We start from the raw sequence: 138,115 nt of genomic DNA on the forward strand, positions 1-138,115 counted from the left end.
GCTTGGGTTATTTCAACATCAACAACTCAATCATCAATGATAATTATTTACAAAAATTGTAGCAAAATAAAAAATGGAAAAATGTTTGTTTTTATTATCACAAGAAGCACGCTTACCTGGGTACTTCTGGATAAAACGGTGAGAACACTATCACCTATATCAACATCTGTTTGTACCAATAACCAATGGATAGTTTTTAAAACATTCGGCAATTCCGTCAGTTCAGGAGACGTTTTAGAGTATCGTTACTAAATTTGTGCGGATCTCTTACGTAAGTCAAAAATTCTTCATACGAATTTTCTATTTAATTGATACGCAAATAAATTTCAAACAAATTATTTTTCAAGTTGATTTGGTCGGGTATCTCATTTGAAATTTAACGATTATTTTGTCTTTCATGTTTTGCATGTCTACTTTGAGGGAATCTAATTTCTTAGCAACATGTTTTATTTGATCCGTTAGGCGTTGTTCCAGACCCGATTTTATTTTAGCATCACTTTCGCTTTCTTTCGTTGTGGTGGGTAGTAATTTTGTGTAGACATAGTCTATTCACGTATATATTTCTTTACCCACTTTTAGAACGGTACCTGCGTTTCCCAACAAACTCTTTATATCAAACTTTCCATCTTCACATTTACCAATTTGTTGATGTCCGAAAAGGAGCAGAAGTGCAAACATTAATGATATTAAACGAGCCATGATACAAGTTTAATATAAATCAATTAACAACTCTTATGGAATCACTGCAAAGTATCCTCCGTTTTTAAATAATTTTGCACTGAAACAATGACATGAAAATTGTTATATGGTGGACAAAATGAAGTATTGACAAATTAATTTATGTTATTGAGATTATACATATATTTTAAAAACTACAAGCAAACACTAATAATTCACACATACTTAATATTTTATTTTTATGCTTAACTTCTACGATATAAATAGTATATTGTGTACCAAGGGCTAAAAGTGGCTTTTTTAGGCCGATTGTGGAGTTTGCAGTACGAAACAAGGCAAGTTAGCCCGAACCGAAGGCAAGGGCGTTTACGAGCCGCAGACGAGTTCTGCAAACACACGAGGCCAAAAAGCCTACCTAGTCCTTGGTGCACACCATAATTTTTGTAACACAAGTATGGATTTTGTATATACGTAATATTAATAATATTTATAAATATTTATAAATGTTATCCGAAAAATTTTAGCGGGCGTTTTTAATTCTTTTTGCCCGTAATTCCGGCATTTGCGGGCAAAAAAAATATGAAAAACGCCCGGCGTGCAAAAAAAAAAAATAAAAACCTGTGCTACTTCGAGAAGCTGGCGTTTTTCAATTTTTTTTTGTTCGCTGGTCTGAAAAAAGTTACTTTAGTCCCACTAAATAGGTCGCAAAAATGCAAAAATCGTGCTTGTGTTATAAAAAAAAAAAACTTTTTAAAATAAGATGTAATAATTTTTGTAATTATATCAAGCTTGAGTTAGAATATAATTTTATTTTTCGGGTGGCAAGATTGCCTTCTTAATAACGTTATTTCTAGATTAACACAAAGAAAAAAGTAAACGATCTTAAACTCATAAACAAAAAATTTCTCATAAAATATAAATCGATTTGACGTTTTGTACGGATGTATAACAAGAGCTACTTTGGAAATTAATGAACGAAGTTTTTTACTGTACAATATTATTTACTTACGTGTATAATATTATATGTCTGCATGCAGTACCATCACTAATATTTCATGGTTTGAAGTAACTCGATCTATAGACCAATGATCATGGTTATCAGTACAGATGTCGAATAGAACTTGGAATCACAATATCGAGTTCTTATATACAGACTAGAGTCATTATATCTCCGACGTACCGGAACACTTTATGTCATTTAAATTCCATTGAACATCTGTGTTCATTGAGTTTGAATAAATAATTCAACCTTACAAAAGACTCATTATTTTATTTGGTTGGAACGAATTAATCGTATTTTATTGTTCATTCGTCAATATAACCCCTAATTCATTAAACAATAATCTTTGTAGGGTAATAAGTAATTTATATTTTCGTTATGCTTAAATTAAAACTATAGTTTCATTTTATTAATAGTCGTACTTATTTTTATAGATCTGCGTATTTTCCCGATTATATAGTTTTATAACTCCATGTAAGCTGTGTAAACAATACTTTATATACTACCAGGTACATATTTGAACTGATAACATTCATTTAGTTCTGTTCATAATTTAAAAATCGAAACTTTACGCAACCCCCGATTGACACATGTTTTGATAAGAATTCAGTCTTTTAACCAAGCCTAGAATATTGGCTCAAGTGTAAGGAAACCTGTTTGGTCTAATTTGATTTTTAAAGAGTATTTTCAAAAATGAACAATTCAATTGATCGTTGTAATTGACAAAAGGAATTGAAGTAAAATCTAACAAAGATGCAACAAATACAAGATTGTCTTATTTTCAGAAAAATTTTCTAGGCGTTTATCATGCTTAGAATATTGCTTTTGACTTTCTTGTTATTTCTAACGTACGTACCTCAGAGATATCAATGTGCTGAATCATTCAATTTAAATTCAAAACGAGAGCCGTTATTTAAATTTTACGGAAATGCATATTCACTTTTGCCCTTCTCCGAACTTTTTACAAATATACAATTCGGAAACTGAAATTAACTCTTGAAAAACTGAAATTAGATTTAGTATGTCAGTGCTGAGAATTACATGACCGGAGTTTTATCGAACTTAAAAGATATGCCCAATGACCATATTTTTAATAGAAAAATGCAAAAACTTATGTCTTTGATTAAGCAAGTTGAAAGTTTGTATAAAGAATATATCAAATATCGTCATGATGCCAATAGTACACAGAAAGATGATTTTGTAATAACCTAGCCGAATAATGTGTATGAATGTTACATATTTACCGAGTATTCAGAAGCAATATTTACGGAATCGCGGAAAAATTGGATGAAATCGTATAGTTAGTAACGCAGGAATCTATCATCGATACACTTGTTACGAAAACAAAAGTAAGTTTTTCAAAAGCACTTAAAATAGCAAAATCAATTAAATGGAATAATTGAAAACATAGTTAACATTCACACGTGTTTAGGAACCTAAATATTCCTGCAAGCAAAAATTATCTCGTATGCAAATGATTGAATTACACTTGATATTTTTATTTCTTTAGATAATTTTTATTTTGACAAAAAAGTTGTAGGAACAAAATGCAATGCAAGATATAGAGAAATTTTAAGGAAATTAAAAAAATTAATGGATTTAACAGATTCAGCGTCAAATCAGGTATATGTCTGCGATCAAAAAATATCAAAAAAGTAATCGGAATATACATAACATAAGTGATTAATTTGAGCAAATTGAAATGATTTAATTATCATAGATCATCGCTTTCATTCTACTTGTACATGTAAATGTTGGTTTTACGTAAAAAATTATTTTTATAGGTAAAACATATTTCAAATTTAAAAGCATGTTTCAACAATACTTGATACAAGAATTCAAGGGTGGAACTTATTGTAACTGCAAAATATTCAATAACTTACGAACTGGACCATGTGCTCATCATAAAAACGTTCCAAAATCGTTGTGCGAAAATGTATATCTTTGTTCAGCTGCATTACAAGACTATAAACTCTTGAAACATGATTACTATAATGTTCATCCAAAAATTTGCATTTCGGTAAGCAAAAATGTCAACTATGTTAAACGTTATATTCATTGCAATTTCACTCGTAATGTTCATTCGTGGTTACAGAATAATTCCTATATCACTCGTAGATACGATTACGTTTTATATGATAAAAATGACAAAAGACCGCGCAATGAACCACACGAGAAAGTTGTGTCTATTGTGCTTGCACTTGTCCTTACGGGAAACCAGGTGATGATTCACAATATGGTTTTAATCCGGATGCCAGTTTGGCTGAATTCAAAGAAAATTAGTAAGTATCAGGATAAGCAGACCTTTTATATTTATTCAATGTATTATAATGTTCTTTATTTTTAGCGTCGTTACTAATGGGTCGATATTAAAAAGAATAAAAAAGCTTTAAAAAATGGTAACTGTTCATATCCTTATTCTGCAATAACTTAAAAGTACAAACAGAGCTTTGTCGATAAATTATTATCAAAATGTCAACATTGATTATAATCGATATTATTTGACATTGACATTTTTTTTTAGTTAAACTCAACCGGACTAATCGTTCAGTCAACTTGCAAAAGTGCCAGCAAATGACGTTATAGTTGGGCTACATTTATAGATACGCAAGAAATCAAGCCAGCGATTCCAACGCCTCTTTCAGGCATTTGATTAATTCGCAGAGGGACTTCAACATCAGGAGGCTTTTTAGGGTTCAATTTATTCATGTACAACGTAGCACCTCACATAGAATCGATAGAGGATAACACTATCACGAACCCAATAGAACACATTTACAACATGAAGGGTACTTAAAATTAAGAATTCCATTGTAAAAAAACACAGTCTTATTCGGATAAATAAATAAATTAAGCTACTGATAACATCGCTTTCCACGAGTACAAAATAGATAGTCCACGCTCAGCCATATCGATCCGTACAAGATCTACCATCGTCTTGTATACTCTTGTAATCTTCGCATTCGCAGATCTTTTGTACTTCGCCAGTGACGTTCATTGTCCTAGATTCACCAATGATTATCCTCGGAGTGCGAACGCAGAATTGCTCGCAGTTACCGTTCTCTACGGCGCATGGATTGTCGCTCTTCACTTTCTGCACCAACTGACCGAATATCTTCACGCCAGCTATCAATTCGTTCGAATCGTCCTCCAACATAGGCGACAGTCTTCTGAGACCAGATCCTGTCGATTTATCGAACCTCCAAATACTCGTCAGATTTGCGACGTACGCGTATCGCCCGTAAATACTAACGGACTTCGGATGACATACTGCGGAAATATCGATGCTCTTGACGTCCGAACCCTCCAGAGTAGCACTCAGAAGTTCGGTTGCAGTGGGATTGAACCAGTACAGCCTGTCCACTTCGTGATCGATGGCAAGTCCAGTTTCGTTAACGAATACCGTCTCATCACTCAAAAACGGCGTAAGTTTCAATCCACACTTCTTATAAATCCGACCTTCGTTCTTGTAAAGCATCGTGAAATATTGACAGCCGTTGTTGGGGTGAACTACCAGAGAAGTTGGATGACCCGCGCTGTAATGAAACGTTTGCAAGGTCTTCCAAAAGTACGTGTTTTCTTTTGGTCTAAGAATGACCAGAGTAGTGTTCTCCGCAGTATCACAGTTGTCTTTGACGTAATGAACGTCGTTCGTCACCCAGTCGAACGAAACGTCTCTGATGCAATTATCCCTGTTGTAAATTCCTTGAGGTTCTTCATGGGTCAAATCGACGGTGTTGATAGAGTGATCGTCGCTGAATACAATGGTCCTCGTATAGAAGTTGTAGTCGAAGTCTATGGTCCTCTTGTTATTCAAAACCGCCGTGTGGAAGCGGATAGGCAGTATCGCATCGCTGAAAGACTGCTTCTTATCGTCGAGGATTCTCCCTCTGAAGAATTCCTCACGTGCGTACATGATGTATTCTTTGACCGGTTCGCAATTGTACGATTCATCCTTTAACTGGTAACCAACGTAACAGGCGCACGTGTGTCCACCGTTAGCCGTGAGAAGACAAAGTTGTTCACAGCCTCCGTTTGAGTCCTCGCAAGGATTTTTGATACTTGGCACCTCACCAGTGTACACCTTTATCGCTTTTGGATCATCGAAAGATATCTGTTGAAAGTCACTCTCGCTACACACGCCGTTAGTCGTGGTGCACGACCATAAAGTCCTGACGTTGGAATTGATTGGAGGTCTCGTCCAGAATAGTCGATTTCCCGAGACGCCAAGACTCATGGTCGTACTAGAGACTGTAGCTACGGTCAGTCGGTTGTTACCATCGTAGTCGGAGCTTTCGATGGTCATGAGATCAGACCAGTAGAGCTTCGGAGTCTGGGTATCGACGCATAAGGCTGTCACACCTAAGCTCACGACTATCTTCTGGAAGTAAGTTCCGTCCATGTTGCCTTTGAGTATCTAGAAAATAAAATCGATAATTTAAGTCTCTTATGCTTAGTCAGATACTATACAAAGTCACAGCATAGAAGTCGATAGTTCACGTTACCGAATCTGATTTCTGCACGATGAACATGAGACCACGTGCATGATCCAGATCTATGTCAACAGGGTTCTTCAGATCAGAAACAGCGATACCGAATTTCGTACTCTTCGGATCGTAAACGTTCACTTTTCCAGCATAACCATCGAGTACGTAGACTTTGTGGGTGACGAAATCCACGGCTATGGAGTTCGGATCCCATTCCCTCGCCTGAGTGAGATTGTGGAACTTTGTTGAGAGAGAATTCACCCAGGACGAGCCGACTTCTCGCCAGTAAATAGTATCCTTATTGTAGAGATCAAATGCAGCGATGCCTCTCGAGGATTTCACCAATTTGATCTTCTTTTGACTGTCGAGATCCAGCGCCCAAAGGTCTCGCTCGTCACTTACGAGTAGGGCTTTCGAGTAGTCGATCGCTACATCGCCAGAATTACCACCACCTGGATTCGTTAAACTATTAGTCATATTTTACGAACACGTTTCGATGATGAGTAACTATCGCGTAAAATCTTACCTGTCAGTATGACGACTACCGCAACGACAGTGACGAGTAGAAGCAGGCCGATGACTCCTGCTATAACGTAAATGGTGTTGGAAAATAGCAGCTTGAAATGCTGCCACATTGAGTCTGCTGTTATTTCTCTCACTTCGTCACTGGACCTACTCATTTTTTTTTATCGTCGAGTTTTTCGATACTTCGATAAACTAGCACATTATTTTAATACAAAAAAAGTAATTTCAATGAAAAATAACACTTTTTTGGGAGCAACGAAATACACCGGCATGCGATAATGCGATGCTCCGAGATACTGAGGTGTATACGGCGACAAGTACACGATGAGACACAGTTAGACACCGCGCGGCATTTCAAAACTTAGAGGAGCCGCTGATAAGGCGCATGATTCATACGGCAAAGTGGAGTAGGTGTGCACATGACAAGAAACGTAAGCGCTGTGTGATTTCGGATCCGTGAAAACATAAGAGATAAACATAAGATTGTTGTTGCTAAAATTTTAAAGAACTTTCTTGTGATTTATCGCTCTTGATTCTGGTATTTAAATGAGCAAGCTCGTTCGTTTGTGCGTTCCATTTTCGTTTACAAATTACGCAGGTGGGCGCGTTGAAATCTTATCAGACGCGCTTATCAAAAGACGTGAAGCGTAACGTGCGCTGAGGTGTAGAAAAGCCAGTTCCAAGTAAAAGCAGCGTATGAATCTCTTCGCTTCCGTTCGAGTTTAAATACGGCATACACGTTTTTTAAACTATAGAATCGTTCGCACTATATATAAAGAACTTTTGAATCTTTCGAACGTGTTATCAGTAATTCAAAAATCAGAGCGTCCCAAAGCAAGATTACAGCGATCTCTACCCAGCCAACGGTCGATAAGCGAGAGAGTTTTGGATTTACATTATCAATCAAAAATTGTATGTAAGGCGGTTAAAAAAGGATTTATCATAAAAATTATTGGAAAAAAACATAATTTTTATTTATCACTATTGCAATACTTTTACATGACTAGGTTGAAAATGTCCTTAATGCATTAAAAATCACAACTGAGAAAATAACAATTACACTGTTGCTCAGGGACGAACTACCTGACATACCGCACTCAACCTTATCCTGAAGACTCTCCAGGATTTCCTCGTACGTTCGACCGTGTCGGAGATCGGCAACGTGCTTCTGCAAGTGCTGCGTGTTGTCCTGCAGAAAATAAAAATTAAGTTTATGAACATCTTTATTTCTTATATCTTCATACACGTTTTATAATGATGAAAGCTGAAGTTACTCACTGGGAAAATCACATCAGACTGTCCCTCGAAAGGTCCGTACAGTGTGAACATTGCCGTTTCACGATCGTACGTTCTTCCGAAGAACCGATCTAGCGACAGGAGCATCAAATAAATTTCCTCCTTCCTCACTTGGGTAATGTTTTTACTTCCTAAAACCTGAGAGAGGAGACAGTTACTCATGAATTTTAACTTTTATAAGATTTATTTTCTTTAATTCATATATACGAGATGTTTTACCGATCCTAAAGTAGTTTCCGCAATGAAGCAAGGCCGTGCTCCCTCGTACGATTCATCCTGACAGAGCATCCTGTAGTTCATGTGGAATATCGAAAAACCTGCAGGTCACATTAATAAATTTCAATTTCCTCAATAACAATTTCAATTTAACATCTGTCAAGTTTACTTGAGTAATACTGCTTAGCAGCGCTGACGTTAACGAAAGCGACGTCTCCCCCTTTCATCAAGCACTTGAACGCGTTCTCTTCTGGTCCCAATTTGTCCTCGAAATGCGTCTTATTGCACAGTGAGTAGAGATTCTTCGGTACCGTGGTATTCTTCTCATTCAGCCCGTAAACGCAAGTCTGATTGAAGAACTGAGATATCGCCTTCTCGTCCTCGCAGTCCCAGCTCGACGAGCTATTTCTCAAATAGGAGAAGAAAGCGTTCCAGCCTGCGGGATATCGATAAGGATAATCGATCGATCGCGATCTTTTTTTTCAACTCGAAAAACGATTCCTTACCAACGCTCTTGTAGCCAGAGAAGCAAGCCTTCGCGCCCCTCAGGTCATTGAAATTCTTGTACTTGGCATCTTTCCTGACGATAGCCGCGAACCTGCTCGCCTCGAGATCCTTGTTGGAGATCATGTGGGCGATCGGCGTCAAGTTCATGCTGGAAGAGGAAAATTCGAGATGACAAACCGCGATTTTCGAGAACTATTTTCACGTTATACCTCCTCGCGTTTAGCTCCTCCTCGGGCTTCGCGACGTAAATATCGCAGCGGTCGTCCCTGACTGCTTCGAGCGCCGATTTTCTGTCCTTCTGCTGGATGCACGAGATTCTCGGCTCGATGTCCATCGCGACAGCCGCTGCCTGCATCCAGCCGCACTTGTTCGCCTCGATGTTCGAGGAGACGCACCAACGGATCGTCCTCTCGGGGTGACAAGTCGTGAGTACCCTCGAACTCGAGTAACCGGGGACTAAAACAATATTTTCTTTAAGCATGTGATATCTTTTCAAGATATTGCAAGGACGTGAACAAATTTGAATTACATCGTCTCGTGTAATCCTCTGGCGTCAACGCCGGCGTCATGTTAGCCAGGTGAGAGAATTTGTACGAGGCGTGGATTACCGGGTAAAACAGTTTTCCAGAATTGCCCATGTCTGTCACTGTCTTGGTTACGCGATCGGCAACGTCGCTAAAAAAAAGTCGAGACATGGCGTAGGAGTTATTTTTATCGAAAAAACTGTTATTCCCAGGCATATTCACCTTCTCGCGACAATCGTGGGACGCGGCTCAGCGATCCACGTGCAAGTTTTGTTTGCAGAGAGGGGAATAAACATACCGTCGGGGCAAAGCATGCTAAATCCGTACGACGCTAGTTCCTATGTGATGAAGACAAGTTACTTTTTAATTGCGGGAGATTACAGTATTCCAAATATTGTTTGAAATGAAATAAGTCTCACCGCGAAATGTGGCTTAACGTCGTCTCGGTTGAGCCAAGCGATGTCCCCGACGTTCTCCAGGAGACAATTGATCGCACCTTGCATACCGTAGAACCGGTCACCTTCGTAGCATCCGACAGGACTTCCGCACAGGGCGCATAGGTTCTTGTACTTGGATTCTAAAAATCAATTCGTTTACTCGAAGTTTGTTCAGGTAGTTCGAATCGTAAATTTTAACTTTCTTACTCAACACTCCGTCGTAAGCTGAATCGAGGGACCAAGGCCCAGCAATGCATGCCGATTCGAAGTGCTGGGACAGATCGGCTATCCGATTTTCCAACAGTGTCTTCTTAGAGTCACATTGTTTCATTATTATCCACCTCTCGAAGTACTGAAACAGTAAGTTTTATTATGACGATGTATGATAAAATTTGCGTAATAAACGTATCTTTTCCTGTCACACGCTTACCGATGTGTAGTGGTAATGGTAAGTCGGCGTGTATCCGAGCTCGAAACCGATGTAACAAAGCCTCTTATCTTTCGTGGTCCACATGTTGTCGAACTTATTTTTCACGAGTGCGATCATTTCGACGTCGTGCTGAGGCTGGTCTAAAACGAAAATAAAAACATATTTACATAATGATTTACTTCCAATGCCTATAAAATTCGAAAAAGAAGCTAACTTTCAGAGAACGTTTTCAGTTCGTGGGTTATCAAAACGTCGCTTTTCTCGATGACATCCGTGTGGAGGATAGTCAAATCTTCAGGCTCCAGTACGGTAAAGTCCACTAATCCAGAAACCAACATCCTCAGACACGTGAGCCTGTAAACGAAATTGCCGGCTTTGTGATACTACTTTCGTGGAATATGGCTTCAGAACATTGCCTAATATATACCTATCGTCGACTATCACACAGTTAATTTCGCTGGCCTTATGCTGTATGTCCTTACAAGTTCGCATCAAGGCATCGTTGGTCCTCGACAGTTTCTTGGTTGTGGCGCAGAATTTCACTGTTGAAAGAATAATAATTCAATAATTCATCAATCTTGTTCAATCACCAGAACCAACATGATTTTTCACGGGAATCTCACATAGTAGCAATAATACACAAACGATATAACTTCGCAGTGCAGCCTGCGCCCATAAATAGGCGCAGTTCATAAAAAGTACCACATCCAGTTTCGAGCCTCTGCAAAAAGACAGTCGAAAAAGCCGACGAACTATCCTGATGAGATATATGTTTACATTGCGGAGCGAGCGGCGCACGTACGGCGATTGTCAAGGCTGAGGAAGAGGAAAAGTGAGAGAGAGAGAGAGAGAGAGAGGACGCATCACTGAGTCATTTGCGTATGTACATGTCTGCGTGCCGGCACATCCACTATCTCTCGTGCAGAATATATATATCGCATCGCGCAGGAAAACCCGTCTACTCGATAAACGCTCGTTGGTTTTGAGGAAAAATCTCCTCTAGCCCTTGGATGATTTTCGGCCGATCGTGTACCGATCGGATAAAAACCGCTCTCGATATTTACATAATTATCGGATTATCGAAGCGACCTCTTTTGCTCTATTGATACAGGTGGACAGAACTTCTGGAACAGTTACGTAGCAGACTTCACCGAAATAAACATGTCGGAGCGAGATTAGAATTCAAAAAAGTGAAAGCTTAATTTCTGTTCCGGAAATCGTATTGGCGAACTTTCTATGCGTTTAGTTTCCTGGATCAGAATATCTGAAGCGGAATTGACGACTTCTATCTTATCGAGCCACTCCGACCAAATATATAATTGAAAAAAAATAAACTTCCGGCGTATACTCACATGCACCGGCGTCCACGGTGTTCTGCCATAGCTGGAGACACGAGAACACAAAGATCGTCCACAAGATCTTCGAAGCCATGATTTTCGAAATATCCAACCGACGCACGAGGAAAGTACAGTAGCAACGTTGTTTATACCTATTCAAAACACTCTTAATCCATAAAACTCTTCTACACTTTCACTTTCATCCTTGCACCGGTAAAAACGAGTCAGAAGCGCATCGGCGACGTTACCGATCTCATCGCTCGCTCTCGTCAAAATCGTACAGGTGTATCAATTCAAACTGTGCGGAGACACGATTCGAATATCGTAGAGAGAATGTACAGCGCACGCGCGCGCGGCTTCGAAACGACTGCGAGCTATAGCCCGAAAGTCGCGGCGGCAGATACTCCGCTTTGGAATCGAAAAAAAAAACGACTCTCGTTGTGTGCACGAGCCGCTGCGGAAGAATATTATATCGGTATCGATTTACTTTCTATGGTGGGGGGAAAAGCGCGTAGTTGCGGCAACTGTTCAAAACACGAAATTATCCAGAGACAGCTGTTGTTGACACTTTGTTTTTTTTATCGCTTCGCCGCAGAAATCTAAAATTTTTTAATGGAATGTTTTTCGCATATTCGAATGCTAATTATAGTTGTACGAATTGGGAATTTTTCATATGCGTCGGTTTTATTTCGCTAAAAGAATCTGACGTACAGGCGCGTTGCGCGCACAATACATTGAACATTGCGAAAATCGAGTGAGACAGCTGTTTCGAGCGGCTCTTGCGGCTGCGGTTTTAAAAATTTTTTGCGAATGTCGGACTTTTGGCAAAACGTGATCCGATGACTCGTCGCGGCTAACGTAATTCACGTCGAGCGAGACTCTTTGTAGCTTCATCGTCGCATCCTTGAAACAGAAATAATAAATTGTTTTATTGCGCTCGGAGTAATAAACCGAATCGTTTGAAAATTTAATTACTCACAGGGAACAGTACGTTCGACTTGTCTTCGTACGGCCCGTACATTTCGAACATCGGGGTTTCCCTGTCGAAGGTTCTGCCGAAATACCGGTTTAACCCCAGGAACGTCAAGGAGATATCGTCCTCTCGGACTTTTGTTATATTCTCATGCACGAGAATCTGCAAGGAAAGTCGGAACGATATTTACTCAGACAAATTATTTTCGCACTGCTATACAGCTGTATGAGTCATATTACCGAGCCCAAAGTGACTTTTGCTAGAAAACACGAACTGTCCTCGTTTTGGGGACAAAGCAATCTCTACTTGAAATTGAATACGACGTTGCCTGAAAAGATGTTCGAGATATAAGGCGCAGATTATGTATTCGACAACGAGTGTGTGATTACTGGCTGAAAATCTTGACTTACGCGAAGCGTATGCTCTTACGGCGCTCACGTTTACGAAGGCTACGTCCGCACCATCCTCGAGGCACTTGAAGGTCTTTTCCTCAAGTGTCAAGTTTGACTCTGTATTAACAATCGTATATTCAATGAGTGTTTGAGTAGCAATATAATAATCAATCATTACCATCCTTTTTGCACAGCGAGTACAAGTTGCTCGGAAAGCTCCGATTCTTCGGGTCGATATTCAAAACGCAGCTTTCCTTGAAAAAAGTCGAGATAGACTCTACATCATCGAGACGCTGTCGATCGGAGTTATTTTTTTTTTTTTTCAAAGCCAAATAGACAGCATTCCATCCTAAACTCGTCGAACAATTCGTGAAATTTCATCATCGAATCTGAAACTATGGCACAAACGTACCGACGCCCCGATAGCCGGAAAAGCACGCCTTGGCATCTTTCAAATCGTTAACGGTTCTGAATCGCGATTCCTTCCTCACGACAGCCGCGACGTTATTGTGCTCGTCCTTTCTACTAACCAACATCTCTACGATCGCCTTCAAGCCCAGCCTGTACACGAATTCCAAGAAACATAGAAATACCCATCAATCTCTACAAAACCACATAATTTCTAAGATTCGCAGCATATACTTTTCAGATCGAGACCTCTCGTCGGGCTTAGCCGCAAAGACGTCGGATTTGAAAGTGCTCACAGCTCGGATACATTCGTCTCTGCTCGGCATTTCGAGGCAAGTGAAACCAGGACTGAGCTCCAGTGCGTTAGATGATCTCCTCAGTGATTGACACTTTTTTGCTTCGAGGCTGGAAGATACGCACCAGCGAATGATGCGCTTCGATCGACACGTCGATTTGGCTTTCACGGATGCGCTGGAGGATCCTGGAACTTTTATTTTTTGATACGTAAATCAAATTGGCTTGATGCATTTTGTTTTCATGGCTTACGTTTTAGCTAATTTTTTCAGATACGAGAACACGTAAGACGAATGCACGACTTGGTAGAACTTGCTCTTCTCCTCGCCCATGTCGGTGACTTTGTCGAGAACAATGTGTGCGACGTTTCTGGAAAGATGAATCGTTCGATTGATTCTTTTAACCCATTAATGACCATGGCTAACCCGTGAGCCCAAGCAGCCTGGAGAACCAATGCGAAACAGGACAAAGATATTGCAAAATTCCGAATTTTGCAATTTTTCGCAACAATTATTATTCAAACAAATTGTGCAAATTTTACTTTTTCAAAAATCTGACAGCAGACATCAATTCCACGTCGAAAATTACTAATAGAATGACTTTTAGTTTCATAATAATCCTGATTATAAATGAATGATGAAATTGACAATAATTGTTTAAACAAATTGCAAAACTCGGAATTTACCATATCCTTGCATAATTAGGGCTAATCTCCTGTTAAGCATTGGTTCCGAAGTACCAGAATCCATATGCTTGCATTTTATTATTTATTTATAACGCTATTATTACTTATCAAATTGGGTTATCATGAAACTAATAGTCACTCCTTAAGTAATTTTCGACGTAAAATCAATTTCCGCTGTGAGATTTTTGAAAAAGTGAATTTTGCATAGTTTGTTGAAACTGATTGCTTTGTATAATTAGAGATAATGTCCTGTTTCGGATTGGTTCCGGGGTACTCGGGCTCACGGGTTGGCCATGGGCATTAATGGGTTGATTTGTTGCATTTTGTTAACGTACTTATTGGCTACGATCACTGGTCGCGGATCGACGATCCACAGGACTCTCGCCGTTCCATCCGGGCAGAGCAGTGAAAATCCGTACAACCCCAACTGCTGTGAAATTTCGCAAAGTTCAACAGGTGTTACGCGAGATACCTACAGGCAAACGCGCTTGCACGGCTGTGCGCGCGGTTGCCTACTGCAGGCGTTACGCGTTGAAACTTACCGAGAAGTACTTTGAAGCGTCGGATCTACTGAGCCAGGCCAAATTTCCAATGCCTTGTCGCAAGCACGTCAAAGCTCCCGTCATGCCGTAGTATCTGTCGTCGTCGTCGCACGAGCGCGGATTGCCGCATAGCGCGCAGAGATTTCTGTACTTGGCTTCTGTATAACCATTAATTGAAAAAATCGATTATCGAACAATATGACAACGCGATCCTGGTACTTCTGTCTTACTCAAATCGGCGTCCATTTTTCGGTCCAACGATCAAGGGCCGACAATACACGCCGATTCGAAGTGCGCCGATAAACTTGCCACGCGATTCTCAACCTCGTTCTTATTGGGGTCGCAACTCCTTGGAAACAACCAGCTTTCGAAGTACTGCGATCGAGGAATTTTCATCGATGAGATTTTTTCCTTTCTTATTAAAAAGCAACTATACGCCAACTCACAGTGGTATAGCAGTAGTCAAACTGCGCCGCGTGGCTTTGTTTCGAGGCCCAAGTAGCACAATTTTTTTCCCTTCGTCGTTAAAACGGTATCCGATTCGCTTTTGACCACCACTATCATCTCCACCTCTCTTACGAAAAGAAAAATATTCAAAAGCTCCACGAACATTCAGCAAACTTTTTGAGCTGATGAGTCACGACGATACCGGATTCGTTATAGGCGCTCATTACTCGTAAATCTTCTGGCTCCGCGACCATAAAATCGGCTTTCCCAACCGACAGTAATTTCAAGCATGACGACCTTACGGAAAATATATAGATGTGTGATTTATCCAGTGAACTCAACCGTAGACCATAGACTTTACATACGTTATAATTTTTGTTTTCTTTACCTGTCAGCTGTTTAATACGGTAAAAAAAAATGTCCGATATATTTTAAACAAATAATTCGTTACTATACTTGATCCAGCTGTCACCACATAAATGCAGACTGCCAAGTGTGCGAACAACAAAAGACTCTTCATTTCGCTTTAATAACTGTTGCGCGGATTTTTTTAAAAGACACTTGACGCTGCAGTTGAAAAAATAAAATCACATTTGCCGAGTTGTGCTAACGAGAACGTTACGATCATTGCAAACATTTAACTGCGTACAAATATATACGGCTCATAACGAGTGTTTAAACGTTCGCAGCGCCTGCACACAGGCTGTCTAAATATTAACGACTCGATAAATATAAACATTCGGATAGTTACGCCTTTTTCCCTCGTAAAAGTGCATCGATTATCCGGCGTTTGCATATGTCGTACTAAGCAATCTCTCGTTGCTTCGTTCGCATAGCTTTACAAGATGGCATTAGAAACAAAATAATGAACGCAAAATTATCAGTTACATGTGTGTAGAATAAACTGATTAGATTATCCTAGAAATCCAAACAAAAAAAATTTCAGGCACTATTACTGTAATGTTTGTTTTATTGAACGTACATACGCCGTAACCATAACCAAAAAAGACAACTAAGCCTTGGTGATTGGGCAAATTCATCACTTGCTTATTTATAGTGACGTCTTTTGGGATATCTAATTTTGGCATCTCACATGTAACAGTCACTTCAATATCGCTATCCAAAAGTTTGCAGGTGGTATTAAAAAAAAAAATATAGTAGTTGATGTGTCCGTGAGTCGTGGACACGGTGGTGTGGAAGAGGCTTTCCAGGACCCTTACCTCTTTTACAACTTCAAATCGCGAATTTAAACGCTGCAAAACGTTACCCTTTGCCTTGGTGTGGTAGCGACAGTAATAGCCCTCTGAGGCATCGAACGGTTTGATGGTGTGGATGGAATAGTCGAGGAACCACCAGTAATCCTCATCACTCGTATTCGCTACTGTCATTGCCGAGACGCCCTTGATGAAGTAATCCAATTCAATTCTTTTTCCCATGTCGTCAAAACGCTGAGGACTCTTTATGTTAAGGATGCTATTTTCCTGATTTTCTCCAATTTGTTCTGGAAATTCATATCTATTAAAGACATCATAACTCTCTTGATAGGGAATCAGGTCAATAACTTCTGAATTTGAAGTTGGAAGTTGGCACGGCACTTGCACTATACTTTGGTTTGAACAGTCAAAAGGATCGATGATTATATGAAGAGAGTAAGCTTCCTTGCCTTCCAACTTGCCCGGCGTAACGAGAACCAATTTACCATTGCCCAGTATCACGACACTATTATGTGGATTATCGTGAACGAGGACGTCGGACGTCAAAAGTTTGCAACTTATCACCTGTTGCAGTTGATTGTTGCCAAAGACGATCGACGTTAAATTTATTACATTCTGATCTAGTATAACGGTATAAATACTTTCATTCAATGTAACGACTTTTGGTTCATTGCCCTTCTTGTACTGGGCTGTGTATGACTTGACCCAGTCGGTTTTGTCAATGAAATTTTGTGGGACCTGGCACTGACTAAGGCAGTATAGTGCTGAGAGAACAACGGCAGCTGCTTCCTGTAGAGTAAAACCAAATGATATTTTCATGAATCGTCGATGGCATTGTTAATAATCAAAGCTTATTTTTTTAATGTATCTTTTATGAAAATATTTATAATTATTTACGTACGTTAAAACAAATCTCATTCGCACGAAAGGTTAGAAAGCAACGTTACTCGCTCCGATCACTTTATACACACAAAATTAAATCGCTTCTGGAGATGCTGTCTTTTATATAACCGGTGAAGAAGTGGACTAACTTTGTTAATCATTTTTTTTTTTTTAAAGATGGAGATTATATATTCGGGTTTTACCATTAGCTAATTCAATGGAGATAATACAATCAACACTACTTATCCAATTTTATTTCAGCGTCTATACTTTAAGGATTGGTCAGAGGTAAAAACGCTGTTTGTCAATGATTATAAAACTTTTTAAATTGACCTTTTAATGAAAAACTGGTTCCGTATATCTAGTGTTAAGTTTTTAATCATTCTATTAAAAAAATGTAAATCCGACTTTTAGTTTTATCTTAACTTAAGAATGCACTTTAACTTTTAACTCTGCACATACATATTTATTAAAATCAGTTTCAATAAAAACAAAAACTTTTTGTTTGCACCACAGTTACATTTTAAAATACTTCAATAATGTGAATTGCTTAATACGTACATGGGTATAAAAATTATCAAATATATATTGATACTGATTAGATGGTTCTAAAAATTATAATAGTAGTAAATTTCTTCTGGTAATAATAAATAATAAAAATAAAATAATAAAAGTATCAACTGGGAATATTCTGAAAATATAAGCTTTATAAAACTGTTCTAATAATACATAATTATTTTTTAACAATTATACAAATACAAGAATCTTAACAAATCATTTTTTATAACACGTGCATAAAGAAGACCATTTTCGGCGCCTATAAACTGGAGCGAAAATGTGGTTTTCCGAGCGTCACACAAAAAGTAGAGCGAGAGTCCCTGATCACAATACATGTATCAATTAATCCATTTTCGCCCCCTATATAGGTAGAACGAGCCTACAATAATCGGAGAATCGGAAATCGAGCGGGCCGAAAATGGTCGTTTTCGCCTCTAGATTCATTTTTTTTGTTCATCTCCTTACTAAAGCTTTAAATCGTTAAAAACTGTTGAAACAATTTCCAAAATAAAATTTTCTAAAATTTTCAAAATGTGCAGTTTATTAAAATTTTGATTTACTAAATTTGAAAAGCTTTACGAAAAATATATTTAAATAAATAAAATAATTAAATAAAATATATATATACACACATATATATGAATCTATACACGCCCACCGATGACGATTTTTCAACGAGAAACGAAGCATTTTCCGAGAAAACGTATTAGAACATTTTCTTCTTAAATTTGTACAAAGAATTGAAAGAAATTTTTTTGAAGCGCAAAAATGAAAATTTTTCCAAAATTTTCCGGAAAATTCCTGTAGGTCGCATTTTCCGGAAAATCGGCCTCGCGATTCGTAATCAGTGGGTCAAAAAACATAAGAAAAGATATAGTGCCTGTCTGGAACTTGCTGTTTTACCTCTCTGGGAAGCCAAGATATGGGGGCAGAGAGTGGTGGGAGGCTTTTTTGCACTAAATTTGCAACAAACTTGGAATTCAAATACCATCAATCGTTTCCATTTTATAGCGATTTAAACAATTAAATTGTTTATAACTTTTAAAGGAACCATTTTCAAGCTTATCACCTTCGAAAATCGTAATCAGCGGGTCAAAATACATAAGAAAAAGTTCGGTGAATTAGAGGACCTCAATCGGCCACGGGGACCTCCCTATGGCACCTAGACTAAACTCCATTCTCGATCCACTTCATAGGCGACCCAAATGGTCTTCCTTATATACTTGTTATAAAAAGCACGGTGAACAACGAGGGGCGAATGTTCTTTTCCAGACTCGGATGATGTTTGAACACTCGTGTCCGTCTCGCTCGGAAAAGCCCATTTTCGCCCCTTGTTGTACAATGTACTATTACAGTGCATTTAATGAGCATATCCAAGCAACTGGCATCAACCTTAACAATCGGATCTCTTACAGAATTTTCAGAGAGTATTGCATAGCAAAAGTCTCTTTCAGAATTTACAAACCCGTTCACCTAGGTGGTACCAGCTGGTAATAACGGGTGTTAAATGTGCTCCCTATTTTCCAATAATACACGAAAGAGCCTGTTCACCAGCGTCAATTACTTGCAGACAAAAGTCTACTAAAGCTGATGTATTATTACGGTAATAATAAGCATAAAAAAGGCGAGGCCACGGTGATTTGATAAATTTATCACTTCAATCTGTAAACCGACTCCGAATGAGTTAACAAATTTTGGCAGTTCGCTTGTAGCAATTACTTCGAGATCGGCGTTTAGAAGTTTACATTTGTTGTTTTCTCAATAGCTTCCGAATGTGCAGTAGTTAATGTGTCCCTGACTCGTAGAAACGGAAATTATATGATTACCATGGAGACTGATCTCTTTTACAGTTTCAAATCGTGAATTTAAACGTTGCAGAACATAGCCTTGGGTAATGCTATTGTAGCTGCAGTAATATTCCACATTGTAAGGTGTAATATATCACTGATTCCTGAAAGTAAATCAGTGATATTAATAATAATTTGTTGCTTCGGATGAACACCATGTGCCTCGATTTTATGAACTGAACGTGTCTAGTGTTTGTAACTTTGTTCCGGTTTCCAAGAGAAACTTTTACTCCGCAGACTATGATCTTATTGTTAACCATCTCCGGGAGGTGGACTGGGGCTCGGTCTTGTCAGACAATTGCTTGGACAGCAACGTGCACAATTTTTCCGAGGTTTTAAATGATTGCATCGACAATTACGTGCCTCTGACAAGGTCTGGACCCACTTCATATCCCGAGTGGTATGATCGGGAGTTAATTTTAGCTATTAGGGATAAAAAGCGTGCTCATGTGACATGGAAGGAGACGCGTGAGTCACGAGATGAGATCGAATTTAAAAGGCTGAGGGCCACTTGTATTCGGATTACGTTTGCTCTGTCGAGTCGGGGCTCAAGCGTAACATGGGCCGTTTTTGGTCTTTTGTGCACAGCCTCAACAAGGAATCAGGTATTCCGGCTGATACTTTCTTGGGTAATTGTAGAGCGACGGATGAGTCGGAGATTGCTAATTTGTTCTCTTGTTATTTTGGTTCGGTCTTTGATGGCCAGGCGGCCGACCCGCTCGATCGTCTCTTGAGCCCTGAGGAGCTTATCTCCAGCGCGACTGTCACGGCGGGTGACCTGCGGTCCATTGTCAGTAGTATTAAGGATTCCGCAAACCCTGGGGCTGACGGGGTTCCCGCTCTATTCGTTAAGAGTTCCTGGGCAGCCCTGGAGGAGCCAGTATTGTACTTGTTTAACAAAATGTTAAGTTCGGGTTATTTTCCGAGAGCATGGAAACTCTCGAATGTTTTTCCGGTTTTTAAAGGGGGTAACAGGCACGATGTTAGTAATTATCGTCCTATTTCCCTCATCAGCAGCATTCCGAAGATCTTTGACGCGTTTTAACTAATTACTTATCAGATAAATTACTTTTTATGATCTCGGACCGTCAACACGGCTTCTTGCCTGGTCGATCGACTCTCTATCTAATTTAATCATCTTCAAAGACTTTGTCTCTGAATCTCTGGAGAGTTCTATTCAGGTTGACTCTATTTATATCGATTTTTCTAAGGCCTTCGACCGGGTTGACCACGGCAGGTTGCTGTCTAAGCTTTGGAATGCTGGTGTTGGGGGCAGTGTGTTCGGGTTGCTGTCGTCGTGCTTGACCGAGCGATTTCAGAGGGTTCGGATAAATAATTCTATCTCTCCGGCGGTTTTGGTGTCGTCGAGTGTGCCGCAGGGATCGCACCTTGGGCCTTTATTATTTTGCATCTATATTAATGACTTAGATTGTCGAATCCGATTTGCGAACATCCTGCTGTACGCCGACGACGTCAAGTTGTACGCGAATATTCGGTCCGAAAGTGACTCGGTGCTGCTCAATGCCGATATCGATGCTCTGAGCGATTAGGCGAGGGAGAATGGCCTTGGGGTTAACAATTCCAAGTGCCATGTCATTTCATTTTTCAAGGGTAGATCGGCTGTACAGACTTCTTACTCGCTTGGTGGCTCTGACATCGACCGCGTTGATGTTGTCAGGGACTTGGGAGTCTTTTTCGACTCTCACATGACCTTCTCATATCACATTGAAACAGTGATCTCCAGGTGCAGTGGACTGATCGGCTTTGTAAAGCGTACCACGACTGACTTCTCTGACCTGTCAGCGATTATCTATTTGTATAAAACCTTGGTAATGCCACATTTCATGTACTGTTCACAAATATGGTCACCTTTCACTCAGGTGGCTTCATATTCTCTGGAAAAGGTCCAACACAAATTTCTTCGATATCTAGCTTTTAAATCCGGTCAGCCCATGGCACCTGTTGATCACGACTACACGCCGATTGCATCGTCTTACGACATTCCGACCATTGCCTCCGTTCATCGGTACCACGACGGTTTACTGGCTTTTAAACTGTTGCATAAACTTATTTGTAATTACGTCGTTGGACTCTTCTCACTCAGACAGCTTAATTATAATTTACGTAATCATAGAGTTCTTCAGGAGAACCTTTGTCACTCGAACTTCGGTTTCTTCTCCACACTGCCCCGTCTGCGTCGCGCGTGGAACCTCCTGCCGATACGGAGTACCACTATTGTCTCTCTTATGTCGTTCAAAGCTAGTCTTCGATCGCTGGTCACCACTTACTAGTTTAGTCATTATCCTGCTTAGTCTTTTATTATTGCTCGTACTTTCTTTATTCTGCGTTTACATTGGTTTTTATAATTTTTGTATTTGACCTTCGGGTCGTGTAAAAAGGACAAGTTTGTCCGTTGAATGAATAAATAAATAAATAAATAATAAAAACTTATTTTTTAAATGTATCTTCAATGAAAATTTTTATTAATATTTACGTACGTGAAAAAAATCTTATTGGCAAAGGAGGTTAGCCTTAATAAATTGTAATAAAACGTAAAAAAATGTAAGAAAATGTAAGAAACTGTACCTTTTTGTTGGATTTCGGACCTTTTTTCTCATACGTTTTTGTACACTTTCTTACATATTTAGATTCGTTAACTTTATTACATTTTATTACATATTTTATTTTACCGCCTAATATAGTCAATATATTTTTTTTAATTGTTAATTTTGTAATAAAATGCATAAGAAATTGTAAGAAAAAGTAAAAGGATGTAAGCAGAAGTAAGAAAATAAAAAAGTCGCCATTTTCTTATATAATATTACGCTTACAGACAATTTTTTACATTTTGTTATACTTTTTTACGTATTGTTACATTTGTCATTTCAAAGAAGAGACCCCCATGAAATCCTGGGTCAATGGATTTGTAATAAATTGTAATAAAACGTAACAAAATGTAATAAAATGTAGCAAACTGTAATAAAACGTAAAAAAGGTCCGAAATCCAACAAAAACATACAAAACGGTACGATTTGTTACATTTTCTTATATTTTATTACACTTTATGACATTTTTTATTTCCACTAGGGAAGCAGCGTTACTCGCGCCGCACACTTCTTACACACAGAATGCGAGATCGCTTTTGGCGATGCTGCATTCAATACCACCGGTGGACAAGCGAAGTAACTTTCCTAATCTGTTTTTTCATTAATCAACTATACATATATAGTGATGCGATAAAACGAGCGCATCGTCTGGTAGCTGATTCGCGAAATGCGAGGCGAATCATGTTGATACATAAATCTTTTTATAGACTGAATCGAGAAATGTCGAATATATTTGATTAATATTACGAAGAGAGTCTATACCTTTAGAACTCGAAAGATGCTTCAGAAATAAAGGTGGATATATAATTTCTTCTGAGAATTTTGGATCAGCATACGCAGTTTTTTTTTTTTTTTTGTTATGCACTGAAAAATTACAAGAGAGACGGAGATTATATTTTAGGATTTTCTAATTTTGCCAGCTCAATAAAGATAATACGTGTGCACAATCCTTATGTGCATGATAAACAACATGTCGATAATACGATCATCAGTATGCTCAGTAAGCTTTACGAATTACTGCCAGCTTCCGTTGCTTATCAATAAATGCAATTATATATTTTTAAATTTTTCTTGACATCTTTTTATCGGGGTAAAAAACAACACTAAAAACGAAAAGCTGTGCTTTCGCATAAGGCACGTGTATTTTTGTAGTATTTCTATCTTATTGGCCAGATCAGCAGTTATAGAAAATCGCTCGAAGACATAAACACAATTGTACAATATGGTACTTGTATACACGTTTGGTTATGTAAAATATTATTCAAACAATTTAAGTGCTATCGCAACTGGAAATATTCGAAAAAATATATATCGCACTGTTCAAATGGTGAATATTTTATTAAAAATTCAAAGAAAAAATCTAAACAAAATCATTTTTTATGCCTTTATTAAGCCGGGAAATCCAAGCAGCGGATCTTTTTTATCAACGATCGAGTCGTTTATAAATTTTTTGTACACGTCACATGGCAAAAGTCCTTTTCAGAATCAACAATTCCAAAATGATAGTAGAGATGGTTGTGAGAATCGTCTCCTATTTTCCAAAAATACGGAAGAGCGGATCCACCAGCGTCAATAACTCGTTGAAGATAAGTTTCTACTGAATTGTATATCATTTCGGGCTCCTGCCTATGATTGTAACTATAACCAAAAATTACAACAAGACCTCGATGATTGGGCAAATTTATGACTAGAGTTCAACTTGATTCCAATTGGACTATTCAGTTTTGGCAGTTCGCTTGTAGCAGTTACTTCAAGATCGGCGTTCAACAGCTTGCAAATGATAACGTCATGGTTGAACTCGTTGCAATAGTTAAGGTGTTCCTGAGCAAAAGACACGATAATAGCCAAACCAGGGAAAGTAAATTTATAATAGATAACTGAAATGATTGTCATATAAAATTTTTAATTTTTGAGTATAAAATAACAAAAAAGGGTAAAATTTTGAGTTGATGATCTCTTTCCTTTTCCTACTGATACGATTCATTATACAGCCAAAGTTATAGAGTTTAAAATTTGTATTATTCACTCAAAAACCTCTTTAAAAAAAATTTGGCAATGACTTCACGCAGACCAAATACCACGACGATGTTTCGACTGTATAGTTTTAGAATACCTTTTCTTTTTATTTATCCAACGGTTGTGTTCGTAACCTTTACTTTTAATATATACACTGAAATATTAGAAATAAGCTAAGCTTTTTGGATTGCTTTTGCTTTTTATTCATACAGATTTTTACGAAACTCTCCATGAATTCTTTGATAGTTAATACAGTATCAATACTGTACTGCTCATGATATTTGTCGCTGTGCCAGTACTTCATTTAAATTTGCATTTCACTGAGATGATTAAATCACAGTTAACTGGTTTCAAACTTAAGCCTAATTAAACCTTTAAAAACGCGTTTTTTTTCAAATACAGTAATATAGCCACTTAAGAGTGCTCCACACTTATGCTAGAAGTTCGAATTTTTAGCAGCGCCCCCACGTTACGTCTGAATAACCATTAATAATTTAAACAAACTTAAAGGTTGAAAAGTGGGTGTTAGTGAGTTTCAGCAAGTGTAGTCTGTATCAAGGAATATTACAAAATTAAGTTTATTAGGTAAAAGTTTAAATTCACATTTTATTCCGTCGGACAAATTTTAAGAAGCAGTGGCCATTTTGCTAACTACAATTTTACTTTTTCCGATGAAATAAGCCGTTATTATTTAATTTGTTTTTCAAACATTCCTTAATACTTATTGCGCGTGCTGAAACTCGATTTACGATGATAAAGTTAGTCAATTAATGATAATAAACAAAAAAACGTTTTCTTCGCTAGGTGGCGGGTCACTCAATGTGTGGAGCACTCTTAAAGGTATTCAATAAAGCGCAGGAATGCTGTATAATTTTCCAATTCAAATTGAGTTAATTCATTCATCTCTTTGATCGTACATCACAGCATTAAATCCTGAAACTTCTCGTCGTAAGCAACAGCTACTTCAAAACTTTTCGTCTTCACCTCCATACATGATTTTAACTTCATTCACATCCCATTACATCGTTCAGCGGCAGTGCTTATTGATCATATAGCGATCTTTACAAAAACTCCTTCTTTCAATCGCGCACAAAGCGTCGGCGCATTGTTATTCATCCGTGTCCATGTATAGAATAAACGAGCTTCTAAAAATACTAAGCGCTCGCGGCTGTACCACCGGCACTTTAAAACGTTTCCCATCCCGCTCGGTGACAGCACACGCACACGCGCGCGCGCGCGTACGCTGCACATCGGCAATCCTCGGCAATTTCCGTCCCTCGTCGCCCGCCAAACCACTCGCTCCCCGAGCTTCATCTTTCTCTCTCTTTTTCTACTCTGAATTAATTTTCTCAGCGCACGCCTATGTGTGCGTGCAGCGCCAGACGTATGCGTCTTCTTTTCTCGGTGCTAGGCTGCATTAGGGCGACGCGCGTTTACCTGGCAAGTCGTGCCGTTGGTATACATCGCGGGTAGTGTGTGTGTGTGTTGTACAGTATAAGTGCGGTGCGAAAAAGTTTTTTGGCGAATTTTGCTGGTCGAATTTTCGCTGTTCAGTGCTGCGTGCGCTTCGAAGAGTGTACATAGCTTCGGTGAGTTGCGAGAGGCTTTTTGTCGTGCTATTTTGAGAAAAGATATACTGTTGGATATATAACCTACTACTGTGCTCGTCGTATTAAATACATTCAATGATAATGAATTTTCGAACCGACGACGCACGCGTTCATTTATATTGTATTCATGATGTCAATTGAATTTAAATCTTCTCTCAAAACTCTTCGGTTGTATTATTCACGTATAGTTTGAAAATTAAGTTACACTGCTGCTTTTAAAATTTGTAACGTTTACATAAAGTGATATCTATAATCCATCTTCTTTGAATAATTAAAATTAAATGTAAATTCAACCGAGAGCACATATTAAAATCCCGACCTTCTCTTCGACTAAACCCACACACTAAAAACTTCTTCCAGTCGCTGTTCACAGGCGCAGCGTGTGGCGCATACCACTCTAGCGTGGCACATACTTTCAGCATTAAAAAATTGGCGATGTCGATCTCGGTCGAATCGCGTCGTCAATACTGCGCAGATAAGAGCCATCAGTAGCCGGCGGCGCATCTTTATCATCGGCAATAAAACAGTGTTCGGCCGGTTGTACCGCTGATGGCCATGCTGTCGGCTGAGAACACAGCTGCTTCGAGGTGAGATTTTATTTTCTTCTTTTGCGATTCGGATCGAGAGCACAAAAGATTCGCTCTCTCTCTCTGCGATTTATTGCCAAATGGTATACCTATATTATCGGACTATTATAAACTGACCGTCAGTTATTAAGTAAACTTTACAAACTGCGAGACAATGACAACTTGTTCGGGATAGTAGTTTACTGCGAAACTTGTTTATCTTAAGAAAGCGATCTAAGTGTAATCGACACAGCGCGACGCTGGCTTTCGAATGAGTTGATTGTTTTGCTAACTATAACGTTTTGAAAGTTATCCGCAATACGAATCTAAAGTTTCGTCACTCTGCAAAAGCATAGGATAACTTTTTCTGAAAATAAATACGTTAAAATCTTATCTAATTACTGTGCAGGGTGCAGCGGCACGAATGAATGTTTTTTAAACGATTTAATATCATATTCACTTATAGTTTTCCATCGAATAGCCTTTGACGTGCGCTTTATTAAATAAATACTTTTATCTTATCATAAAATCATACAGAATAGAGAGATAATTCCAAGCTTGAATCCTAATTAATTTACCTCTCGCGAGTTCTAGTATAGAGTAAAAATTTATCCGACGCAAAAATCTCTCGATAAGCATTATCCAAATTTCGATTATTTATAAAATCGCCCATGTAACGAATAAACCATTCAGTACATGATGTATTACTTAATGAACTCGAGTCATTTCAGTGATGCGTTGCGGGCGCTTATCGTTTACACGGAGATTATTTCTGTAAGCACGAGTTTGCACATATCGATACAATGTAAACCTTTTATCTTCCACTTTTGTAATTTATCAATCGTAAAGATACCGCGACCAAATACAGACGCTTTTTACACTCTCAATGTCATGATCTCTTTCTTCTTCAGGTCTAGGCACGATGAGCGAATCGTCACGAGCAGTATCTCGATAGCCGTCTGCAAGCGAAAAAGTTGATAGAAGCTTGGTTGATCAAATTTACGCACGTCAACCATGGGCAAAGTTAAAATCAACCAGCAACAGCTGCCTATCAAGGCGCACTTCTTTTTCTTCATGGCCGGCAAGTATTATAAACTATTCGCGAGATTACTTATTATCCATACTATATAACGCACGATGTGATTCTAGCGATGGGGCCGATACTGCCATACCTGCCGGTCTACGGCAAGCAGCTGGGCGTTTCTCCAGCGGTGATGGGCAGCATAACGGCAGTACTGCCGCTGCTGTTCCTCGTGGCGAAACCGGCTTTCGGCTTCGTCGTCGATCACTTTCGCGCCTGGCGACGGGCCATCTTCGTCGGGCTACTCGCTACGACCAGCGGCTGCTATGTGCTCATGTACTTTTTGCCGTCGTTGCCCGCGCCGGTTCTACCAGACAAGGGAGAGTTCTTCAACGTCTCCTGCTCGGCTATCGAGCGGTGCTCGACGATGGTAATGATCTGCTTTCTGAAATTGATAAAAAGACATTTTTGCGATTAGAATCTGATGACACTCACTCGAAAGAACGAATCGAATTTGAAGTTTTACGTGCGAATTATTATCCAGAGAATCAATGTAACAGATTCATGCGAAGACGACGGCAGGATATCGGACTGCGTGTGGATCTGTCGCGACGCCGGCAACTTCAGCGCGCAAGCCTTCTTCAGGACGAGCCGCGAGGCTAGTTTTGATAAACATTCCTCCTGCTTCGTGAGCGAATCGAACTCGACGTACTGTCTCGAGGATGACGTCTGTCAAATCACCTGCGATGACTCGAAGCACGAGAGCGCCTGTATCTACTGGTCGCTGACCTTCCTGGGATTCGTCCTACTGATGGCCCTTGGAAATATCGGCTTCAACGTGTCGAATTGCATCAGTGACGCTATCTGCTTCGATGTATTGGGTATGATTACTGATATCGATAAAAAGCTGTAATCGTATAAGATGGAAAGTTACAATTTGCAAAACGATTACAAGATGTGTTACATGAACGCAAATTATAGTAAGTTTGAATTTTGATTACAGGCGAAGGCGGTCAAATGAGTTACGGAAGGCAAAGGGTCTGGGGTTCGATCGGTTTTGGAATCACAGCATTTATTGCTGGTTACGCGGTCGATTTGTGGTCCGGGAACGACACCATCAAATCTTACACACCGTCATTCTTGCTAATATCTGCCTTTACGCTCATCGATCTTGTGTGCTGCAGCAAATTGGAGGTAAGATATCTGACGTTATTATCTTGAATCATCAATTTATCGGCAATAAAATTAAAAAAAGAGCGTAACTTTAGACAGTGAGTTTGTTGTGAAAGAACTGTTGACACACAACATTTTTATAGTTGAAACTAAACGAAAATTTTTTTATCGTCAAAACTAAAGCAATCAATAGCTTTCTAGATACATTTATCAGTAATAATTTAATATAAATTATAAATAAGCGATAGGTACAAAACTAAACAATCTCATAGATCTTTAAATAAAGAAACGAAATTCTCGAAAAACAAATTTTTCTCAGAAAAATTACCAAAAAAAACGCGACAATTCTCGTCGCTACGATGATTCTTTTCGGCAAAATCTCTTTCAATGTTCCTCGAACACCCATCCGTCCTGTGAACAAATCAAACGGAATTACTTTTCATTTTACTCGCGTAAGCATCGCTAAAACACACGTAAAAAATATAAACATAGTACCTGTAACTCCAAGTGTATAAAAACACGACGACCGTTCGATCACCAAAGGGCAAGTCGCCCTCAGTGCCAAACGAAGTCAAGCCAAACGCCCTCTGAAAAGAATCGTTTTCATATTATAAGTGTCTTTGTCACAAAATACGCAGGAAAAAATAAATACACGCGTTACCTTCAACGGGTCGAAAGAACACCATCGGTCGGCTGCCGAAGGGCAGGTCGGCCCTCAGCGCCAACGCTCTGCTCGCGCGGACTAAATGTATACTATATAACCAATGCATCTCTGGCGCGCATCCTCGAGCTCGCCACCTTTTTCTTCCCCAGCCAACTCGAAATCTCCTTAACTAGGCTGCCATCCGTCCGCTACATGACTATCGGGCTTGTCGCTATGGCTCACAATGGTCGCTTATTTGGCCCAGCGCTGTATTTACGCTTAACGGCGGCGCTTATACGCCCGCCTCACGGCAATAACAAAATAACTTTTCGCGCGCTATAGATATCCGGTCGCTATATACGTAAACAATAACAAAACACTTATCACGCGCGCGACGCACTGCGCGTCTAAAAATTCTTCTGTCGCTCCGTCAGCCACTGGCGCAGCACGCGGTCCTGCGTCTTCACGCTCAGATGCTTCACAGCCTCCATGAGTATCTTAACGTCGCTGACCATGTCGCGAGTGAAGTCGAGCTCGAACTCTTCCTGTATCGTCTCCAGGGGACGTCGCGGAGCGTCGTCCTCGTCGCCCGCGACGCTTCCCTCGTTCACGAGCAGGCTTACGTCCAGCAGCGGTTCGGTCGCTGCTCGAGTCTTCTTCTCGGGAATCTTCGCCGCGGTGTTGATTTTAGCCTCTTGCAGAGCTTCCGCGGTGTCCTTCATCGCGCTCTCCCTGCGATGCGCCCGGCTGCATCGAGGACAGTCCTCGAGGTCGACGTCGCGCCGGCCGCAGTTGCGACAGAAGAGGGAGATGAGCGGGTTCGTGCAGGTGCGCGACAGGTGACCGCGCTCCCAGCAGCTGAAGCACCGGTGCGGCGGAGGGTCGAACTTCGGGTTCAGTGGCACGAATTCGAGGCCGTCGTACCTGATGCCACGGACTCGCTTCGAGTGCTTGTAGTAGAGCTTGTCTCCGGGAGTCAGCTCGAGCAGAGGCGGCGAATTCGGCTTCGATGGCTCTGCCTTCACGGAGCGCGGAGGATTAAGCGCCCTATAGAGAGTATCGTCCCAATCGCTGTCGAATCCCCACGGGCCACTTCTTTTTGCATACGACATTATTGCGTATAGCACTTAGCGAACACTGCACGAGAATAGGCAACACGAATACACTTATACGCGTAAAAACGATCGGTCAACGTAGCCCGCGGCGGTGGTCAAACACTGAATGCGACGACGTGTGCAGAGCGCTCCGGTCGACAGTGAGAAAAACCAAAGAAAGCATGCGAGTATTTCTTTGTTCTGTTTCGCGCTATTCGCTTCGAAAGCGGGAGCTGTGGGCTGAGAAGGGGGAGGTGTGCCATATATAGAATAAGGATATAGCTTGTTTACATGAAGGGCTACCAGACTAGTGAATTCTTTCAGTAGAGCTATCGAATAAGGAGTCGATGTTTCTAACTTGACTTTTTTCAGCTCCCGGCGCTGTCCGGCTCCGAGAGTATACTCAAGGACGTCACGAAATTGATTCGCGTCAAGCCCATCGCGATTTTCCTCGGCTTCGCCACCATCGCCGGGATCCTGGACAGCTTCATCATATACTTTTTGTTTTGGTGAGACGATGCAGTGTATACTAGTATTTTTGCTCGTGTATGTTCCAAACCCGTCAGTTTTTATCACTCGCCACAGGCACATGGAGGACCTGGCCAAGGACACGGGCTACATGCACGAGATCAAACTGATCGAGGGTCTGACGGTCTTCGCGGAGACGATCGGCGGAGAGGTGATATTCTTCACCTTCTCGGGGAAGATCCTCAAGAAGATCGGCTACGGCTACAGCTTCGTCTTCTGCTTCGCGTGCTACGCCTTGAGGCTGGGCCTCATATCGCTGGCTCCGACGCCGCGCTGGATCGTCTTTGTCGAATTTTTCATGCAGGGCCCGACCTACGCCCTCTGCTACACTACCATCGTAGCTTATGCAAGTGTTGTTGCACCGCCGGGGACCTCGGCTACCGTTCAGGGCATCGTTGCCGGTATGGACGACGGTTTGGGTAAGCGTGAGAGAAGAATACGATCTAACTTTGGAAATGGTCGAGTAAAGTTCTAAAATCGAGCTTTCTCTTACAGGATTTGCAATAGGTAGTCTCGTCGGTGGATTTTTGTACGATTCGTACGGCGGAGCAACGACGCTGAAGGTTTACGCGTCGCTGGCGATTCTCACGGCAGTTGCGTACCTCATTACGCACCTGACTTATCTGAAGCACATTATGCCCGAGACTGGTAATTCACGCAGCCGATATAGTTATGCATATCAAGTAATTTAATTGCGTAACAAAGTTTTTAAATTATATCATTTGCTTTTTCAGACACTCGTAAGAAGGTGGAATGGAAGAGTCCCGAGGAAGCAGCGGAAAAATGTGCCGATGCGAATGAACAATGACTTAAAATTCGTCAGCAAATATTAACCATATCCTGCACCTAGAACTTTTTCAATTGAAAAAGTATCGTGATTGTACTTGTGTCTTTCTAAGAGGATTCATCAAACATATGTGATCATTTTCAGCTAATCAATATTATTCTCTGTATGAAGAGATTGTCATATATATTTTTATAAATGTAATCATCTATTCATAAGCGCCAAACACAATATACCTACAGAGATGAATTTTTTATTTATTGACTAAAGCTCGATATTCATATTTCATTACTGTTTGCAATATACAGTATTAATAAATATTTTTATAAAACACTTTTGAATTATAAATTCATCTTTGCCTCGTTGTTACTCGCTTTTATACGTATACTACCGTATATATGTATACTGCAAAAATAAATCTACGTTCCCGAACGATTTCCTGGAATTTATATTCAATCTGAATCAAACAATACTACGAATAAGATCAGCAATAATTTTTTACTACTTCATTTATTAATTTTAAATTCAAGGTAAAACTTTGCAGAGATTCACTGCGCGCTATATTTTTGCTTGCAGAGCAAATATCATCAATCAAACGGTAAATCCAGTACATCCAGTTTTTACGTCCATGGAAAAACTTACATATGCATATATTTTTATAGTATATTATCCAGAATTAATACTAAGACACTTTACCGAAAGATGCTCATTGCAAAATATATCTAGTATTCCCAAAAATGCGTGATTATGCTAATAGAATAACTTCACCATATGATGACTATTTCAGCTTGTTCTTTGTGTAGCATTAACATCTTGCCTACTATACGTGCCGTTCAAAAAACTAGAACCATGAATATATTGCGATACAGTAATTTGATGGTAAACATGCATCAATGCGATCTGGTGTTTAAGTGACGAAGTATACCTAACTACCTACTTCGATCGGTGTATCAATCGTGTTTATTAGTACTGATTCAAGCATTTTTTTTTCTTCTGAGTATCCTTAAAACCGAGACTTCATATTGTTACAAAACGACAGAGATGCGACGTCAGATAACACCGCTGGTTACTGATTAACGCTTCGGGAAAGTTTAGATACTCTCTAGCGAGTGTCTTTTCAAATTGAATACACAGCAAATAATCATTTCTCTAGTTCTATCGCATCGTCTATTATACGACTAACTGGACCAGAATTTAGTGCAGACTCCTGTACCTTCTTTGCACATAAGCTCAACGAACCCCATAGTCTAGGCGCTGAGCACATTAGCACATTAACAATTAATTTTTTTATAACAAATTACCTGACCACTTTTGGGCATTCCACCCTCGAAATTCGTGTTCAGGAGGCAAAAATACATAGAAAAAACCTTGTTGATCTACTGGCCATTTAAGTATACCCATCTTTAGTGAAAGTTCAGTGCCTCTTTCTCCGAGCTTAAATTCAACATTCTGCGCGCCAATTTCATTTCTAGCTGTCTTTAACAGAACATTAATAAAAACATCTTAGCTAAGAAAATCGTATTGTATAGGATCCTTCCATCCAACGCTGCTTCCATTTGACTCAACAAACGATTTCAAGGCTTCTTGTGGAAAACCAATTGTTATATTATGCTCTTATTCGCTTGGCTATGTCAATAACACAATTTTCAAATGTCCACCCGCGTAAAAATATTATATGAGATCTCATATGAGTTCTCATATGACTGAAATTCGACGTGATTTCAAACCTACATATCCGACAAGTATAAAGTACTTAAAGTTTCTGCATTGAAAAATTCTGCTCCGGCGATGATAATACCGTATAAGATCGACTGCACTGATGTAAATCGGAAAATCTTCAACAAATATGTTACGTGGAATGAGTTTTAATACTACACCTTTCACAACGCGATTCGTTGAAAACTTTACACGATTAATCCGTAACGCAGAAAAGTTCGTTGATTCGCGTCGATTTTCAAATGCCCATCGTAGTATTAATGACCGAAGAAAAGCACAAAAAAGGTAGAACAAGAAGATTAAGTAACCATATTTGTGACATGATTTCTAATGCTACATATCGGACAAATACGTTACTTAAAGCTTCTGTACTGAAAAATTCTGCCCCGATCGAAAGATAACACTGATTGCACTGGTGTAAATCGAAAAATATTGATTAACTCTGAGTGAGATGAGTTTCAAAACTACACATTTCACATCAAGATTAGCTCAAAACTTTACGACAACTACGTTACCCAAAGCTGATGGCGATGATAAAGAAATGCCCTACGATCGACTGCACGACTGCACGACTGTAGATCGATTAATCCGTTACACAGAAAAGGTCGTTGAGACGCGTCGACAAGCGGCAAAACAAGTTCAAAATGTATCCTTATAGAACACCAACGTCACGTTCTCTTCAGCTTGACTATGGTAAGAACCTTACGATTGTCAAATAATGCCCATCGCAGCGATTCGTTACCAAAGAGAAGCATAAAAGAACTAGGGTCAAGTTGAAAATCTTCGGCGAATATTCTCTGCTGGCAATTGTTCGACGTTAACTACGAGTATGCGATTTGATCTATCCTCAACGTGAGCTAGACTCCATATACCCGTCACTAACGACCAAGACACGCTATTCGCCTTGTTAAGCATCCATCAGCGCCACGAAGTACGTGTAAAAGTAAACGGAGTGGTGAAGTTAGGAACCCTGAGTAGGGTTTAAGATACAGCAGCGCCATGAAGCCCGTGTAAAATTAAACGGTGTGGAGAAGTTAGGAACCCTGAGTATAGGTTATCGTTTACAAGGCAAATAACTCGCGTCGGTGCGAAGCTAAGTCCGATCGGATGAAAGTCAGCCGAGAACAATACAGCTCGTTCGGCTTTGGACGAATTTCCACTTCGGCGAAATATTCACTTTATACCCGATGATGAGCGGTGGACTCGAAGACAACTCGGACGAACTGGCCCAGACTAGCTGGACGTGCGAACTGATGCTTCGATCAATCGAGCAGCCTTATTTATAATGTCGCAAACACATCACACCCTGTACCTATATGTATACCACCTTTAAAATGTATATAGTCTTTATAACGTATCGAGAATTGATGCGCGAAGGGAGAGAAGAGTCCAGAAGGGAGCGAACGTTGTTATTCCCGGAATCAGCTGCAGGATGAGCCTCGATACTTTTGTTTTGGCTCTAACGGCTGGATGATGTTATGAACCGCGTGTATTATAACCCCTCGAGTTTTGAAATCTTGTGTTTATGTGCTGTGTCAGGTATGTATACACTTGTATGCGCCGGCGGTTTTAAAAGGCCAATACGTCGACGTCCTTTACGTATATGAACACGTTTACACTGTAGAAACAGGACGTTATAGATCTCTTCTGAGACTTTTGCTGCGATTTTCAAAATTAACGAACAATCCGATGCTTCCCTGTATTCTGAATTTGAATTCTGATAAACAAAACATCGCAATGCATCGTTCGTATACGCGTGTGCATACTATATATAATATTCCTTTAACTTCGAAAAATTGGATTTTAGCGGATTTGCTTCAAAAATATAACTGCACTTTCGAATAAAAGCTGGAATCTGAACGAATAAAATAAGCGTCTCGTACATATGTCTTGATAATTCAAATAAAAATCCAACAACAACAAATTTTGATTTTTAAAAAAAGTCGTTTTATTTCTTATAAACGCACGTATCTGCGTAGCCATAGCATAACAGCACAGTTGCATGGAGACACAGAGACGATAAGCGCTCATAACATGGCTCGAATAACTGTAACGTATATTTACTTCGAAAAATCAGCTGACGCTCTGAAAAAAAAACACCTTATACAAACATAACTCGCTCGCTCCTTTACTATCGTCAGATGCAGTTCATAAATTTATTCAAACATTACCAATTCTATTAATCCAATGCGATAGCAAATTTAAACGAATCTTTTATTTTTCATCCTTTCAAATCTCTAAAAAATTTCAAATTTCCCGCGCGATCGCTCTAGAAAGTTCGAGACACATCCGCTCCGCGGCTAACTTCACTCCACACACGCGAGAAAAGGACGGCGAATATATAACCGGCGCGAGCTCGAGCGCGAGCGAGATGAAAACACCAACACTCCCCCACCTCTCGGCTTCTCCTCTCGCGAATCTCGCGATGATTATTCGGTTGCTCGCGCATCGAAAACGTTCGCCGCAGTGTGTGCGTGTTATCCGAGAGCAAAAAGTGCGCGTGTGCGAGAGTCTCGCGAAAAACCATAACAAACCAGCTCTGTACACTAAAAGTAGTCGTCTACATGAAAGCAACGCCGAGAGGATGACACGGTGAGAGAGAAGACTCGGCCGAGTGATACATGGGGAGGCTGGAGTTAGCAAGAAGACGCGATAATCGTCGTCGTCGCGGTGAGGACCCGGAGGAAGAATGACGAACGCCAGGAGGGAGGAGGTCGAGGAGGACGAGTCCGGCCAAACCCGGCCGCTTCGATTGGACGAGCTGCCGCTTGAAATCTTGCTGCTCATCTTCGACTATTGTCACGCGTTCGACCTGGTCAGGCTCAGCGGCGTCTGTACGCGCTTCTACGACGTCGCCCACGACGAGGTGCTCTGGTACAAGCGCAGCAAGCAGACCCTCGCCACCAACCAGGTTTCCAAGCGGTTTCGCTCGAGGTACGATGCAACTGCGTATATATTTTTTCCTCATTTCGGAGCACACTGGTATCCGTGACCTTGGGAGCGAACTTTGATTTTTTCGTGGCTATATAGATAGAAAGTAGTGTACGAGTATAGAAAGGTTATGTCCACTTGTTCCTTATTACGGCCAACAGCTGTTCGATTCGTGATCGTTGGCTCTACGCGCGTAAAAAAGCCTGTCATGCGGTTGACACTCGCGATTTTAAGAACCATTAGCGGTGTAGCAGACGCTGTTGTAGGGAGGCTCGCTTGATTTTCAAGGTTAAACTTCTGCTATACGTAGCGCTTTACAAAGACGATCAATTTCCACTCGAATCGATGCTCTAGCCATGTATAGTGTATACACGCGCTATGTAAAGTTAGATCAATCACACGCGTCCTATAGACAAACTATCATCGAATGACATACTGCAAATACGCTCGTACTTCGATATCGGAGCAAAAATCTCAAGGTTAATTGCGCCATCTAGCAGACTCTCCGTGATGAGAGTCGTTATGACACAGACGATAAAATTTTCGCTTTCGCGCAATAAAGAGCTAGGAAAGAGAGTTAGGCTTTGCTCCGTTTTTGGCTCGGAGCATGGGTGCTGTAGCATCTGTATTTTTAGATTCGAGAGGTTAGGTCGACAGCTGTTTTGATCGTCTCGCCGGATTGTCGTTCGGAAACTTTGCATTTTATAAGATGGAGAGGGTATTAATTAGCCATCGGCTTATTGAGCTCGTAAACAATGCGAAAACTATCTTAGGGGAAATTTCTGAGTTCAAGGTTGCGACTGTCACCTTTGATCACTGCTTTTAACGCAACGGATTAGAGCATACATTTTATCGCGAACTTTATCTTATGGAGTTCGATTGAAATATAACGAGTATATTTAGGCTTGTTTAGCGCACGATTACGCGCAATTGCGCAATGATTTTATCACCATCGGGTATACTGAAGAGTGTTGTCGTGAGATGAGCTTTTTTTGTCAGCCTATTTTTGTTGTGACGGATGAACAGCTGTTATCCGTTCTTTGCTTATCCCGCCGCTATAATACAGTATAGATAACTAATCGATTATGATATATGTCAAATTTCCAAAGAAAAATTTGAAGAAAAAAATTCGTAATGATATCGATTGAGCTGTATTGATGATATGTATATTTTAATTTGAAGAATGATTATTACGAAACTGCTCAACTTTAGGAATCGGTTCTTCGGATGTTGACAAAACCCACAGATTACCGAGAGAGGTCATCGTTCGCGTTCGCCACTTACTACTTTCACTTCCGCCGATCGATCATCACCTAGCTCTTGATGTTTACATTTTTTTTTTCGATTTCCTAACGCGCGTTTACGATTTTCAAGTAAAATAATTGATGTATTTTACTCTACCACATTAAATTCATCATTACAATTACAGATGCAATCCAGTTCTTGGCCCACGTACAAAATGGCAGATTACACACAATTGGGAGTACGGACGATACCAGAAAAATGTACTGTTCTCTCAAAAAATAAAATTGATGCCCTGGATCCAACTGACGGACAAGGAACTATGGTGGAGTGGTGGAAATCAGATGTTTGGATTCCGCAGAAGTGACCCATTCAATCTGGGCAACAAAATTTTTCATGAGAACACCCGCAGCGATATTTGTAAATTTGTTGTACGAGACGATTATATCATCAGTGGTCACAGGTATGAATTCTTATTGCAAATGCTCAATCTATTAATTAGTTGAAATACAAGACTAACAATTTATTTCTACCGTTTTACAGAGATGGAAGCATAAAGTACTGGATGAAAAATGTATTGTACGGTGGGAATCACTTTTATGGCAGTATTGAAAGAGCGCATTCCAGAGATGTCGATGCAGTAGATGAAACTGGAGATCTAGTTATTTCTGGTTCAGCTGATGGAGTAGTAAAGGCATGGACTTCTCCTAAGAATCAAGATATAATCTCCAATTACATCAATAATTTACCCTTAACTAGTGTAAGAGTCAATGATCGAATCTGGGCATTAGCTGCTGATCCGACTGGTACAAAATTGGCTGTTGGTTCTTCAGGAACTACAGGCCCTCCACTTTATATTTGTAATATTATGGAGTAAGTGTTTACAATCTTGTGTTCCCATTTTCATATATACTGTTGTTGATTCATCTTTTCATTGATCATAACTAATTTTTTTCAGTTTTAATCGTTCTGAAACAATGAACCATCCTTGGAGACAAGGTGCTGGAATTTTAGATATGGTATGGGATAGTCCTCATATTTTACTTACTTGCGGCTATGATACTTGCGTTCGAAAGTGGGATTTAAGGTAATGTAAATAGACAAAGATTTTATTTTATGTTATTTGTTTGAAAACATATTTTTAAATTTTAACATTGAGATCTTTTCCAGAGTGAACAAATGTGTTGGCGTTTGGTCTGACCCCACGGACGCAACTATTTATTGTATATCTTCTGATTATAATTACACTATGGTAACTGGAACCCAATTCAATTGTAAAGCTGTACTATGGGATCAACGTAGGCCGCAATACGTTCAGGTAACTTTGTCCACTGAGTTGATCCTGTCTTCGATGGAATGTGATAAAATGTGCACACAGTTACATTATATTTTATATTTTTCAGCTTTACTTTATGAACCTCCGGCGGATGTCTAGCCCGATTTATAGCGTTTCATTTGACAGTAGTCATCTTTATGGAGCCACCGATCAGAACGTGATCGAAGTGAAGTTTTCAGGTCAACCAAATGTAAAGAAAAATTATCGCGAAATCATGAAATACGATGCGGTTTAATTATTGTAATTATAAATATAGCGGAATTTAGATTTCCGAAATTGAATAATGAATTTGAACGATGACGTTAAATAAGCTAATAGTTTTCATTGATTATTGATATGAAATTAACATAATCACTTAGTGAAAGCCTTATTAGCTTAATCGTTGAATCTTTCGGATAATGTAAAGGATAGATTAATTCATATTGAAAGATCAGTATTCTCTAGGGGATTTTTATTTGTGTATTTTTGATATTTCTGATAAGCAATGAACATTCACAATGGAATTTTAGCTTTGAATTCGCCAAGCTTGTATTGCACGTATCCTCAATATCACCAAATAAGCCTCATTGCTAATATCCCTATTTGTTAGTGTATCGATTGTGAATTGTCAAATAAAGAACACAAAAAAATTAACTTAATTTTTTTTCTTCTTTATGGTCGACTGCTGCTTATAAGAAATACTCAACGATGAACGTACAGGTGATAGCTGAATATGTACAAAGAAGTAAGAGATGTATATTCAAAAAAGATTTCGTTAACAATTTATTGTGTACAGTATTCTAAGATACATATGCAAAGACAAGTGATCAGGATGTACATTTATTTGTATAAAATATCCCTTTTTCGGTAAAATATAAAAATATGAATCAATAACTCATCAACAATCTTGGAATGCCAATATCATTAAAAAAGCCAGCGAGTCATAACAAAAAAAGGTTTACATTCACTAGAGTCTTTTTGAGTCTTATAATTTTCGAGTTACCATTTGTTCCTTGAGCTCGGAGACTTTTTAGTTAATATCTCTCTTGATTGTTAATATCACCAAAATTGAACCAAAGCTTAAGACCTACTCTTAAATCCATTTTCTTTGCCTCGTAGTAGATAAAACAATTCATGTATGTTGCTCTCTACTGAAAAAAAATTTATAATCATATTTGTATGCCGTAGGATTAAATTCGTCACGTTAAGCATTACGTGTATTGCATATAACTCTTATTGTTACAAATAACTTATGTATTGTTTTATTAGATCAATTTTAAATACATTCTTATTAAAAAAATAACATCAAACGTTACACGTTTTTCAAGTAATTGTTCTTTCAACTCTTTTTGGGGAATGGTGCGTTGTATATACAATGATTGAAGAATTGAATGAATATTCAAAGCACACATTTCACTACCAAAACCAAAGTTCCATATTACACGCTAAATAATTATTCAAATAGCATAACAACAAAATAATAAAAAGGTTCAAACCGTTAGACTTGTTCTCATAATTCATATAACTGCGCTCATACCTGTACATCTTCAAACGCTGCATAAAAATCCATACCCTTACAAGAATTTCTAAAAAATGAAAGATACCCAATCTTACAAAAGCTTTCCCTTTAAGGCTGTTATTACATTTTCATCACGAAAACTGTGAGGCCTGCTTAAATCATGCTGCGAATCATGTAGTTAAGAATGCCACCGTGCTTGTAGTACGTGAGATCGACCTCAGTGTCGAACCTGACGATGACCTCGAAGTCATGTCCCTTATCGGTTTTAACGCGGATCTTTTGTCCAGGCTGAATGTCCTGGGGAATGTCGATGTCGAAAGTCTCGTAGCCGGTGAGTCCGAGACTTTCGGTTGACTGGCCGGGCAGATATTGCAACGGCACGATACCCATGCCTACGAGATTTGAGCGATGGATGCGTTCATAGGACTCGGCGATGACAGCGCGAATGCCTAGGAGGAAAGGTCCTTTGGCGGCCCAATCACGGGACGAACCCGAGCCGTACTCCTTGCCCACCAAAGCAATCAACGCCGTGCCGTCGTTTATGTACTTCTCCGCGGCGTCGTACACGTCCATCTGCGTAAAGAAAACGTTGTCATTACTCTCGTAAAACTTTACTTTTACGCGCTACTATCTAAGCTCAACAAACCTCTTCGTTTGTCGGAATGTAAATCGTACGAGGTCCAGCCTTGCCAATGAATTTGTTGAGTAATCGAATGTTTGCGAAAGTTCCTCGAACCATCACGGCGTCGTTTCCACGTCGCGAGCCGTAGGAGTTAAAGTCTTTGGGATTCAACCTAAAATTCACAGTCGATCGTTAAACAAACGTAAAAATATTTTTCAGCTCATTCGTTAATATTCCAATCAATCAAAACGTTCAGCCTACCCTCTCTTGGACAAGTATCTAGCCGCGGCAGAGTTGCGGGCTATGCTGCCGGCGGGACTGATGTGGTCGGTGGTGACCGAATCTCCGAGGTTGAGAAGCACTCGGGCGCCTTTGATGGGCTTGGCGACAGGCAATTCCTGCAAAACACGTTCGATAAGGATCTCGCACGAAGAAACAATTTCGACAATCTCGCTAAACCTACCCTCTGGAGGTCCTCGAAGTACGGAGGGTTCTTGATGTAGGTCGAGTTGACATCCCACGGGTAGAGCTTGCCGCTCGGCGCCGCGAGATTAGCCCAGCTGTTGCTGCCTCTCTCGATCTTGGAGTAGACCTCCTTGAACATCGCAGGGATGACGTACTGCTGCTCGACGGCCTGGATCTCGGAGCGGGAAGGCCAGATGTCGCGCAGGAAGACTTCCTTGCCGTCGGCTCTGCGACCTGCAAAAATCGTTGTTATAAAAAAGCCATTCAACGATCAAATTTTCATTTACGCGCGATTCGCTATCGAGATCCTTACCGAGTGGCTCGGTCTCGAAGTCGATGTCGACGGTTCCGGCGATCGCGTAGGCGATGACCAGGAGCGGCGACGCCAAGTAGTTGGCGCGGGTGTTCGGGTGAATCCTGCCCTCGAAGTTACGGTTGCCGGAGAGCACCCCGCAGCACACCAGCTCGTTCTAAACGAAAAAACAGCGTTACACCCCGCTCTCTTTTTTTACACAGAAAAATCAAGCGCAAAAGTCGTCGAACCTTCTCTATAGCCTCGACCATGGAGTCGGGCAGAGGTCCGCTGTTACCGATGCAGGTCATGCAGCCATAGCCGACGGTGTCGAAACCGAGCTGGATAAGAGCCGGGACGACGCCGCTCTCCTTCAGGTAGTAGGTAACTACACCCGAACCCGGTGACAGGGACGTCTTGATGTAAGGCGCGACCGTCAGGCCCGCCGCCACGGCCTTCTTCGCCAGGAGTCCTGGAAAGCGTTTTTTGCGTTAACATATCGAAAAATCACAATAACAGCGTGCATTTTCGCGTTCGCATACCTGCGCCGAGCATAACGCTGGGGTTGCTAGTATTGGTGCAGCTGGTGATGGCGGCGATGACGACGGAGCCATGGCGGAGCTTGTAATCCTTACCCTCGAACTGGAAGACGCCCTCGGTCTTCACCTTCTCTCCGCTTAAGCCGTAACCTTTGAAGCCTACCTGAAAACCGAAGGGACAGAGTTTTAGTAATTACGCCGTACAAACGCGCGGCTGCGAATTATGAGCTTCGGGACGGATATACAGCCCTCTCCCCTACGGGGGGTCCGGGTTTAACAGCCGCAGTTGTGCCGTTTATGGCTAAAGCGCGCGTCGCCGAATTTTCCACTGCGTAGTCGCAGCTGATATTATAATATGCGTTTCCCGGAATCGGGAATAACAATCGTTGTATTTTCGATGCAAAAATTCGCCGATGCAGAGGTGTACACCTGCCGAGTAGCGCATTGCGCTCGTCTTATTCCACGTATGTACGTATTTTGTAATGCATCGACGTGTGTCCGGTGAGCAGCGAGCTTTTGTCTTTTTTTTTTTTTTCTTCTTTCTTTCAGCGGTGTGAGCGACCTCGGCCGCATCTCGAGTTTCCGAATCATTCGGAGCATTGCAATACTGTGTACGTTATATTATATTGTGCAGAGAACTTTGGCGGCGATTCGCTGACGAGGTAGGTCCGTGAACCCGAGCTACTTTCGAATTATGTACGTCGCTGGACTACAACCGGTAATTCGAACAAAATGAATTTTTCTGTACGATCGAGATGTATATTAAGCTGGAACCGCCACTTTCACTGAATCAAAAAAAAAATATTCTACAATTTGTTGCTAATTTGTTATGCATCAAGAATTGATTTGGTTAGTTTTCTAGAAACGAAGGTTGTTCTAGCTTAAATAGTAAGCTAGCATCAACACATAGCTGTGACATTTGAAGTTATAGAACTTTTTTAACGATTCAAACGGCATAATTTGTTGCTAATTGGTGACTGAAAAGGATAAGCTAGGTCCCGTTCTCCGAATTCGAACACAAGGCCCGAAACTTAAAAAATTATACAATATGAATTTGTTTCTAACTTGTTGCTAATGTTTTACATCCTAAACGATTTTGTTGCTCCGTCCTTTGCCGAGAAACGAAGATTGAGCTAGCTTAAAAACAGAAAAAAGCAACTGTGATGGTGCTAGCTTAATAATTAAGGTAGTTCACTCGGTGAAAAGAGCAGTTTTAGAATTGGCAATTTTTTAATACTCTATCTTATTAAAATAGTAATGTAAGAGCAAGAATATTAAAAAATTATATAGAAAAAAGAACAGAAACAATTTCAAGCATAACTTACTCTGATGTTAATTGTGAAGAAAAAAACATTAATAATTACTCTTATTTTTTTTATTTTTTGTCCGATTTTAACGAAACAAGGCTCATTTTGTTCGATGAGAAATTTCACGTGGAGTAACAAAACATTAAAAAAAATCAAACTGATGCTTTTTTCTTTAATTAATAGAGCAATTAATGCAATTTATGTAATTGTTTCATAAAACATGGTTCTTATTCTCTATCATATCATTATTATATATTCTTGCTCTTACATTACTAATCTAATAAAACCGTATTTAAAAATTCTGAGTTCTAAAACTACTTATATGACCGAGTGAGCTACCTCGGAAACGGCTAGAGCAACAAAATTGATTCTTGTGTAACAAATCAGCAACAAATTGTAGAATAATAGACATACAAGAGAGAGAGAGAGAGAGAGAGAGAGAGAGAGAGAGAGAGAGAGAGAGAGAAAGCAGTGCAAACATTCTGCTGAGCCGCGAACCTTCGCAGTACACACGGACGGCAATGTAAGCGCAAACCTCCTTCATTGTTTCACTCCCGAAATTCGGTGTTTGTCGCAGCTGTCGCGTACACGCCGTATACCTGAGTCGTCGCAGGCCTCGAGATTTTACAAGGGAACATCATAAATTTAAATAGCCGGCAATCGTATTAGAGTCTAATTCTCGAGTTTTCTCCCCTGCCTCGTACGACCGCTGTAAATTGCTCACGTGCCAAAGAAGCGACGCCGAAATCGCGCGATTGCCAAGTCGAACGCCGCCGAGTATATAACAAAATCTGACTGGCTGTGCAAAATTCAAATAGGATACGCGTCAGCGACTCTCGCGGATGTTCACCTTTCGTCGCGAGGAAAGGAAGGAAAATATTTCGTACGACGAAATCGCATTCCTGAGTATAATACAGACGCAGATCGTTAAGGGCTAATTTCGAAAAGCGATCGCCCGAGCCGATAAGCCGACTTTCGCCCCGAAAATCCTTCTCCGGGCGATTCGCGCTAATGACGAGATGACGCGGCCGAGGATCGTTAGGCGCAAACGTGCACCGCGTCTGTACGATGACAAGTTTCGGTCCGCGTAAATATTTTGGAACCGAATTGTTATGCCTATCTCCGCGCGAGAATTTGAACATTTACAACGGCGATAGAGCAGCTAACGCAGAGTTTGCTGGAAAAACTGTTTCAGCTAAACAAAGCGCTGCAGGACGATGCGGAAACTGTAGCGCGATGAGTGTCTCTGACGTCAGAGTTGATGCACCTAAGCATCAGGCGGATCTGATATGACATTATTGCAAACGAGCGAATGATTAGTATAGTTATCAAAGCTGGTGATCGAGTCTAGACTCGCTCGAAAAATCAAAGTCGACGAACTGCGTCCTCGCAGCCGAATCCTCGGCGTCAGCAACATACGATACACACACACACACACATCGTCGCTCGCTCGGTTTCATCACTCGCTCGACGTGACACATAGTTCGAGCTTTGAAAAATTTCATATTTAAAAACGATTCTATAATCGCTCTGAAAAAAATTCCACGACGCTCGATTAGAAATGAAAGACGCACACGAGCCAATAACTCCCAACAGCGGAAGTGTAACAGTTATATAGATCTAATTATTTTCCAAAGCTTTCGGAGCCGCGGGAAAGCGGATAGCGGTGTTTTATCGTCGCGCGGCTGAAAATCGATCGCGATCCCCGGCATTGTTCTCGCCTATCCGTGTGTGTCACCGCTTCTTCCTAACGAGCTCGAATTTGATTTTCTTCTCGAGCTTTTTGCGACATGTACAAAAATAACAACAAATCGCTCGTTTTTTCTCGAATTTTCGCGAAAAATCGCACAGAAACTTCCCTCGGAGGAGCCCGCATATTCGAGCCGGCAATAACGCTTAGCCGATCGGTGGGGGAGGCAAGAAGCTCTCGCAGAGTCCACGGCGGGGTTGCTTGGGCCGGTCAAGTGGGGAGAGGCTTCCGCGTCACGAGCCACAGGTATAAATGGGCCCCGTCAGCCGAGCTGGACGTCAGTCGTGTGATTCGCTCGTTTCTGGGTGCACTTCAAGTGTGCCGTGGATTTTCCCGATTTTTCCACAGGAGAGGGACGCTTCCTCGCTTGGCGACGCTCTGCACAGGTGCGCGGCTATACAGTGTTGTGAGGTGCGCCAAGCTCGTGCCAGTAGGTATTTTTTCTTCGACAAGCTCTCGTTCGCGAGGAATTTTTCTCTACTTTTGTATAAAGTCGGTTCGTTGAAGTGTCGCGTTACATCGGCGGCGTTGGAGAAATTCTTTGTATAATAGAAGCGATTTTCCGCCGACTCAGCTGTACACGCGTGTCTCGATGTCTCTCGCCGCATGCGCTGTGAAGCTTTGATTGTATTGTTAAAGCTCGACGATTTATTGTTGTAATTATCTGTAAATATCGTTAATTGTAAGTATAAGGTAGGAGAAAAAAGAAGACGAGAAGGCTGCTGTCGGGTGGAATCCCGCTTGGTTAGGAAATTATAAATACCTCACCGGGTAGGATTCATCCAATATCAGCCTCTGTTCAACGATTTCTCATCGATCATCTCTCGACTAACAAGCGACATTTTAACTTGACTAATCATCTCTAGGTTAAGGGCGAAGTATCGGTCTAGTGACACGTTGATGCTCGAATTCGTGACTAGATCGAAATACTCGTCCTTGGCTTCGAGAACCAACATCGAAGTTAAACTATACATCACGGAAGATTTTGAGGAGCCTATCCTGGACGAATCTGCAGCTATTTTGTCTCATATATTTTTCTTTGGTGATCTATCTGGACGATGAATTTCATAACTCATAAAGCTAGATCAGCAAAGGAAAATGTATGCGGACCAGTTATCGAGGGACTTCGCATCGTTTACTTCAGGATATACTCGTATACGTTCTTTCGGCAGGGTATTCGCAATCTGGAGGTAGAATTTTGAGTAACTATTGATGTGGTGTGTGAAATTTTATCCTCATATCACAGCAGTAGTTACCTAGGATTCTACCGTACAAAAATCATCAAGACCTCCGAATTCGAATTATTCACTTGGAGATGCAAAGGAAAAGCTGTCAAGTTGCACGAGTACCACGTGAGATAAACGTGATCCTGTCTGGCGATAAATTTTATACGTCACTGGGTTATGTTTGTCCCATATAAGTACTTTTTCCACAACTAACTTGACAGCGCATATCCAAAAGCAGATTTTTTTCTTAAACTATGGTTGCACGTAAGTTCAAAAGTAATCGTTACTGAATTTTATGCACTTACTTTGTTAGTAAGACAAGCGTTGAAATCTTTCTTCATGTCAACAACAGAGACGCGATCGTGCGGTCTCTTGGGTCCACTGACACTGGAAACGACGGTTGCCAGATCTAGAGAGACGACTTCAGAAAAAATAGGGTCTTGACTCGCATCATCGTAATTTCGGATCATACGCACTGACTTAAGATATTTTTCGATCCTTTCTATGTGTTCCTCAGATCGACCTAAAAATTTGAATCATTTACAAATTTCAATTTTTTTTTTAAATTAAATTCAACTTGCGGGTTGATGAAAATTTTACTTGTTTGGCGAAGATAGTGTAAACTCTGCTGGTCTACAGGGAAAAAGCCAACTGTTGCTCCGTACTCGGGACACATGTTGGAGATAGTAGCTCGGTCGGCAATGCTCAGTTGAGAAACGCCAGGGCCGAAGAATTCAACAAATTTTCCAACAACACCCAGTTGCCGCAGATTCTTTAAAATAAAATCATTTTTTTTTTTTTAATCATACGTGAAACGCAAAATTTTACAATTTGTTAAACGCTTGTAAGAATGTATTTTCGAATGTAAATCGTATACTTGCTTCAAGCAAATCGAAACAGTTATTTACCTTTGTGATGGTGAGCACGAGATCAGTTGACGTGACGTACTGATTTAATTCTCCCTCCAATTTATAACCAACGACTTTGGGGATAAGCATAGATATAGCTTGTCCAAGCATAACAGCTTCGGCTTCAATACCGCCGACTCCCCAGCCAAGGACACCAAGACCGTTGATCATAGTAGTGTGAGAGTCTGTTCCCACTACGCTGTCAGGGAACAAGTAGTCATTCATGTCGAAGACCACTCTGGCCAAATACTCCAGATTGACCTGATGAACTATACCACTACCAGGTGGTACAATCAACATGTTTTCAAATGCTTTGGCACCCCATTTCAAAAACATGAATCTCTCCCTGTTTCTCACAAACTCCAATTCCTCATTCTTTTTTCCAGCATCTTCGCTGTAAATTTATGCTGATTAGAATTCAAATGTCGGAGTACATTTGAAAATTTGTTTAAGTTCTTGTAATTTCAATACCTTCTAGTGAAGTCTACTTGAACCGAATGGTCTATGACTAGATCAGATGGACACACAGGGTTAATTTTGTCCGGATCTCCATTGAGCCTTTTAACAGCATCTCTCATTGCAGCAAAATCAACGACTGCGGGAACTCCAGTAAAATCCTAAGTAAGAAAAAAAAATAGTTCAAGTATGTGTTTACCTCTTATTACAAAACAAATTACAGAAACTTAATTATGTAATACTGCCCCCAATGCTCTCTTAAGCATGGAAATCAGTAAGTGTTATTTGCGTAATTAAATCGCCTGATATAATGATACCAATAATAAACGTCATTATCTGTTTTTCCATTTAAACAAGTTAGATTACTTAGTGCATATTCCATTAGTTTTGTTATCTCACTGATTCATAAACAAATAAGATATATCAATAATAATTTATCATAAAATGATTGCTGTCTTTGTTTTATTTTTTCCGGTCTGTATCAGGCACTCAAAAGATAAAGACAGACAAGAATGTCAGTTTTATTTGTATCACACGAATTCTGTGAATTCCCCTCAATAAAAAACTAAACTATCCGTCTGGATTATCAAACTTGAACTCTTGATTACGATGCTTTGAAATTATGAATATTTCAGTTTTACCTGAAGGATTACTCTGGCAGGCTTAAATGCCACTTCCACTCCATCCTCCACTGCCTGGTTCTTTTCCCAGTCCAAGATCTTCTCGACATCCTTACTTTTGACTTGGAATTCATCACAGTTCCTAACAGCACTTTCAAGCAGTACTCTTATAGAAAACGGCAATCTATCTGTAAATAACAGTTGTAAACAGATTTATTATGCGTACACCTGATGATGTAACACGCTTGAGAATGTTCGCAATAAAAAAAATTGTTTTTATTGCAATCAATCAAATCAGCTTATAAAGCGTACCATATTTTTCTCCAAAGGCAGTGACATCATAAAACTTCTTTGACTTTCCTGCGACATCGATGGACTTGAGCAGATTCTTGAAAGGGTTCTCCGCTGAAAAATAAAAAGTACTCGTAGAATGCTCAGCACCGGACACACCTCCAGCTCGACGTCGGCAACATTTTTACGTAAACGCGCTCTGTATAAATTAACGGAAAAATCTGCATCCCAAAATACGAGCCTCGAGAGAAACTGCTAAATCATCGCAACGAATGCATAGTCTGCACCTACTTCGGGAAAAATTGAAATTACTCTTTTTCTCAAAGACACGCACACTCTGTTTGCTCATTACTCTTTATCGTATGTTTTTCTCTCTCGATGACAATCGCGATCGAACGAGTCGCTTATGAGAGCATAGCTCGGCCGCCTAAAAAGCCGTAAAATCACAGAATAACCAAGCGAATTTCGCGTCAGGCGCTAGCGGAGAGACCGAGTCACCGCTGGAAAATTCGACGGGCCCCGTGAAAAGCGGTTTTCACCGAAAAATCGCGAAAATAACGCGGAGAGGTCAAATCCGCAGTGTACACTTACCAGCCATGATTGTCACTGTGGGAGTCACGTCGTCCACTTTTTCGCGTAAACACGCGAATCGTATACCTATATACGCATAAAACCGACTGGCGAATGGGGCGAGGAGCGAGCGCCGACTGAGCTGCGGCCTGCGAGCGCGGGATTGAGGTTATAGCCGCTACTCGAGCGCCTCTGCGTCTTTCGGAACTGCGATGACCACGCAAACACTTTCCGCGGCGAAAAAATAAGAGGAGATTGAAAGGAGACGAGACGGGAGTCGATGAACAGTTAATCGTATGCTAATTGTATGCGAATCGGATGTTTTGGTTACGAGGACGCGTATTTTTGTAGGTTTTAGAGGTGATGGGATTGTTTTGAAGATGGACGTGTGCCGTGATGAATTTTTATTGTCGAAAAATACGAGAGAGTTGCTTCCACGCTTATATGCAAGGGAGGAGTTTTAAGCTTATTTCTGATGGATTTGCAAAGTGAAACGCAACGAATTTGAAATTGGCGCCAGTAATTTATGTAGATGGCGCTAAAAAGCAGTGAAAATATTCAATGAATTTATATTTTCTATTCAATTTATTCACTCAGCCGTGCATAACAAAAAAAAAATAGACTGCGGTGTATAGAATGCGAACAAAAAAATGAAAAAAAATTCTCGAGCGCTTTGAAATTCACCGTAAAAACAATAGCGATGTGACAACATCAATCTGTCAATCATCCGCAACCTCAAGCTTTCGGCCCTCCCAAACCAAATTTTTGTAAACTTCAACGAATTCCAAATTTTCGTAAGTAACCGCTCATTTTCACGAAATTAATAAACTCGAGAGTATTCGTAGTTGTAAGTCGCGTCTAGATGTTGAAAAAAAAAAACAATATGCCGCCAAACGATACCCTATTTCGATCGTTTTCCGATACCAAGCCGCAGTTCTCAAACCAAATTTCTCTTCCCATCGTAAAAACGCAAAATGTCCCGCATAATCCGAAATCTCCACAGAGTCACCGGAGCAGCGTCCCTCTCCTATAACCATGAAAGTCCAGCGCGCGATCGGCAAGAGCCAGCAATGATCAGCCGCTGAGGAAAAGTCCGCATGCATCAACGCAAAATTTCTCGTGATAAAAGAAACTTCTTTACCCTAAGCTAAAAAGTAAAAAAAATAAAAAAAAAGAAAAAAGAAATGAGCCGAAATCCGCGATCGACGACACCGTGTCGGCCGCCACCGGCGAGATCGGCAAATCCAGGAGGAGAGACTACCGCTGCTGTCGCCCAGCCAGCATGTCGTGGTATGGCACACTTTGGATATGCCGAAACGAGTATGTGTAACGGTTGTTTAACATTTCAGCCCGACCGAAGAAGTCGGCGGTGCAGTCGACGATTCCGAAAAGGGGTCCTCCGCCCGCACCGCCGAAGAAGCTCGACTACAAGAAGCCGACCATGACGAAGGCCATGGCCCAGAGGCTGAAGCACACGCAGAAGCTCCAGGAGGAGATAGCGCGCAAGGAGGCAGAACGCGCGCGCAAAGGCCGACGATCTGCGCCGCCTCCTGCGGGGGGTCGCGAGAGACGATCCGGAGACGTGCGTTTGCTGCCGATCTTTACCGATCTCTCGACGATCTTCGTAACGATTTTCGATCGCCCTTCAGAAATGCCGTCCAACCTCGGCCAAGGAGCCACCCCCGTGTCCGGCTAGTTCGACCCATGCGGAACCGACCCAGAGATCGGCTGGCTCCTGTCCCAGGGCCGCGTCGCCGTGTCCCAGGGAACGATCGCCGGCTCCGGTACCGACGCGCACGCGGAATCTCGCCGAGTCCATGAACGCCGACATCGTCCAGGCGGAACCTCTTCGACCTGGTCCCGTTGACAACCTGATCATACCTCCCGGGGCGATAAACTCCGAGAAGACGACCATCGTCAGCATACCCCAGCCTGAACCCGCCCAGCTCGCGTCTTCCACGATGGCTCCGGCTGGCAATAGTCAGGTTGCCAACAGGAGTGTCCAGGTCATCGCGGAGACTCTCGACGAACAGGTGATCCTCGTTTCCTACATTCTTGTTGAGTTGAACGTCCCGTTGAACGATGCGCTTGATCAGGATGCCGCCGAGTCGGCCGTCGTCAACACTAAGCTCCAGGATCTCCAACAAGCCAGACGTGACTTCGTCATGGCTGTGGCGAACGTCGGCGGAAACGCCATCAGTCTTCAGGTATGACTCGCAGCAATGTACACGAGTTTGTGAAACTATTAAGAATTTCGAATCTCGTTCGCAGGAGGAGGAGGAGGTGCCAGGCTTAAGCCTACCGAACCTACCGAACGTCACCCCGATAACGGAAATAACACCGCCGATGCTGTCGACCCCGGGACCACCAAGTCCCCGACTGGTCCAGTGTCCATCTCTCTCGGACCCGTACCTCCAGGTCGAGTACGGACGGGACCATCCAGTGGTGGAAGCAGCCCGCGAGTACATGCGCAACCGAGCCGCGGGTAAACGCTTGGAGGACGAGTTCCAGCGACTCGCCGGCGAACAGCCCGAGGAAGATTTCGAGCAGGAGTACCTCGAGGGCTGTGGTATCGTCGGAGCTGAGAACGAGGACGAGGTCTGCGCACCTGCCTACACCGCCATTCCCAGGTTTGTACCGATCCTTTGATGCGCCTCCGAATTATTTCCCCGATGCGATCCGTTACCGATCGACGTTTGCAGGAGACAACAACAGTATCGGTACGATCCGCTGGAGATCGATCGGCTGGATCGATTCTTCGACGTGCAGAACTATCCGCCTGCGCCTCCGACTCCGCCGCCAGCGGCACCGGCGGGACCACCGCCCGGAAGAGAATGTCTGCCCCAGGAACTCTGGGATCTCGACGATCCTTGGTACCACGAGCCCAGCCAGCCCGATCTCATCCAGTGGTGATCTGCTGTTTCCGATGGTGAGCTTTTTGATTCTGATATAACGTATTCGAAGTTAAATTTCACGATCTCTTTGTTCTAGGACGACGATACTTTGGATGATCTCCTGGGTTCATTTTCGAAACGCGTTTATTTGTTGGACGCATCATTTACACAAATTTTATACCGTTACATTTTGGACCCCCATTATAGCCGACGACTTTTGATGATTGTTCGAAAGATTCATATGCTGTGATTTTTGTAGGGCACGTCGATGCATGCATTAAAAAAAGTGTAAAAGTGCTTAAATGTTATACAATAAAAATTAAATAAATTCGATATCGACGGTTCTGCCCATCCGCGCGTCAGCGCGTTATAATGGTAATGCTTTGACAACAAATAATACTACGTTGACAAATGGTAGACTTAGTTTGGCATGAATTGCATCAGTTATCATTTCAAAACACTCGAGATACACGCCTTCGACTCCGATCACGTTTTTGAATCTTTGGTTACCAACATAAAAGGTGGATGATCAAAAAAAGCTACTTATTCAAGGGATATTTATTCATATTTTTCAATTTGTCGGGAAATATGGCATTTTTTGCATTAAATTTTTTAGGTGAATAATTGCGAGAAAAACATCTGCCAACTGCTTTAGAAAAGTATCATTTTTATCTTTATTCTGTACGATGACATACAATACCTTGGATACCCTGGGATTTTTATGAAATGATGGTAGTGTAAGCGATCTGTTATCCCTTGAAATCTTCATTTTAAACAAATCGATGAAAACAGTAGGAAACGTTGTCACTATACGCAGTTAAGAGAACGAACACTTAGATTTTCAAAAGTAAATATTGTTAACTGATATGGCCGAAATTCCTTTGCAATTTGATCAAAGGTAGACTGAAGTTCTATCAATTGGCAATGTGAGTACTGCTGTTGATACGTGAGATTAATTAACGATAAAACGATTGGAGATATTAAAATAAGCTTCCTACTCATACTGCGATGGAGGATATAAGACTTAACTTTTCTATGTAGCAGTAGGCATGAATAATTTGCGTAAAAAAAATGTTGAATTAAATTTTAATGCTAATTACAAAAATAAAATTAAAATTTTAAAAGTAAAATTTTGATATCCGTGTAAATAAAATGTGACTATATTACTACACAAACGCACGCAATGAAAAAAAAACGAAAGGATGACTTAAGTTTATCAACATATATTTAGCAATTAAAAAAAAGAACATTCTTATACATGCATTATTACATCAGCGAAATTCTGATTGAAAGGGCCTAATTAAAATAAGGAGCCATAAAGCTAAGACTCGATCTTACATTTTCTGTACAAAACGTGCCAATATATCTAATTTTATTAAAAATATATTTTCCAAAAGCATCGATAATTCAGCTAGTTTTTGCGATGCCGTATGTGAAGTTGAAAATTCAACAAAAGTGTACCTGCTTTGTACATATAATAAACACATGCACATAAACCTCAGGTAAATGATAAACGCGAGGTGTAAATGAGAAATATATGTGATCGACCAAACACTCCACGGGGAGCGGCTAATGCGAATGCTCTGAGGGTGGGTGGTTATCTTTTTTTCGAACAATTTTTTCGAAATTCCTACCACGCTCCTTTTATACTAAAGAAGCTTATATATACTAAATAACGAATTTTTTGCAACGATCAAATTGATAACTCTGCTTTACCCGAGACTCGGACGATATTGAAAAATTGTATATTGAATTTAGCAGGTAAACTAGAGTCAGTAGACTAGTGGCAAATACGAGTTGACCTCTGCTAAGGCAGTATAAATAAAACAGTTGCACTTTTCATGGCACATTACGATATGAGTGGCATAAGTCATATCTTTACAGAACGGCGTGCATAAGCGCCCAAGTGTATCACGGGGTCATATTTCAGGCGCAATTAGTAATAAGGTGTACGTCTCACAGGTCAAGACTTTGTAGTGCCATATCCCGACGCAGTCTAAGTAAAAGTCTAACAAACAAGTTGTCGAATTATGTGAACATTTTCAAAAGTATTATCTGAAACTCTGGCCTGCGGTAGAGATTAATATAATTTTTGTTTTCGCAGAACGTCAGCCAGTGAATCCCACGTTTCTCAGCGGCAGCAGCATCAGGAAGATATAATTACGATATCCTCAATATGCAGTCAGATAATTACGATATCGTCAAAAGCTACGATCACTTGCCGCATCGATCGCTCAACAAGATCTTTCGTGAGAGCTGTCTCGGCCGCGGTGACCGGATCACGAAGTTCCTTCGTATAACCCTCGACAAAATAGTCATCAGGCGTCGAGAATCAAGCCGTTCCTGAATCAGGAACAATTTTTCAAAAAGTATTTTTCCAAAACAGAGCTCGGAGAGTTCTCTCTCCTGTGGATCTCTCCTGCTGGTGCGCTTCGGCGCCGACGTCAACGAGCTCTTCGGACTTTGCAATCCTCAGCTGATCGACCCGAGATGTTCCATTCTCTATACCTACTGCTTAGCAGTTATAAATTCTCATCGACGAACGAGCGACTGATCCGTCTATAGTAATAAAACACGGCGCTGACTTGGAAGTTCGGAACTCTCTGGGACAAACTGTTCTGCATCTGACGACGAGTGAGGGTCTGGTCCAGATGACCAAAATGTTGCTCAAAAAAGGAGCCAACGTGAACGCCGCTGACAATGTGGCTAATACACCATTGCTCGATGCAGCCTCGAACGGCAAATTCACTGAAATCCTGCCACTGTTGAAGGGAAAACATCTTCAGGGATTGAACATCTTGCACTGTTTATCTTGCAGAAGTTAGTAAGTACAAGTAATTTGATTTGAAGAAATTTGACTGAACTCGTATATTATTGGCTTGGCTGCTAAAAATGTCCTCTATTCAAAGCAATTTAAACCAGTTTAGCACGTGATTAAAATTAAAACTAATATAATCGATGCGAAGTCCTATTAAGGGGATGTCGTCCCAAAAGCTTCGCAAATCCGCCACGGGGTATTTTGTGTTTCCAAACTTCTAGAAAAACAGAAAGTCCGATCGAATTTTTCAGTCGGTAGAACGATTCATTAAACAAAGTTTTATGTAAAATTAGATTTTAAGGTTGGCGCTGCAATCGCATGAGTACGACGAAGTACGTAAACATCTGTTCGTATTTCCAAGATTTTAGAAAAACAAAAAGTCCGATTAGAATCGATCAAATGCTAAATTGACTTTTAGCAGGGTGCTGTTTTATTTGTTTCCAAGTAAAGCTTTATTTGAATCGTGGCGCAGATATAAATGCATTAACGAGAGATGCAGGCGAGTCTCGGTCGGTACATGCAAGCATTTCAGTAATAGATTATCTGCTCGACCTCGGCGCAAACGTTAATCTGCAAACCAACAAAGATCGCACAGCGTTGCAGAACGCATATTTACCGCTCTCGATTAAGAACACTCAATTTGAGAACATGGTGTTCACGATGTTTCTGCTGGCTGAAGACTCCGAGGACAATAGGTCATTGGCTCTGATCACATCTGCTATGGAAATATGGAACGGCCAGGAGTCAAGCTGCTGGTCAATTCGTTGGCCTTGAGAAAAGCTATCCAGCCGTTGATCGAATTGAAGGACATGAGTATTATCGAACAGCATCCGACGTTGCAGGATTGTTATCGGCAGAGCTTGGAAGAGATCGACGAGGTTCATCGATGTTCGACCTCGTCGCGAAAAGACGATGTTGGATCGCCAAGCTCGACATTCATAATGCTTTCGAGCGCGCGCGAAAATACTATCACGCGATGCTGGAACAGGTAGACTTGATCGACAAGGCTGCTCATCGTGGTGTGCCTTTGCCGATTGTTGTTAACAAAAGGGAACTTATCCCCGTGCAATATACGGTATTGTGCCAAGTTTAATTTTAATCAGTAAATAAAGTAAATGAGAGAAAAGATCCCGCCGCTGCGTCACGATGCTATCTTTTATGACGTCGCTAACCCGGTCAAAGTACGCGATATCCGTCATCGATAACTCTACTCAAACATATGAGGACCGTCAGTCCGTGTGCACACGTGTATTTAGCAGCGGTTGATGGTTTTTATATTGCAAGAAGTTATAAATGATGTGATTTAAAAAGTATTTAATAGTATCGATATTAATACATAATTCTACGCTCGTTCACCTATGTAAGTCAGTTAACGAAGATACTTGAGTAAACGCTAATTTTTATTACATTGGAGGTTATGTTTTGCAATATTTTGTTACATGTTAAAGTTTATTTATAATAATGATGAATTAACTAACATAGTTTAGTTTCTTAGATCAAATTTTGAGTAGAAATTTTTTTATTTTAGAGAAACTTAAAAGACAACGATGGCAAAGGTCAAAAACAAAAAGTCAAATTTGGCAGACTCCTATGCCAAAAGGAGAAAACAGCAACAAACGAAAAAGACTCTCACGCCTTTTGAAGTGCACGTCAACAGAGACAAGCAAAAGGTTCTGGGCAGAAAGAGTAAAGCAGATACGGGCTTACCTGGGATTGCCAGAACGAAAGCCATAGCCAAACGTAAAAATACGTTGCTCAATGAGTACAAAGTCAGAGACAAAGATAACATTTTCTTAGATAGGCGAATAGGAGAAAGAAATTCCGGCATGACACAAGAGGACAAAGCAATGGCTAGGTTTGCTGCAGAAAGAGTCAAAGCTCACAGTAAGAAGAACATATTTAACTTAAACGACGAAGAAGTGCTGACTCACAGAGGCCAGTCTTTGATGGACATTGAGAAGTATGATGATCCAAGAAGTGACGAGGATGATTACAGTGATGATGAGAATAAAACAGGAAAATTGGATAAAAAGTTTGTTGGAGATGCTCATTTTGGTGGTGGAGTTTTGTCAAAACCAGACTCTGAAATGTCAAGAAAAGATCTAATAGAACAGTTAATCGTAGAATCAAAGAAACGCAAAGCTGAGAGGCAAAAAGTTAGAGAACAAACTATTGACTTGACTGAAAAATTGGACTCCGAGTGGCGTGATTTGTTACCATTAGTGGCATCATCGAACAAGGCTTTGAAAGAGGTAGAATTAGAAAAACCAAAGGCTGATGATTATGACATCGCCATGAGAGAGCTTAAATTCGAAGCCAGAGGAATGCCAACTGACAAATTAAAACCAGAAGAACAGATAGCCAAAGAGGAGAAAATCAAGTTAGAAAAGTTAGAAGAAGACAGATTAGCTAGGATGAAAGGATTTTCAGAAGAAGCCGAGTTTCAAAGAAAGCACAAGTCAGCTGATGACTTGGATGATTTTCACATTGAAAGAATTGTAGACGAAGGATCTGATAATGAAAATGACGCTCCTGATTTACAAAGTATCTTGGCCAAGCATAAAAATAAAATTAAAAATAATGAAAACATTGAAGCGGATGATAGAGATGAAGATGAGGAGGGTGAAGAGGATGAGGATGAGGAGGCTGAAGAGGATGAGAATGAGGAAGGAGAAGAGGGTTCTGAAGATGAAAACTTGAGTGAAGAAGCTGATGAGGATGATGGAGAAGAAGAAGAAGATGGCGAAGAATCAGAAGATGATTTGTCGGATCTGAAAGAGTCAGAATCATCAGAAGATGAAGAAGAAATAGAAAATACCGATATTAATGATAAAGAGAAAGCAACAAAAAGGGATAATATTGTACATAAGAAGACTGAATCAGTAAAGGATAGTAGTGTAAAAAGTGTAGCAAATGACGATTCCACAAAAGGTCAGAAGAGTCCTGTAATTGTAAATACGGAAACTGTAGACGAGTCTACTGAGAATACTGAATCATATGTAAATATAGAAGAAAGGGAAGCAATCATGGAAAAAGCTCGCCAAGAATTGCCTTACACATTCAAGGCACCGGCAACATATGAAGAATTACTAGATCTATTTAAAGATAAAAATCCTGACTATCAAGCTGTTATTGTTGAAAGGATTGTCAAATGCAATCACTGGAAACTAGCGGAAAGAAACAAGGAGAAGCTCCTGAACTTATTTTCATATCTTATGCAATATTTAGATACTCTCGCATCTGTAAACAGTTTGAAAGATACAGAAAAATTCTTTAAAATTTTTGATAGACTTTGTCCACATTTGTATGATCTAACTCAAGCGAATCCTGTTGGTACCAAGATTCATTTACAAGAGATTCTCAAACAAAAACATGATCAGTTTGAAAATAACATCAAGGTTTATCCTGGACTTGACACGGTATGCAAATGCATTGCTATAAATGAATTATTTTCTAGAAATGTTAGTTTTCTTTAAATTACAATTACAATTATCGCATTTTTATTACAGCTTTTCCTGTTCAAACTAGTATCCATTATATATCCAACTTCAGATTTTAGGCATCCAATTGTCACTCCATGTTTAGTTTTTATGTCGCAAATTCTACTTAGGTGTAAAGTTAAAAAAAAGTCTGACATTTCTAAAGGTCTTTTCGTTTGTACACTTATTCTAGAGGTGAGTTTTAACACAAACATTTTAGCAAAAGTCAAATTTCCTTTCTTTCACTTATTTATAGCAAAATACTATTTTTTTCACAGTATACTGTACTCAGCAAAAGGTGGTCACCTGCAGTGATAAATTATCTACGAGGAGTAATTTATGTGTCCTTACCAAAACCATTTTCAAAAGTCATCAAAGTTATACCACCTTTCAAGTCAGTTGGTGATACAAGTAACATACTAGTTCTAGAGGAGAATCACAAAAAATCAGACATTGATCCAGCAACAGTCAAAATGCAAATAGAAGACTTGGTAGAAGTGGAGATGGATGATGATTACAGATTGAGGACGTTTGTTACTGCTTTAAATCTGTTGTGTGAATTTGAAAAACATTGTAGTGAACTGGATGCTGCATTTTCAATTTTTGAACCTATTTTAACGTTGTTTGAATGTGGTTCTGTCAAGAGGTATCCTAGTAAAGTCAGGGAAAAGGTTAAAACGTTAATCGATGAATTGAAAACATTGAAAGAAAAGGTATTGGAACCTCTGGCTTATGATAAAAAGAAACCTAAAGCCCTAAGGATGTACGAACCACGAATTGAAGTTGTGTAAGTAACTTGTTTCGTGAAACATCATAGTTCTTTCATAACCATACAGTTTTTTTAATATTAACTGTTTTGTATTTTTTTTTTGCAGCCATGACGGCAAGAGACACAAGCCTATGTCCAAGGAGAAGGCCGAAAGAGAGAAACTACTCCATAAATTGAAGAAGGAAACAAAGAGTGCCATCAGAGAGATACGTAGGGATAATGACTTCATTTCCAAGGTGAAGATAAAGCAACAGATTGCCAGCGATGCTGAGCGCAAACGAAAGGTCAAGGAAATCTTTGGTGATGCTGCTATGCAGCAAAGTGAATTGAAGAAATTCAAAAAGAAGAAATAGATTTATTGTTGACACTATTTAAAGCCCTGTAAAGTTTATAAATCAAAACCCGCTACCACAAAATTGTTATAGATTTTTTAAATAAAAAAAAAACAGATTTTTTAATTCTTTCGTGGATATAATAAACCTTTTTCCCCACGCTCTCGAGGTTGGTAAATAAACTATATCGTGTAAACGAAAGTTTGCGCCAGATACAATTACTTACAAGTACAACCAGTCCACGCTGATGCGGCTCACGAGCCAACCGCACTTTCATACATGCAGTGCAGATACACATATATAGATATAATGTAATGTAAGATAAACTTGCCGGTCGCCATGCATCAGGGCCAATCGGCCGATTTCTCAGCGTCGACGAATGCAAGAAAGAGAGCTATGTACCGACTCGCTCACACTTGCGAGATTCACCGGCGCGAATTTTCGCAAATTCACCGTCAACAAGGAGGGCGTTACTTGCCGTACCTACGCGCACACACATGCAGAGCCAGTCACCAATCGAACGAGAGCGAATCTCTTTCGGAGGAGACGTTGGCGTTACAGTGTACACGGCTGCAGAGCCGCCGCAGTCACGGATTGTAAATATCAACATCGTCGCGACGACCAGCTCTGTCGAGGCTCGCACGACAGCTTGCAGTATATATAAGCACTTTCTAACCTCGACGCGGATGACTCTCCGAGCGCTCGGATCCTCAGCGAAATATACGAGGCAAGTTTACATCGCAGGACGTTACAGTCTCTATCTCTCTCTCTCCCTCTCTCCCTTTCCGCAACATTCGCGACTATTGCGAAGCGCGTTTCGCCCACCTACACTACCATTCTCGCGGCCGCGAGACTGTCGTTTTGTTTTTGCATAAATATCCTGGAATACGGGCTTTTCGCTACTCGGTCACAGGTATACTTGTAATCAGCTGTTTTCGTCGATTAGACGCGAGATTTTTTTAGATCGATCGACCCGCGCACAGTATGTAATAAGCAGTACGAACGACCTCGACTCGGTGTAGCGTTTGATGCTTGAGTTTTGTATGCAAATTTCGGCTCAACCGATCAACTTTCTTTTTTGCGTGCCAAGGTCCGCGACGATGCTTTTTTCCCAATTTATCGATTTCTTCGTTTTCGGCTATACGCTTTCGAGTGCAGCAGCTGACCCAATAACTGTTCACTGTCACTGTTTCATATTTCTCCTCGACTCACTTTCATAATGTATATCAGTGTTTGAGCGTGTCTGATACATAGTTTTTTTCAGTCGCTTCGCCGTTTGATTTTGCGCTTTATCATTATGCGAGAGAGTAATATGATAGTGTGTACTTTAATTGAAACAGCTGTAATTGCAGTCTGAGAAAATAGATTCATCATTTTGCTCTACTTAATGTCTGCATTTATTTTCACGCTTAACACCATTAAATTGGAAAAAATTGAGATGTCGCATCTGTGAAAAATTATTTTTATGTTAGCATTGCACATTTAATGAATGGAGATCTTTTAAATTTTACTTTAACTTTGTGCTATATGGTTATGATAAGATAAAACTGATAATTTTTTCTTGAAATTTTAATTAATTAACATCGTACAATGTGATAGTCCATTCAGTTAATTGATATCACCGTGCCATCATGATACTAATGATGTAATTGCTCATTTCAGTGGACAATGATATAGTGATCACGTAAGCTAAAAAAGATGTCAAACAACAGTGTTCCACATGCCTCGTATGGCTTAGATCCACAAGGAAGACTTGTTCGCATAGAAGCTGGTACTTCAAATCCTAGTATTAGTCGTCTATCCAGCCTTGAAGAAACGCTTAGGAGGTTAAGTTCAAATTTTAGACAAGATGATTTACATGATTTTGATCGAGGTACGAAAAAATTACAACATCAAAATGAATCCCCTTATACGAGTAAACAACTTGTATTGATTGAATTTTCAGATGAAATCAGGACCATGTCTGATTTGACAGATCCTGAACTCACCTCTGATATGACAGATGGAGCATCATCTCCTAACCAGACAACAGCAAGCATTCCACAATTAAGTTCTGACGATGAGTATGTATTGAATTTTGGAGGATTCTCAAGTTTGTGTAATAATTATTCACTTAACAAATTTTCCTATTTTAGCAAAAGGTATTGTTGGGTATGTTTTGCAACGGACGAAGACGATGCTACAGCTCCATGGGTTAAACCATGTCACTGTCGCGGTACAGCTAAATGGGTTCATCAACGCTGCATTCAACGCTGGGTAGATGAAAAACAAAAAGGTCGTGCAGGTACCCACGTTGCATGTCCCCAATGCAACACAGAATATATCATTGTATATCCTAATATGGGTAAGACACTAAGATCACAGTACAACGTATTTTTATCTTTGATGTACAATTTTATTAAAATAATTTGAAATTGCAGGTCCATTAGTGGTGATATTGGATACGATTGACGGACTTATCTTTAAAGTTTGCCCGCTTATAGCGGCAGGAATTGTGGTTGGCTGTGTTTATTGGACAGCTGTAACATACGGTGCGGTGACAGTAATGCAAGTAATCGGCCATAAAGACGGACTCTCGATGATGGAACAGGCGGATCCGTTGGTGCTGCTTGTAGGCCTTCCAACGATTCCCATTATGCTTGTCCTGGGGAAAATGCTGGACTGGGAGGATCAAGCTCTTAGTCTGTTTAGACGACACGCCTGTAAAGTTCCGCTTTTAAAACGCTTTTTAAAATGCCGGTAAGTAGGCGTTAGTACTGGTGCTTCTCAGTAAAATTTCATTACGGATTCGTCGTTAAATTGAGCATTGCATTGTTATAGTTGTTCTGAAGATGATGTAGCGAGATCTCAAGAAGTTCCCCCAATGACTGATCCAGTTTCAGCAACTAGAGTTCTTTGTGGAGCTCTGTTACTGCCTACTATTGCAACTATTTGTGGAAGAATATTTTTTTATAGTATAAATTCCAACTTTCAAAGAACTTTACTAGTGAGTATTTCTAATCTGTTCACAAGATCAATATCAATATCAAACAGTTTATATTTGCAGAATAACTTATTAAAAAAAACTGTGTTATTTTAGGGTGGAGTAGCATTCATTACGATTAAGGGAGCCTTTAAGATTTATCATAAGCAACAACAATACATAAGACAACGCCAAAGGCGCATTATGGATTATACAGACACCAACATAGCATTGTACAGAAGACAAAGGAGTTCAGAAGATAATCAGACTAATTAATTATATTAAAAAATATCAGTAAAATAATTTAAAAAATATACAACCTGTACAAACTTCCTAGCACGAAAAATAAATATACTTTTGACTAATTTTATTTAGGAACGGTTGAAGTTCAGTTGTTATTAAAATATTTTTTTAAATAATGTTGTAATAAATTCCAAGGAAACTTTTTTTATTACTCAGAAGCTTCAATATGCGTCTCTATATAAAATAGAAAATGTTCCAAAAGCATTGCAGTGTTTGTCATATACGACGTGTAAAAAATAACTGAAATGAAAATAAAAAGAATAACACTTTTATGTTCACTAATTTTTTTATTTATTAAATTTTATGACATCGTTTATTCGTATGATGTAAAAAAATATATTTTTGTTAAAATACCTTCAAACGTAAATTTCAAAACCGTCTACGCAGTAAGTGACTTATATTCAGTTTGATGGAGCGCGAAATGCTACAGCTGCGGCGAACAAGAAGAGTCACGCTCGATCTTGTCTCGGGAGCTCGCCGGAGAGTCGGAGATCTCTGGTCTGGTCAAAAGTCCGCGCGAGGGACGAGGACCTGCTTACGAGTTACGAGTGTCGCTGTCGCCGACCGCCGTGCGCTCGGATTGTTCGCTGGTGCTATGAGGTGGCGCTCGTTGTCGGACGCAGTCGATGACGGCTGCGGGACCGTCACATACCTACATACAATATACATGAGTAGCCAGTGGGGACTTAGGGAGCAGTCAGCAGATTATAAGGAAAACAGTAAAAAGTGTACTATTGTATTTTTGTGTTAAAACATCAATAGTTTACCAAAGAATGTTAAATATGTTATGCGTATGTTGTACTAAGAATTTTTTACTACAAAACTGGTAAGCTGCTACATAATAGCCACCTAAAATTAAATTTAAATTCGGAAGGTCGATACTTTGTAAGGTTATGTTTATTGTTTACAAATTTAAGTTGTGGGAAAATGTCAGTGTTTATGGTTTCCTTTTAGTTTTTATACAATGATAATAAGTGAGTTTGTGAGTCACTAACCCATAATTCATTGTTACCAAGTATAATGCTGAGTTCTGACAAAAATATTCAAAATTGCAAAATCTTGAATGAAAATTCCTTTTTATTTGCAGCACATAATTAAATTGCACAATGACTTCTGAAGATCGCTTTAAAACACTAGTTGGAGATCTAGGCAAAGCTACATTAAGAGGGGTTAAAAAATGTCCTAAATGTGGAACCTACAATGGATCTCGAGGAACGTATTGTAAAAACAAATATTGTGATGCTGTTTTCAAAGGACCTGGAGAAAAACGCAAACTATCAACAGAAGCTTGTAAACTCATCACTGGATCCACAGCTCAAGTATTTTCTGTGCAGGTGCATGATAAAGGTCCTGGCCATCGTGGATTTGTACAGTTACCAGTTGTTAATTTGACAATTTCCACAGAATTGGGTCCAATATTATCTCAGAACTCTGCTCTATGTTTTGTTGATAACTGTGAAATGAGTTTCAAGAATAGTGTTTTACAATGTCACGTGAGTTGAGACAGAATTTTCGTAGTTTATCCATAGAGATTAAAAAAGTAATTGGAATATTTTTTTTTTTAGGAAAAAAATGCTTCTCACACAAGTACATCAACTTGCCAGCATATACAAGCAGCATTGCGTTGTTATGCTGAAGCACAACCTCTTACACTACGAAACTCTATATTATCTTCATTAAATGTTGGCACTGAAATAAAACAAGAAATCTGGTTGCTAGCCACTGAAACGGCAGGACCACTTGTCCAAAGAGTGTCGAAAAACATAATGGCTGTCAAATGTAAAACTTCTCCAAAGAATCCACTTGGTTATTTACATTTCTCTTTCTTTACTACAAAGTTAAAAGACAAAATAGAGTACAAATTTTGTTGTAACTGCTTTGTTTCTAAGGTAACATTATTTTTCATTACATAAATGATTTTCATTTTCCAATTCTAAAAAAGCTAAAAGATGTGATTTGTTCATGCAGGCCAGGAAGTTTAACGAAAACGAAGTTGATGCTCTAACTGCCACAAGATGTGTACACTTTTATGCTTGTATTTGTGCATTTGCAAGCGATCCTAAATTGACAGAAGAATTTCAGTATTATATAAATCTTGATCAGTCTGACTTAATTCTTCGAGATTCCCTTTCTTTTGAATTCAGTGGTAATGATACTGATAAACTTGTTGAAATGGGTAAATATAATGAATGATATTTTTATTTATGAACAATATTAGTTGTATGTAGGTTTTATGATAAAAGTACATTGATTCACCAGATTTGGAAAATTTATCAGATGATACACATTTGTTAATATTTCGAGATGATTCTTTGACAGTTCAAAACTTGCAACATGATAGATTAGATATTGACAGTATAAATTTAGATCCATCAATTTTAACTGCCAGCATGATCGAAAGTATAAAAGACTCTGACCATCATTTATTAGATGATGCTAACATAATATCAGAGGTAAATATTTTCTTTATCATTTTACCTACGATATTGATTTATTAATTGTATATCACATTTACTATAAAAACTATTTTTCCAGGTACATAATTTAGAAGTGATAGACCAGAATGCTGTTTTTGATGGAAGTACTATAAAGATCATTGGAGACCCTATTATGATTGATACTAATTTTGATAATATTAGTACAGACAAGCATATCCTCTTAGATGATAGCATACATCCTGCGAATGGCGCAACTATAAGAATTCTCGATCACAATCTTTTATTCGACGCCAATAGCATTCAATTCCTTGAATCAAAAGATGCACCGATCCTTGGGAATAGTCCAGCACTTACCAAAATACCAGCCGAACGGAAAACAGCGACGACCACGAAGAGAAAACGCGAAGAAAACAAAAACCTCTCAACGATCACGAATTTAAATTCGATCGAGCCTAGAAAAACTAAAATAAAAAATTCACAGACAACCAAAAAATATCCTAACACATGTGAAAATGTTGACGAATCTAATGCTAATCTATCTTTTATCAGATGGTTTGTATTTAAATTTATCATTTTACTAGAATTTTATAAATCATATAATTTTACAGCAAGTCAAAAACAGCGTGAAATTACAGGTTGTCCTCGATTACGGAGCGCATAAATCAGACGATGCATTTTCAATTCGATGGCAAACCAGAGCCTCTAGTCTTTCATATACCACAGACGTTCTTCGAATGTCTACGCGAAAGAATGTCCTGTGGTGCCAGAAAAAAGCGTCTGCCTAACTCGACAACGGCGTTTGTTAGAAAGGATGGTGTTCCTCTGGGAACTTTTACTAAATATACCTGGAACATTACCAATATTCTGCACGTAAAAAGCATTTTTGAGACGCCACTCATACCTTTGGAAATCACGAGAAGTTTTGTGCAGAATGCCGATGGATCGTACGAGTTGTATAAGAGAGAAGAGACCGAAATCGATCGCTTCAAAAAGACGGATAACACAGCTCTGATCAAACCCCTCGAATTGAAGACCTTTTTAAAAGTTGGTAAGTTTAAGAATTTATAGATGTTTATTATTTATATAATTTTATCCGTTGCTTTGATTCAAAAATTGAATATTTGACTTGATTTCTTCACGCTAGGAAACACATCGCCTAATCAAGTACAGCCGACTCCGTTCTTGATTGAATGGATACCAGATATTTTACCGATATCGAAAATTGGCGAACTTCGAATTAGATTTGAATTTGGACATGTGAAAAACGAAACTCCACATAAGTGGAAAAAATTAGCTTTACCTAAAAATTATTAATTCATACGTATCAACTACGTAAGATCTTTTAACATATTTTTCATTATTTTTATATTGCTAAGCATTTTTAAAAATCGATAAGATACGTTTGATAACCTTAAGCCGATGTTTATTACACTTTTGTGGAAACGTTATATTAATTTTTTTCAAGATTCTATTGTATGTATGTACATAATGTATAGGTAACTGAAAAGTGGTTGAAAAGGGAAACGGATTGTTATTTTTAACATTTATGTAGAGAAAATTGTTAGTGCTGAGGCGATTTGCAGTTAATAATTTGTTAAAGTTTACTACTTACAATGAAAACTAGTATTTTTCTAAAAATGTTTCCACACAGTGTTTTGTTGTATTATTACAGTCTGAATTTTTGTGAAAGTCAATCAGTTTTTAAGTATTATTTCAGCATTAAAAAAATTAAACTAAAATTTTGCTGTTTTTATTTAGGTTTTGAAATTCACGAACCAAATATATTAATTATTACTTATATTAACAGTAAAATTACGTGAAAAGTCAAATGTTATTTATATTTATAAAGCGTGTGATATGTAAAAATGTAAACTACATCCTTCTACGTATTAATTGTTACAAATATTTTTGATTATCCAACTTGCAGTAATAAAATTATTTACTAATTATTACTTTATCAAACCAAAATTTAACTATTCCATAGGAGTCATTATTACCCCAAAAGCCTATAAAAATGAATGTTCATTATCGATCACTCATTGTAAAAAAGGTAACACAAAAAAAAAATAGTATGAAATACATTTTTGATAATTTCACTTATTATTCTTATTGTAATGTTGATTTTTACATAGATATACATCTCATAATTTCTGAATTACATACAATCCAACGGATCATTTTCGTTTTATCTATGCAACTAAGATACTTTGCACTTCTTTCAATCTCTTCCTTGCATTTTAGATTCATAATGATTGTATAAAACTTATAAATTTGTATAAATCTCAGAATAAATAAAGATAATTATTATCTTAATTGAATAACTAATTCTATTTTAAGTACACTCTTGAAAATTGAAGAAATTTTTTTTCTTTTTTATGGAGCATTTCAAACTTTTACAGAGATTATCCTGAGGTTTATTTCTGCTATAGAAAATTAAAACAAATTTGTTTATCTTGGGATGAGAAACAATTGAATCATGAGTACATTAATTATAAACTACTTAATTCATAAATGCCAATTCTTCATACATTTACAGTAGTCATCTATATCATATATATTTTTCTTTTGTACTCTTGATAATACCCACATAGCTAAAATTACATATTTAGTAAAAAATCAAACATTTGGACCATCAAAAGTCGAAAAGATCTCTTTTAAATACATTTTTTATGTATTGCTAAATATAATAACTAATTAGTTATCTAACAATGGCTATAATTTTGATTATTTTTTCAATCATTTCATTTGTATAATGTATATATATATATATATATATATATAATATAATATAATATATAATCTTTAGCCATTAACTTTTGTTTCATAAAATGATAAAATAATTATTATATCTAGAAATTGACTACTATTTTTACAGAGTATGACACTGATAATGTAATACATTAAAATAACTTGTTACAAGAAAGCTGTGATATACTTGAAGTAAATGATAAATTATTCTTTAAGATAAGTATTATTTGTCTCCTAGACCATTTCATTTTGCATAATGAAATATCTGTATTGCAGGATATTTTCACTTCCTTACAAGCTGTTAAATTTCTATTGATTGCAGTCTTTGCACATTCAGGTATTATAGTCACAGAGTTTATCACTTTTTTAAAGCTTAGTCTAAGAATCTTTTTTACTTAAATCGTCAAATTGTATTATTAAATGCTATGATGGTATAAATTTAATGTAATTTTTAATAATGCATAAATAAACATAACAATAAGATTCAACCTAAATTTAATACTTAATGCAAAATAAAACAAATGTGTCAGGGTTTTAAAGTGTTAATCTCTCTTTTAAATCTTTGTATTTTTCTAGAGTATTTAGAGAGGAAAACGTGATTTGATTTGCTGTTAAACTTTGCACCTTTGTTCATGAATATTATAAGTACAAATATTGCAATCACACAAGCAAATTTTCTTTCCAAATACCACGGAAGATTAAAAAAAGAGATTAGACTTATTGTTAATTCAAAAGTGTTGGTCTATCTGTAAAGTTACCCTATGATCGTCTCAATGGCTGACCTAAATACTTTATGCTCCTAGAATAAAAAGTTGGAGGTACATCTGTGACCACTAATTGTACAGCATCAGACATTTCATCACTTATAGCTTCTTTGAAAAATGTACATGGCCTTTTACCCTCCCCAAGTGTATTTGTATCATAAGGTGGACTCAAGATGTCCAAGAACGCACATGGACCCTCTAGGCACGTAATTTCATGAAGGTTCCTCACAAGTGGAGTTAATACACATGCAGAATCACTGGGTCTAACAATAACTGGTGGATGTTTAACAGCTGGTATCAATTTATCTTGCTCCAAAACTTTGTCACTCTCAGATTCTATTGTGTAACTGTCTATTTTTACAACGCCGCTAATGACCTGTAATTTATATTATGTGGATGTATTATAATTCCTGTACTGATAGTTAAACAAATTATGCAGAAATATTTACCTTCAGCAACCCGTGCATTTCTGGATGATCATGCATTGGCAAAGTTACACCAGTTTTCAAAATAAACACGGATATTGCGATGTCATGGTTTTCAAACACGTCAATGACACACATTGGTGCTGGTTGAATTCGAACAAAGTCAAGTACTTTTCTGTCAACGTAAACATCTTCAGCTGTTATCTCATTGATTAGACATCTAAGTTTTTCAAAATTTTTCAAACATAACTTGTAACCAGTACTTTTACGACCAGAGAAAGTTTTCAATGCCTGCTTCCATAATACTTCTATTCTAGTTCCCATCAGTCGCTGTTTTTTGAGGACTACTCCTCAAATTTTTGTACTCACAATAGAATAACAAGTTTTATATTTAACCAAAAAAGAGAGCAACAATTTCTTCAATATTGGACACAAAAACCAAAAAACAAATTGTACTCTTAACTACAATTTAATAGCTTTAATTTTATAGAAACATTAACAGATGATATCTCGAAAAAATTTTAAAAATAAATCAAAGCGTTTGTATTTTGGAGTTTTAAAACTTATTTGAACATTTTTACAAACTTTAGAATTTCGAAAAACTGTCAACCAAAGAAGAATGCTAATGTCGCTTTTCTTATCTTATCAAACTGACGGATGACGTCCAACAATCTGTGAGGTCCATCAAAAATCCTTCAAATATACTTATACGAAAATGCATAACAATATAAATAATATCAACATTCGCTCGGGTCACGGGCAATGCAGACGAAAAAGATCGGAAACTTACGGGGAAATAAATGCATTTCCTGCACATAACAGGCGGCGCTGTAGCTTTGATTTTGATGAATCGGTGTAAAACATTGGGCGAAATAAGAGGAAAAATTTCAATTTATTCGTAAACTGTACGGAATTTGTAGAAAATGAATAAAACGTTTGGGTTGGAAAGATCACATTTTATCCTATTTGTAATGTTCTGCAATCGTCGGTACGGCAATGGCTTTCACTTCCAGCAGGATTATATTCACTTATACGTTTTTTTTTTTCATGAAAATTAAGCAATTTATTCCCATTTTTAACTTTAGTACCTTCGTAGTATGGTTATAAACTTACATTCCTAAAATTAATCTTAAATATCAACCAAATGCGTAAATTCAAATTTCCCGCCACGCGACGGTTTAGTGAATGAACATTTTTCCCGAGGCGATCGCTTATCATGCACAAATTCTCCGCTCTAAAAATACACACGCGATAAGAAAAATATACACATATATACGTACAGCAGTAGGGTTTAGAGAAACTTAGAGAGAGAGACAGCGTTATACAAAGAAAGAGATAGGCATCATACGAAAAGTGACGTGTGTTTGACTTTTCCTTTCGCTTTTCGTGGAAACGAGCGCCGAAAATGCTGCTGTTGCTGTCGCCGTGTTGGTGCTGTTAATGTTGCCAGTGTGCATCGAGTATTCAGCGAGTGCTTAGTTAGTGTGTGCGTCGTCGTGCAGTTTCGTTTCTTCGGTTTGTCGAAGGGGAGCTGCCTCGAAAAGCTCGCGAAGAATGCAAAAAGACGAGTGTCCTTTCGTTGCGACGTCGGCGCTATGTCAAAGATTTACGTGAACGAGATAAAAGCTGTAAGATTAGGTTAGAACCGCTCGACGGATGCTGCGACTGCAGCTGATGAATAATGGTAAGATTTATGTGTTCCATCTGTTTTGAAATGTACATATAACTTTACTCGTTGTTTCTTTATTATTTCCCTTTGCTACTGCACGACTTTTCGTTGTTTTGTCACTTGATATAGTTAGTTAGGATAGCCTCTATAGACGATTATACTTGTTGCATGCTGACACTAAGTCACATTCGATGCTCTTTTTATTGCTGCTGCAGTATTCTGTTTTTTCCACATATCTTATTCGCAAACTTTCCTATGTGCTCCGAAATGAAAATTTTGGAGCAAACAAAAATTCTCTGTTTCAAATCAAGATAATTAGTGGCAAATAAAAAATTATTCAATTAATTTTTGATTTTGCAGTATTAGAATAAAAGAACGAATTATAAAAGAATTCAGCAAGATGAATGGAATAATTCCTGAAATGGAGCAGATCATCAGTCAGCTTGAAAGAGGGACTGTGGTCACCAAGTTCTTTCCAAGAAAAAGACCAGAAAAGAAGACATTAATGATACGCAGAGAAACCAGACAAATAGTTTGGGCAAGAAGCACCACATCAAGACCTTTTGATGGCTCTGGTAATTAACTAATTCGCTTTTAACTCATTATGAAAATATTTTGATGTTGCTCAAGTTTTTTTATTGTAATGGATTTTTTTTCTTTGCAGTGGATATTCGAGAAGTGAAAGAAATAAGAATTGGAAAGAACTCAAAAGACTTTGAGAAATGGCCAGAAGATGCTAAACGAATTGATAATCTACGTTGTTTTGTAGTTTACTATGGCTCTGAGTTCAGACTAAAAACTCTTTCAATATCAGGTAATGAAATATTTAATTTTCATACACATGTTCTTGAACAAAACATTGAACAAGTATGTTTTTTACATAGCTCTGAGTGAAAAAGAGTGTGAACTCTGGATTAAAGGACTTAGACACTTGATGCAAGATACTATAAATGCTCCATACCCATTGCAAGTTGAAAGATGGCTAAGAAAAGAATTTTATGCAATGGAAAATTCCAGAGAAATGTAGGTTTCATATTTTTTTATTACATACAATTTAAATGAAGAGCATATTTCTAAAGTAAAATTTTTTCTAGGGTTACTTTAAAAGATGTCAAAGCCTTTTTACCAAGAGTAAACTGTAAGATAGCAACTAACAAACTCAGAGAAGTTTTTCAAGAAGTCGATACAAAAAATAGAACTGAAATAGGATTTGACGATTTTGTGATACTTTACCATAAACTTATGTTTGATCCAAACGTGAGCGTAAGTTCCCAATTACTTAAAGTATCTTAATTAATCAACTAGTAATTTCAATTATGAAAACAATGTTTTATATTATGTTACAGAATTTAACATATTGGACAAGACTGTTAGTTTATTCTAACTCTGGGATGTTGGTGACACTACAAGAATTTCAAAATTTTCTACTCACAGAACAACAAGATCCTTCAGGAAATATTGAATCAGACGTTTCGCTTTTTATTCGCGAGTATCTGCAAGATCCTCAAAGAGACGTTCAGGAACCTTTTTTTCATTTCTCTGAATTCATAGATTTTTTGTTTTCAAAACAGAATGAAATTTGGGATAGTCAATATGATCATGTCTATCACGATATGACTAGGCCTATGTCTCATTATTGGATTGCTTCATCGCATAATACGTAATGTTTCCATGACAATTCGAATCTCAAATATTTGTACACACTTCGTCACTATAGTTATTAAGAATTCAATTTTAATTTATACTTTGTCTTTTAGTTACTTGATGGGTGATCAAATCAGTAGTGAGAGCAGTTGCCAAGCATATGTTAGAGCTCTGCGAGTTGGTTGCAGGTGTATAGAACTAGATTGCTGGGATGGACCAGATGGGATGCCTTTTATATTTCATGGACATACTTTGACGACGAAAATCAAATTTTTAGACGTAATTAAAACAATTAAAGAACACGCTTTTGTCACTTCCGAGTAAGTTTATTTATATAATTAGAATCAAAACAATTTTAAATATTTGCAACGAATTTATACATTATTAAATGATTTTTCAGATATCCTGTGATTCTCTCAATAGAAGACAACTGCACACTACCGCAACAGCGGAAAATGGCTGTGGCTATGCAGGAAGTCTTTGGCGACATGTTGCTGGTTCAACCCGTCGACAAGAGTGAATCCACTTTACCCTCGCCCTACGCTCTGCGAAGAAAAATTCTACTCAAGCACAAAAAGCTTCCCGACGGCGTTGACGAAAGTTCCTTTGTCATTCGAAACGATGAAAGCCGTCAAGAGATGGATTTGAGAAACACTATTAAAAATGGTATATTGTATCTGGAGGATCCAGTAGATCGAGAATGGAATCCACACTTTTTTGTCCTGACGCAGCAGAAACTCTTTTATACAGATACTTTCTCAAAACCGCAAGAAACCGAACCGGACGACGATGACGAAGCCGTTGTTAGAACTCCCGGTGATGTACGTGTTTTGTTATTATGAAATTTTTAAATAATCTATTGAATTTCATTTATTTTTAATTGATGTATTATAGGGTGTTCCAAACGATGAATTACATTTTGGAGAAATGTGGTTCCATGGTAAATTGGCCAGAGGAAGAGAGGAAGCTGAAGAACTTTTACGAAGGTATTCCAATTTAGGAGATGGAACGTTTTTGGTCAGGCAATGCGTGACCTTTGTGGGAGACTATTGCTTATCATTTTGGAGGAAAGGAAAAGTCAATCATTGCCGTATCAAGTTAAAACAAGACATGGGTCAGACACAGTTTTATTTGATAGACACTCACTGTTTTGACAGTTTATACAGTCTCATCACTTATTATCGTAATAATCCTCTGAGAAGCCAGGTAAGATTTCATTTGTATGGAATTTTAGTATTTTTTACACTTCAATACTTGCAATTTATAAAGTAGTTAAGTGGTAGCTCTTTGTACTTACACGAATTTTCAATTATAAACAAATACATCGCAACGAGCTTTCAGTGCACAGTTACAGAGTTTTGCTTGCGCAAATTAATTGTTTTCTGATTTAACTTCTTAAAAATTGTTGTTGGAAAATGTAAAATAGTACAAAACATACACTTTTGGATAATTATACAACATTGATTTGTTCCAAAATTACATACAGAAGCTTTACGACAGTCGACGGGTATAAGGTAAATGTATATGTCTTTCGTAAATGCAAGTGTTCAGTTTCGTTGGATTCCTTTTTTCGTTATTTATGATTATGTTTGTCATCTTGAAGTTCTCGCATTACTACCCGTTTAGTCTTCTTGTGAATGGTGACTTTATTTTGAATCACTAGAATTCATCTCCTATTTGAAGATTATTTATAAATAATTACTGTTCACACACACTGATATCTAATCACACTTCTATCTATATGTATGACACTTTAACACTATGTGCTATTAGGTGTATCCTACGTCAAATAAGTGAAAAAAGCATGTAGTTGTAATGAATACTTTTTTATTACAAAATCATCTCGTGAAACAATTTTTTTTTTTAATTTCAACTAACTGTATTTTAAACTACCATAATTTTTACATTTTTTTGCTAGGAATTTTTAATCACATTACAAGAACCTGTACCGCAGCCAAGTAAACACGAAGAAAAAGAATGGTGGCACTCTGAATGCTCAAGAACATTGGCCGAGGAAATGTTGAAGCGTGTACCAACCGATGGAGCGTTTTTAGTGAGGCCAAGCGAAAAGGAGAATAATTGTTACGCCATTTCCTTCAGGTATAATACACTGAAATTCAAACAGAATTATATCCGTATGATAATAGCAATCTACATTATGCATTTTTTAATATTTAGGGCTGAAAATAAAATAAAGCATTGCCGCATAAAACTTGAAGGACGGCTATATGCAATCGGAACAGTGCAATTTGAAAGTTTGGTGGAATTAGTCAATTACTACGAACGCCATCCTTTGTATAAAAAAATTAAGTTAAGTTTTCCAGTTAATCAAGAAATAGTCCGGCAAAGAGGTTTGGTAAGTTATGACTTCCGGGAATTGACGGAATTTATGATTCGAGTACTGTTAATATAATGTATTCAAAATTATAACAGGATGTTGACGACGGTTCCGTATATGGAATTCCGGGCTATATGGATCCAACAACTTTTGTTTCAAAAATCACAGTCAAAGCAATGTACGATTACAAGGCTCGTCGAGACGACGAATTAACTTTAGTAAAACATGCTATAATTACGAATGTAAATAGACAACAAAACGGTGGTTGGTGGAGAGGTGACTATGGTGGTAAGAAGCAGCACTGGTTCCCGGCCAATTACGTTGAAGAAATCGAGCAAGATAATCAGACGGATGTAAGCTATGGTGCCAACATATCTCACACACACACACACACACACACACACACACACACACACACACATATATATATATATATATATATATATATATATATTTTAATTAAGTTAAAATTGCTTTTCTTAATACACTTTATTTATTCATTTTACAGTCATCAGATTCGATGATGCTGGGAAATTTGCAAAAAGGCTCTTTAGACATAATAGGCGCTGTTGTGGAGTTAGCCATGTCCGACCGACCTGGTTTAGAATGGATTTTACGGATACAGAATCCAAGCATGTGCTCTGTTTTCGAGGCAGCAGCTCCATCCAAAGATATCGCCGTCGAATGGGTACAAAAAATTCACGAGACTGGACAAAACGCCAGCGTCAGGGTAAAAAATATCGTGTTACAAAAATCATATTTCTCTCGCTCCGTATAATATTACTTTACTTAATGTATTTTTGACGTTTAGGAGAATCAACACAAAGAAATGGAAAGAGCTTGGAGGATAGCAAAAGAAATGTCCAATCTCATAGTTTACTTTAGATCAGTAGCCTTCAACGTGGAGCGGCTACGAGCCAAGGGATTTATTTTCAACGAAATGAGCAGCTTTCCGGAGACTAAAGCAGAAAAGCTTATGTGCCAACAAGAAAACAAATTCTTTTTACGTTATCACCAGGTGCAATTCAGCCGAGTCTATCCCAAGGGCCAACGAATAGATTCTTCAAATTACAATCCGGTACCTATGTGGAACTCGGGTTGTCAGATGGTGGCCCTAAATTACCAAACAGGCGATAAGCCAATGCAGCTAAATCAGGCGAAATTTCGAGAGAACGGTAACTGCGGTTATCTGTTGAAGCCTGATTTTATGTTTCACGAAGATTTCACTCCGTACGATAAGAGTTCATTGACCGGAGTGGACACGTTAAAGATTACGCTGCACGTCATAGGTGCAAGACACCTAAGTAAGCCGGGAAGGGGCACAGCGAGTCCTTTCGTACAAGTCGAAGTAGTGGGTGCAGATTTCGATAGCGGCGTTAAGTTAACGACTAAGACTATTAGTAAGTTAACACGTTTTAAAACCTGAAAAGTTAAGTATAACGATATTTCATGTGAATTCATTTTTTTAGCCGATAACGGTTTCAATCCCATGTGGAACGAATCCTGTGAGTTCCTAGTAGCAAATCCATATTTGGCTATGCTTCGGTTCGTTGTTCAAGACGAGGATATGTTTGGAGATAGCAATTTTATTGGACAGGCAACTTACCCTGTAAGCTGTATTTCTATTTATATTACAATAACTTGATCTTATACATTAAGAATATGCTTATAATTTGCATTTTTTTATTTCAGATTCGCTGCTTGAGGACAGGTTACAGAAGTGTTGTTCTGAAAAACAGTTATAGCGAAGACCTTGAATTGGCGTCTCTCCTAGTGCATGTGAAAATTATTAGCTCAGGTGTAAGTATTATCAGCTTGGTATAAATTATTCTGCTACTTAAGAAAATTAGCAAAGAGCTAACGAACGTATTCAATTTACAGGACTTGATGCACAATAATACTCCAAAACACGATGGACGATCCATTGCTCTGAACTCTCGAGCCGTGGACAGAGATTCACAACTTTCTGGAAGATTGCACGCCTAGTAGCGAGCCAATTCTAGTGTAATATGCTTCACGCGTATACTCGATAGTATACTGACGCGCAGTTACAAAGCATTATACCAATAACGTACGAAATCATGAATTCGTATAATAGAAGGCATGTTTGTTTAGCGATGCGAGCTTCAATGCAGAGAAGATTACTTTGTATACACTTGCGATTGCTTTGGTTACAGATTTTAATGTATAAAGCTTTTACGATGATGGAAATTTTTGCTTAAAGGTTTCAATACTTCGGTATTTTTAACGAGAATATTTTAAATGAATTTTATTTAACGCTACCGAGCGATGATGTAGTAGAGGATATTAATGGAATGAAGAGAGATATATTTATACTCGAAAATTTTACTTTAGAAAAGTTGATATACCATTTTCCATGTATAAAAAAAAACATTTGTTTTGCGCGTATTTTTATACAAAAACATATTTTATACTGAACGTTTACGTGTATAGGCGATCGAAAGCGTGTCTGTTAAAAAGCATAATGAATAATGTTGGATGAAAAGCAAGTAAAGGTGTAATGTTAGAAGTTGCGATATTCAGGCATTTCATTAGTTTTTATTATATTTATTAATCTTGACTGAGTGATGTATGGACTTAATTTTGTCATCGTCCATACTTTTTAAAATTTAACTGAACCGCAAACAAGTTCGAAGCAATATGCAAGTTTAGCGCAAAATTAAAATATCATGAGTTCTTCCATATATATATAAAATGTTTTTAATTATAAGTATATATTATATACATCAAATGCGTGCTGTTTAGGAGATATATATATATTATTTTGATTTACCAAATTTTTACGTTAGAGGAGGGAGAAAAAATAATACACAGTAACAACTTTTTTCGAGGTTTCTGCTTGGATACGCCCGTTACAGCCGGCGAGCTGCACACAGATGTTTAACTATATGTTATTAAGCGAAAGCTCATTTATTAGCGAATCGAGGAATAATCTAAATCTGTTGTACTGGAAAGTGAATAAAATGTTTTGTACGAATTCCAGCGTTTCCTTGAATTGTTCCCTCGCGAAAAAAAAACGACTGCGTGCAATAATCGAATTACAGTGCGCGCGGGTGCGTTCGCAGCAGTTCCAGTGACGGTCACCGAATCCACCATCGCATTCTCCAAACGCACCGAGCCCAAGTCCGGAGTATCGCGACCGTCACTCAAGAACTGGAATCGCACCTGCTGGATCCAGCCGCGTATATCTACGAGGTGCGATTAAAATTCTGCCCCTTCCCCGCGAGTTATACGAGACAGCGCGCTCTCGGTTCGCTGTCAGCTCAGCAGTGAGCGGCTGGTCGTCCTCGAGGGGACAGTCGTTGGTTTAGCAACTCGCGTTCAGGCATCTCTCGCAACGACGTCGTATTATTATACATCTCGAGACTTCGAGAGATCGGCGCCCGCAGAGAGTGTTGGCTCGTCCTCATCCGACAGGCGATTGTGTGCAGATAGTACACCCCCGCCGCGCGCATCATAGTTATTGTGTCGCGCGAGGGAGTGGCGAGCAGTTCGATCTGCCGAAAAGTGTCACATCTGTTTTCCTGTACACGTCGTCGCTCACACGTCGTCGGCGTCGTTCTGCGTGCATATCGTGCGCGGCTATACGTACAGCTGGAAAAGCCATAGACGGGCATAATCGTCGTCGTCGTCGTCGGTGCATGTGTGTACGTGTGTGCCACCACTGCTCCGGAGCGAGAGCTGCTGTGCCTCCGCTACTGTGAACACACTAGAGCCGGAGAGAGAAAAGGTGAGTGACCCGAAAAAAAAAAGGAAAACGCTGAGAGAGGCTGGCTCTGATGCGAGACTCGGATCTCCAGTTCTCTCGAGTGGTGGGCGTCTGCTGCTATTCTCTGATTCTAAAACGGAGCGCGCGCGCATACATATTTTTTATCCTCTCGGCGATTTGATAAAAAGTCGATGCTGTAGGTATGTGTGTTTTCGTGCGGGTGGTTATTTTCGATTAGAGAGCACGCAGTCAAGTGAGAGAGGCTGCAACGATGCTGATGCTCCAGAAGGCCCTTGTGGAATTATTATTGCTGTAAATATTAAAAATACACTCACTGGCAGTTGAGCTGAAGCATCAAACTTGATTCTATTAGGGAAACAAGTAGGTTTAATTGTGGAGGAAGTGAGTGCATTGCTCCAAAGTGCCATGGTTTTTTTTTGCAACCATGATACATTGCCTAATTGAGTTTACACTATGACCAAGCTCGGATGTACTTAAAAAATTCATTTAAACTAATGTAACGGTTTTAATTTGCGTTAAATTTTTCAAAAAGACTGATTTAATCACGTAATGTATTAATAAGCGAGATAATACCATGTCAAGATGCATTCAGTCATAAATGATTAAGAAATGCAAAAAGCTTCCTAATGAATTAAACATATCTGTTTTATTGCCTCAGTGAGTCATTAGTGGGAGTTAATTTTGATAAAGCATGCAATAAAGAGAGTGTTAAAGCACAGAGGAAGCGGAGAGTCTGATATTCCAGTTGTATAAAAATTTGTAAAATGCCAGCTATCAACCGGAATATTAATGCTCCAGAAAGATCATACTTTACGAGTCTTCTTCCACTGCACACATTGTAGCAGGTTTCAGTGCGAGAGTCCAGAATGAAAGTATGTCTCGAGAGGTGCAAAAACAAGTTTGACTTGCAATGATGGATCCAAAGGAAAGAAATTGTTGAAAGTTGACTATAGAAAGTGTGTTTCTTGCCTATATTTGTTACAGACTTTTGCCAATTCCAACAGACTGATTTTGATTCTTTTCTCAAGACATGCATCTTATATATTCTCCAGTCTATTGTAAAGGCTATTGTAAATTATGTAAGCACTTTGTTTATGCATCAAAACACTGCAACTGCTGCAAACTTGTTTCATAACAAGGCTGATATCCTGCAGTTTATCAGCAGAGTGAAATACACACAAAGCCTGTTTAAATAGCAGAAAATTCAGTTCATCGAGTACTAGTTTAAGTGCAAGCATTACTGTCGCTCAATAAAGCCGAGAGATATGAAATTCTACAGCAGCATAATGCATTCCTGGCATTTGGAATATCCTTTAATGACGCTAACATAGTAATACCTAGCTTCTGTTCCATCCGGGCATCAAAGGATAATCTGGTTCCCCTGTAATATAAGCCAGGCACACGCTGCTGTGTTATTATGCTCTATCTGGCTGGAAAGTGCGTTTACTCCCAGCATTTTGGGAAAAAATCCCTAATCCTCTGGGAAATCACTTTACATAAGCATGAATTAAACGCATCTAGCCTCTGACAACATCTCATTTTTTCAGCATAACATCTTACTACACACAAAGCCAGAAAATTTATTCGCTGCATTGAATTATTCTCCAAGCATAACAAACGCACTGTTGCAACATCGAAACGTTCTAACAACTTTTTCAATCCGAAGATTCTCTCTATATAATTAAAATCAGAACGACAGCAATAACGAGCCAGATGGTACAGTAGTAAAAACTGATTAGTAGTCCCCAGCAGACCTACAATTACCATATCACACCGCGCTGCCGTATTCATCAATATACCGTTAGCAAGATAAAAAATATAACTCACACACAGGCGCTTTTCAATTTTCTAATCCGCCCTCTCCGAACGAGTTTCCGAACGTGAAATCTCGCGTGTACCGCTAGACTCATTAGCATGTGTGCGTATATACCAGAGGCTCGAAAAAAAAGTATACGCCTGTTTAGTTTACGCCGTACAGACTCGAATCCCGTGAATAACCGGGAAGTGCTGCTCTCCGGCTCATTGTCTCCCCTCCGCGTATAACTCGTGCACGGCGCGATTGCGAAACTACTATATATATTCGCTCTCTGCGTAATTACTCGCGTTGGTTCCTTTCGTACGGACCGATGAACCTCGTATTACTTGTAATGAAATTACTTATATACTCTCCGGAAAAATAGAACGACGTCGTCCTTGAGGTATCCCGCGCGGAACTAGAGCAACCGCTCATCCCATTAAGAGCCAATATTTGCTCGGAGTAAATTTACACTTTATCCAGCGGACGACTCGGAAAAATATTGACAGGCGCCGTCGTCCAGCTCACGATATTATACTATCGAAAAGTGCAGTGTATACACCTGATGACGATCTCCCCTTTATCGAGATTGGACACTTTCATCATTTGAAAGTTTTCGAGGAGCTATTTTCATAAGTGGCACTCGACAGAGGAAAGTCGAAAGCCAATATAAACTGGTTCGCACGAGTCGGCTAATGACTTTTCCGATATTTTTTCTTCTCTCTTTACGAGCTTTTTCTACTCCCACATCATCGTACAGCACGGAAATATGTACAGACGTGACATCCAAGTGCGGACATACGTGCGCAGAGTCGACGTAATCGTAAAAACGTGTAATCTCAGCGCGTATGTAGGATTGAAAAAAAGCTCGTATTTTCTTTATCATCTGTGATTTGTCGCCGCCTCGAAAAACAAAGCCACATCGCTTGTCGTTCACGGCTTTCATCGCGCTAATTGATTCGCGAATATGTCCAAAGCACCGAATACACCTATATTCGCGTGAGTCACACGAAAAGAAGAAGAAAACCTGCGCCACGTAACTCACTCGTGTTCCCTTCGCTACTCCGAGTCATCCGCGTGCATCCATCTCTCGTTGGCTGCGCGCACAACACAGGATGCGACGTACTACGGCGGTTGCGTTCTCCGGATGCGTGTGAGTGAAAGCCGCGCTCGAAACAGCGTTTTCCCATCGTAGAAGCAGCTCCTGATGATGCCGGTGTGTAATGTGCACAAAAGAGCGTATGCGTGCGTGTGTGCATTTGGGTGCAGCCAAGGTGAGCGGCCCAGTTATTGACCGAGCGATTGACCTACACCTGTGGCTCTTTTTTCTATAAGCTTGTGTGTGTGTGTTTTTTGAGGAAGAGGGAATTGTTTCTAGCTGCTTTCCGGGGGAGAGAGGCTATTTTGGAGGCTTTGGTTGAATGGACTGTGATGTGTGATGGAACAGACGTTGTTTGATTTTCACTTCACGCTTCGAGAGAGAAATCGCAAACAGCCGTTTTCGAGTAAAATTCCACGTGTGGGCTGTGTATTATCTGTTACTGTTGAGTAATAATCGTTTTTCGAATGTTTTACCGAATAGTTAACTGTGCAACACGTGGGGACACGTGTACTCTGCGGAAAACAGGTTATTACTCACGTGCCACGCGATAATTCCTGTATGTGTACCAAGAGAGAGTTGGAATATTGACCATCAGGTAGATATGTATATATAAACGCGATGATTCATCGACGGTGAAAAAAAAATTCACGGATACATGTGGACACTTTTTGTGCGTAACGGTCTTTCCATCAACGACTCGAGCTACGAAGAAGTCGTCGTCTTTTTTTACCGCTGACTTATCGCTGAATGAACCCGAAGAGAGCAGTCGTTATAATACCCGTTTTATTGAAGAATATCACGACTATGTGACTGATATTGTCGTCGGCGAGTGTTATTCTTTATCGACGCTATCCGCATTTTCTCTTTCTTCGCTTTTTGTTGACACTGTATGAAGAATTTTTGTGTATCGTCTCGTACTCTCGGTGTACTGTGTGTACATTATACCGGTATTGTTCCTTTTCCACCAAGATAAGCAGTGTTACACTTCAAGGTTTTATTGTTCTTTCTTCAAACGGTCGCCATCGATATATAACTTGTAATGAAAAAAACTTTACGTTCGAATTAGAACAATAAAACAAACATTACAAAAGTGTATAAACTTGAAACCGTTGTATGCAGCCTTTACAAAAAGGTATGGCATTGACGAGAGCTGTCGATCGATAATTCGAGCGTTATTGTATCTAGAAATCTCTATTCTTTTCTGTACGCGTATTATACGCTCGCATAGCAGGAGTGAAAGACGAACCGAAAAAAAAAAACGTTTTTATTACATAACCGCCGACCAATTACTGTTCTCTCGATGATGACTCATCCGTAATAGTATTTTAATGTATGCCGGGGCTCAGAAAAGTGAAAGGACGTCTCTGTGTGGTACAGCCGCGACATCCATGATAATATAGTCCTACATGTGTGTCTGCGTACTTTCTTTTCGAAATTCTTTCTCGCGTACAACAACTAAATTTTTATACGAAATAATAAAAGAATTACAGCAATCGAACAACAAAAGGGCGAAAAAAAACGACGATCTAGCCCAGAGAGTATGAGTCAGGAAGGAGAAAATTCGAAGTCGTTTTGCAACGCCGGCAATGTCACCCACAGAGCAGATATCCGATAATGGAAACAGGTTCCAGCTTATATATATATGTGTATGTGTACAACGCACCGATACATATAGTCCCACCGCCGTCTAGATCAATAAACGAGCTATGTCAACATTGCTGGCATTGCAACAAAGAAATCTGTCCCGATTCCGTCGCCACCACTACCGCAGTGGTCAGCACAATTTAAAAATAAAAAACTGTGTCCCCGCATTTCACCGATTAAACTTCAACTCCCGCGCAGCAATTCGCGTAAGAGGAACACGAGGCCATAACTCAGTACTGCACTCGCTGAATAAATGAAAACGCTCGCAATATGAAGTACTAGCTGGGGCGGGAAATTCAGACAGTCGTAAAGCGTGAATAAACATTCTATATAGCGGACACGATATAAACGGTTAGAGAGAGAGAGAGAGAGAGAGAGAGAGTACTGCATCATATGTGCCCCGGCTTATCGGATAGTAAAAGCGGAGGTGTACACCGGCTGCGATAAGGACGGAGCGATTCCGCTTTAATGCTGCTCATTTTCTCCGCGTCGATGTCAATTTGCAAGCTGTGTGTGTGTGTGTGTGTGTGCGCGCGCGTCACGCCGAGGATCACGTCAGAGATATTCTGCCCATCCTGTATATCGTCACGGTTTGATGACCCTTGGATTAAAATTGCTCTTTTTGTTTTCAAATTTTTAACAGAGTCTGAAGTGCCAGCGAAGTAGGAGGAGGAGGAGGAGGAGGTAGGCAGAGAGGGATCGTTAATGCTGTTCGGGACATGGACTATAGGTGATGAGCGTGGTGTGCTTGAAATCCTCCTTGGAAGAAAGCATTCATAACGGCGAGCATCATCACAAGGAGGCCGCTCTCACGTTCCCGGAGTTGGAGCCGCAAACGCCGAGGGACTGTCCCGCTGCCGCGACACCGACCACCTCCAAAGTCATATCCACCGACGAGCTGGCTCTATTAGCTAAACTGGAAGAGGCCAATAGGTAGAGTACATCATCGGCTCTCTGTTATGCTTTTTTTTCTCTCTCTCTCTCTATCTATACAATCTCGCATATAATACTCTTCACTCGCTTCCACGCATGAGTTTTCCTGTAAATATGTAATAATGCACAGTGTACACACACACACACACACACTCCGCGCACGAGAATCTATATAATCGCACCTTTCTCTCTCTCTCAGCACTTAACCGAATTCCTTCGATATTGTTGTTGTTTGCACGGTTGTTTGTGTTAAATTATACACTAATTATTATTATTGGAGATTAATTAAGCGGTTTACATATCGATCGAGAGCTGCGGGAACTTCGTTGAGAGAAATTGCGGCTTATTTGACGTTTCCATAGCCAGGGCTATAATCAGTGTTGGGCAAAGAAGTACGTAGTACTTAAAAAAAAGTACGAGTACAATACTTTTAAAAAAGTACCAAGTACATACAAAAGTATTAAGTACTTTTTCAAGTACTTCGAGTACTTAGAGAGTATGCGCTTTTTAAGTACATTAGTAATTTACAAGCACTTCGAGTACTTTAAGTGTTTCCCAAGTACTTCGGGTACTTATTCAGCACATTGAGTACTTTTTATGTACTGGAGATATTTAAAAAAAGTACATAAAGTAAGTTTTTCAAGCGCTGCACTTACAGGATAATTACTTAAAAACTTGTACTCGAGTACTTACTAGTTTAAGTCCCGCCCAACACTGTAGCTATAAACAAGCCATCATCGCACGCTTCACAGCCTCCATATACATCTCCGCTAAAAAAAAACTAACGATTAACACAAAAAATGTATAACCACTGCTTGTTCCGCACCACAGGCTAAGCAAAAAATATCTGCTCGGCAGGCTAATCGAGTCGGACGCGAAATCGCTGAGCTCGCTGCAGAGTAACCACAGTAGAAAGGGCTCGGACACCTCGCAGGTGTCCCTGGCATCGGGCTGCAGCAGCGCGAACGGCGCCGTCGATACAAACTCGACGGCGACCAGCTCCGCTGCTGTAGCCCAACGGCCTAACAATGCCACGAGCAACAACAGCAGCAACAATACCGACGGCGAGGAGAACACCTGGACGCTATGGGGTAACATCGTCGCCGACTGGGATAACCAGTGGAAGAAGAGGAAGGACTTTGTCAAGGAACTCGTGCGACAGGGCATCCCCCATCACTTCAGGTGAATCTCTCTCTCTCTCTCTCTTTACGATTATGATTTTGGCTATTCATTCGTAATGAAGACTGACGTATCGTTTCTCTTCGCAGGGGCATCGTCTGGCAGTTGCTCTGCGGCGCGCACGACTCGCCGGTGAAGAAGCAGTTCGCCGAGTACATAAAATGCACCTCGGCTTGCGAGCGAATAATCCGGCGGGACATAGCCCGCACCTATCCGGAGCACGACTTCTTCAAGGAGAAGGACGGCCTCGGACAGGAGAGCCTCTTCAACGTCATGAAGGCCTACAGCCTGTACGACCGCGAGGTCGGCTACTGCCAGGGCTCCGGCTTTATAGTCGGGCTTCTGCTCATGCAGGTTGGTGTATAATTCAATCGATGACTAACGATGAAATCCACGAGTGTGACTCTCGACGCTATTAATAAACGTTTCAACAGCAAATGCCCGAGGAAGAAGCGTTCGCCGTTCTGGTGGCTCTGATGCAGGAGTACAGGCTTCGCGACATGTTCAAGCCCTCGATGGCTGAACTGGGTGTCTGCATGTACCAGCTGGAACATCTGGTGGCAGACACGCATCCGGAATTGTACGCTCACTTCACCGCCCAGGGCTTCCACACTTCGATGTACGCATCCTCCTGGTTCCTCACGCTCTTCACCACTGCCCTCAGTCTGCCGCTCGCCTGTCGCATCTTCGACGTCTTCCTATCCGAGGGCATGGAGACCATATTCAAGGTCGCTCTCGCCATGCTGCAGCTCGGCAAGGAGGAATTGCTTAGCTTGGACATGGAGGGAATGCTTAAGGTATACTGCAAATCCAGCTCACGTGTGATTTATCAAGGTTTTAGAGCGACAACGAACGATAAAGTGTCCTTTACGACTGACGATTAAGTTTGCACGGTCACGAACAGCTTCTAGTCTAACGTTTGAATTGTATTTCAGTTCTTTCAAAAAGAACTGCCCGGCCGAGCCGAAGCAGACCCAGACCGCCTCATGAACATCGCCTACAGCATGAAGATCAACCCCAAGCGAATGAAGAAGCTGGAAAAGGACTACACCGTTTTGAAAATGAAGGAGCAGGAGGAGATGGTGGAGCTGCGAAGACTCAGAGCAGAAAACAGGCTACTCAGGCAACGAACCGAGCTTCTCGAGGCTGAATCCGCTGAACTAGGTGAGCATTAATACCGGAAGATTTAAAGCCACTTTTTGCTGACAGCTGTCTGTAATATGCGCTTCTTTGAATTCCAGCCGACAGACTAGTTCGAGGCCAGGTCTCGCGTGCCGAGGAGGAAGAGACAGCCTTCGTGATTCAGCGCGAGCTGACGGCTCTTCGTCATACACACCTGGAGACGTCGCATCAGCTGGAACAGGCTCATGAGGAGCTGCGATCGTTGTCGATACTGCTCGAGGAGAACGTCAACTCGAAGCAGTCGTCCCTTGACGAGATCAGTCTGAAGCAGGAGGCTCTCTCTCAAAAGGAGGAGATGATTCAGTGCTTGCAGGAAGAACTCGTGAGGGTGAGGCTGCACGAGGCGGAAAACGATGCGACGATCAGAGATCTCAGGGCCAGAATTCAGGAGCTCGAGCAGGATAAGAAAACGTTGAGGGAGAGCACACCCGACAATTCCGTTGCGCATTTGCAAGAGGAACTCATTGCTGTGAAGCTTAGAGAAGCCGAGGCGAACTTGTCATTAAAGGTGAGAATCTTGAATTTTTATAGAGCGCGAATATTTCAGTTAACCCAATCTAACAATACCACGTTTTAGGATCTTCGCCAAAGGGTCACAGAACTGAGCACCGCCTGGCAGAAGCATCTGCAGGAACATCGAGCTTCTCACTCTGCCCCAGCAGCCGATTCAACCCCGAAGAAACTGCTCTTCTGGGAAAACCGCGGTCACGAGGTGCAGAAACTCGAAGAGGACCTTATGACCACGAGAATACGAGAAATGGAAGCTCTCACGGAAGTGAAAGAACTAAGGCTGAAGGTGATGGAACTGGAGACACAGGTGCAGGTGTCCACGAATCAGTTGCGTCGCCAGGACGAAAACGGCAAGTTACTTAAGGATGAGCTCGAGACCGCTCTCGCTCGTCAAAAAGAGCTCGAGACGAAACTTAGAGAACAGCACGATAGGTACTCGGATCTTGAATCCAAGATGAAAGATGATACGATGATGGCGAGAATAAGAGACGCCGAACACGCGCAGCAAGTGGCGGAGCTCACTCAAAAGATCTCCGTTCTAGAACTTAAGGTAACACTACTTTGACTTGTTAATATTGGATACGGCTTTGAAACTTACTATTCGTTACTGATTTCTTTTAGAATGAAGAAATGCACGCCGAAGGTGAATTGAGAAACAATATGGACGATAGTGAGAGAGTTCGCGAACTGCAAGATAAAGTCGCTGAACTAAAAGCCGAAGTAAGTGTCGAGAAGGTACTTGTAAGAGCAGTTACTTTAATCGCGATGTGAAAATACCTGATAAAGATTCTGCATTGCAGTAAGAGGTAGCAAATCAAAAAACAAAACGTATCGTGATTAAGCGTACTAACTAATGGGAAAATGAAAACGAGGAACTACAATTCGATCTATCTTTTACTTCTTACTTTGATGTTAAAGAAACGTCATGCTTATTATCACCATTTTAACCGCTTAACATTGCACTGTAAAATATATCCACAGCTTCATTTATAAATATCAGTTTAATTAAACAAACGAGCAAAGGGTCCTCTTGATATAGAACTAATAAACATTTACTTCACGCGCATACTAAGTCGGAATATTATTGGATTAAGGCAACGTCCGATTAGGCTTCTCTCGCTTTGTGCATAGAGAACGTCAACTCATGTTTATAACATTCGTGCTTATGCTTCTTTTTTAATCACCTGCATCTACGAGAAAAAGATTTGTAAATTCACATACTCGTTTATTTTCTTACACAAATCAGTGTTATATAAACATATAGCTTTCATTATATTTGTACCAATTATTCTGTGACTCACGAGTACACGCTTTAATTTCAATTAATTTGAACTGTAAATATTGATAAAGTTGGATCAGGGTGATAATCATTTTGGTTACTGCTCTGATCTTTGATGGTTTATTTTTTGTCAATTTTTTCAGAATTTCTTTAATAATAAACAAATTGTTTACACGTATTGGATTCGCATACGTACGTAAGTTTCGTGAAAAAAATAAGTCCATGCGACAATTATGAAACAGACAATGAACAAAATAGCAATCAGAAGTGCACAAAATCTGGATCTTGCATAACAGAATGACTTATTCTAAGAGGTAAACAAACAAAATTTATTGTCCAGAGTACAATCGCATTTTGAAACAGTTTTTTTTTTTGTAGTACGTAAAGTACCTAAACAGTTTTTATAGTTTCAAAAAAGTGCAGTGCAAAACTAGGTTAGCAGATTGTTTAATTGACTCAATAGACTAGAAAAAGTGACATATACATACCTTAAAGGACCTTGTAACAAAAATCTATTACTTGGGTTCTTATTAGATATTATTGGTGATGGCGGGATAAAGAGGACTTTAATCTTTATAAACTAAACTAACTGGCTTATGGTGATACATAGCATTTTATTTTAGCAGAACCAATTCAACGAAAATGATGAGTAAATTTAATCGAGCAATTGTTTCTGTTAAGATAAAGCTTCAAAAACACGCCTTTTACCTACGACTAACCCACTATTTCTGTTGTGTTTTGTCGCATTAGTGTCCTACACCAATCACCAGTCCGGAGATAGATCTGTTGACCTGGCTCGAGTAAGTTTTCAATCACGTGTCGGCATTATATTTCCTAATCTCCAATGTGTAGTATTGCTTTGTCTGTTATACCTTTAAAATAATTTTGAATAAATTGTCATGTATTGGTTTATGCATCATTCCTCAGTAAATGAATGAATTAAAAACCAATACGTGACGAATGATCCTCCTATACAGAATAACACAATAACTAGTCATTGCAACAAGGTATTAAAGTTGCTTACTACTTACTTTCAGACCAGTGGGCGAACCTGAAAGTAAGTAACAATGGTCTTGTGTCATACGACGTAAAACACGAATTGTGACTGGTATTATGTATAAATATGTACGTTTTTGTGTGTCCGTTTTTGTCTTTGTTTATAGCTTCTTTATGTTATCATCACATTTAAGTACGATTTTCCTAATAACATCTTTTCATACATGCATGAACATTGAACAAGCTTTATATCATACCTTTTCATTCAAGCTTGCTTGTATTCTTATGCGTACCTTGTACATACATACTTTATAACTTTAAATTTACACGATCGAATTTTTATGTAGGCATATATGATTGCGGTATAATACAACTAAAATAAAAGTTACTAGTTTATAGTATACAATTATTATTACAATGCATGGAAAAGTTTATTCCGAAATTAGTTCGGTTCAGAGAAATTTTTTAATAGAAGATTTAATAAAAAAAATACCAATGTTTACGATTTCGTGTACAATTTGTATTTATGAGCATAATTTATCTAAAATCGGTCCTTGTTTTTTAAATATCGACTATGCTGACATAATGAAATTTTTCATTTTGAAAGTAATGTAAATATTTGCAATCGCTAATGTTAAACATGTATTGTGTAAAAGTAAATAATTATCGTGGAGTGTATACGCTAAGTGAAGGTATCGTCGAAGCCTATTAGATACATACAATAATAATTAGTTTGACAAAGGCAAAGACGATACTTTTCTTGCGACACATCAAATTGACCACACGATAAAGTCTAACTTTTCAATTTGACCTATCACCAGGTGTTGAGGCTGGAGAGTTGGAAGGAGCGCTGGACGGGCACCGGAAAAGCGCCGACGGTCGTGCGTAGCTGCAGCATCGAGACGGATGGTGGTGGCAGCGAACTCGACGACCGCGACGATCTCAAGATCTGCCTGCAGGACGACGTTGTCAGCCCGGCAGCCAACGACTCGTAAAAGCGGGCCCAGGGTCGTTCCGTGCAATTCGTAATATTGCTTTTGTTATCGGACTGTGAAGCGATTTTTTCCTTTTGGATGATACAGATATTGATCAATGTCGTTAGGTGTCGTAGAATCTTTTCAGCGACGGCGCATTCACGGAGAAGCATTTATTTTGAATACTAAAGAAAAAAACCGAACATTCATGAAAGTACACATTCCCACAGAACTGCTTGAAAAAAAAAATATTTTTAAAAACTGAGGCCACTGGAAAGATTCTATCGCGACGCGTATCATGTAGGATGAAAAATCCGTTTGTTCTTGGTTTTCCATTCGAACTTTACATCGAAATAGATAATAAGCCACAAGCGCCCAATCATTCGACGATTTACAGGAAAAGCGTCGAGGCTTTGAATCTGTATTTACTATACCAATTTTTGTACACCTATGAATGCGTATAAGGGAAATTTAGCACAAATGGAAAATAATGCCAAGCCAGAATTGCATGGAACGATGTAGCCGTGATTTTTAAAATAGGCAGCTGAAAAAATTTTTATTGAAAAACGGTAAAATACTCTGTTTTCGTAGAGAAGAAAAAAAGAGACGATGGGAGAGGATAGTTTCTTTCGAGGTTCATTTTTACTGAGAAGAAATGATTACTTCTTCATTCCATACTATTGTATATCGAAGTCGCGCGCGCATTTTTCATAATAAACGGGACAAGTAGTTTGAGGAGGTTGTAATCTGTCAAAATAATTCGTTAGCTAGATTCCTTTTGGAAGGAGTTTGTGCGAATTATTTTGGTTGGTTGTTTAGGTAATACTTAGACTTCGTAGGCACTGAACATTTGAAAATATATTTTATCGTTGATTTATTCTAAAAATCAAATATAAAAATAGATTTTTATTATTTTATGTTATTATGTAAAGCGTTTATAAAACTCTCAAAATGATTTTATTCTGTTTTATAATGTACTTTAATGTTCAATTTTATACCTGAAAAGTAAAGATACTTTTCAATGATTTTACGTGCGAGGATATAATAATTTACGTTAATCATCAAATAGATACTAGATTGATTTTTATTAACAATCAATTTATATTTTAAATGGTTTTAATGTAGAGTAAGAGACCAAGGTAAGACACCAATAGGGATGCAAGTTAGCGTTTCAATTGGTTGTTCCGCGGTTCTACATTTGAAGCTTTTAAACCGCTCAATAAAAGGCGCCAATGAAAATAAGAGCTTCGGCTTCCACCTAGTTTCTTAGTAGTTTTCGAATATCTTAAACCCAAATTTTGAATTAAATTTGAATTAATCTTATGAGCATTCAGTGCCCTACAAAAGTCTGCGTAGTGTTAATGTAGTATAAGAGTCGTACTAAGACCTGGGAATTTTTAGCTAATTTTCATAATGAACACATACAAAGCAATTTCCTGTGTGAAGTAAACAGACGTCAATTGTACTAAATATAATGAAAAAAAATTGTCACATTACATATATTTATGTTGTCAAATAATTTTTTTAAAGCCTCATAGTAATTAACATACGAATATTTAATTCTTATGAGAGCGGTTTTTAAATTTGTAACAGTATTTTTCGATACTAGCGAGGAAGTAAGCAAAGCAAATAAGTATTTATAAAATCACTCATGTTGAGATTAGTTCTTGATTCTAATTTGGCAAGCAAAAAGTATTTTCAATAATGAGCAGTATAAATTTCATACTCCCGATAAACATAAATAATACAACTGAAAAACGACCTTTTTCTCAAGTATTTTTAAACGATAAATTTATATAATAGGCCCTAACCAGATCAAATAAGATCTTCAATTATGTGATAAGCGACTTAAGATTTTAGACTCTTGATACAGAAAAACAGTGTTTACTCTTAGGAAATCACATTCAATGTAGACTTAATTACTTAGCACGTTAAGTTATCAAAACAACGGCCAATAATGCTTATAATCTTATTTAACAAGAAAATTTTATGTTTATTTATAATTTATATATATATTTTATTATCGTTATTCATTATTCATAATATGAATGAAAAGCAATTAAAACATTTTAATTACCTCGTGCTATTTTAAAGTGTAAGTCAAGAAAACATAATATACATACGACAATCGCTGTGACAATTTTTTTTCGAGCGATTTGAATATAATTTAATCATGTATGACTATACGTGTAACGAAAAACTTAAAAAAAAAATAAAATAATCTTATTTTATTGAGACAGGGAAAAAGAAAAATATAAAATAATTTATAAAAGGAATTATTTATTGAATGAAATGATGTATCGTGGTGTAGTCCCTGACAAAAAGGAAAAATGAAAATCGCAAAAAAGTGCATTTTCGAGCAATAGGTAAACTTGTGTGTAATCTCAAAGTAGACCGACGAAAAGTCTATGTTGTGCATTCGTTATATCACATAGAATTTGTATAACTGCCCGGTATTAGCCGTGTCTTACTCATTCCGTTGGTAGAGTGCAGGCTGCGTGTTTGTAGTTTTTACATCGGTGGTTCAACATATCACGCGCACCGCTTCAATATTACTTCCGATGAATATATTATATATTTTATTATTATTACAACTATTATTACAATTATCATTTGTTATTATGTTATCTTTGTCACCGGAAAAACGCGAGACTAGCAAAGGCAATCTTTTATCTTTTACGTAGAGTATACATTTTTCTTTAATGCCGTCCAAAAAGATATTCGAAGTCTAAGTATTTTTTTAAAGTATTAAGTTAATAATGAAGAATCGCTTCCCTAACTTTAGTTTGGGAAACTCATATATAGGCTTTAAAGTTAAGTTCTCCATTTGACGATTAACTTGGTCTTGAGTATTTGAGAAAGTTAGTTTGAAAGACTGAAAATTGCCTTTGCTTTGCCTAGTGGAGTTTGCAATTTCGGGACAAAAAATGATAAAAACAAGCGCACGTATTAATGCGGTGACGATTTCTTAACGTATTAATAGCTGTAACACTTGTAGCATTGTCGTGTACGACTCTTTGTAAGTATAAACTTACTAGCGAATATGTCGAGGACATTTTGGTAATACATTTGTAACAAACCTTATACCGTTGACTGTTTTCATCGATTTAGCCAACTTTCCGAAGATGAATTCGAAATGAAATTTCACGTATATGATCTTTATCTTAGAATCAATTGTAATAGTCTATACGGCGAAGATGATTTCAGAGTGTTTTAGAGCGATTATGCATTGTTATGATTAATTTAATCAAGAAGTTTTCCGTTGATCGAAAACGAAATTGTCAGTTTATGATACAATTGTCAATGAAGGATGCGATATAAAAACTATGTCGATTTGTTGATAATTCGTGTGTTACCCTTTCACTCATTATCCAAGCAAGTTGAATGCTGCAATATTGACGGTATTTGGTAGTAGCACAGAATCTTGTTTTATAGATTATACAAGCATCCTTTTCTTCCATTTCTTTTCAAGGTTCAACTTAACAACGTATGCGTGCGTTATATATTAGATTTTATACCAAACCTGTTAAAAAAAAAAACTTGTGCTACTACCCGAACCAATCATACCGACGCATCGAATCATACGATTTTTATGGCTGAATAAGCAAGGCTTGTAAAACAGTGACTTTTTTTGCAATGCGTTCCGACCACAATATTTATTTAAGAATATATACGAGGTATTTTCTATGTAAAAAAAAAAGAATATTAAACGATGAAATCGATCGAAGTCTACAAGTCTGTGGCTTTTCTTTTCACCCAAGCGCAACACAGTCACGCGCTGACTAATTGAGTTTTGTCGCCTGAAAGGATGCACTGTCGCGTCGAGCGATGATTTTATTTATTTTCTGCGCGCTATTTCTGTATTTCCCACACGCGCGTGGAACGTCCACTCTTCAAATAGCTCGGATAAACCAAAGATGTAACTTGTAAAAAGTTGTCCGTCGTCGAATGACAATTAACAGGTGTAACAAACTGTAATAAACCATCATTGAAGCGGCTATAAAGAGACATTGTTTGAATCAACGTTTAAGTCTTGCGGAAACAGCTTCTTTAAGCCACAAAGGAAAGCGGTAGCTTCTTCAAGTGCTTCACTTCTGAACCACGCGCTTCGAATGGATTAACAGTTCAACGGCCTTAAATATATAATAGGCTCACAGCGTCTCTGTTTCGTGTAAAAAACGTTCAAAAAAGCGAGTAAACTTAAAAAAAAAAATTGTCAAGCTCGTCGATAAGCGTTGGACCGCCAAAGATTTTACTACAACCGACAGCGATAAGAAGATTCTCCCTCGCACACACATACGAGAGACGGCGTCAGAAAATCAGAGCTCCCCTCTCGGTGAGCAATAACCGTAAACCCACGAGGCCCATAACTACACATCAGGAAGAGGAAAAAACGAATCGTCTCGGATACACCGCATCATCCTCGCGCGCGCGACAGACACGTCAGGCTTGTACGAGAGAGAGAGAGGGGCGAAAGAGAAAGAGCAGCAGGACAGTAGGCATCCGCACGTATAGCAGTAGCGCGCGCGCCCTGCGTTTTAAATTAAATATGCGCTTACCGTTTGCCGGAAATCGATAGGCTAAACGCTGCGCTGTGCCGAGCTAAGAGCAAAGAGAGAGAGAGAGAGAGAGAGAGAGAGAGAGAGAGAGAGAGAGAAAGTGTAACGGGCCGTCGCGCCGTTTCTCCGACGCGCGCACACAGTTCGAGCATTGTACATTTGTGTCCGTATGTTAGTGTATGTGAGCCGCACTGCACACGCTCGACGCACGACATACTTGCTCAATAATCGGCGCATTGTTCGAGCTGCTCCGATGACTGGCTCTCTTTTTTTATCTGCGTGTATTTTCTCGCTTTTCCGCGGGATTCCCCGCAGTATAGTTTCTCGAAAACTTTATTTTCGCTTCGATGTGTACTACAAGTCTGAATGATTCGCTCTGTGCGTGTAACGAGAGTAAAATCCGTTTACTGTCCGCACATCAGCCAGAAAAAAAATCGCGATCAATCTCGCAAACTGCTTCGACGGCATCGGCGCATAATGACTCTCAGAACATACGCATATCGAGCGCGCGTATGAAAAGAGACCGTTAGACGATTTATGGTGCGGGTGCACTTAAAATCGCATTATTGCGCATAATAAATATACTTACTCGGCGCTGCGATAAATTTTAACAGCCGACTAATGAGCTTTAATTTGGCTTATCTCGCGGAGAATTTCGAGGGCTTTATCTAAAATCTCAGCGAAAGAGAGAGATGAGGCCCAATTCTTAAAATGTAGCTCATCAGCGTAATTGTCACTCGCTCGCTAAGTATGTCATTAGGCGAGAGACTCCGAATAATTATATATATATATACGTGCGTATATTATACATACAATAGGCGATATAAGCGAAAATTTTGTATTCTCGGTGCGCAGCAGATTGAAGAAATTACACGGCGTCAATTTCTCGGGGACAGCGTCGAGGAACACGATAAGGCCGCATACTCCCCATTCCGCGCATACTTGGCTCGAGCAACGCGATCCCGGCGCATCACGCAAAGAATCCACACAGGGACCGAGAGCTCCGTGAGCCTCGCAAAGAATAATTAACGCATGATATGATACAATAACCATATCCACGACGCGAAGAATAAGCGACGAGTGTACAAAACTTTTTTTTTTTTTTTTTTTTTTTTTTTGTCGACCTCCGCGCGTGCGTATATGAGTGTACATCCAGTAGCCGAGTAGATACAGCATAATATACGGCGTATACTTATTATACGCGGGCATATAATGGACATACGTGAAAGGTGAGTCACGCGGCCGGCTTTAATTCGAGTACGCAGACGGTAAGTGCCGGGTAAGGGTCAAAATTGATCCCACGATGTACGTGTGTGTGTGTGTGTGTCTGCAGCGTTGCCCTAAGTGTACGCGCACACGCCACGTTTTTCCCTTTCAACGTTATTCCGCTCTCTCTCTCTCTCTCTCCGGCTCCTTAATTTTTTTCAATTGACGTGGGTGAGGTGGAGATCGGCTTGAAAAGCTTATACCGACACCCTCGCTCTGTGTGTGTGTGTGTGTGTCTTTTGTGGAAGTCGGTGTATTATACTGGGAGCGGCTGTATGACATTAATTTTTTTTTTTACGAAGAGTTGTACGCTTGTTTAGACATCGGCAGTTCTACTACGTTTGTTTTGTGTAATAATTTACATTCTGTTTTTACATCACACTATATGCGGAGAGCTGCTTTTAGAGGCGATGGAGATAACGAATTTACGCGAATCTGGAGAGAAGAGAGCTTCTCTGTGACGTGACTGAGAATCGAGGCTGAGTGTCGGTGGACTAATTAAATAGCCCCTGCTACGGCGCCCTTTAGCACAAAGCACACGGAGAACGAGCTTCGGTTTTCTTTCGCCTCGTACAGCGAGGAACGAATCGCTCTTCGGTTGGTTGGTTCGTGTGATTTTCTGGAAAAAAGCCGACACTATAACTAATAAACTCCTCTGATTACGGGGAGTATACTCCTCGGGTCTGGGAAAAGTCGTTCCTCGACTCTGTGTTTTCTTTCTTTTTTTTTTTTTCGGAGACTCGCAATGCCCGCTTCCTCGTCAACACTTAAGGGAGAAATGCTACAGCGCCTAGTTTACATTCTCGCAAAGTGTTTACGACGCCGTCGTTCTGGAGAAAATAACTTCCATCTCTTCGATCAACCTGTGTTCGTTCGCGTGTTTTTTCAAACGAGACCAGTTTCCCATCCAACAAATACGCGATATTTTCTTTCATCGCGAGAGGCAAAGTCGTTTCGAGATTCGAGAGCCGTTTTAGAATCGAATTTCGGCTCCGTTTTTTTACGGCTTTTCAAGTGCAGTTCTCGAGAAAAATCGGGTACATGGCTCTCGAGACTTCGAGGAAGTGGCAGAAATAGAGGAGGAACGTAAACAGGGACGAAAGGATTTTTTTTTTTTCGTTTTGAATACAGCTAGCTGTTTAAGGACACTAGACAGACACGGGAGAGTATAATAATTCATTGTTCGCGCAGGGAAAAGTTCCGTAAGCATCTCGTGTAATCTTGTTGCGGAACTTTTATATCGCGATCGGTAACGTGTTTTAAATTGAGAGGAGCACGTCTATTTTGATCAATAACTTATTCCCGGCAGAAAATTAACGAGTGAAAACCGTCAAAAGGTAAGTTTATAGTTGACCAGTTTAGCCAAATTCATCAAATGTAAAAAAAATGAAGCAAAATATATTGCTACAGTATTATTTTTGAGTAAATGATTGTTTTTTCCTTTTTTTTTGTTCTGGCATTAAAACGTATGTATGTTTAATGCATAATGGTTAAACTCTTAATTAGTCAAATCGTCAGCCACAACTTAGCTAAGTTGTCTAAAAATTAGCTTATTTCACATCCAACAAAAAATTAAATCGACTCTGTCGGGGAGCATCGTCGAAAAGCCCATAACACACATAATACAGCAGCACGTCAAAGTTAAATCGAAAAAAATTCGATTTAAAAGTGCGAAATATATCGCGACACATTTTCCAATATTCTCTCTGAGCTCCGGCCACGCACAGCATCGACGCCTCGTTTTATTTACCCCGTGACGATAATCGGTTTATCCAGTGGGGATGCTTTTCGCGCTTATAGCCCAAGGGCGCAATTACCCCGAATACACTACTCGGGGGGGGGGGGGGGGGGTGTCGAATCCTACTGTAAAACGCTTCTCATTACTTCAACTCAAAACTTCCGATCCTCCGCCGCAATAGTAACAACGTATGTAGAGTAAAGCACAAACACAGAGACAAGCGCGAAGGAGATGATTCAGGCTGGAAAAATGCCGTCGATTGTCAAGCAAACGCCGAGAGAGGCGACTAATGATCGAAGCCGGTAAGGGGGGTACACTGCATTATCCGGCTCTATCTGCGCGCTTGGGCTTTAATTTGATTTTAATGACTTTTTTTTGCCCACGAGATCCGAAGAATGCCAAGAGCGAGAACGGCTTCTTTTCGATTATGAATAGGCTGAACGCGTCTACAACGCATGTTCTCGATAGAGTAAGGCTGTTTATTTGCACGTGAAGCAGCGGCTAATGGGCCATACCGGATTGATCGGATTCGGAGCGGGAGCTTTGCTTTTAATTGAAGATTTTTCATTAATTTTTATCGTTATAGAGCGGTGTATAAAGAAAAAAACGTGAACTTTTCAATCCGCACGATGATATTGCGCTCGTTAGCGTTAACGTTTAATTGGACGAAACCTACTCGAGGAGAGTCGAAATCGCGCAGTGATGAATTCAGCGTACTTTGGCCAACCTAGATTCGAAAATATAATTTTTCTAAATATTATAAGTACGAGCTGTTGGAAAAATTTCCACGAGAAATGATCGCAAAATGAGAGAGGAGAAAAACAGGTATAATAACATTCGACGAACCGACAAAAAAAGGAGAAAATTCAATTCACCCTGAAACCCCATACGGACATGCAATATTCATTAAACATTCGCTCGTCATAACTATCAACGCTCGGCTCTGCAGCGCCGCGAGTATGTATACATATATAGCCGCGGAGCCCACAAGTGAGTGCACATGCACGCAAGCGAGTGCATCGGTCGACTCCAGCGCGCCGCGCACACACCATAGGGGGTATACACACAAACACACACACACACACACAAGCGCAAACGTATCGAGTTCGTATGTGCACTGGGCGGCGAGAGGGAAAATCGCGTAGAATTATACACGCACGAAAATTGGCACTGTCCGATAGCCTTGCAAATGCATAAAGAGCAGAGGAGGAGCGCCTACAGTCGTTTTGACGGCTTTTATATATACGCGGGGCTGTAATAGCGCGCTGGATTTATGTAAAAGCGCGGATCGTACGCGTCGTAAAATGGAAAAGCCGGATGAGTAATCCGAGAGAGAGAGAGAGAGAGAGAGAGAGCCGTCGAATTTAACGGCTTTCGAGAGAGGATTTGTTTTTGCGCAGTGTGTTTTATCCAATTTTGATATTACACGCGTATATACAGGGAGGGAACCTGTCGAGTCATACACACATCCCCCCCTATATGGAAAAAAGAAGCGAGAGCGAGAATATAGGTCGTCGGATCATTTCCCGTATCTCTCGGGCCGCGTTAATTTACCAGATTTCCCTGGCCAGCAGCAGCAGCAGCAGCAGCTTCCAAAGGCTCTCCTCCTTCGTATATCCACTCACACGCGCACAGCCGCAGAGACGCGCGCGGGTTGGAGAAGGAGAGAAAGAGCGAGTCGTCGTCGCTTGGCGTCTCCTATGGCAGCGCTTGCGCACACACCGCAGAGGCCCACATATATAGGGGTGGCGGCCAATTAAACATGGCGTCGTCCGCTGAATATAACGCTCTGAAGCAGCAACTCGCTGACTCGAGCGAGCCTCGCTCTGCTGGGGTGTGGCGGCGAGGCGCAGCGCGCATGCGCGAGCCTCCCGCGATCCATCCCTCTCACTCGCGGTGCGAGTCGCGCTGCTGCTCCCCTGCCGGATTCCTGATGCTCTCTCTCTCTCTCTCTCTCTCGCGCGCGGACTATATAGCGCGAGCAAAAGAGAGGGAGCGACGCGAAGAGCGCCGAGAGGAGAGTGGGGGCAGAAAACCGGCCGGCGGCGGCTAGAGAGAGCCTCGACAGCGTCGCACGCGCTCCGCTCCAGTCAGTGTCGTCTGGAATTTCGATTCGAACGATTATACGTCTCAGTCTCTCTCTCTTTCCAGCTCCGACTGCTTCGCTCCGCTCCTTTCGTTCCCCCAACGTATATAAGTAGAGTGCTTGATTTGCTCGCAAGAGGAGTTGCCCCCCTCCCCCCCTCGAGTTTTGAACAGAGAGTAGAAAAGCAAGAGTCGCGGGAAAATATGACGATGGCTACGGAGACGGAGAAGAACGGGCCGGCGGCCGAGACGAAGGACATCAAGGACGTGAAGGAGATGAAGGACGCGCTGAAGGACGAGACGCCGCCGGACAACAAGCAGGACGAGGCATCCAAGGAGTCGGCCAACGAGAAGAAGGAGGAGGCCGAGAAGAAGCAGCCCGAGGACGGTGATAAGGCTGCGGCGACGGACGCGGCCCAGACCGGCGCTGCCGGCGACGCCTCGAACGCGGCCGCGGCCAACGCCGCCGCCACCGCCGCCGCGCCGGCCAAAGCCCCCAGCGTGCACAAGCCCAACTTCGAGAAGGACATCGTCTATCTCTACCAGTTTCCCAGGACGCCCCTGCTGCCCAGCCTCTCGTCCTACTGCCTCAAGGTCGAGACCTGGCTCAGGCTCAACGGCATCCAATACGAGGTTCGTTCCGCAGCTCATATCCTTTCTTTCTTTCTTTCTTCTCTCTCTCTCTCTCTCTCTCTCTCTCTCTCTCTCTCTTCGAGGGGGTGCGCGCCGCCGCCGCGACTGTTTTATCGACCGGATGTGCGAGAGATCTCGCGATTTCTCGGATTCGGGTCCATCTTGTGCATGCTGTGTGCGTGTGTGTGTATGTGAAATCGGCACACGCCCTTGTTCCTCTCGCTCCCTCTGAAAAGCAGCGAATTTCGGACTCGAAACTCGAATTTATCCGCGGCCTCACCCCCGGATAGAAAAGTGCGCTCTTTTGTCCGGGCGACGCCGAGTTCGTGAAAAACCGAAGCGCCGCTGTATGGGTTTGATCGATTCCGCGAAATGTGCCTTTCGCGTGAAGGGAATTATACGTTGCACACACACGGCTCTCTCTCTCTCGTTCCGAGAAGCGAGGATTCGTTCGATACGCTCGCGCGCGCGGGGCAGCGTGTATTTCGGAGCCGCGGAGAAAATGGCGCGAGGGCGGTGGGTTATCATCCTGCGGGAGGTGTCGCACACACACCTGGCGGGACATTTAAACGAGAAATGTTATTCCTTCTTTTTTCCACGTATATACCTCGAGAAAGCGCGAGAACAGCCGAGTGTGTGTTTGTTGTGGTTTAGTTCCCTCTACCGCGGGCTTTCCGTGTGTTCTCGACTTCAGACACACTCGGGCGTGTTTACCCTGTGTATTAAAATTTAACCCGGAGACTCGGATGTTTTCTCTTCTCGGCCCGTGAGGCTCTGTGATGAAAAGATTAAAGCCCGGCTCAGGGTAAACATTCTCTCTCCGTGTGTGTTATGTGTATTGAGACACGAAAACAAATGTAATGAACGCAGCGCTGATTTTCGGGAGAGAATAATCCCTCCTCCGTTTCCTATATACTCGTTATCATTCCCGACCTTTTCCACCAATGACACGAAAAACAAAGCAAGTTCGAATCGACGACTCGCCGCGCGACGTTGTTGACGCCGGTTTAGCGTTAACGAGGCTGTCGATTTCTCGAAGCGAGTACAATTCGAAGGAGAGCTCAGTCGAGGAAAAAAAGAAGAGCGCTGTACATTTTCTCACGCGATAAATATTCCCTCTTTCATTTCGTAGCGCACTCTTGATCCCTCTTGTTTTATCTGGAAAAAGGAGTGAAAAAATGTTTCCCCCTTCTATTTATACATTCTATCGCTCCTCGGGAGTATTCCTTTTCCTTATGCTCGTCCCCCGACTGCACAGTCGAGGAGAGAGAGAGAGAGAGAGAGAGAAAATCTACGTTTATTAATACCTCTCAGCCGGTGTCCCTCCCCTCTCTCAGAGGGGGAAAAACACACATCTTTCCTTTCTACCTAAATCACTCATTTCCGAGGGTATACGAGCCATTCATTTCGTAGCATCGGACCGTTGTCTCGTCAGAAGCGCGACAAGAGGTTCGGGCACGCGTTTAATTGCCGTTTAATTGAGACTTTTACCCACTTATCTCCCCGAGCGAGAGATCAGCGCGGATACCACCCAGAGAGGGCTATACCAAAAAAAAAAATCACGCGCCACCTAGTGGGGCGTCTACGGAGGAGCCGCTTAAAAATCCAGCGAAAATTCGTCTCGGCTCGGAAACTTTCCTCCCGGACTGTACCCACTGCCTCGTACAGCCCCGGCCAAAAGAAGCATCGCAGGCTCTCTCTCTCTCTCTCTCTGCGCGCGCAGGACGCGCTCGACAAAAAACGCCCGTGTGCGTGTCCGCCCGGCGAAGGGAGCCTCGCAGACACTCGCACACGCTGTACACAGCGGCGGCGGCGGCGGCGGCGGCGGTAGAGAGAAGGTCGATCGGGAAAAAGGGACTATACTGCCGTCGTTCTTTATTGCACGCGCGCGGAATCGTCGTCTCTTTATAGCGAGCTTACACACGGATACTTTGAAGAATCGGATTTTTTCTCGCTTCCGCCTTTTAATTATGGCGTCTGTTTAGGGTAATTTTGTTATTGATGAAAACGATGCTAGACACGGAACTACAGCGGTGTAGTGTCGAATATAAGTATGTACACTGGAGGCACATACACACAGAGAGAGAATTGAGGGAGTAGCCGGCGAATATTCGCCGCTGGATTATCGATCGCCTCTCTTCTCTTTCTCGTCAAGGCTTCCTCCCCGCGCGCGCCCACCACCATACCGTCGCCTCTCCGCGTATTATAGTATACACACAGAGTAGTCTTCTTTTCCGAGAGCTGGAGATTTTTTTCGTTCGCTTTTTCGATTACACTTTCGTTATTGGACGGGCTGTACGAGTAATTCGAAAGCCCGACGTGTCGCGCGTGTCATTGTCAATGTTTATCGGCTTGTTAGAAGTATCGAAAATCGATTCTCCAATGGTATTACCTCTACGTAAAACTTGAACTCTTCGTTTCGCGTCGAAGTTAATTTTCCCCCGAAATTCGCGTGTAAAATCAGTAGCCTATTTGGGTCGTCCCAGTTGCTCGATTTTACAACTCGTAGCGAATCCACCTTGATTACACTGCTCCGTAACTTTGCTTCGCAGACTCGTTAACTTCCATTTTTTGCAGTACGTTAACTACGCGCGCGATCGACTTTTGAATTTCGCGCTAAAAAAGAAGCATCAGCAGCAGCGTTGTACCTATATAAAGGGGGTCAATCGAAGGCCCTTAGGTTAGAACGACGACGACGCGTATCTCGGCAGCGGCATCAGCGCGAATAAGTACAGTGTAGGGGTGGAGGATTTCGAGCCGGTCGTTACCCGGTTATTGGCCGGCCCCGCTTTTCGCGAGAGATTCAGCCGCTGGAGCTTTCCGGAAATCGCTTTTCCGATATCCGATTCGGTCGCATAGCACTGCTGACTCGAACGCGCGAGATACGTCTGCTGCTCGCCTGTCTTTTCACCTAGTTTAGAGAGAACGCTTATTGTTACGGCTTTGCCAGAGTTGGCGAAATGACGTTTTGGATCAATGTATTATTCAAGTTTAATTCAGAGCCAACCGCGCGTTAATTTTTAATACAGTCTCTCGTCCATTACAGCTAATATTTTTTCATACCTGTCTCTCTTTTTTGCTGCCCCGAAGTTTAATGCGTGATTAAACGAGGCCGTTAAAAAGGAAAAGGGGCTTGTTTCAATCCCGTAAAGAGTAATAAAGCTCTGCTCAGGCTCTATCGCGGATGTATATGTGCGCGCACGCGCACTTTCACAATTTTATGCAAAATGTTAATCATTGATTATTAGCGCTCGGAATTATTTTCTCTTCGGATCCACTATACCTCGAAACTACATGCTATATTAACGATGTATTTATACAATTGAAAGTGCGAATGTTTATGTCGGCCGTATTATTCACGGTATACGGCATAAATGTTTGCGCTTATAAACTGTAACACAATATTATCGAACAATCTGAGCCGATCAATATTAATAACGCGCTTGTGTGTCGGGCGTGGCAACTATGAGCTTCAACAAATATATAATAACACACAAAGCAGCCGTTGCGTGAAGCATGCAAATGGATGGTAATCGCATTCTTTTTTAAAACGTCCCTCATGCGGGTAAAAAGCGCTAAAGTGTACATACGGTGACGCGTGAATTTTCGAAGAGACGTGTAAGCTTCGATTAATCCAAATGAAAAACGCGCAAAACAGTGAAAGCAGGAGAAATAATAACACGGCTGCCGGCTTTCCGAGAAGTCCGTCGGGTTCTACGGAAAAAGAAATAATTATCGTCGCGCTAAGGGCTCCGACACACGCCGTGTGTGCGTATACACGTATCGTCCATCTAACAAGCCAGAGCCAGTCGTGCATGTGTATGTGTGTGAGGAGAGAGAGAGCCCCTGCGGATCTATAGGGGCGAGAGAATGACGTCGTCGTCGCCGACCTGCCGCCTCAGGGGGGAGTTCGAATCTGGAATCGCACGAGAGGGTGTGAATATCGCCGCCGCTGCTGTGACTCGAGTGCTGCCTGTGGTTTGAAGAGAGAGAGAGAGAGAGAGAGAGAGAGAGAGAGAGAGAGAGAGAGAGAGAGAGAGAGAGAGAGAGAGAGAGAGAGAGAGAGAGAGAGAGAGAGAGAGAGAGAGAGAGAGAGAGAGAGAGAGAGAGAGAGACGATCGAAGGGATTGTGTGCAGTGCCGAGAGGCTGCCCCTTTACGCTCGCGAGCCTTTGACGGGATTTGTGTATACAGTATCCGTCTGTATAATTATAATACGTTCGGACTCTGCGAGGCTGATTTTTACGCTGTTCGTTACGTCGATGCGATTAATGGAAAAAGTCGAAGGGTACAATATAGCGCGCAAGAGGCGAGAGCCCTGGAGAGAAAGAATGCTCTCTCGAGGATATCTCGGATTACACACACACACGCATACCGGGTGTGTATACCTGCTCTCACCCTGAGGGGTGAGCCGAGTTTATTGTACAGCCCGGCGAGAAAGTCGATTCTTGGCCTCTTCTTCCTGGCTAAGTGAATTTGTCCAAAAACTCGCCGACACGTATCGATATTTCCCGAACTCGTCGCCGAGAGAAAATTCCGCAGAACGAGCGGCGAATTAGAGCGAGACTTACAGACCTATTCCGGAAGTGCACGAGATTCCTTTGTCGACTATATGGTATTCCAGCCCTATGGGCTAAGTAAATACCTACGACCGCGGAATCTGCGGTCCGTTCGTCGCCCCCTATCCGATTCCAGGCCAGAGGGCTCCCCCTTTTATTGCTTCCTTTCGCGCTACGGAATTTTCAGTCCCTATATACCTGCAGCGACGGATTTCCCGCACACACGCCGTTAGAAAGAATCCGCTGCGGGCAAAAACGAGCGGCGGCGGTGACTGCAGAATGTAAACAATCGCGACGGCGAAGGTGAAACGCGAGAGCCGCCGCTGCTGCTCCGGGTTAGGCCTACACCTCGTTAGTCTCTCTGGCAGCCACCGCTGCTCTTACGTGTGTGTGTGTGTGTATATACACACACTCTGCTTTCCTTCCACCTCTCGCGTTTCGCATACCGGAAGAACGACTCGCGTCAGCGGTAATGACGGCTGTATAACATCAGGCGTGGTTCATTCGCACAGGATGACGCTGACCTTGTTCGATAGCGAATCGTTATCTGCCCGCAGTGGAATTCGAACGCGATGCGTTGTTACAAACTGTGAGTACTGTTAGGTTGCGTGTTCCGCGAAACTGCAACGGTCGTGCGGTTTGCCTATATAGTATGATATTTAGTGCTCTTAATAGCTTTTTAATGCCTTGCGCAACTACGACAGGGATTTCGCTGATTTTATATCTCCATACAGAGCCTAATGTACTGTACGCGTGCGTAATGGGTATGTATAGCGTTTAAATATTTTAAAAACGTTGCGCAAACGTCGCTCGGCATATATTTGAGTCGCAAAAATATGCTATTAGTCCTGCGCTTGCATGGATGACTCTTTAAAAAAAGCTTAAACGTCGAGAGAGCGCCGCAGCGGAAGTCAATTATAGGAGTGGAGTATTGGCAGTGCCGAACCTAAGGCCCCGAGAGTGCAGTGCAAATACGAAGAATCGGCGATAGCGCTTTTTTATCAATAACAACAACGAAAATCGCAAAACATCGGTTTGTTGTTATTACCGTCTATTAGGCTCATCGATAAGCATCATTCGCGCAATCGAGCCCCATGAAATTCCGCGGATATCTGCGCGCGTTCGCTAATAATAAACGGCGCATACTCGTCGCCCTGAATCTCGACTCGCTCTCTTTCGCCTTCAATAACAAGTTCGTTTATCTTAATTGCCGGCAAGCGGAGCAGCTGAACGAGATACGCTGTGTATTTTTCTTCTTCGCGATGCGCCGCGTTTTTTTTTATGTTGCTGCAAAACAATTCTCGCTCGGGATAACGCATTGCTTGATTTCACGAAGAAAGTATATTTATACGTGAGTTGGATTTTTGTTAAAAAAAAAAATAAATAAATAAAGTTTCGAATCGTAGTAAACCTTGACGGGTCACCTTGAAAGCTGGACTTCCGCTTTTTTAAAACACACACGATATTCTCCGCGGCGTAGAATATCATTCATCGGCGCAGAGTGCATGCGAACTATACCGTCGTATTCGCTCACACAGACAAATAAACGCGCTCGCGTTAGAGAGCCTGCCATCCGTTTGTTTCGCCAAACAAGCAAAATTACCGGCAATCTCGATGAATTTCCGCTTCTGTCTTTTTCTCCCCCCCCCCCCCCCTCTCGCCTGCTCACTCTCGTCCGTTCTCTCTTAAGCGACACACGGTGCACGTGCACTTATGCTCTCTCGGCTACTATTTATTTGATAACATAACGCGCTCGTCTATAAAAATCATTCGGCATTGTTCGCTAAAAGTGAGCTTTTTCGAGAACACGATGCGGAACGAACACGGCCCGCGCGATAATGATCGACGATGGGAAGAGGGATGGGCCGATGCTTATGAATGGTTAGTCATGGGAATTGCGCTCGACGCCCCGATGTTTATTTGCTTTACTGAATGTTTTTCTCGGATGCGATGCGGTGTATTCTTCGGGATTTTCAAACGAGGGGCACGACGCTCGCGGCTAATGAAGCTTTTGAAAATTTCCATCTCGGCACACGTTGATATTAATTTATGCGACGACGACGATGATCGAGTACGCCCACTGAATTTTCTCCGCCGCCGCGTGACTGGGCACATAATTCCGAATCCGATGTATACTCCCCCGTCCTCGTCGTTTACGCAGCTGTAGCAGGGAAGAGAAAAAAAAAACAGTGGCACCCGCATATAAGGGCGGCGTCGTATCCCATTCAACGTTATTTATTCGATTCGATCTCTCCTGTCTTGTTATCCTCGCATTATGTCCCCCGACGCCTCATCGTGGGATTATTTATCATCGTTAACGCCTGGAATTACAAGGCTGTTAGTCCGCTCTCGATAAAATTTCGATAAATCGACGATATCGCCACGACATCGTGTATAAAGCGATATTTGCATTATGTCGCAGTCTGATAACTCTTCAGAAGCTCCACAACCAGCCTACGTACAATTATGCAAATCCTCGCAAGAGAGCTGCTCAAGGCGGAAAATTTTTCCGTCGAATTAAGTTATTGCAGACCTGTAAAAAATAATAACTCGGCCGACAATCAAACCAACGGCGCAAACGAAATCGGAGCGCGTCTACATTGCATACCGGTATGTGCGCAATGTTGTATTGGAATAGCGAGAGAGAGAGAGAGAGAAAAAAGGGGGAATTATGCAGATTGCAAATTATATTGCATATCGTGGAATGTTACTATTAAGTGCTCGATTACAAATTTAAATGGTCGGTGCAGTATAGCACGTGTCTGGCATAATCTAAACGACGAACTCTACATTCCAATTGTAGAAATCACTTACTTTATACCACCATAAATCTGTGATAACTTATCAATCTCTTAATCGGTTCTTAATTTTCGCGATGAACTTCTGGAATCTCTCGGTTTCATCACAGCCTAACGGCTTCCAACGTTTGTAAACAGCAGTGAATCATCGATTGGCAGAAAAAAACTGAATCACACCTGCGCGCGAGCTAAGCAAACACGAGACACATTCTTTGTCATCGCGTTTTACTTGATCGAGTACATTTTTGGAATATTAATAAAAGCGGCGTAGAAAACTGAGCGCGAGCAGCTGCTGAAACTTCAAAAGCACGATTGCAAAAGGGGCATACGTGTAAACATCCCGTAGAGAGACATTCCGAGTACTTGAAATTTCCCAGCGCGACGAAAATAGCGAATTGATATTCCGAAAATAGAGTCCAATTAGAGAGGCACAGTGTATAGCGTAATTAATCAAAATTAGCGACGGTTTATTAACAAAATAGGTCGCGCGCTAGAGAAGCACGAGATAAGCGCCGCGTGCGGCTATTTTGTCAAGAGTGTACACACAACACAACGCCGTAAAAGACAAAGACGGGCGGGTAATTGGCGCGCGAATTTCGTCGCCCGTGACGTGCCCCCCATTGAATTCCGTTCCGAAGTGCCGCAGCGTGTCAGCGACGTCGCACGCGCAAACGAGAGAGAGAGAGAGCCTCTCCTTCGTTAGAAAGCGCCGAGGCTTTTGCGGACTTCCTGTATAAATATACGCCTATTCAGCTTCGAATTTCACCGCGAGTTTTTTGCTCTCAAAGCTCGAAATTTCGATGATTAATGCGAGGGAAGTTTTAATCGATTTAATAGAAGCTTCAACCGCGATCAATTTCGATGCGAGAAGAAGAAACGAGTATACACTTGCTTCCATTCGGCGCAGATGTATAACGTACGGGCGTATAAGCGAATGAAAGATGAAAGGGAATCCGGTTCTCCTTTTGTCTCGATCGTACGCGTACGTAAATAGCCTAGTCTGGCCATTATCGTACAGACACAGAGAGCAAAGCGCGCAGCGATTCATCCTCGTTAGATTAACCAGCGACACGCTTTAAAAATCGATCCGGAGAATCAAAGATCCTTTCTCTCTATGCAGCAGCGCTTCATCCTATATATATATATATATATATATATATATATATAGAGAGAGAGAGAGAGAGAGAGAGAGAGAGAGAGAGAGAGAGAGAGAGAGAAGGGAAGGGCAACAACGATGTTCGCCTTCTGCATCGTCCCTCTTCTTCTCTTTTTCCTCTTCCTCCGTCGTTTCTTCTTCGTCCTGTTGCTCTGTTTGCCCTGTGCAGCAGCAGCTACTATATACACTGCGTCACCGTTCGCAAGCGTGGAGAATTTTCAACTGGATCGTTCCTTCTTTCTTCTTCGCTCTCTATCCCGCTGTTTGCGTCTCTCGAGTAATCTTCTTCTTCGCAGCAGCAGCAGCTCTTCTTCCTCTTTATAAACGCAGCTGTAGGCTTCACAGTTATATTCGGAGTGTATTAACTCTTTGTTATCGATGATTTCGATTAGATTTACTGTTGGATCGAACATCTCGAGTGCTATGGGCACTGGAGAGTCTCTCGGCAGACACTGACCACGCTGTTCCTGTATTATCGACTTTTTATATTTATACAGCTGAATAGAAAATACGTGGTATTCTGAGCTAATTATAAATACTATATTCGTATGAAATACCATAACGTTGCGAAGATCCCCTAAGCCTCGCGATTCGGCGCGCCTTTTTTGCTGCGCGTCGAGTCTCTCAGCCGCGGAGCGTTTTTTTTTATCCTTGTTTGCTCTCGGGAGCCGTATACACGATTTTTAATATATACGACGGAGCGAACGGATCAACGTCGCGTCTGTCTTCTCTTATTTTCTCTAGATTCTCTATGGGTCCCATATGCGATCTTTTCGAGCTTATCGTCCAGGCTATAGCAAGATTAATCGATTTACGAGATTTTTCAGAAACGTTTCTCGGAAGCATTTCATTCAGGACACGTCCAAGCAGTCGTGTTACGCTTTTTGGAATACCTCTATAGCTTCTGCGGGGTAAACAACGCGTTGCGCAATATTATTACAATAAAATAGCACTTTGGGTCCTCAGCTTTTTCAGAAAGGCGTATCGCTTCCTCGATAACACAGCACACGACCGCAATGGTACCCTATAAAAGTCACTGCGCAGCGCGTATACGATTCAATAGCTCGGATGATTGAAGCGAGGGCTGCAGCAGCCGAGAAAAAATGCGAGTCTCGGATATAAGCTCGCACGCCTCGTTGACACGCGAGGAATGCCGCGTATATACGAGAAAAAAGTTATCGCGCCTTCTTTTTCCATCTGCGGTTGCGGCGACGATAAAAGAAAAAATAAGTAAAACGATGATCTTTGACTGCAGCAGCAGACGCGATAATTTTTCTTCACGCTTTCGAAAATATTGTTTGCCACGGGTGTATACGTGGTTGCGCAATTTTAATCGGTGCAGTGTGGGTGTCGAGAACTTGTTTTACAATTTTTTTTTCTCGAGCGGATTCTCTACATAACTCAACGCTAACCGAATCGTCTCTTTTTTTTTCTGTTACAGGTGAGTCAATATTCCGTAAACAATATGCACAGGCGTGTTCGTAAGTACCTACAGACAGAAAAACAGAATCGAATTATTCAATTTGCAGCCGTTTCTCCTCCCGACGATCGCATTTTTACGCAGCTCCGCTGGCACTCTTCGGAGTGGCACAATAGAGTCGACACAAAATAAAACCTCTCGCGCGGCTGCAGCTCGTAAAATAAAACCGAGAGAGGAGAAGCTTTGTTCTCTCCTTTATCGGCTATGTGCGGTTTAAAAAAAAAGCCACATTTAGACCGGAAAATTCACTCTTCGTCACAGCGCGGAAGAAGGAAAAAAAATGCATTTTACTCGAAAATCAAGCGCAATAATAAAAGCTCGTTAAGCAGGTCGCGGTTATACAGCCTCGCGGTTGAATTAAGCGCGAATCGCGAATGACAATTCAATGGAACGTTAAATCCTAAGCTAGTCTTATAACGACGGCGGCACAGCGCCGGAAGTATCCGTAACACTTACCTGGGCGAATTCCTCGCTCGCGCGCTGAGGATCGAATTTCTCGCGTTTGTTTAGCTGATTCGCCGAGAAAAAATGTGTTTGTTTACCTATAACACCGCCAGTCGAATCGATCTGTTTGGCCAGTACACGCGGCGATAAAAAAGAGGGAAACTCGAGGTGTGTACTATTTTTAGCCGCTATAAATTAAAACGAAAAGAAAGATAAGAATCGCTCTCTCTCTCTCTCTCTCTCTCTCTCTCTCTCTCTCTCTCTCTCTCTCTCTCTCTCTCTCTCTCTCGGAACTTTCGAAAGTGCATACGCACGTTTGGAACATCTGCGACTCGAGCTACAGCGTAAAGCTGTCAATTTTTCACTCTACTCTCGTACACACGAAACAGCTGTTGGACACGTGTGTGCGCGTGAAATTCTTCTTTATAACCTCGCGCGGGAGTGTACGGTTGCGAACTTGCAAAATTTTTTGAATCGAATTATTATTATCCTACACGAGAGACATCACGCATCGGGAACGTGGTGACGACGATACGCGAGCGGTGTCCTTTTCCACGGCTGCTTTACGACGACGTAACGCTATAGGGCGGATGACGCATTCGCGACAATGATACAGTCTCTGATGTGTATAGGGCTCGCTCGTGCATGACCGACATGCGTCCGCGTTTTATTCTTTTTCTTTTATCTCTTTCCGATCGCGTGAGCCGTCGTGTGTGCGCGGAGAGGCGAACGTGAGAATTAAGCCTGTAACTTTGTTGCTGGAAAACATGTAGTTAAAAATTACAGTGTAGATAGGCCTTGGAGTCGTACTCGATCGATCAGCGAATCCGCGAAAAAAATATTCTCAATTTAATTTCCACAACCGAGAGCATCAGCCCCGATAACTCGGCGATAAGACACTAGCTCGCGGCGCAGCAATCCTGCACAAAGAGAAAAGAGGAACTGCTGCGGCATTGTGTCGTCTCTCTCTCTCTCTCTCTCTCTCTCGCGAGAAGAATATACCCGCGAGATAATGTCTTTTCCCTCTCCTCACACGCGCGGCGGCACCTATACTCGCTTCCCTTTCAAGAGATCCTTTCGCGACGACCTTCGCGCCGATTGCGGCTGAAAGAGAGAGCGACGACGCTGTGTGGATACCAAAAAAAAAAGACACATAAGGGGGTATAAAATAAAGGGAGATGTAAAGATCGCGAGCGAAGCTGCACCTTGAGAGCGCACGCGAGAGATTATTTATGGAATTCTTCGCGAGGGACCTTCGGCCGCTTGTTCTTCTCTTCGTTTTTTTTTTATACACTGCACCGGTTAATGATTTACAAGCCGGTCGAATATTTAAAATCGGAGTATAGTGTAGACGGGCGATTAATAAGACGACGGCGAAAAGAGCGAAAACACGTGCGATTATACCGCGGCTTATCTCTCCGCAGTGGCGGTGTATACGAGGATAGTAATCCAACGCGGGTAATTCAATGCGGCTGCGGTGTGTATATTATGTGGAGAAAAACTGTATACTCGAGAGGACGACGCTGTGCCGTAATCGTTTCTAGCTTGAAACGTCGCGATGCGGCTTATTTTTCCAGATGGATATGACGACTTGGCAAGAAAGCGTGTTTTTTAGATTAATTATACTGTCTATATTGATTAAGGAGAATCCGATGATTTTACGAGAGTTTACGATAGTCTGTCTGCAATACACCACAAGCTGCGGCGTGTCTACAAGTAAGCGATAGGCAAAAATTCGAAATTCGGTTCACCGCAGACTCCCGTTTCGAAATATAAGCGTCGCCGCTGCATATCCGTTCACTTTTCTCAATTTTTCCCTATGTACCAATCCGAACGAAAAATCTCGCGATAAAAGCAGCGTCAACCCGGTACACATCAGAATCGGACACGGATCGTTTATATCCAGTTGTCTTATCCCTCTTTGTTCAAACACGCAAATAAACTCCACCACAGTCCATCTCTCTCCATTGCTTCAATTCCAATACAGCCGCACAACACACAGACAGACGTCCGTAACGCGGACGACAGACGGACAGCTGCCTTGTGTGTATATGTGCCGCCGTAATGTGCGTATATAACGGCAGATTAAGCGCGCAGCTATGCGCGCACGCGCTTTCTATCGATATATTTATATTCGCCTCCTTTTTACGCGCTCGTAGCCTACACACGTGTTCGCCGACGCTAAATCACTTTCCGACAGCGTTAATCATTCGTTTCCGCTAATTAGCGATCAATTATACTATCGAATCAATATGTTCGAAACGTTATATTGTAGCATACGGTTTTTAGAACACAGCGCGTGATATCGAAGTCTGCAACTGCGGCAGCTGCGCAATGCAACGAAAGATGTGGGTTAAAAACGTGCAATTATACGTATCGCGCGGAGGAAGAGGAGAGCAGGGCGGTAAATCTCGAATGCGAAATTGAAGCTTATCGTTTTCGCGCCTCTAATTAAGGCGTTAATAACGAGAGAGGAAGCCGCGAGAATTGATTAGATCTCTCGTCGGGGCTGGCTTTTTCGTTAATTATATACGAGTCGCCTCGTCAATCGAGCTCAGCTCGAGGATTTTCTATTGTCTGTGTGTAAGTATACACACGGAATGAGTCGAAAGAAAGTATTGTTCGTCGAGTGAGAGTCGTATTGTTCCTTCAATTTTTTCGGCCGATTAACGTGATTCATACGCGAACTTCTCTGCGTGTGTAGTGATAATCAGAGAAATTCATTGATAACCGTTAAAACAATATTCCCCCTTTCATCAGCCGCGCGGGCGATAAATCTCGAATTAACGCTCTCATAAAGCCGGCGCAGATGAGTATCTCGGGCTCGTATAGCCTAGAAACTCTCGCGGAATCTCACTTTTTCCGGCTTCCAGAGATCAGACGGACGCGAGAAAAATAAATGATATGGGTGATAGATTGAATATACAGGCGATTTCTCTCCCGAGAGCGATTTAATTATAATCGGATCGACTTCTTCTTTTTTTTTTTAACACAAGCGCGCGTTTCGTCACGTAGGGAGCCCCGACGATTTTCATAATTCCCGATGGGTATATAATCGTTTTCCGGAGGTGGAGAAGAAGAAGAAGAAGAAGAAGAAGAGAACAATGGGCCGTACGTGCGACACGTGTTCCTCGTGTAAAACTTGTAAAATCGATCGCTGCGGTGTGATAATTATTCCTTTTTTTCCTTCGGTCTCTCTCGTGATTCAGGCCTCGGGTGGTATGTCGCGCGCGCTTCGGTAGATTGAATATTCCTCGCGGGAATTCGTTAAAGTTTATGTGTATCGCTTGATTGAATTCCACTTAATCAGGCTGGAGGATAACTCGGTTTCCGGGAGGCAATAAAGCGTGCAAATTGAATTTCCACGAGCGACGAGTCATACCGATTATGTTAGCGAAAAAAAGCGCGCGAAATTCAACTCGATCTCTAAAATTTTGCTCTCGATCAATATTCACTCACGTGCATGCGAGAGTCTGCCATACAGCTCGCGGTGCGTATATTAACGACGGCGCGACAACGTCTCTCGCTCTTAATGCTTTCGTAAACGCGCATTCCGCGATGTCGCCGCCGCGCGGCGTTATTATGAAGGCTGCGCGACGCAGAGCATTGGTATTCATAAAGCGGCGCACACACGCGACGTTGTTGCCTCCGGTCTTGCCTTCTATAGGCTTGCGGATGCGTAGAAACTGCATATCTCGCGCGTCGCCCCTACTTGTTCGCTTCGCTTCGTTCGTGTATACTCGATCTGTTTTTAGTAGTAAATGCCGTGCTTTTCGTTGTTCGGGGGCTTTTTTTGCGGGTTATGGGGTGAATTCGTTATACGATTGTTTTATTATAGCTAACGTCCTTTTTTTATTTTTCTGTTTTCAGGTGAGTGTTCGCGACACGTGAACTACGAGGGTCACTCTCCCGTTCGTTTTATTACGGAGCGAAGATAACAAGCGGCAGTAAAACGAAATCGAAGCTTCCCCGGATACATAACTCAACTCGATTATTCCCATATCGGAAAGCTCGGCTCTTCTTCTTCTTCCGAAGTTTTTACACTATGAAGAAGCTAATCCAACGTAATCGAGGCTCTCGAGCCAGACGTCGGCAAACAATCCATGTGTGCACGGCTTCTTAGGTTCGCCGATGGCCAGCCGCCTACATACACAGCTGATCGATAGTCGGCTCGGGTTCGCGGGACGATATTTAGAGCGGGTCAACGTCGCCGATGAATTTTTGATAACCGCGACACGGCACGCCATGTGCTATTCTCTTCTTCGCTTATACTCGCGCGCGAGTTTAATAGCCCAGAGACATGCAGGGCCTTGAGGGGTTGATAACTCGCGCCTATAGCGTTAAAATTTAACGGACCTTTTTCTTTTCTCTCTCTATGCAATATACCATTTAATTCGAGCTTCTAAATTCGGCCAATTCGCACACACACACACAGACACTGTATAGGAATAATCTTTCTCCACGCGAAATTACGCGGTCATTGTCGCCGTCCGGTTTACATCACCACATAAGCGCGGGGGGGACGACGACGACACTTATAGCATATCAGAGAGGGAGACCGAAAGACAGATGCAAGCGGCGCGACATTTTCCCATTGTGCAATTCTTCTTGCCCTGTGTGATGCAGCGGCAGAAGTAGCTAACTAACGTTGCGCAGCCGCGAGTTTCGCGCAATGTTCGCCTCGCATTATAATAAAACGTCGAGTCGTTTTCTTATAAGGCGAAGCTCGTGCCTACACGTTTTCGGAACGTATTCCGGGCTCCGATTCCTCGCGTATATTTCGGCGAAGAGTTAATTAACGGATTAGTACAGTAATCACCGCCTGTCGTGTCTGATATCCGAGTCGATGTGTGTACACACGTGCGGAGCGTAAAGAATCCGCGAGTTTGAACTTTCAACGGCACACCTCTCGGGATATTTCTGCAACTGGCCGGCTCGAGAGAGTGAAAGAGATGCGGCGCGATTTCGACATTCCTGTCCGCAGGCGTTCGGTGCATCGCCGTGGCTTCATTGAAAACAACCTATCGCTTCCATACACACACGCTGATGAGTTATATCGACGCGGATTTTTGCAATAACTCGCCGGGAAAGTCGCGTTTGGTGAGCAAATATTTTCGGAGACGCGCTGTATGCGTTTTATAAGGCCTTAGCTGAAAATAGAAGCGACGGTGTATTCTTGTGGTGATTCACGCGATTCTGTTTTACACAGCTGAAGTCGATGCGAGTGAATCACGAAAAATCCCATTAATTTATCATTTCCATTACGGCTTCGTTCGGTACACACACACACACACACATCACAGCCTATAGTCCGATCTAGAGCAGCGCGCGATGAATCACTTTGCGAAAAAAGCTCGACTTCCTTTACACTTTTAATAAAGAGAACGCTCCGCATCTATAACTCGGCTGTGCAACGGATACACGATTCTCTCGGTGAAAATCGCGCAGCCTTAATCGATCCTGCCCTCGAATCGCGAGAGGTGCGTCCGCGCAGATAAACGTCCGAAAAAAGTCCATAGGTGTACGCGAGAGTGTATTATATCGACTCTCTCGTGTGCGTTCGTTAAGCCGCGCGTGTATAACTCGACTTTCATATACAACAGCGCAGCGTCTAACAACACGTGTACGTACGTGCGGCTATGCACATGTGCACTTAAGTCTGTGTATATGTGGTCGATAAGATCGAGTGAGAACAGCGCGTTACACTTTCTCCGGTCAGCCGGCGCTGCTAATTTCGCGGCCCATTTTCCTCTATGCTGAGTTTATGCGTTGTATTACATGCTCGGTGTTGTTGCACCTGATATTCGCTATGTTTTTTTCGATGACGTTTAACTCGTCGTTCTGAGATGGCTTGTCGTTTAGCTTCAATTATACACTTATACCTTCATGAATATTTAATAGAATTTCGCAAATGGATTTGTATTTTATGTATAAGTTTCTCGGATTGAAAGTTAAATGGGGATATAGCACTTGACTTTATTACGGAGGAGAAGTGGAGCGATCGGATTCGTACATACTAGGTCGAGAGAGTATAATCTTAAACAATATGTATTAATCACAGAAAAGAGTCGGGCAGAGTCGGAGAGAGATTCAAATATTGGTTATTCCTCTCGAGCATGACGATTATCTGCGTTAAAAGTAGGCTCGCTCGAGATCCGCGAGACAGGGCTATCTTTATCCGCAATCTCGACTCCTTTTCTTAATTATTTAGCTTAAGAAAAAAAACACTGTGCAAACTTTCTATTCGATTACTTCAATTTCCCAAAAGTTCGAATATAGAGAAAAAGTGCCTGTAAGATAGAATATTTGAAGGTCGTCGCAACTGCGGATCACACAGAGTACCTGCCGCGCAAAAAATCCCTTGAGAGATTATCGGTTTCGAAATCACACTCACGCGTATACAGACAATGAGCTTGCGAAATAGGCGTACGTATTGCACGGGTATTTCAGGAATGTCTAGATTCATGTATGAATATACCTTCAGCTGAGAACATGGATCGCATTTTCCGAACATCGTATACAAAATACAATAAGGTCTTTCACTCCGACGCGCCGAGAAGTAGCGAAACGAGTATACGGCAACCTCGAAACGAAGTAGTCCAGCGTCTATCGCTCTCGTGTACACTTCGATTAGCCAACCTCCTGTATCGCCGCGCGGAAATAGAGCCTCGAAAAGTTACATCTCCTCTGAGGAATTCGCCTTGAGTGTAAAAAAAAAATACAAGCCTAATTTAATCAGCGTGTAAGCTCTATTAATCTCGAATCATCGATGTAAGCTCGAACACGAATAGCAGTCGACGACAAATCCTCCGGAAATCCTCGACACCATCAATCTCTCGGGGTCTGCGAAACAGGAGAGAAATAAAGGGCGTTGGCTGCGTGCGCGTGAGAGACGACGCCCGCAGAGATCAAACGGCCCGCGCACGTCGTCGGCTTGAACTTGTGTCTTTTTTCTTCTTGACTATTCTCGTCGACTAGACCGATTAGTCAAGTGCGATCGGATTTTCTCTCCTAACCGGGCACGTGGTTCTGCATCTCATTGAGAGGATCGTTCGTTTCTTTATTTTTTCTTCACAATCGCGTTGAGTAACGCCGCGGCGCTGTAAACAGGGAAAGAGGCTTTATCAGCGCCAGTGTTCTTTTTGTGATTCATTCGGAGTTATGTTTTTATTGTGCGAGAGTATGTGACGAATCTCTCTTTCCTTTTCTCTCTACGCGCAGAGTATAAGTGACTCAGCAATCGATTCTAGTAATGATCGCGTATTACTCCTATTAATTAGTTACTCACTTTTTTTATTGGCACCGACAGCCGCGATGAAGCCGTTGACGAGTCAATAATCGTGAAAATTAAAAAGCCATCATCTAACGGTCATACATAATACACAGTAGTATACACGAGAGCCTCGTAGTCTTCTTACATTCCCCTTTCTCTCGTTCTCTCTCCACGACATACCGACGCATCATGCCCAATTCAACGAGCGCTCATTGCGCTTGATTAATTAATCTTCCAATTGGGCCTCATTATCCCTGCCGCCGAGGCTTATCCCATGCCCGACATTCCTTTCTCTCCCTTCAGCCCCTTTCTCTCGTCGCGTCGGACGAAGAAAACGTGTGAGTCGTCTAAATTCAATGCTACTTCCCTGCTAGAAATGCTAACGGTTAATAAGCTAAGTTTTAAGACACTTAGCTAAGTTATGATAAAACGAAACTTTTGCTTGAAATTTGTCAAATGACTGTTACAATCCAAAAATTGTAGGAAAATACGTTACAATCGTAAAAATCCAAATATTCGTAATAAGACATATATACGTTTTAATGCCAAAACAGGGAAAAACAATTTTTAACTTAATAATAATACTGATGTGGTATTATAGATACGCATCACTAAAATATTAGCATAATATTTTAATTTGTTTTTTTTACATTAACATTTGATAAAACTGGCCAATTAAACTTAACTTTTTAACGAATTTCAACCGTTAATTTTCTACCAGGGTTACTGCTCGGTGTTTCCGCTATGGAAAAAGCTCTGTTTATATACGCCTCGAGCCGACGATTGACAGAGTCGTGACTTTTCTGAGCTAAACTGAAAGATCGCCGGAGAAACGGTTATCCCATTGATACCATCTCGAGTCTAAGAATAGAGCTGCCGCCTCCTCGTTCTCCAGAAATCATGCAAATCGGCGCAAATTGTTCGAGCCTCTGTGTGCGGAGCAGTCGTCTCTCTCTCTCTCTCTCTCTCTCTAAACGAGCTGGGAATTGGCATTGCACACATCCGCCGCCGCCGTGGAGTCTCTCTAATGCACCTTCATTGCGAGCACACCCACTTGAGCTCGGCCGCGAACTTCAAACCGGACACGACTGTCTATATGGATCTCGAGAAGAGAATTGGGCAACGAAGAGGAATTTTCTCGCGATATAGTAATGAATCAGCGGATGACCTCTCGTCGCAGCGTAGAATATTCTCGGAAGAGGCAGATATCGCCTCTCGTCAATTATATCTCGGGCAGACGACGCCGAGGCTGTACCGTTTCTCCGGCGCAACAAAAAAAAGGAAGGAGAGGAGAGATGTGTTTGCGCCGATCGAGGGAATAACTGGCTCGGAAAATTGCTCTGTATACACTGTGTCTTGCACACGACGTCCCGCGGGATGTGTATATAGCGGACGGTTTCTCGTTTTCTTGTGTGTATATTCGATGCCGCGTTTCTTTCTCTTCCTCCGCGACTGGCTCTGACATTGGAAGTGGAACGTTTGAGATTTTTTTTGGTCCGATCGATTTCGCTCGTAAATATCGTATCTCCGCTAACTTTGTTTCCCAAATCCAGCCACTCCCAAGCGTCGATATTTGCGCGAGTATCGTATATTAGCTACAGAATTTCAATTATTCCATCGCTCGCAGACGCGTACACACCTATACGGATAGACGCTTCGGCAAATACACACACGGTGTATACCGGAGTAGAGAGCTCGGTTGCACGTGTATATATAGCCGCGAGGATCGATGAACCGCGGGGAGCTTGAAGCTCGAGTTTGTGTGTGCATAAAAGCTCGAGCTTGCGGAGCCGCGAAAAAAGCTCGACTCCGGGCTTTTCGCCGCGGTGACCTGGATTCGAGCTCTCGGGCCAAAATGAAGATTCTCCAAGAATTTGTTTTTTTTTTTTTTTTATGAACAAATTGCTCGTACCTCAATAGAACTCGTCATCGTCGTACGTTACCCCCTTATTCATCGCCCCTCACAATGTTATCAATGCGCCTACAGAATTTCCATCTGAATTAGCGAGAACGATTGAATTTTCTCGTTTAAATATTCGATATCGTTCCAGAAACGCTCTCACCGCAATTAAACGTTCCGATCAATGAACCAAAGCATCGACGTCCCAGCTATTTCCAGAGTCGGGTATACACACACGCGCGCGCATCAGGGCCCCCCTTTCGGTGTACGACGAGAGATAAGACGCGGACTTATCGTCGTGAATGTGGGAATGCGCTCGAATACGCATTATATACATGAGGGCGGCTCTTTCTTCGGAAAAGCTCTCGTCGTCGATGAATGATGCGCCTTGTTCGGCGGGCTTATTCTTCTGCTCCAGTTTTGGGAAGATTTAATTTCGGCTGTAAAAGCAATAATGAGCTCGCGGCGCATAAAACCTATTTCAAGCTCGGCAGCGGATACACGCATTCCCGAACGAATCGAAAACTCAACCGGATCCAGTGGTTTTCGAGCCTCTGCTCTCTATCAGCGATGTATAGAAGAAATTTCGAGAAAAGGGCGGTGTCCTCTTACCTCGCTTATCTCTGCGCCGCCTCGATTTTCCGAAGGCCTTGGCGGAAATCGATATCTGAGGGAGAGAGGAATCCGTTTCGTCTAACAATGGGTGTTCTGTGACTTTTCCCTCTCGATGCGAAACAAATACACGCGAGCGGGAGAGAGAAAGAAAAATAAACGGGGGGAGATTACGCTGTTGCTCCGTTTCTTTTTTTTTTTTTTTTTTCGAGTGTCTGTGTGTTTGATGCGAGGCCGGAGGAAGTGTGATTTCATTGAGCAAACAGCGCGTAATAAGCTCGATACGAGTGTAATGAATGCAACGCGCTGTTATCTCTCTCGAGGGAGATAAATATAGCCGTGTACAAGCGTTGAATTATTGCGAATCCTCGAAATATAACTATCGACTGTAGAACCCATCGCGAAAAAATATCTCCGTGTAAAAAATGAAGCCGAAAGCAGATCGATAAGTTCAGCGAGCTCTCGCTCGCGTATACACAGCGCCGCGGGTGCAACGACCGAATTCTCTCTCTTCTCTCGAGCTCTCATTGTATACCTGTATGGTTTAAAAACTTCTCGAATAATATGGCGCGGCTGCAGTCGTTCGTTTCCATAAATCGACATTTCAATTTTCACCGATATGACAAAAAAAAAAAACTCAACTCTTCCCAAAATTTCGATTTTCGACTATATCCACGTCCGAAAAATCAAAAAGTCAAACAAAGCCCGTAGTACAGCCTCGCGAAATAATCCTACAGCAGAGCGTCGTCGTCGTCGTCGTCGTCGGCAGCAGCGGCGGCGGCGGCAGCATCCCGCCGATCAATACCTTCGCACTCGACACACACACACACACACACACATACATGCATACACGTATACAGAGTGCGAGAGAAGCAACGCGGCGAGCGCGCGAACTACCGTCGCGCCGGGGCGGGGGATGCGCGTGTTGCCAGGCGACGGAAGCTGCGCGCTCCCGCGAGTTCATCGCCCCCTTTGCAAGCGAACGAGAGAGGAGTAGGAGGACGAGTTCGCTCTCGTTTTTTTTTTTTTTTTTTGTTTGTTTATCCCCACTCTAGTGCTTTTCTTTATTGACGTACTCTCTCGCTTTGTGCCTTGCGAATTACGTTTTTGATTCGAGCTGCTGCTGCTGCTGCCGCTGCTCGGCGATATGATGATGCGTTAAGTTGCTCGGGCTTGGATTTACTCGCTAGTTTGTTAAACACTAATAATAAGTTACTCGCTCGTCCTTCGACTTTTCCCGGTATTTTTACCCTACATCGCACGCTTCGCTCTTCCATTGTAGCTTTGATCCATTTTATCTCTCGCAAAGGGCCAGGGAGAATATTCGCAGTTAAAAGTCACTCCCCCCCCCCCTCTCGATCTTTTTTCCGTTAAGCATCAGACACCGCACACGTGCATACGCTTAGGGACGAGGGCAATTAGAGAGCCGACCGGAAAATCCCCGGGAAAAACAGATGCCGGCAGACGTAGAAAAAATCGGAACTCAAGGTACAATGACGCTTGTGCCCCTTCTCTCTGAGGCGGCACACATGTTCGGGCTTTATTTTCTCAAGCTTATTTCGGGCTCTCAGCGTGCGGCGACGGCGCATAGGGCGAAAAGGGCGCGGCAGGCATGGAAAACACGTGGGCCCCGTACGTGATTCGCCGGGCTTTCCTCGGATCTCTTACCATCCTTGTACACGAGTAATGCTAATTTTTCGAAATTTCTCCTTCGTTTTACAGAATGTCGACCACAAGATGAAGTTCCGCTCGAAGAAGGGCCAGCTGCCGTTCGTCGAGCTGAACGGCGAGGAGATAGCCGACAGCACGATAATCCTGCGCGAGCTCGGCCAGAAGTACGGCAAGGACATCGACGCCTGTCTCTCGACCGAGCAGAAGTCCGTGGCCCACGCGACAATATCCATGATCGAGAACCACCTCATCTGGGTAGTCCACTGCTGGCGCACCAAGAACCTCGACCAGATGCTCAAGGGTTACAAGGTCAACCTCCAGCACGCCCTCGGCACTCGCATCCCCAACGGAATCCTTAACTTCTTCTTCAAGTTCACGTTCGGACGCAAGGTGAGTCGGATCGAGCCGCCGGATCGAAGACTGGACCAACACACTACCAGCAAACCCTTTCACACTCGTACACACCATTTTACCTGCACTCCTCTGTATAACCCACCCCTATATAGCCCCTCACCAGCCCTTGGTTTGGTTTTTCTGCGTTTTTATACCTCTTTTTTGTGTTTTTATATGTAACGATATACATCTTTTTCTTTCTTGTGTGTGTTATTTACTGATGGACGCACAGATGGAGACGAGAGAGAATGGGTCGACATAGCCTGTCCGTCTGTGTGACATGAGAAACGTAGTGGTTATATTCTCTATAGATAGTTTTGGGTTGTTTTTTGCACGTTCTTCCTTAAGGGGGATGTACGACGGTATAACGTATAAGAGTGAAAAATGGACAGGCGCTTGCCAGCGCATTGTAGCTGTATAGCATGAGCTGTTAGAGACTGCATACTGTAACTAACATTGAAATTCATCTACCGACACGACAAACACCGGTACGTATTTCACTCTTAAAGTGTGTACGACGTTCTTAGCATGTTGACCAAACGAACAATGTAAATGCAAGTACATACACTCCTTCACAATAAGTGTGTTGTGTTTCTAACGCGCGAAAGTATATTACGATAGTTAGTATAGACGACGGCAGCAAAACTGTGTGCTGTGTGTGTGTGAGAGAGAGAGAGAGAGAGAGAGAAAGAGTAAAAATGCAAAAAAGGCGACACAACTATATGCAACGACGACGACAAGCCACATTATGCTGAGCTCGTTGCGTTGCGTAAGCTGCGTCCGCAGGTATAAACGAGAACATGCCGGCCGTCCATATTGTGTTGGCTAGTCAAGAATGACGCGGTATGGTCATTTGTAGTGAGAAATAGTTGGATTGGTTGCAGGGAACGAGAAAGGTCAAGGCTCAGGGCATGGGAGTCCACACGCCCGAGGAGGTGCTCCAGTTCGGCTGCGCCGATCTCAAGGTGCTCTGCGACATGCTCGCCGACAAGCCGTTCTTCTTCGGTGACGAGCCCACCACGGTAAGCTTCATAATATACGATACCTCTATGATTCGTACAAGTGCAACGGTATTGATTTTTGCTCTTCTTCCAGCTCGACGTGGTCGCGTTCGCCAATCTGGCTCAGATCCTGTACATCGACAAGGAGATCCCATTCGCCTTCCGCGACTACATGCAGGAGAACTGCCCGAACCTCGTCGGCCACTGCTCCAGAATGAAGGAGCGCTGCTTCTCCGACTGGGACGAGATCTGCTCGACCCTCGACATGAACACGCACCTGCCCAAGCCCGAGAAGACCGAGGAGAAGGAGGGCAAGGAGGAGGCGAAGGAGACCAAGGAGTCCAAGGAGGAGAAGGAAGGCGACAAAGAGAAGGCCGACAAGGAGGAGAAGGACGTGGAAAAGGACAAGGAGGTCGACGAGAACAAGGAGAAGGACAAGGAGGGAAAATAAGAGCCCTGCGCAGATCTAGGGACGAATCGACACACCGAGACAAGACAGCCGACAGATATGATATGATATTGTGTATCGGAGGAGAGAGAGAGATTTTAAATGAGACAGATGAGGGATGTCGAGAGATAGTTAGAAAGAAGAGAGAGAGAGAGAGCGCGAAAATTATTAGTGTATGTTGGACTCTTTTATACTTGATGCTCTCTAATTAATCTTAAGATCGTGGAGGGAAAAACATGCATGTGTTTTTTTTTTAATATTTCGACGAAATATGAAAGAGTTATTGTATCGAAGGGGGAGGAAAACGGAGCGCTACGCGCAGACGACGTTTTCTTCCCTTTTTTCTCTCACTTTGTGTTTCTTTTTTATTTTGTATTATTGTATGTTTCTCTTATATTTGTTTAATTATATGCATTGCAATTTTTTACATTGTCACGTATATATATATATTATGTATGTGTATTGTATAACAGTCGGACACAAGCTCACGCGTTTGCAGCAGTATTTTTGTCGCGAGGAGATAATAATAAAAAGTTATATGACGATGAATTTCCGGTCTCTCCCTCTGGCGGATTTGATTCGATCTTTTTTTTTTATTAAGTCATTAGTAAGCCATAGTGTCTATAACGCAATATTATCGAATGCAATAGCCTGTCGTTGTGGACAAAACGAGGATGATGGGAATTCGCAATTTGCAATGTATGAGCGAGGCATAGAGATTTTTTTCAAAAAATACATTACTATTATCATTAAATTATCTGCGTATGCACGACGATTTTGCTAAAAGATTAAAAAGTGTACCGGTTTTATGCAAAACGAAGTTACCAGACGACGAATCTTTTATACACAAATAAGAACCGCGTGACCACGTTTTTTTGTACGAAACTTGTGAACAAAAAACGATTAACGAATCTAAAATTGTAATAAAATAAAAAGACTTTTTTAAAGACAAAGCGAATCACCCTTTTTAAGATGTTTCAACCTCCGGTGCGTCTGATTTACATTGACAAAGGAAAATGTAGTTTAAAAAGTATAAAATGTGAAATCTCTCTCGTCGATACCACGATCTTGTCAATCGCGAATTGAGCGAACTAAAAGAAATAACAGCTGCGAATAGGTATAAAATGGAAAAGGAAAAGTCGCAGATTAGCCTCGCTAGTCCATTAGCTCTAACTCAATATAATTAGGCAGGTGCGAAATACGTAAAGGCGAAAGGCATGTTTGGAAAGGAAACGATGCGCACGCTGCGACGAAGCGACACACGCATTTATGCACACTCGTACACCTACACACCGCTCACTGACGCACACACACACACACACCTACACTTACACCGACACAAAAAATGTAGACACGCTAAATATGCTTTATTATTAGGAAAATTGAGGATTGAGTAGAGTTAGCGGGCTAGACTGTGATGATTAAGGAGATAAAAGAGTCGACATTGCATCGGAGGATTTTGTCAGGCGTTAGTTTATAGTTAAAGTAAAAAAAGGAGGAGTGGCACTTCATTCGATTGAGAGAAAGGAGTTTATGAAATTTTATGGAAAAAAAGTGACAAAGGAAAGATTTAATATGCTATTGTATTGTAGATTAAGGGGACGAGGAAGTCCCTCGGCTCACGACTGAGTTTAAAACGTTATGTGCGTTTAAACATTGTAATATATAAAGGTTTTTAATTAATCGTGTAAAGCTTCTGAAATGCGAAAGTTGGTCTTTTTCCGGCATAGTGAAACACGATCAAAATTTGTATTTTTTTATTTTTCCTTTCGCCGTTCGATTCTCAAACTCGCCAACTTTTGTAAATTTACAAAACGCCCCGCGAATCTGAAAATGGAACGGCGTCTGGACGAAATGGAAGAAGAGAGGATTGAATGATCTCTCGTTATGTGGAGTCAAGGATCAAAATTCGCATCTATATAGTAATTGCCCATTATGCAGCTTGAATTGGTTTTTGACGGAAATCGGAGTATATTACAATGAAGAGCGTGCAGAATAATTCTTAAGAGAAAGATGAAACCAATTTATCGTCTGACGTCACTTGGTCGTTTCCGAAGGAGACTTTTGCATCGCCTTTGCAACGCCGCCGGTCGCCCGATTTCGCCTCTGTTCTCGGCTTGAAATTCTTATTTTATCTCTCTTAGTTGCGCGCGTTTGCCGAACAACAGCGCGCGTCCGACTTTCCACGAGAAAAAGGCAAAAGCTAATATCCTTTTTCTCGCGGAGCACGCATCAGTGAAGAAGCAACACTTTTGTTCGGCAACGATGAAGTTTGTGTGTGTCACTCTCGAGAGGCGAAATCGAGCGATCCTCGCTCTGGCGGCGTTGTTGATTTTAATTGTCAAATCGACGACGCTCGTTGTTTATATTGCATTGGCGCTTAACTCATTATTATAAATGTAAACACATACACACCCAAGCATAACACACCACACACATGAAAACACACGGCTCGAAGCCATCTTCTCATTCTCGTAGCCGCGATTAACAAATACAAGTAAAAAGGAAAAAAAAAATACATAAAAAAAATGTATAAGAAACAAATTCATTCCCGTCTTTTGTATCTTTATAGTCCTTTTTTTACGTCTTTTTTTATACACGAATCTGACAAGCGTCGTCGGCCATGCGTGCGACGTCGGCGAAATATTATTAATTATAATTATATTACATTTATTTGTATATTATAGAAATACGTCATATTGTATGTTTCTATGTGCATTATGTACAGGCGAAGGCAGCCCATAAACACGCGATGAAGTGGTGAAGTAAGAAGATTATTCAAAAAAGAAAAAGCTATACACAATTTGTAAGATGTATTCAATTGAAACGCGATTATTAATGATAAACAATAAATGAAATAAAAACAAACAACCAGCTCTCTCACGTATATATTCACAAAACACACAACACGAGTATATAGATAATTAGGTAAAAGAAACAACGCAGTCGCGAATATGCAGATTCGCGCGTGCGAGCTCAGTACTGATGATTTTTAATATCAAAGTATATTTGTGTCAGAATAAAACTACTCTTTGGCGATAGGGAAAAATTCAAAGATTCATCTCTACAGTAGATTACAAAAAACAAGGAGAGCCGGGCGCTTAAAATGTGTGACAAACAAAACAAAAATGATATTATACAAAGTGTCTTTCACGCATCGAATAACTTAAAAGACGTTTGATACGCGACGCGCGTTTCGATTCGTTTGTTCGATTGATTACGATACATCAATGAATTTATTATGATTTGAAAAGAAAATCGCTGGGGAATTGAGTATAGGTCACTTCTTTGTTTCTCAAACTCGCGCGAATGGACACACTTATTGTATCTAAGCAGCTTAAACGATAATTATTAAACGATGGGTGAGGAATGGAATGATAAAATAGGGATTGTATAGAAAGAGCAGTTTTAGAATGAGTCTACGACGAAGAAGAGGAGGAGGGGGTTGGGTTCGTTTAGAATGATTGTTGCGGCGGCACCACCGAGTAGTAGAGCATATAGCCATATATGCGTTAAAAAAACAAAAAATAAATAAAAGATAAAAGCAACGGAATAAACTGCAGAGTAAGCACAGAGTAGGTAGGCACCAGCCATAAAAAAACAGTAAGGCAAAAATCTTGTAAGAGTAATATTAATGACAATTATATATAATATAAATATATATAAAAAAAATTATAAAATACGACTGCTCGTTTTATGCTCGGCGCTATACATTATTTCATTGTCATTATTATATCAGCATTTATTAATGATATACGGACGAATAAAATGTGTTTATAAATAAAACCTGTCGCAGTTTTGCTATTTCTATATGCCCCATATGTACACATCCCTGTAGAATAATCGAAATAAAGGATATTCGGGTGAGTAAAAACGACGAGGTTTAACTTTGATAATATACGTATATTGTTTACTTACAGTTTGAGTTACAGAGGAATGAACGTTTCATCGTTACTTATAGTTTAAATTGCACGCCCGAAGTAAGCGCTCGCGCTTGCACCTCTGGACTTGTTTTTTTTTCTTCTTTTGGCATAAAGTCGGTCTATTATCCTTGAACAAAGCAATTTTTGGATCGGACGCTGTCTGTTCACATGACCAGTATACAATATGATAACAATAAATAAGCACCGTAAACGAGAAGATTCCAACTGAACGGATAAACTTCATTTTTCCATATCAGCGTTTTCTAATGTGATTCATATAATAATAATAATTACAATTACTACGAGTGACTTTTTTTCTTACAATGGTGTATGTACAAATTGTTTTGTCTTATCCTGCATAACGTTCTTTCGAGTATATACAATAATCTTTCAAACGTCGTATAAATATAATTGTTATGTGCATAAATTTGTTCTTGATCGGTTTAGTCTTTTATAAAATGGACCCCAGCAATATGGAGCATACAATGTAAGTGCGCTAAAGTAGCCTACGATTTTGCTTGATACACGTACGTGTTATTATTGGGTGACAAAAATATTGCACGAATAATCGTCGTCAAAGAATATCTTTCCAATATCTGATCGGCTCAGGCTCAATAAAAGCGCTAAAATATCTCAAAAATGATTGTATTATGTCGTTATATTTTTCGCCACGCGTTATGCTTTTTCTCGATGAAAAAATTCATGATAATTTGTCTCATCGTAAAAAGCGAAGTTTTTCTTGGTTTATTACGAGAGAAACGAAGGAGTACATATTATAGGTTGCTAGAATTAAATCGTAGATTATTATAATAATTGATTATACACCCAGTTGCAATTCGTGCGATTGAACTAAGGTCAAAGATTACTGCGTTGTTGTTTTGTTTCGTTAAGAAACTACTTTATTCGTGTATTAGTTGGTAAATTTCGATTGTTAGTGCCATAGTAAAATTTTCTAGTTTAAAATCTACGAAGTCGTATATTTATAATACATAGATTCATTATAGAAAAGAATATATGGTTTAATGTTATTATCTTCAATATGATTCCAAACTGTCGCAACAATTTTGTAAACCTTGAATATGTGCACTTGAATTAACAATATTCTTGCAACCTTTTTACAAACGATTACATTTGATGCTCTTTTATTATTGCGATTGTTATGAAGTTAAAATCGGATTATCGAAAGTGACAAAAATAGGATTGATAATACAAACACAGCAATATATAGATGTTGATCAATTTTGATTCTCCCAAGAACAGTTACGTGTATATATAGGTATACACAGAGGAGGAGTAGAGGTAAGTCATACACTCGTCGATCCAAAAATCACCCGCACTGGTCGCTAAACTATAGGGACGATGATATCGTTACGTAAGTCTAAGTTTCAATTTTTTTGTTGTTCAAAATCCTAAGGTCGTAAAATTCGCTACTTATAATAAAGATATGTGTAATAGGTATTTTTAGCCACTGCCATAAATGGAGGAAAAAAAATATAACAGCAGCTCGGTACCGAGTTATATCGTGTATATATATATAGGCTATATCTGTCGACGACTCATTTGCGCGATTTTACGTTACATAATTTGATCTCCGTTGTTACAGGCGAGAAAAAATGAGAAAAAAAATGTAACGAGCTTTTTCCACTAGTAGCCTTCCTATTGTGTCAAGTTTGACGTGATAAACACGTACTTTTATCGTCTATAAGAAATAGCCTATTTAGAGACATTTTTTTTTTGGTTTTTCAAAATTTTACTTCGAAATTTTCTCTTACACGTTTACAAACTAGGTTTTTATTTACCAAGGCCGAAGCTCGAAAGGTTTTCTCTCTGTTCTGGTCTACACTGGTACATTACGCACTATTGATTACATGCGTTTTTAGCTCGATAGTATCGTAAGGTATTACATTTGATTCGACTCGTGATTTTTATACTGTATATTGTAAGAAGTATTATGGCAATATAACATTATCGACTAAATGCGACGTCGAAATTTTGAAAATATCTCAATTTTCAGCGCATTGCATGCAGTGGAAGTTGTTCTTCATAGGAATGAATATATCGGTTATATAATACTGATTTTTTAATAAATAGTTCAATATGTTACTGTCTATAAATGAATCGTTCAATGAGACTCGTATGATAAAGTATAAATAAATCGAAGGAATTCCCGGCTGAAAATAACCATATGAGAATCATATGATTCTCATATGATTCTCATATGACTGCCACATGATTAGCATAAGACTCACACATGATTATTTTTAGCCAGGTTTTCAAAAGTTTAACGGCTATACAATACCTTAAACTCGATAATCTATCGTCCAATCTCTCGACTGAGGTATTTTCCTCGTTAGAAACAACGTTCTCATGAAGGCCACTGATTAAACTTTTTTTCCCTTGTCCCATCCGACTGTGTGCCGCAAGAATGTGTACATTATAAATCGACGAAACGTCGATTCATATACGTTACGTACTAATACTCGAGTTTGTAAATATCGCTTATGCGGAGGTTCCTAATATTCAAAAATCACCTCCTACTTTCTTTCCCATATTTTTCGCTAATGTTACAATAAGTTGCGTCCATCGATCGCGGACAGAAAAAGGAATAATAGTTATAAGCTTTTTATGCGTTTATGGACGAAGTTTATTTCGAGCCACAGCGAAACCTTCGGATATTGCGGACATGTGATGATCCGAAGAAATTTCGATGAGCTCTCGAGATATTATTATTATTATTATTATTATAGTAGTTTATAAGTATCAATGGCTTATCTACGATGAATCAAAAGTTTCATTCGGATGTGCTCTCTGCTCATTTTGAAAGGTGAATGTGCAGGTACGCGCAGTATTTTTCGTTCGTTATTGAAAATATATAACATTGTGAAATAATCGATGGTGTGCGAGGAGATATAATCGTTGATCAATCAAGGGTTGGTTCATTTGAGTCATAATTCAAAGGATGAAGAAAGTGCCTATCACAGACTGAAATTCACCTTTCACAGTGATCCAAGGGCACGAGCGTCGCGTGTATTATCGGCAAAACTTTTCTGCGCTAATCATCGTACACATTGCAACGTATAATTGTATACTCATATTACGAGTATAACGTATATACCAGGTACATCGTCAAATTCTCCTTTCTCCCCTATATTCTCTCTTCGACTCGAAGATATATACACACACACACACACACACATACAGCGAACTCGTGTTTTTTAGTCATTAGCGTACGCTCGTAAAACGCTGGCTTTTCTTCAATCATCGCACACTACAGGGGCTTATTTACATGTCGAGAGTGAAAAGGCGCCTGATGGGTTTGTTTGTTCGTTACAACACAGTAGAGGATGAAAATTTTACTTTGGGCATATCGTTACACACTATATACATAGTACAATAGTTTAACGAACTTTTTTGCCTGCAATCATCGCAACCTTATAGAAAAAAAGTCAGCTCTCGTCCTCGCTTGGACGCTATATTTAGGAGTAGTAGCATTAAATTGCTTGTTACGGATAGTTGGCACTAGGAAGCTTGTCGCTAATCATAATACACGATACCGGGTATTACACACGATATAATTAATTGTCTGGAAGCGATAAACGAGATAATCGGTATAGTAGGTTTATAATTAAAGTATACTTGAGTCTCGATCGTCCTACGATTCGAGTAGGGCCTACGCGTTATCCTGTACATCCTACAAGGTATATCGACGTACATGACTTCGTGCGTGGGTGTATGTGTGCCGAAAGGGGTCAGCAGGCGCGATAGATTCTATACCCTAAGTCTCTGGCTCGGTACGATCACATCCTGCTCTCTGTTATAATTTCGAAGCGCAGAAATATGCAGGTCGTGGATCGGTTTTGGCTTATAATGACGTTCCGATCCGCGATGGGCTGGCAAAAATATTTTTACTCAATGTTACGAAGGATATTTGCTTCTCGCTGTATAGTATATCGCTATTCTGGAGACGCGTCGATTTTGTTGAGTTTGGTGGAAGAGGGTATGAAGTATTCGGATTACACAGCTCTTTCATCAGTTCGATAATTCGACTGAATGAATGAAGAAACTATGTGAATCTCGATAATATATAAGCTGTCTTCCAATCCCGCTACGTTTAGTTATAATTATAGTTCGTTACTGCAGTAAGAGCTTAAAAGAGGAAGTTTGTTGTTTTTTTTTTCTTTAAAATCATTGTGTGAGTACAATGTAATAACAGTGGATATAGGCAGTTTCATTTTGGCATCTAACGTTACACACTAAATACAGACGTTTTACCATAAAACGGAGTAAAACTGTCGAGGTTAAAAAATCGTTGTTCCCTATACGTAAGGTTTACAAGAACAATATATAGTCTGGTACACGAGCAAAGCCGTCTCCTCGTATGAGTTTTCGTAAAAATATTTTTCCAGTTTCATTCCCGCGTTTTTCTGTCTTCTTCTTGCCCAACACCGGCGATCGACTCCTGAACTATTAATTCAGCTCGTCGAAGAAGTTACACAATGTGTGGCACTTTCATAATGCGTACATAATGTAAAATACACTGCAGGAAAATGTGCTTTCAACTCTGCGTGATATACTTTGGAAAACAACGTTTCTTTTTGTGCATCGTGCTTAGAACTTACTCGAGTGTGGAACGTGTCGTTAGAATTTTCACAAACTCAGAAATATCAACAAATTCTTTTTTTTACAATTATTTACATAACGAAGAAAATTAAAATCATCGATCATTAAAATTAAGTACCGTATGAGGAAGAATTAGATAGATTTAGAAGTAATTGACGCTGTGTAATGTAACGCTTCGAGAGTACAATAATTGAACGCAACAACATAGTAGGTACGAAATTACAAAAATATCGTCGAAGAGAACAAGCTTTAAAATTAATGTGCATCGATAGTTAGCATGTATAGTATATATTGCATATCCGTCACGAGATATATAATGATCAACCGATTCGGTGAGTTTTAGTCATGGTCGCATCGGTTGACCGAAGAACAGTTAAAGACTACCGCAATACTTTCCCAGATAACATTCGCTCGCGACGATTTCTGTGCTCGCGAGGGACTATGTCGAGAAAAATTAATTGATAATCCTGTAATTGACGCGTGTGTCACAAAGATGCGGTAGGTCAAAGTTGTATTGAATTTCTCTCAGTATATTTTCGTACAATATATACTTATTGCGCCGTAGACGAAGAGAATGTAGTTTCACGATCGGACGTATCCGATATGCACGCAATGTTATCTGGATCAGAATAAAAGAGTACAATAATAAGTATAATATCGTATGTATAGAGATGACGAGAGAAAAAATGAGCAGTAGAAAAGACGTTACATCGCGCCACATTATATTATCCCGTGTCTCGCCGCGACAGTAGGCACGAAGCCGGCATTGCAGGCTTACCGATCGATTTTCCAACCTATACCGATCAGCCTTAAGCACGCAATATCCAACTGCGGTTGGGCAAGACAGCGGCGAGACTAGAGGACAAAGGAAGAAAAGGGACAATATAGAACTGGTTGCAGGTCGATCAGTCGACCTTGAGAGCTGCACTCGGGGTTTTACGTGCGCCGATTTCCGCCGGTAGGCGATGGAAGCCGACGCACGCTTATAGCTACGTGGACGCGGCGAGGCTTATCGATGTTGACTCGGTGACGGCTGCCCGAGGCTTCACGTCCAGAGAGTCGTAGAGCGGGAACTCGCAGCAGAGGATGAACTTGAGGAACCAGGGCACCTCCGAGTAGATCGCCGGCGGGATCGGTATCAGCGGCGACGTCGACTGCTTGTAATAGCGGTAGTCGGCGTTGCTGCGCAGACAGATCAAAAGCTCGTTACAGCAAAAGATTGATGAGTAGAACGTTTGCCAAGCACGATTCATCGCTCATCGCTTACAACGTTTACGGCACTTTACCGTCGTATTATACTCACTCTCGGTATCTCTCATCGGCGGCCTTCTCCAGCAGCGGCATCCCCGAGAGGAAGAGTATGATGATCGTGGTGAAGATCGGCGAAACGATGACGATCCACTCGATGCCCTCGATGACGTTCAGCGAGATGACGAAGATGCCCCACCAGACGACGATCTCGCCGAAGTAGTTCGGGTGTCTGGAGAGCCTCCACAGGCCTTATGGGCGGTCCAGCGATCGATTCATAATAGTTTAGGGTTGATGGCAGCGTGACAGAAAAAGAAAAACGTACTCGTGTGAGAAAAAAAAACACTTTGGCTGCGATTTTTGACTAGTCACATTGCGGTGGTTTGCTTTAATTTGGAGTATAGTACAGAGGTGGGAAGATCGATATGGAGCAGCGCACGACGAGATCGCGTGATGATGATAAAGGTGTGAAACTTTGCCGATGCGGGCCGCAGGAATTCGACGCTGAAGTATCGGGTGCGCGACGACCCTGAATCGCGTTTTGAAGAACAACCATATTGAAAAACCTCAGATGAGAATGAAATGTGATTTTGGTGTGATTTTCATAGATGAGAATCAAGCGAGTCTCATTTGATTCTCATATTCTCATCTGACGATAGCCAAATGTAATTTTGTTAAATTTTAATTGAGATTTGTTTCTTGCTAACCCTACAAATCCTCACAAATTCGACTTACAAATCTAAATCAAGATTTGACAAAATAACATTCCACTTCGGTAAGATGAAAATCAAATAAGAATCAGATGAGAATCAAGTGATAATCAAATGAGACTCACTTGACTCTTATCTTAAAATCACATTTGATTCTCATCTAATTCTCATCTGAGGTTTTTCAGTAGGGAAAACTTTAAAAATTCGTCTAACTCTACGTTGAATATCCAATACTGCACACGCGGCAGTGAGTCGCCCGAGGCATAATTCATCAGCGACTCCAATAACGAGCAATCGCAATATCGATTATCGGCTATTTACCGTCGTTGCACCACTTGCCGTCGTTGATGGGATCCTGCCTAAAGGCAAACTTCTGCAGATCGGCGTAGGTCTCGGCCAAGAGGCCGACGACGAAGAGGCCGGTACCAGCGCTGTCCAGAGTCGTCATGGTCTTGGGCGCCGGTGGTATCTTGTGCCTCGGGGAGTTGATGATTATCACCGGCAAACTGACCACGTACACCCACACTGCCTGTTCGTAACCAGAGAGTCCAGCTTTCATTTCGTGCTATCGTATGCCTGTATGTGTGTGTGTGTGTGTGTGTTGGGGTTTACGAGCTTGGGTTTATCGCTACTGGTTAATGCTTTTTTTCAGGCGGTTTATGAGGCTGCGGCGGCTTGATTTATCGGAGATCAGGCTACAGAGATCGTTATAGGATAAAGATAAGATTTTTCGGTCGTACCCTGTTCTCCTTTTGGGTTTTCAACGCTTTTATTTTGCAAAGAAACTTATATGGATTAGTGTTGGATATTAAGTTAATCGTGTCCGTCGATGTGTGTGTAACAAAAGAAATCATGAGACATGATGACATAAAGGAAGCTTCATAGCAGCACGTGGTCGTGTAACATAGAAAATGTGCGTCCGATACCTGTTTTTCATGTCTGGCTGCATATCGAAGTTCAATAAAAAAAAAAACAACTCGTATCTCATACTAGTGTGTTTGTACAAAGAATGAAATTCCAGAGCATGACGATTTGAATTCTTTGTATACCTCGAACGTAATATAGTGTCCCGGAGCTATAGAAGAGCTATATAGAAGAATTTTTACCTGGAAAGTCCAAAAGACGGCGAAGCGTATGACATTGCTTCGTCGGTCGTCGAATCGCTTGTCCCTTCCAATTTTGACAATGCGATAAAGTAGGTAACAGGAGAGACGAGCTCCCCAGAGACAAACAAAAATAGTCACCATAAGCTGACGACTGTCATAGGTCTGGAAAACGTTTCAGAAATTCGTTTAATGGATTTTTATCGAGCTGGTGCTGCGTACGGGGCTGAATTTTAGTCGGAGGGTTCTTATGCGAGTGGCACTTCCAGCTACGGGCATTCGCCTATTTTAAAATTCGGGATTGGCCGCTGCTGCTCGTTTTACAGAGTCCGTGCAGCCCAATTGATTTTGCTCGATTCTTAGGTATAGATATTTACATTATTTGTTATGCTACTGAGAAAACGTGAAGGTTCGTTTTGAAGATGATCTGATCGTTTGAAACGTTCACGTTCTCTTGAGAATATACATTACGAACTATAGATTGATAAAGTTGAATGTGCGCAATGAAATTTGTTGTTATGGGTCATATTTACCATTTCGCTGCGCACTTTCGTATATTGTTTCTAATGGATGCAAAGCGAAAAACAACAAGTCTTGTTTCATCCTTTAAAGATTGCGTCGATTAAGATATGCGCCTATCCCTGGTAGAAACGGTATCCAAGTAATTTGGAAGTTCTGAGTTTGTCAATCTCAGAACTTGGTAGTTTTCTTTGTCAGTTTTTAGATTGAGTATTCTTAAATATTTTCTTCCGAAGATACTAGATACTAGCAGGCTTGTATTCGAGTTTTTTTTTTTTTTTTAATGAAAGTATATAAAATTTCGAGCGACCGGGGACTCGAACCCGAGCCCTGCACAAGGATAGCCGCGCGCCTTAGCCAACCGAGCCAAGTAAACGTTGTCATTTGACCAACTATCTTGGGCATTACTTTTCAAAAACAGCCCGATCTAAGAACTGCCAAAGAACTAGGATAAAAAGCGTTACATCTTGTTACAAGAACTGACAAAGAAAAATACCAAGTTCTTAGCTTTTTCACCATTTTAAATCGGCCAATTTCTACCAGGGATGTGATAAGAATTATTGTTTTTCGCGTAATATTCATAATGATAAAAGTAATGCAGTGATAGTCGATGGCAAAGAAGCTTGTATAGATATAGAAGCGAAAATGTTTATTCAAAAGTTTTTTGCAATCAGAATTTAGCATTAAAAAATATCACGATTTGTGAGGATTCCAAAAAACCTTTGAGTTATACAAGCATGTTGCAAAAGTATACGTAACTTCGATTCTTACATATAAGTACAAGTGATAAAGAAATTGCAGAATTGAGCAAAATACGAATTTCGTCAAAAGTCCAATAAGTCCGTTAAAACCATGTGCCAATGCCCAAATTCGTGAATATTATTACGTCAACGAGAACTAGTGAAAGGTAGGAAATATATTTGAATCTTTGAATCGATTTCAATTTTTCGCTCAAATCTTGCGATCTTAATTTTTAATTGCAATCGTTATACTAATAATATTCGATCTTATTAACTTTATGAAGTCAGGGTTTTTTATTCAAACTAAATAATAAAAAACTCTGTATTTATATTATCGTAAAAACCTGGCTTCTGTAAATAAGTAAGCAAAGCAATTTGACTGGCACGACTCAGCGCGATAAATCAGCTGTGACCAGTCCCGAAAATTATTTTCTACTTCAATAGCTCTGTAGTAATAACATACATTTTTCAAATGTTTAATCTGAAATCGTCTATCTACGAAACTTCATCTACGTACTATATATTTTATATAAATATATTATGTATACAAAAAGAAAGTCTCAATAAAAAAGTTTTATATATATACGTTACATATACTATAGTTTTAACACGTCTACACATCTGCCAATGTAACTACGTAAATTTAATCCATTTACATACAAGTTCAACTTTGAGAAAGTATATACCAACGAAAAAACCGAGACCGGCATATACACGTACAAAGGATGAGATTCGATCGGTTGGCAGTCGATTTTGGACGTCGGCCCGTTATCTCATTGAATCGCGATAAAAACTTGCAATTAATAAATCTCGAGGTCTC

General features: G+C 40.8%; 16 protein-coding genes, 2 long non-coding RNA genes and 1 other non-coding gene across 43 annotated transcripts in view; 10 read left to right on the forward strand and 9 right to left on the reverse strand.

Moving 5' to 3' along the window:
* Positions 1 to 4,362: 4,362 nt before the first annotated feature.
* LOC107981792 (low-density lipoprotein receptor-related protein 2-like) lies at positions 4,363 to 7,023 on the reverse strand. The gene is made up of 3 exons (XM_016988446.3): positions 6,692 to 7,023; positions 6,184 to 6,617; positions 4,363 to 6,095 (listed from the first exon to the last, which is right to left on the reverse strand). The coding sequence occupies exons 1-3, from the start codon at positions 6,843 to 6,845 to the stop codon at positions 4,581 to 4,583; spliced, it is 2,103 nt and encodes a 700-aa protein (XP_016843935.1). The 5' UTR covers positions 6,846 to 7,023; the 3' UTR covers positions 4,363 to 4,580.
* A 616-nt stretch (positions 7,024 to 7,639) lies between these two features.
* On the reverse strand, positions 7,640 to 11,867 carry LOC100123313 (transferrin). Its single transcript, XM_001606889.6, has 14 exons — positions 11,453 to 11,867; positions 10,528 to 10,642; positions 10,315 to 10,454; positions 10,101 to 10,240; positions 9,878 to 10,022; positions 9,653 to 9,810; positions 9,456 to 9,571; positions 9,239 to 9,384; positions 8,919 to 9,165; positions 8,709 to 8,857; positions 8,372 to 8,638; positions 8,206 to 8,303; positions 7,969 to 8,124; positions 7,640 to 7,879 (listed from the first exon to the last, which is right to left on the reverse strand). The coding sequence occupies exons 1-14, from the start codon at positions 11,529 to 11,531 to the stop codon at positions 7,694 to 7,696; spliced, it is 2,142 nt and encodes a 713-aa protein (XP_001606939.2). The 5' UTR covers positions 11,532 to 11,867; the 3' UTR covers positions 7,640 to 7,693.
* A 233-nt stretch (positions 11,868 to 12,100) lies between these two features.
* Positions 12,101 to 13,551, reverse strand: LOC100677893 (transferrin-like). Of its 3 annotated transcripts, XM_031930481.1 has the most exons (7): positions 13,460 to 13,551; positions 13,215 to 13,363; positions 12,981 to 13,151; positions 12,821 to 12,919; positions 12,650 to 12,738; positions 12,417 to 12,572; positions 12,101 to 12,340 (listed from the first exon to the last, which is right to left on the reverse strand). In XM_031930481.1, exons 1-5 carry the CDS (start codon positions 13,534 to 13,536, stop codon positions 12,713 to 12,715), a joined length of 522 nt encoding a protein of 173 aa, XP_031786341.1. In that variant the 5' UTR covers positions 13,537 to 13,551; the 3' UTR covers positions 12,101 to 12,340; positions 12,417 to 12,572; positions 12,650 to 12,712. The 3 variants fall into 3 exon arrangements, with proteins under 3 accessions (XP_031786341.1, XP_031786340.1, XP_031786339.1); XM_031930480.1 differs by having other exon boundaries at positions 12,650 to 12,919; XM_031930479.1 differs by having other exon boundaries at positions 12,417 to 12,919.
* Positions 13,552 to 13,559: 8 nt separating this feature from the next.
* On the reverse strand, positions 13,560 to 14,941 carry LOC116417419. Its single transcript, XM_031930482.1, has 4 exons — positions 14,732 to 14,941; positions 14,525 to 14,619; positions 13,757 to 13,873; positions 13,560 to 13,697 (listed from the first exon to the last, which is right to left on the reverse strand). The coding sequence occupies exons 1-4, from the start codon at positions 14,813 to 14,815 to the stop codon at positions 13,574 to 13,576; spliced, it is 420 nt and encodes a 139-aa protein (XP_031786342.1). The 5' UTR covers positions 14,816 to 14,941; the 3' UTR covers positions 13,560 to 13,573.
* A 10,687-nt stretch (positions 14,942 to 25,628) lies between these two features.
* On the forward strand, positions 25,629 to 32,053 carry LOC100123286 (major facilitator superfamily domain-containing protein 6). 2 transcript variants are annotated; one of them, XM_016988432.3, is made up of 10 exons: positions 25,629 to 25,890; positions 26,272 to 26,498; positions 27,389 to 27,558; positions 27,627 to 27,928; positions 28,043 to 28,379; positions 28,502 to 28,692; positions 30,781 to 30,917; positions 30,994 to 31,355; positions 31,432 to 31,584; positions 31,671 to 32,053. In XM_016988432.3, the coding sequence occupies exons 3-10, from the start codon at positions 27,492 to 27,494 to the stop codon at positions 31,742 to 31,744; spliced, it is 1,623 nt and encodes a 540-aa protein (XP_016843921.1). In that variant the 5' UTR covers positions 25,629 to 25,890; positions 26,272 to 26,498; positions 27,389 to 27,491; the 3' UTR covers positions 31,745 to 32,053. The 2 variants fall into 2 exon arrangements, with proteins under 2 accessions (XP_016843921.1, XP_016843922.1); XM_016988433.3 differs by having other exon boundaries at positions 26,285 to 26,498.
* Positions 26,944 to 29,724, reverse strand: LOC103316719. 3 transcript variants are annotated; one of them, XR_004227679.2, is made up of 8 exons: positions 29,333 to 29,724; positions 29,167 to 29,258; positions 29,000 to 29,082; positions 28,762 to 28,820; positions 28,500 to 28,676; positions 28,025 to 28,405; positions 27,614 to 27,943; positions 26,944 to 27,436 (listed from the first exon to the last, which is right to left on the reverse strand). It is a non-coding gene; the product is annotated as an uncharacterized LOC103316719 (long non-coding RNA). The 3 variants fall into 3 exon arrangements; XR_004344829.1 differs by lacking the exon at positions 28,762 to 28,820 and having other exon boundaries at positions 27,650 to 27,943; XR_004344828.1 differs by lacking the exon at positions 28,762 to 28,820.
* Positions 32,054 to 35,365: 3,312 nt separating the features above from the next.
* On the forward strand, positions 35,366 to 39,822 carry LOC100123277 (F-box/WD repeat-containing protein 4). Its single transcript, XM_001606844.6, has 6 exons — positions 35,366 to 36,370; positions 37,797 to 38,072; positions 38,153 to 38,482; positions 38,568 to 38,696; positions 38,780 to 38,927; positions 39,013 to 39,822. Exons 1-6 carry the CDS (start codon positions 36,126 to 36,128, stop codon positions 39,178 to 39,180), a joined length of 1,296 nt encoding a protein of 431 aa, XP_001606894.1. The 5' UTR covers positions 35,366 to 36,125; the 3' UTR covers positions 39,181 to 39,822.
* On the reverse strand, positions 39,680 to 49,695 carry LOC100123267 (iron regulatory protein 1). The gene is made up of 14 exons (XM_031930824.2): positions 49,511 to 49,695; positions 48,941 to 49,033; positions 48,650 to 48,816; positions 48,024 to 48,169; positions 47,553 to 47,946; positions 47,245 to 47,416; positions 46,950 to 47,167; positions 42,365 to 42,524; positions 42,074 to 42,294; positions 41,844 to 42,000; positions 41,529 to 41,764; positions 41,327 to 41,463; positions 41,090 to 41,237; positions 39,680 to 41,016 (listed from the first exon to the last, which is right to left on the reverse strand). Exons 1-14 carry the CDS (start codon positions 49,515 to 49,517, stop codon positions 40,597 to 40,599), a joined length of 2,676 nt encoding a protein of 891 aa, XP_031786684.1. The 5' UTR covers positions 49,518 to 49,695; the 3' UTR covers positions 39,680 to 40,596.
* Mir3478 (microRNA mir-3478) lies at positions 46,135 to 46,214 on the reverse strand. The gene has a single exon (NR_039051.1). It is a non-coding gene; the product is annotated as a microRNA mir-3478 (primary transcript).
* Positions 49,696 to 50,081: 386 nt separating the features above from the next.
* On the forward strand, positions 50,082 to 52,716 carry LOC103316717 (proteoglycan 4-like). The gene is made up of 8 exons (XM_031930825.2): positions 50,082 to 50,283; positions 50,493 to 50,779; positions 50,839 to 51,071; positions 51,139 to 51,522; positions 51,586 to 51,696; positions 51,761 to 52,119; positions 52,192 to 52,418; positions 52,481 to 52,716. Exons 2-7 carry the CDS (start codon positions 50,674 to 50,676, stop codon positions 52,400 to 52,402), a joined length of 1,404 nt encoding a protein of 467 aa, XP_031786685.2. The 5' UTR covers positions 50,082 to 50,283; positions 50,493 to 50,673; the 3' UTR covers positions 52,403 to 52,418; positions 52,481 to 52,716.
* A 2,873-nt stretch (positions 52,717 to 55,589) lies between these two features.
* Positions 55,590 to 59,907, forward strand: LOC100123243 (nucleolar protein 14 homolog). Its single transcript, XM_001606803.6, has 5 exons — positions 55,590 to 56,561; positions 56,730 to 58,620; positions 58,711 to 58,875; positions 58,959 to 59,467; positions 59,556 to 59,907. Exons 2-5 carry the CDS (start codon positions 56,749 to 56,751, stop codon positions 59,800 to 59,802), a joined length of 2,793 nt encoding a protein of 930 aa, XP_001606853.2. The 5' UTR covers positions 55,590 to 56,561; positions 56,730 to 56,748; the 3' UTR covers positions 59,803 to 59,907.
* A 262-nt stretch (positions 59,908 to 60,169) lies between these two features.
* On the forward strand, positions 60,170 to 63,328 carry LOC100121007 (E3 ubiquitin-protein ligase MARCH5). Of its 5 annotated transcripts, none has more exons than XM_032598884.1 (7): positions 60,170 to 60,508; positions 61,444 to 61,654; positions 61,727 to 61,844; positions 61,917 to 62,125; positions 62,202 to 62,520; positions 62,602 to 62,767; positions 62,861 to 63,328. In XM_032598884.1, the coding sequence occupies exons 2-7, from the start codon at positions 61,480 to 61,482 to the stop codon at positions 63,017 to 63,019; spliced, it is 1,146 nt and encodes a 381-aa protein (XP_032454775.1). In that variant the 5' UTR covers positions 60,170 to 60,508; positions 61,444 to 61,479; the 3' UTR covers positions 63,020 to 63,328. The 5 variants fall into 5 exon arrangements, with proteins under 5 accessions (XP_032454775.1, XP_032454777.1, XP_032454778.1 ...); XM_032598886.1 differs by lacking the exon at positions 60,170 to 60,508 and adding an exon at positions 60,564 to 60,694; XM_032598887.1 differs by lacking the exon at positions 60,170 to 60,508 and adding an exon at positions 60,782 to 60,822.
* Positions 63,329 to 63,334: 6 nt separating this feature from the next.
* Positions 63,335 to 67,457, forward strand: LOC100123234 (uncharacterized protein C2orf42 homolog). Its single transcript, XM_008211937.4, has 8 exons — positions 63,335 to 63,872; positions 64,134 to 64,539; positions 64,612 to 64,935; positions 65,015 to 65,222; positions 65,306 to 65,499; positions 65,582 to 66,036; positions 66,120 to 66,532; positions 66,629 to 67,457. The coding sequence occupies exons 2-8, from the start codon at positions 64,153 to 64,155 to the stop codon at positions 66,796 to 66,798; spliced, it is 2,151 nt and encodes a 716-aa protein (XP_008210159.1). The 5' UTR covers positions 63,335 to 63,872; positions 64,134 to 64,152; the 3' UTR covers positions 66,799 to 67,457.
* Positions 67,458 to 68,538: 1,081 nt separating this feature from the next.
* On the reverse strand, positions 68,539 to 70,463 carry LOC100123227 (2-aminoethanethiol dioxygenase). The gene is made up of 2 exons (XM_001606787.6): positions 69,446 to 70,463; positions 68,539 to 69,372 (listed from the first exon to the last, which is right to left on the reverse strand). The coding sequence occupies exons 1-2, from the start codon at positions 69,743 to 69,745 to the stop codon at positions 68,992 to 68,994; spliced, it is 681 nt and encodes a 226-aa protein (XP_001606837.1). The 5' UTR covers positions 69,746 to 70,463; the 3' UTR covers positions 68,539 to 68,991.
* LOC100123217 (1-phosphatidylinositol 4,5-bisphosphate phosphodiesterase gamma-1) lies at positions 70,463 to 78,070 on the forward strand. Its single transcript, XM_003427203.5, has 17 exons — positions 70,463 to 71,105; positions 71,451 to 71,665; positions 71,755 to 71,904; positions 71,975 to 72,113; positions 72,185 to 72,353; positions 72,437 to 72,750; positions 72,848 to 73,054; positions 73,135 to 73,555; positions 73,629 to 73,940; positions 74,653 to 74,834; positions 74,913 to 75,090; positions 75,168 to 75,425; positions 75,581 to 75,802; positions 75,884 to 76,472; positions 76,542 to 76,681; positions 76,765 to 76,872; positions 76,954 to 78,070. Exons 2-17 carry the CDS (start codon positions 71,491 to 71,493, stop codon positions 77,056 to 77,058), a joined length of 3,669 nt encoding a protein of 1,222 aa, XP_003427251.1. The 5' UTR covers positions 70,463 to 71,105; positions 71,451 to 71,490; the 3' UTR covers positions 77,059 to 78,070.
* Positions 78,071 to 78,338: 268 nt separating this feature from the next.
* LOC100123207 (ecotropic viral integration site 5 ortholog) lies at positions 78,339 to 94,152 on the forward strand. Of its 11 annotated transcripts, none has more exons than XM_016988420.2 (12): positions 78,339 to 78,823; positions 84,008 to 84,297; positions 85,129 to 85,479; positions 85,566 to 85,830; positions 85,911 to 86,273; positions 86,412 to 86,640; positions 86,718 to 87,166; positions 87,236 to 87,718; positions 87,790 to 87,903; positions 89,198 to 89,247; positions 89,485 to 89,504; positions 90,265 to 94,152. In XM_016988420.2, the coding sequence occupies exons 2-12, from the start codon at positions 84,098 to 84,100 to the stop codon at positions 90,330 to 90,332; spliced, it is 2,592 nt and encodes an 863-aa protein (XP_016843909.1). In that variant the 5' UTR covers positions 78,339 to 78,823; positions 84,008 to 84,097; the 3' UTR covers positions 90,333 to 94,152. The 11 variants fall into 11 exon arrangements, 9 of the variants coding, with proteins under 9 accessions (XP_016843909.1, XP_008210152.1, XP_008210155.1 ...); XM_008211930.3 differs by having other exon boundaries at positions 87,790 to 87,888; XM_008211933.3 differs by having other exon boundaries at positions 85,156 to 85,479; positions 87,790 to 87,888.
* Positions 94,153 to 100,051: 5,899 nt separating this feature from the next.
* Positions 100,052 to 127,300, forward strand: LOC100123191 (failed axon connections). 2 transcript variants are annotated; one of them, XM_008211924.3, is made up of 4 exons: positions 100,052 to 100,698; positions 122,642 to 122,980; positions 123,853 to 124,005; positions 124,079 to 127,300. In XM_008211924.3, the coding sequence occupies exons 1-4, from the start codon at positions 100,270 to 100,272 to the stop codon at positions 124,433 to 124,435; spliced, it is 1,278 nt and encodes a 425-aa protein (XP_008210146.1). In that variant the 5' UTR covers positions 100,052 to 100,269; the 3' UTR covers positions 124,436 to 127,300. The 2 variants fall into 2 exon arrangements, with proteins under 2 accessions (XP_008210146.1, XP_001606801.2); XM_001606751.5 differs by having other exon boundaries at positions 123,868 to 124,005.
* On the forward strand, positions 109,371 to 119,029 carry LOC116417426. Its single transcript, XR_004227686.1, has 2 exons — positions 109,371 to 110,691; positions 115,005 to 119,029. It is a non-coding gene; the product is annotated as an uncharacterized LOC116417426 (long non-coding RNA).
* A 1,014-nt stretch (positions 127,301 to 128,314) lies between the features above and the next one.
* Positions 128,315 to 138,115, reverse strand: part of LOC100123185 — a 37,895-nt gene continuing 28,094 nt past the window's right edge. For all 5 annotated transcript variants that reach the window (XM_031930502.1, XM_016988397.3, XM_008211922.4 and 2 more), the window contains exons 3-6: positions 136,040 to 136,201; positions 135,255 to 135,462; positions 134,279 to 134,474; positions 128,315 to 134,157 (exon numbers count right to left, since the gene is read on the reverse strand). In XM_031930502.1, the coding sequence (XP_031786362.1) occupies positions 133,965 to 134,157; positions 134,279 to 134,474; positions 135,255 to 135,462; positions 136,040 to 136,201 (759 nt within the window). In that variant the 3' untranslated portion in view covers positions 128,315 to 133,964. The remainder of the gene's footprint in view (positions 134,158 to 134,278; positions 134,475 to 135,254; positions 135,463 to 136,039; positions 136,202 to 138,115) is intronic.

This window comes from Nasonia vitripennis, chromosome 4 (genome assembly GCF_009193385.2).
Source record: "Nasonia vitripennis strain AsymCx chromosome 4, Nvit_psr_1.1, whole genome shotgun sequence".
NCBI lineage: Eukaryota > Metazoa > Arthropoda > Insecta > Hymenoptera > Pteromalidae > Nasonia > Nasonia vitripennis.

Coding starts and splice junctions, on each gene's coding strand:
- LOC107981792 (XM_016988446.3), bottom strand. CDS start 6,845: ATGAGTAGGTCCAGTGACGAAGTGAGAGAAATAACAGCAGACTCAATG. Junction 6,618..6,691: donor GGTAGTCGTCATACTGACAG/GTAAGATTTTAC, acceptor TAACGAATCCAG/GTGGTGGTAATTCTGGCGAT. Junction 6,096..6,183: donor TCGTGCAGAAATCAGATTCG/GTAACGTGAACT, acceptor TTTATTTTCTAG/ATACTCAAAGGCAACATGGA.
- LOC100123234 (XM_008211937.4), top strand. CDS start 64,153: ATGACTTCTGAAGATCGCTTTAAAACACTAGTTGGAGATCTAGGCAAA. Junction 64,540..64,611: donor ATAGTGTTTTACAATGTCAC/GTGAGTTGAGAC, acceptor TTTTTTTTTTAG/GAAAAAAATGCTTCTCACAC. Junction 65,223..65,305: donor TGATAAACTTGTTGAAATGG/GTAAATATAATG, acceptor TTGATTCACCAG/ATTTGGAAAATTTATCAGAT.
- LOC100123286 (XM_016988432.3), top strand. CDS start 27,492: ATGGGCAAAGTTAAAATCAACCAGCAACAGCTGCCTATCAAGGCGCAC. Junction 28,693..30,780: donor TGTGCTGCAGCAAATTGGAG/GTAAGATATCTG, acceptor GACTTTTTTCAG/CTCCCGGCGCTGTCCGGCTC. Junction 31,356..31,431: donor CGGTATGGACGACGGTTTGG/GTAAGCGTGAGA, acceptor TTTCTCTTACAG/GATTTGCAATAGGTAGTCTC.
- LOC100677893 (XM_031930479.1), bottom strand. CDS start 13,536: ATGCCGAGCAGAGACGAATGTATCCGAGCTGTGAGCACTTTCAAATCC. Junction 13,364..13,459: donor GCGGCTAAGCCCGACGAGAG/GTCTCGATCTGA, acceptor ATTCGTGTACAG/GCTGGGCTTGAAGGCGATCG. Junction 12,920..12,980: donor CTCGCTGTGCAAAAAGGATG/GTAATGATTGAT, acceptor TTGTTAATACAG/AGTCAAACTTGACACTTGAG.
- LOC100121007 (XM_031930610.1), top strand. CDS start 61,480: ATGTCAAACAACAGTGTTCCACATGCCTCGTATGGCTTAGATCCACAA. Junction 61,845..61,916: donor CAATTAAGTTCTGACGATGA/GTATGTATTGAA, acceptor TTCCTATTTTAG/CAAAAGGTATTGTTGGGTAT. Junction 62,768..62,860: donor ACTTTCAAAGAACTTTACTA/GTGAGTATTTCT, acceptor GTGTTATTTTAG/GGTGGAGTAGCATTCATTAC.
- LOC100123313 (XM_001606889.6), bottom strand. CDS start 11,531: ATGGCTTCGAAGATCTTGTGGACGATCTTTGTGTTCTCGTGTCTCCAG. Junction 10,241..10,314: donor ACTGAAAACGTTCTCTGAAA/GTTAGCTTCTTT, acceptor TTTTCGTTTTAG/ACCAGCCTCAGCACGACGTC. Junction 9,572..9,652: donor ACGTTAAGCCACATTTCGCG/GTGAGACTTATT, acceptor TTCATCACATAG/GAACTAGCGTCGTACGGATT.
- LOC100123217 (XM_003427203.5), top strand. CDS start 71,491: ATGAATGGAATAATTCCTGAAATGGAGCAGATCATCAGTCAGCTTGAA. Junction 72,114..72,184: donor ATGGAAAATTCCAGAGAAAT/GTAGGTTTCATA, acceptor AATTTTTTCTAG/GGTTACTTTAAAAGATGTCA. Junction 73,055..73,134: donor CACGCTTTTGTCACTTCCGA/GTAAGTTTATTT, acceptor ATGATTTTTCAG/ATATCCTGTGATTCTCTCAA.
- LOC100123191 (XM_008211924.3), top strand. CDS start 100,270: ATGACGATGGCTACGGAGACGGAGAAGAACGGGCCGGCGGCCGAGACG. Junction 100,699..122,641: donor TCAACGGCATCCAATACGAG/GTTCGTTCCGCA, acceptor TTCGTTTTACAG/AATGTCGACCACAAGATGAA. Junction 124,006..124,078: donor TCGGTGACGAGCCCACCACG/GTAAGCTTCATA, acceptor CTCTTCTTCCAG/CTCGACGTGGTCGCGTTCGC.
- LOC100123243 (XM_001606803.6), top strand. CDS start 56,749: ATGGCAAAGGTCAAAAACAAAAAGTCAAATTTGGCAGACTCCTATGCC. Junction 58,621..58,710: donor TTTATCCTGGACTTGACACG/GTATGCAAATGC, acceptor TTTTTATTACAG/CTTTTCCTGTTCAAACTAGT. Junction 58,876..58,958: donor TTTGTACACTTATTCTAGAG/GTGAGTTTTAAC, acceptor TTTTTTTCACAG/TATACTGTACTCAGCAAAAG.
- LOC103316717 (XM_031930825.2), top strand. CDS start 50,674: ATGAGCCGAAATCCGCGATCGACGACACCGTGTCGGCCGCCACCGGCG. Junction 50,780..50,838: donor CGCCCAGCCAGCATGTCGTG/GTATGGCACACT, acceptor TTAACATTTCAG/CCCGACCGAAGAAGTCGGCG. Junction 51,697..51,760: donor GAAACGCCATCAGTCTTCAG/GTATGACTCGCA, acceptor TCTCGTTCGCAG/GAGGAGGAGGAGGTGCCAGG.
- LOC116417419 (XM_031930482.1), bottom strand. CDS start 14,815: ATGACGGGAGCTTTGACGTGCTTGCGACAAGGCATTGGAAATTTGGCC. Junction 13,874..14,524: donor CCAGTGATCGTAGCCAATAA/GTACGTTAACAA, acceptor TCATCTTTCCAG/AAACGTCGCACACATTGTTC. Junction 13,698..13,756: donor CTGAAAAAATTAGCTAAAAC/GTAAGCCATGAA, acceptor AAAAAATAAAAG/TTCCAGGATCCTCCAGCGCA.
- LOC100123267 (XM_031930824.2), bottom strand. Junction 48,817..48,940: donor TGCCTTTGGAGAAAAATATG/GTACGCTTTATA, acceptor TGTTATTTACAG/ATAGATTGCCGTTTTCTATA. Junction 42,001..42,073: donor TGGTCGAGGCTATAGAGAAG/GTTCGACGACTT, acceptor TTTTTCGTTTAG/AACGAGCTGGTGTGCTGCGG.
- LOC100123207 (XM_008211926.3), top strand. CDS start 84,098: ATGAGCGTGGTGTGCTTGAAATCCTCCTTGGAAGAAAGCATTCATAAC. Junction 85,831..85,910: donor TCGGGCTTCTGCTCATGCAG/GTTGGTGTATAA, acceptor ACGTTTCAACAG/CAAATGCCCGAGGAAGAAGC. Junction 86,641..86,717: donor GGCTGAATCCGCTGAACTAG/GTGAGCATTAAT, acceptor TTTGAATTCCAG/CCGACAGACTAGTTCGAGGC.
- LOC100123227 (XM_001606787.6), bottom strand. CDS start 69,745: ATGGGAACTAGAATAGAAGTATTATGGAAGCAGGCATTGAAAACTTTC. Junction 69,373..69,445: donor AAATGCACGGGTTGCTGAAG/GTAAATATTTCT, acceptor TATAAATTACAG/GTCATTAGCGGCGTTGTAAA.
- LOC100123277 (XM_001606844.6), top strand. CDS start 36,126: ATGACGAACGCCAGGAGGGAGGAGGTCGAGGAGGACGAGTCCGGCCAA. Junction 36,371..37,796: donor TCCAAGCGGTTTCGCTCGAG/GTACGATGCAAC, acceptor TTACAATTACAG/ATGCAATCCAGTTCTTGGCC. Junction 38,928..39,012: donor GTAGGCCGCAATACGTTCAG/GTAACTTTGTCC, acceptor TATATTTTTCAG/CTTTACTTTATGAACCTCCG.